The sequence below is a fragment of the Apodemus sylvaticus genome, chromosome 4 (genome assembly GCF_947179515.1).
Source record: "Apodemus sylvaticus chromosome 4, mApoSyl1.1, whole genome shotgun sequence".
Taxonomy (NCBI): domain Eukaryota; kingdom Metazoa; phylum Chordata; class Mammalia; order Rodentia; family Muridae; genus Apodemus; species Apodemus sylvaticus.
Window position 1 is genome coordinate 89,105,886 of NC_067475.1, and position 144,179 is coordinate 89,250,064.

Here is a 144,179-nt window from a genome sequence, read left to right on the forward strand (position 1 = left end):
CAATTTGTATCCCTTTGACCTCCTTATGTTGTCTAATTTCTCTAGCTAGAACTTCAAGTACAATATTGAAAAGATATGGAGAGAGAGGGCAGCCTTGTCTAGTCCCTGATTTTAGTGGGATTGCTTCAAGTTTCTCTCCATCTAGTTTGATGTTGTCTACCAGTTTGTTGTATATTGCTTTTACTATGTTTAGATATGGGCCTTGAATTCCTGTTCTTTCCAAGACTTTTAGCATGAAAGGATGCTGAATTTTGTCAAATGCTTTTTCAGCATCTAATGATATGGCCATGTGCTTTTTTCCTTTGAATTTGTTTATGTAGTGGATTACATTGATGGATTTCCGTATATTGAACCAACCCTGCATCCTTGGGATGAAGCCTACTTGATCATGGTAGATGATCATTTAGAAGTGTTCTTGGATTTGGTAGGCAAGAATTTTATTTAGTATTTTTGCATGGATATTCATAAAGGAAATTGGTCTGAAGTTCTCTTTCTTTGTTGGATCTTTGTGTGGTTTTGGTATCAGCATAATTGTGGCTTCATAGAAGGAGTTGGGTAGTGTTCCTTCTGTTTCTATTTTGTGCAATAGTTTGAGGAGTATTGCTGTTAGGTCTTCTTTGAATGTCTGATAGAATTCTGAACTAAAACCATCCGCTCCCGTGCTTTTTTTTTTTTTTTTTTTTTTGGTTGGAAGATTTTCTATGACCCCTTTATTTCTTTAGGGGTTATAGGACTGTTTAGATGATCTATTTGATCCTGATTTAATTTTGGTATTTGGTATCTCTCTAGGAAATTTTCCATTTCCTCCAGATTCTCCAGTTGTATTGAGTATAGACTTTTGTAGTAGGATCTGATGATTTTTTTAATTTACTCAGTTTCTGTTGTTATATCTCCCTTTTCATTTCTAATTTTGTCAATTTGGGTACTGTCTCTGTGTCCTTTGGTTACTCTGGCTAAGGGCGTATCTATCTTGTTGATTTTTCTCAAAGAACCAGCTCCTGGTTTTGTTGATTCTTTATATCGTTGTCTTTGTTTCTACTTGATTGATTTCAGCTCTGAGTTTGATGATTTCCTGTCTTCTACTCCCCATGGGTGAATTAGATTCTTTTTGTTCCAGGGCTTTTAGGTGTGCTGTTGAGCTGCTAGGATCTGCTCACTCCCATTTCTTTTTTGGAGGCACTCCAGGCTATGAGTTTTCTTCTTAGCACTACTTTCATTGTGCCCCATAGATTTGGGTATGTTATGCCTTCATTTTCATTAAATTCTAAATAGTCTTTTATTTCTTTATTTCTTCCTTGACCAAGGTATTATTGAGTAGAGTATTGTTCAGTTTCCATGTGTATATGGGCTTTCTGGTTTTTTTGGCTATTTAAGAGCACTCTTATTCCATAGTGATCTGATAGGAGGCATGGGATTAGTTCAGTCTTCTTATATTTCTTGAGGTCTGTTTTGTGACCAATTATATGATTGATTTTGGAGAAGGTACCATGAGGTGCTGAGAAAAAGGTATATTCTTTTGCTTTAGGATGAAATGTTCTGTATATATCTGCTAAATCCAATTGGTCCAAAGCTTCAATTAGTTTCACTGTGTCCCTGTTTTGTTTCTGTTTTCCTGATCAGACCATTGATGGGAGTGGATTGTTGAAGTCACCCACAATTATTTTGTTAGGTGCAGTGTGTGCTTTGAGCTTTAGTAAAGTTTCTTTTACGAATGAGGGCGCCCTTGTATTTGGAGCATAGATGTTCAGGATTGAGAGTTCTTCTTGGTGTATTTTTCCTTTGACCAGCAAGAAGTGCCCCTCCTTGTCTCTTTTGATGACTTTAGGTTGAAAGTCAATTTTATCTGATATTAGAATGGCCACTCCAGCTTGTTTCCTGAGACCATTTTTTTTTTTTGTAAAATTTTCTTCCAGCCTTTTACTCTAAGGTAGTTTTTGTCTTGGACATTTAGGTGTGTTTCCTGTATGCAGCAAAATGTAGGATCCTGTTTATGTATCTAGTCTGTTAGTCTATGTATTTTTATTAGGGAATTGAGTCCACTGATGTTAAGAGATATTAAGGAATAGCGATTATTACTTTCTGTCATTTTTGATGTTAATTTATTTTTATTTGATTGGTTATCTTCTTTTGGGTTTAATGAAAGAAGGTTACTATCATGGTTTTTCCATGATGTAGTTTCCCTCCTTGTATTGGTGTTTTCCCCTATTATCCTTTGTAGGGCTGGGTTTGTGGAAGGATATTGTATAAATTTGGTTTTGTCATGTAATATCTTGGTTTCTCCATATATGTTGATTGAGAGTTTTGCTGGGTATAGTAGTTTTGGGCTGGTATTTGTGTTCTCTTAGAGTCTGCATGAGATCTGCCCAGAATCTTCTAGCTTTCATGGCCTCTGGTGAGAAGTTTGGTGTAATTCTGATAGGTCTTCCTTTATATGTTACTTGGCCTCTTTCTCTTACTGCCTTTAATATTCTTTCTTTGTTTAGTACATTTGGGGTTTTGATTATTATGTGATGGGAGGTATTTCTGTTCTGGTCCAGTCTGTTTGGAGTTCTGTAGGCTTCGTGTATATTCATGGGCATCTCTCTCTTTAGGTTAGGGAAGTTTTCTTCCATAATTTTGTTGAAGATATTTGCTTGCCCTTTAAGTTGTAAATCTTCACTCTCATGTATACCTATAATCCTTAGGTTTTGTCTTCTCATTGTGTCCTGGATTTCCTGGATGTTTTGTGTTACAAACTTTTTTGCATTTTGCATTTTCTTTTACTGTTGAATCCATGGTTTCTATGGTATCTTCAGCATCTGATATTCTTTCTTCTATCTCTTGTATTCTGTTGTTGATATTTGTATCTATGGCCCCTGATTTCTTCCCATGGTTTTCTATCTCCAAAGTTGTCTCTCTTTGTGATTTCTTAGTTGTTTCTACTTCTGGTTTTAGATCCTGGATGGTTTTGCTTAGTTCCTTCCCCTTTTTGTTTGTGTTTTCCTGTAATTCTTTAAGAGATTTTTGTGTTTCCTCTTTCATGATTTCTGCCTGTTGACCAAGTTTTCCTCTATTTCTTTAAGTGATTTTTGCATTTCCTCCGTATTGGCTTCTGTCTTTTGACTCATATTCTCCTGAATTTCTTTAAATGATTTTTGTGTTTCCCTTGTAAGGGCTTCTAACATTTGATTCATTTTCTCCTTAATTTCTTTAAGAGATTCATTTATGTCCTTCTTATGTTCCCTTAACATCATCATGACCAGTGATTTTAAATCCAAATCTTGTTTTTCTGGTATGCTGGGGTATCTAGGACTTGCTGTTGTTGGAGAATTGGGTTCAGATCCAACCATATCGCCTTGTTTTCTGTTAGTAACATTCCCACGTTTGCCTTTTGCCATCTGGTTATCTCTGGCTTTAGTTGGTCCTATTGTCACTGGCTGGTGCTTGAACCTCCTTTGAGCCCACAAGGCTATATCCTCACCACTGGATGACTGGGTTTCCCCTGGCACAGATTGATGATATGCTGCCCTCTTCTTGGGTGCTGTTGGAGCCCTAGTGTGTCCGGCTCCAAGCAATGTTTTACTCAGGTTGTCTCTGTAAACCAGGTGCTGTTCATCTGCTCTGTCAGGGAGCGAAGATGGTGGTGGGGAGCCTCTCCAAGTGCTGACCACCCCACAGGGCACAGGCTCCACACTTGGATGACACACAGATGAACCGCTGATCTGCCCAGGTCCTGGGTGCAGGCAGCAGCCCGTCGGTCTTTGTCCCCAGAGATCATAAACTCGGGATATCTCAGTACCTGGAACAGATTGTCCTGTCCGACTGGGAGCGAAGATGGCGGTGGGGGAGTTCCTCCAAATGCTGACTACCCTGCAGGGCACAGGACCTATGCCTGACTGGCACACCGGAGAACTGTCGATCTGCCCAGGTCCTGGGCCTGGCGGTCTATGTCCCCAGAGATCTTAAACTCGGGATATCACAGTACCTGGAGCCATTTGTCCTGTCGAATGGTAGTGATGATTAGTTATGTTTCAATGTGATGGATAGATATTACAAATGTTTTGTTAAATTTATTCACAATTGTTTCAAAAGTTTTGAGACTATTATAAATAGAATAGCTGTAAAATTTTAATTTATGTTTACTTATTGCAGCTTCATAAAAGTTTCATTAAAGTAAAATTTCATTAATTTTGATAGAAATACTAATGTTTACATACTGACTTTTTAAGCCTTGCTAGATTCTGATTATTTCTAGTTTTTTGGATTTCTTGAGTTTTTCTACCAATATAATTATGTCAATGTGAATAAAGACAATTTCATATATTTTTGCTTGAGCTGGTCTTATAAACATCCATGACTCTTCAAATGAGAGTAGTCAATGTTCAGTTCATTTCTCCTTTTTACTGAGTTCAGGATCCTAGCCTGTGGAATGAAGCCACCCACAGGTGGGGTTCTGACCTTAATTAGCCTAATCTCTGTAATCTCTCACAGCTTCCAAAGGCTTATTCATATAAATGATTCTAGGTCTCATGGAGTTGACAATATCATCTATCATAATATTCGATTGAAGTTGTTGTTTGGAGATTGTATTATCTCTTCTTTATTTTTATAAGAAATTACTACAAAACAGCAGTTTAAAACAACAAATATCACTTCATGATTTCTGTGAATTAAGCATTTTAAAGCAGCTTAGTTGGATGGTTCTAGCTGAGTCTATCTTGAGTTTTATGTCAATTAAAATAGTTTACCCTTACCCAAGATTCTTACTTGTGTAGTTTCAGAATCTCATAGCAGTATTTAGTCTGCCAAAATCTGTTTTACTCAAGAATGAAATAAAGCTCATACAGATTGCAATATAAAGAGAGATCTTCATTAAAGTGAAGCAATTATATAACAACTAATAGAAAGGAATGTACAATCTAGATTGACAGGGGGAACATAAGAGTCAAAATACTTAAGTTCCTGCTTATTGTTTGGGGGATTTTTTTTAAAAATCAGGTTCATGTTCAGGAGATGTTTGTTGATAGGGATGTAATTTGGTGATTCTTTGTTTTGACTGACAGGTAGAGGTTGCATATATCTTTGCTCACTGTGCCTATTCCTTTCTATAATGTGGCATATCTCAATCATATACATACCCAAATATGCATAGGCATATCATGGATTTTCCCTTAAAAGTTCAGAGATTGCCATATTTTGCATACAAACAGAATCAGTTCTGTCTTCAACCCTTCAACCCTCAGCTCAAGATATATTGGAAATATTTTGAATAGAAACTATTCAAGTTTGATGGTTGCTAATGTCATTAAGGAAGTAAACCCTATTTTGTTGTTTGGAGTGGAATGCATATGCAGTTCCATGATATAGGGCATCCTATATTGCTAATAGGTACTGGGTTCATTGGTTAGAGAGGGATCTATGTGCAGAAAACCAGCAAGCAAGGCTTTCAGGCTGCCAAAGGCATCACTGCAAGAAGTGCATGTGTATAACCTAAAGCAAGTAGAGTCCCTGAGTTACTAAATAATCTCTTAGGTTTTCCTGCCTCAGTCTGATTTCTACTACCAATAAACATTACTTAAGTCAGAAGTCACTGAATTAGAAGTAGAAGACAGAAGTTTACAATCTGACTGATGGCAATCTCTTTCACTAGAAGCATGTAACCAGAAGCTTTATTGCTGCTCTGTGTTTTAGGTATTCACAGGGATTTTTGGTAAATTCACTGTATAGAGAAGGGAGGCCTGCTGTACGGCCCATGGCTGCAGACCTAGCTGACAAGAAAGGTAAGGATCCAGTTCTGTGTTTGCTTCCTCACTTGGCTCTGTCAGGCTCAATTTCTTTGCCAAATGTTTGCTGAAAACCTCAGTTTTGTACCACATGGATAGATCTATAGTTTCCCAACTGTCTTCACAGCAAGATAGCTCTATGCTCCATACTGAATTATCTGAGAGAAATTTTTTTTTGGTCAATGTAGATAGAAGATGAAGTCTTTTTTCCTTTTTTCTTTTTCTTTTTGAAAAATAAGTAGAATTTTGTCAGAAGTACAAACACATAGATTCCAAGGTGCTCTGCTCATTAGATGTGATTCTCTGAATTTTTAAGAAGGGAGAAATATTTCTGTTGTTTGAGACAGAGTCTCTCTGTGTAGTCCTGGAACAATAAATTTTAGAATTTTTTATAATATTCAATTAAGTTTCCATATAAATTTAATTTTTTTCTGTTTCTAAAAATCATATTATTGTAATTTTTCTGAGGACTGAATGGAACCTGAGGGGTACTTTTCTGTTTCTTTGTAAATATGCTTCTCTTGTCAAAAAAATCAAAATAAAAGCCATGAATTTCAAAAAAAGGGAGAAATATTAAGCATGCTGTGAATATATTTTAGAAACCATTGAAAGACTTTTATAAGCAACCCATGAAGATCAGAGAAGCTTGAATATTTAAAGCCTTTTCTTCATATAAAAATTTACATGATATAGTGTAAAAACTGAAGATTATTTTTGCTATCACATGAAAAGGAAAGTCATACTATCATGTACAAATAACTTTAATATATTTTTGCAATGTGATAATAATTGCTTTATGTTCTGGGTACTTTGGAAATAGAAAGGATTGAAGGAAATAACTGTGGACTTTGAAGCATTTTAAATAAGATTTCATACAAATTTAAAGAAATTCATATATATTTAAAGAAATCTTACAGAATGGAACTTCAGCCTCAGCCTTCAGATACTTGCAAGTTCATCTTGGGAACATCAGTTGAGATTACTGCCAGGTTCAGTGCAAAAGCAAAGGGTGGGTTATGCATTATATCTCTTTTAAAAAACTATAGACACCCAATTGGATATATTTTATGTCTAATTATCTATGCTATATAGACATTTCTGAATGTGTCACATGCAGGGCTGTTTAGGAAGGTACAAGCCTAACAGAACATCACCATAGATGATTACTTTGTTCCAAGTTCCTAACAGTGCAAAATGTACAATGATTGGAACTTCTTACTTTTTTCCGAACTTAGTGTGTTTATTGTAAGAAAGGCAGAACATATTTAAAATGCTTTCTCATTTATTTGCCTAATTTAGCTTTATTTCAACATGAGAACTTAGAAAACCTGTCCATATGAACATTGACTTTACATATTTTCAGTCTTAAGCTTTACGATTATTTTTGGAAATATATTTTAAAATTTATATTTTTGAAATAAAAAAATGTTTCAGTATTTCATTTTCCTTTCCTCCCTCTAACCTCTTATGTACTCCTACTTTCTCTCAAATTTATGGCCTCTGGCCTCTTTTACTTTAATTGTTGTTACACACACACACACACACACACACACACACACACCACCACCACCACCACCACTACCACCAGACAGGATAATCTGAGCAGAGGAATGCTCATGAAATCCCCCATCTTAGACAAAGAAATACAGAGAACCAAGGAATACTGGGAACAGGAGAAATAGTTTCCTCCATGGCAGAGTCCCCAATTGGTTATCTAATATCCATTTGTACCATTTTTTCCTATCCTAGGCCCCTTAGGTATCTTGCCTAGAAGAATGACTGGATTCATCTGCAGTTTTGATGCCAGCCTATGTATGTGTGAAGGATGTGGGTAGAGTCAGTATGTGTGTATACATGCATAAGTACTGTCCTTTTAACTATACCAGTGGTCTGTTTAACATCAACACACCTCACAATCACCCTTAAGCCTTTTTTCTTTTTATTAGATATTTGATTTATTTACATTTCAAATGGTATCCCCTTTCCTTATTACCCCTCTGAAAACCCCCCTCCCATTCCCCCTCTTTCTTCTTACCACCTCCCCCCTGACCTGGTATTCTCCTACATGGGGGTAGGCTAGGGGGGTAGGGTTAGGAGTGGGGTGTGGGGGGGAGGGCCTTCCCCCCTGCGGGCGGTGAGCCTTCATAGGACCTAATGGCCTCCTCTCTCATTGATGTGTGAAATGGCCATTTTCTGCTACATATGTAGCTGGAGCCATAGGTCTCTCCATGTATACTCTTTGGTTGGTGTTTTAGTCCCTGGGAGCTCTGGGGGTACTGGTTGGGACATATTATTGTTCCTCCTATGGGGCTGCAAACCCCTTCAGCTTCTTGGATCCTTTCTCTAGCTAATTCATTGGGGACCCTACAGTCAGTCTATTGGTTGGCTGTGAGCCATGAGTTTTTTGATCCACCTTACAAGAAGGATCAAAGTATCCATACTTTGATCTTCCTTCTTCTTGAGCTTCATGTGGTCTGTGAGTTGTATCTTGGGTATTCCGAGCTTTTGGGCTAATATCCACTTATCAGAGAGTACATACCATGTGTGTTCTTTTGTGATTGGGTTACCTCACTCAGGATGATATTTTGTAGCTCCATCCATTTGCCTAAGAATTTCATGAATTCATTGTTTTTAATAGCTGAGTAGTACTCCACTGTTTAAATGTGCCACATTTTCTGTATCTATTCCTCTGTTAAGGGACATCTGGGATCTTTGCAGCTTCTGGCTATTATAAATAAGGCTGCTATGAACATAGTAGAGCATGTGTCCTTACTACATGTTGGAGCACCTTCTGAGTATTTGACCAGGAGTGGTATATCTGGGTCTTCAGGTAGTACTATGTCCAATTTTCTGAGGGACCACCAAACTGATTTCCAGAGTGGTTTTACCAACTTGCAGTCTCACCAGCAATGAAGGTGTATTCCTCTTTCTCCACATTCTCTCCAGCATCTGCTGTCCCCTGAGGTTTTGATCTTAGCAATTCTGACTGGTGTGAGGTGAAATCTCAGAGTTGTCTTGATTTGCATTTCCTTGATGACTAAGGATGTTGAACATTTCTTGAGGTGCTTCTCAGCCATCCAGTATTCCTCAGTTGAGAATTCTTTGTTTAGCTCTGTACCCCATTTTAATAGGGTTTTTGTTTCTCTGGTGTCTAATTTCTTGAGTTCTTTGTATATATTGGATATTAGCCCTCTATTAGATGTAGGATTGGTAAAGATCTTTTCCCAATCTGCTGGTTGCCATTTTGTCCTATTGACAGTGTCCTTTGCCTTACAGAAGCTTTGCAATTTTTGAGGTCCCATCAGCAAAGTGGCTAGATATAAAATTAGCAAACAAATCAGTAGCATTTTTATACTCAAAGGATAAACAGACTGAGAAAGAAATTAGGGAAACAACCTTTACAATAGTCACAAATAATATAATATCCTTGGTGTGACTCTAACCAAGCAAGTGAAAGATCTGTAGGACAGGAACTTAAAGTCTCTGAAAGAAATTGAAAATCTCAGAAGACAGAAAGATCTTACATGCAAGAGGATTGGCAAGAGTAATATATTAAAAATGGCCATCTTGCCTAAAGCATTATACAGATTCAATGCAATCCCCATCAAAATTCTAATTCAATTCTTCATAGAGTTAGAAAGAACAATTCTCAAATTCATCTGGAATAACAAAACCCCCAGGATAGCAAAAACCATTCTCAACAGTAAAAGAATCTCTAACAGAATCACCATCCCTGACATCAAGCTATACTACAGAGTAATAGTGATAAAAACTGCATGGTATTGGTATATTGACAGGAAGGTAGATCAATGGAATAGAATTGAAGACCCAGAAACGAACCCACATACCTATGGTCACTTGATCACATAGGTGACCATGGACTATAGTCACAAAGGAGCTAAAATTATCCAGTGGAAAAAAAGACAGCATTTTCAACAAATGGTACTGGGTCAACTGTCTGTCAACATGTAGAAGGATGCAAATTGATCCATTCTTATCTCCCTGTACAAAGCTCAAGTCCAAGTGAATCAAGGACCTCCACATAAAACCAGATACACTGAATCTAATAGAAGAGAAAGTGGGGAAGAACCTGGAACACATGGGTACAGGGGAAAATCTCCTGAACAGAACACCAATAGATTATGCACTAAAACACTTAAGGCTTTTATAAAACCCAGATTACTAGCCTTTCTCTCGGCAGAGAGATTCAGAATGTTAGGATAGAAAACCGAGAATCTGTCTCTCCAAGTGCTCAGTGATCCAGAGGTTGCGATTCGGTGGGCATACGATTGCATCCTTTATTAAAACAAAACTATTTTTGTATACTAATTGCATGGATATGCATACTTTTTGCCAAAGGGAATTAAATCTAGGGGCCAAATATTTGATCCTGCATGATATAGATCTTCAGCATATTTTCAGAGTTGAGTGATATATTTTAGTTCTAGAAAATTTATCTTTGTTAGCTACTTTCTCCACTCCCTTCCTCCAGATATCCTTGCTCCTTAATGTATTTCCCATCTCCACTCCAACTTCATGTCATGTTCAAAACAACACACTTAGGCCAATTAGTGCTGCCTATATGCGAATGTCTACATGGTTATCCACTAAGGCACAATCTACCAATGAGAAAAGTCACACCCCTCCCTTCACAGCCATGGATTGCCATCAGCTCTTCAGCTAGGGTGGGGCATCAGGAAATCCCATCTTTTTCAGGATTTTTTAAATTTTTAAATTTTTATTAGATACATTCTTTATTTACATTTCAAATGTCCCCTTTCTTGGTCCCTGCCTCCCCCTCCCACCCGAAAATCCCCTAATACATTGTCCCTCCCCCTGTTCATCAATCAATCTGCTCTGGCTTCCCTGTCTTGGTATTCCCCTACACTGCTGCATCAAGCCTTCTCAGGACCAAGGGCCTCTCCTTCCTTTGATATCCAACAAGGCAAATCCTCTGCTGCCAATGCATCTGGAGCCATGGGTCCCTCCATGTATACTCTATGGTTGGTAGTTAGTCCCTGGGAGCTAACCTGGCGGTACTGGGTAGCTAATATTGTTATTCCTCCTATGGTGCTGCAAACCCCTACAGCTCCTTGGGTCCTTTTCCTAGCTCCTCCTTTGGGGACCCTGTGCTCAGGGCTGGCTTGCTGAGATTTCCCCTCTCAGTATTTGTCATGCACTGGCAGATCCTCCCAGGTGACAGCTATATCAGATTCCCATCAGCAAGCACTTGTGGGCATCCACAATAGTGTTAGTGTAACTGTATGTTTGAAGGATCCCTAGGTGGGGCAGTCTCTGGATGGGCTTTCCCTCAGACTCTGTTCCACATTTTGTCTCTGTATCTCCTCCTGTGGGTATTTTGTTCCTCCTTCTAAGAAGGACCAGACTTTGTTCTTCCTTATTCTTGAGATTCATTTTATCTGTGAATTGTGTCTTGGGTTTTCCAAGCTTCTGGGCTAATATCCACTTATCAGTGAGTACATGCCATGTGTGCTCTTTTGTGATTGTGTTATCTCAGTCAGGATGATATTTTCCAGTTTCACCCATTTGCCTAAAAATTTTATGAAGTCATTGTTTTTAATAACTGCATACTATTCCATTTTGTAAATATACCACATTTTCTTTATCCATTCCTCCATTGAGGGGCATCTAGATTCTTTCCAGCTTCTGGCTATTATAAATAAGGCTGCTATGAACATAGTGGAGCATGTGTCCTTATTACATGCTGGAGAATTCTCTGGGTATATGCCCAGGAGTGGTATAGCAGGGTCCTCTGGTAGTATTATACCCAATTTTCTGAGAAACTGCCAAACTGATTTCCAGAGTAGTTGTACCAACTTGCAATCCCATCAGCAGTGAAGGAGTGTTCCTCTTTCTTCACATCCTTGGCAGCACCTGATGTCTCCTGAGTTTTTCTTTTCTTCTTTTTTTTTTGTTTTTTTTTGTTTTTAATTTATTGATATATTTATTTACATTTCAAATGATTTCCCCTTTTCTGGACCCCCCTCCCCGAAAGTCCCATCAGTCCCCTTCCCTCCCCCTGTTTTCCCACCCAACCCTTCCCACTTCCCTGTTCTGATTTTGCTCTATACTGCTTCACTGCGTCTTTCCAGAACAAGGGGCCACTCCTCCATTCTTCGTGTACCTCATTTGATGTGTGGATTATGTTTTGGGTATTCCAGTTTTCTAGGTTAATATCCACTTATTGGTGAATGCATACCATGATTCATCTTTTGAGTCTGGGTTACCTCACTTAGTATGATGTTCTCCAGCTCCCTCCATTTGCCCAAGAATTTCATGAATTCATTGTTTCTAATGGCTGAATAGTACTCCATTGTGTATATATACCACATTTTTTGCATCCACTCTTCTGTTGAGGGATAGCTGGGTTCTTTCCAACTTCTGGCAATTATAAATAGGACTTCTATGAACATAGTGGAACATGTATCCTTATTACATGCTGGGGAATCTTTTGGGTATATGCCCAGGAGTGGTATAGCAGGATCTTCTGGAAGTGAGGTGCCCAGTTTTCTGAGGAACCGCCAGACTGATTTCCAAAGTGGTTGTACCAATTTGTAACCCCACCAGCAGTGGAGGAGTGTTCCTCTTTCTCCACATCCTTGCCAACATCTGCTGTCTCCTGAATTTTTAATCTTAGCCATTCTGACTGGTGTAAGGTGAACTCTCAGGGTTGTTTTGATTTGCATTTCCCTAATGATTAGTGAGGTTGAGCATTTTTTAAGATGTTTCTCCGCTGTCCGAAGTTCTTCAGGTGAGAATTCTTTGTTTAACTCTGTACCCCATTTTTTAATAGGGTTGTTTGGTTTTCTGGAGTCTAACTTCTTGAGTTCTTTATATATATTGGATATTAGCCCTCTATCTGATGTAGGATTGGTGAAGATCTTTTCCCAATTTGTTGGTTGCCGATTTGTCCTTTTGATGGTATCCTTTGCCTTACAGAAACTTTGTAATTTTATGAGGTCCCATTTGTCAATTCTTGATCTTAGAGCATACGCTATCCGTGTTCTGTTCAGAAACTTTCTCCCTGTACGGATGTCCTCAAAAATCAGGACCAAATAGATCATCTAAACAGTCCCATAACCCCTAAAGAAATAGAAGGGGTCATAGAAAGTCTTCCAACCAAAAAAAGCACAGGACCAGATGGTATCAGTGCAGAATTCTATCAGACCTTCAAAGAAGACCTAACACCAATACTCTTCAAACTATTCCACAAAATAGAAACAGAAAGAACCCTACCCAATTCCTTCTATGAAGCCACAATTACACTGATACCAAAACCACACAAAGATCCAACAAAGAAAGAAATCTTCAGACCAATCTCCCTTATGAACATCGATGCAAAAATACTCAATAAAATTCTTGCCAACCCAATCCAAGAACACATCAAAACGATCATCCACCATGATCAAGTAGGCTTTATCCCAGGAATGCAGGGTTGGTTCAATATATGGAAATCCATCAATGCAATCCACTACATAAACAAACTCAAAGAAAAAAAACCACATGGTCATTACATTGGATGCTGAAAAAGCATTTGACAAAATTCAGCATCCTTTCATGCTTAAAGTCTTGGAAAGAACAGGAATTCAAGGCCCATACCTAAACATCGTTAAAGCAATATACAGCAAACTGGTAGCCAGCATCAAACTAAATGGAGAGAAACTTGAAGCAATCCCACTAAAATCAGGCATTAGACAGGGCTGCCCACTTTCTCCTTATCTTTTCAATATTGTACTTGAGGTACTAACTCGGGCAATTAGACAACATAAGGAGGTCAAAGGGATACAAATTGGAAAGGAAGAAGTCAAACTATCATTATTTGCAGATGACATGATCGTCTACCTAAGTGACCCAAAGAACTCCACTAGAGAGCTCCTACAGCTGATAAACAACTTCAGCAAAGTGGCAGGTTATAAAATCAACTCAAGCAAATCAGTGGCCTTCCTATACTCAAAGGATAAGCAGGCTGAGAAAGAAATTAGGGAAATGACCCCCTTTACAATTGCCACAAACAGTATAAAGTACCTTGGGGTGACTCTTACCAAACATGTGAAAGATCTGTATGACAAGAACTTCAAGACTGAAGAAGGAAATGGAAGAAGACGTCAAAAAATGTGAAAACCTCCCATGCTCATGGATCGGCAGGATCAATATAGTTAAAATGGCCATTTTGCCAAAAGCAATATACAGATTCAATGCAATACCCATCAAAATCCCAACTTAATTCTTCACAGAGTTAGAAAGAGCAATTATCAAATTCATCTGGAATAACAAAAAACCAAGGATAGCTAAAACTATTCTCAGCAACAAAAGAAATTCTGGGGGAATCAGTATCCCTGACCTCAAGCAATACTACAGAGCAATAGTGATAAAAACTGCATGGTATTGGTACAGGGACAGGCAGGCAGATCAATGGAACAGGATTGAAGTTTCCAGAAATGAACCCACACACCTATGGCCACTTGATCCTCGACAAAGAGGCTGAAAACATCCAATGGAAAAAAGATAGCCTTTTCAACAAATGGTGCTGGTTCAACTGGAGGTCAGCATGCAGAAGAATGTGAATTGATCCATCCTTGTCTCCTTGTACTAAGCTCAAATCCAAATGGATCAAGGACCTCCACATAAAACCAGACACTCTGAAGCTAATAGAAAAGAAACTGGGGTCTCCTGAGTTTTTCAAATTAGCCATTCTGACTGGAATGAGGTGAAATCTCAGAGTTGTTTTGATTTGTATTTCCTTGATGACTAAGGATGTTGCACATTTCTTTAGGTTCAGCCATTTGATATTGCTTAGTTGAGAATTCTTTGTTTAGTTCTGTACCCCATTTTAATAGGGTTATTGGGTTCTCTGGAGTCTAACTTCTTGAGTTCTTTGTATATATTCGCTATTGGCTCTCTGTCTGGTATAGGTTTGGTAAAGATCTTTTCACAATTTGTTGGTTTCTGTTTTGTCCTATTGTCAGTGTCGTTTGCCTTACAGAAACTTTGTAATTTTATGAGGCCTCATTTATCAATTTTTGATCTTAGAGCATAAGCGATTGATGAAAATTCAGGAAAATTTCCCCTGTGCCCATGTGCTCTAGGCTTGTCCCCAGTTTCTTTTTTATTAGTTTCAATGTGTCTGGTTTTATGTGGAGGTCCTTGATCTACTTGGACTTGAGCTTTGCACAAGGAGATAAGAATGGATTTATTTGCATTCTTCTGCATGCTGATCTCCAGTTGAACCAGCACCATTTGTTGAAAAGGCTATCTCTGTTGCACTGGATGGTTTTAGCTCCTTTGTCAAAAATCAAGTGACCATAAGTGTGTGGGCTCACTTCTGGGTCTTCAATTCTATTCCGTTGATCTACCTGTCTGTTACTGTACCAATATGCACTCTTTAGCACTATTGTTCAGTAGTACTGCTTCAGGTCCAGGATACTGATTCCCCCAGAATTTCTTTTGTTGTTGAGAATAGTTTTAGCTATCCTGGGTTTTTTTGTTTTTCAGATGAATTTGAGAATTGCTCTTTCTAACTCTATGAAGAATTGAGTTGGAATTTTGATGGGGATTGAATTGAATCTGTAGATTGCTTTTGGCAAGATGGCCATTTTTACTATATTACTTCTGCCAATTCATGAGCATGGGAGATCTTTCCATCTTCTGAGGTCCTCTTTGATTTCTTTCTTCAGAGACTTGATGTTTGTGCCATACAGATCTTTCACTTGTTTGGTTAGAGTCACATCAAGATATTTTATATTGTTTGTAACTATTTTGAAGGGTGTCATTTCCCCAATTTATCTCTCACCCATTTTATCATTTGAGTATAGGAAGGCTACTGATTCATTTGAGTTAATGTTATATCTGGCTACTTTGCTGAAGTTGTTTATCAGCTGTAGGAGTTCTCCAGTGGAGGTTTTTGGGTAGCTTAAGTACACTATCATATCATCTGCAAATAGTGGTAGTTTGACTACTTCCTTTCCAATTTATATCCCTTTGATCTTTTGTTGTCTAATTGCTCTAGCTAGAACTTCAAGTATTATATTGAAAAGATATGGAGAGCGAGGGCAGTCTTGTCTAGTCCCTGATTTTAGTGGGATTGCTTCAAGTTTCTCTCCATTTAGTTTGATGTTGGCTACTGGTTTGTTGTATATTACTTTTACTATGTTTAGGTATGGGCCTTGAATTCCTGATCTTTTTAAGATTTTTAATGTGAAAAGATGCTGAATTTTGTCAAATGCTTTTTCAGCATCTAATGAAATGATCACATGGTTTTGTTTGAATTTGTTTATGTAGTGGATTGCATCAGTGGATTTCCATATATTGAACCATCCCTGTATCCCTGGGATGAAGCTTACTTGATTGTGGCTAATCATTTTGATGTGTTCTTGGATTCAGTTGGCAAGAATTTTATTTAGTATTTTTTTATTCAATATATTTTTTATTTACATTTCAAATGATTTCCCCTTTTCTGGACCCCCACTCCCCGAAAGTCCCATCAGCCCCCTTCCCTCCCCCTGTTTTCCCACCCAACCCTTCCCACTTCCCTGTTCTGGTTTTGCCCTATACTGCTTCACTGAGTCTTTTCAGAACAAGGGGCCACTCTTCCGTTCTTCTTGTACCTCATTTGATGTGTGTATTATGTTTTGGTATTTTTGCATTGATATTCATAAGGGAAATTTGTCTGAAGTTCTCTTTCTTAGTTGGATCTTTGTGTGGTTTTGGTATCAGCGTAATTGTGGCTTCATAGAACAAGTTGGGTAGTGTTCTATTTCTATATGGTAGTTTCTATTTCTATTTTGTGGAATAGTTTAGAGTATTGGTGTTAGGTCTTCTTTGAAGGTCTGATAGAATTATGCACTGAAGCCATCTGGTCCTGTGCTTTTTTTGGTTGGGAGACTTTCAATGGCTTCTTTCTGTTCTAGAACTTTCAGGTATGCTGTTAAGGTGCTAGTGTATGTTTTCTCCAGTTTCTTTTTGGAGGCACTCAGAGGTATGAGTTTTCCTCTTAGCACTGCTTTCACTGTATCCCATAAGTTTGCATATGTTTGATTTCATTTTCATTAAATTCCAAAAAGTTTTTGCTTTCTTTCCTTATTTGTTCCTTGCAAGGTATCATTGAGTAGAGTATTCTTCACCTTCTTTGTGTAGGTGGGCTTTCTGTTGTTTTTCTTGCTATTGAAGACCACCTTTAATCAGTAGTGATTTGTTAGGAGGCATGGGATTATTTCAATCTTGATGTCTGTTTTCTGACCAATTATCTGGTCAGTTTTGGAGAAGGTTCCATGAGGTGCTGCAAGGAGGTATATTCTTTTTAGGATGAAATGTTTTATAGATATATGTTAAATCCATTTTGTTCATAACTTTTGTTAGTTTCACTGTGTCTGTGTTTAGTTTTTGTTTCCCTGATCAGTCCATTGATGACATTGGGGTGTTGAAATCACCCATAATTTTTGTGTGAGGCACAATGTATGCTTTGAGCTTTAGTTTCTTTTATGAATGTGGGTGCCCTTGAATTTGTAGCATAGATGTTCTGAACTGAGAGTTCTTCTTGGTAGAGTTTTCCTTTGATGAGTATGAAGGGTCCTTCCATGTCTTTTTTGATGACTTTTGGTTGAAAGTCAATTTTATCCAGCATTAGAATGGTTACTCCAGCTTGTTTCCTGGGACCATTTGCTTGGAAAATTGTCTTCCAGCCTTTTACTTTGAGGTAGTGTTTGTCTTTGACCCTGAGGTGCACTTCCCGTATGCAACAAAAATGCTGAGTCCTGTTTACGTATCCAGTCTTTTAGTATGTCTTTTTATTGGGGGTATTGAGTATATTGATGTTAAGAGATATTAAGGAATAATGATTATTTCATCCTGTTATTTTTGATGTTATTTTTATATTTGTGTGGTTATCTTACTTTGGATTTGTTGAAAGAAGATTACTTTCTTGCTTTTTCTAGGGTGTAGTTTACCTCCTTGTGTTGGCGTTTTCCATCTATTATCCTTTGTATGGCTGGATTTGTGGAAAGATACTATGTAAATTTTGTTTTATCATGGAATATCTTGCTTTCTCCATCTATGGTGACTGAGAGTTTTGCTGGGTACAGTAGTCTGGGCTGGCATTTGTGTTCTCTTATGGTGTGTATGAGATCTGCCCAGGATCTTCTAGCTTTCATGGTCTCTGGTGAGAAGTCTGGTGTAATTCTGATAGTTCTCCCTTTATATGTTACTTGACCTTTTCCCCTTAGTGCTTTTAATATTCTTTATTTGTTTAGTGTATTTAGTGTTTTGATTATTTTGTGCCAGGAGGAATTTCTGTTCTGGTCCAGTCTTTTTGGAGTTCTGTAGACTTCTTTTATGTTCATGGGTATCTCTTTCTTTAGGTTAGGGAAGTTTTCTTCTATAACTTTGTTGAAAATGTTTACTGGCCCTTTAAGTTGTAAATCTTCACTCTCTTCTATATCTATAATCCTTAGGTTTGGTCTTCTCATTGTGTCCTGGATAAGCTTTTTGCATTTTGCATTTTCTTTTTGACAGTTGAGTCAATGCTTTCTTCTCTCTCTTGTATTCTGTTGTTGCTTGCATCTATGACTCATGATTTCTTTCCAAGGCTTTATATTTCCAGAGTGGTCTCCCTTTTTGATTTCTTTCTTGTTTCTCCTTCCATTTTTAGATCCTGGATGGTTTTGTTCAGTTCCTTCACTTATTTGTGTTTTCCTGTATTTCTTTAAGGGATTTTTGTGTTGCCTTTTTAAGGGCTTCTATCTTTTGACTCATGTTCTCCTGTATTTCTTTAACGGAGTTATTCATGTCATTCTTGAAATCCTCTATCAGCATTATGAGATGCCATATTAAATCCAGATTTTCTGGTGTATTGGAGTATCCAGGACTTGCTGTTGAGTGAGAACTGGTTTTGGGTGGTGCTGTATTGCCTTGCTTTCTGTTGCTAATGTTCTTACATTTGCCTTTTGCCATCTGATTATCTCTGGTGTTAGTTGGCTTTACTGTCTCTAACTGTGGTTTATCTGTCATGCAAGCCTCCGTATCTGTGCTCCTGGGAGATCTGTTCTCTTTGTGTACACAGGCATGTCGGTACTCTTAGTATACCAGCTCTCTTGTGGTGGTATTTATGTATGTAGGTCTCTTGCCCCAGTCAGCTCTGGGTGTGGATGGAAATTGGAAGATCCTGTCCCAGATTTCTCCTAGGCTTTTGTGTCCTCAGGATTTGTCCTATTTCCTCTGAGCAGTAGGGGTGGTCCTACCTATGCTGTGTGGCCTCTGTGCATTCCTGAGTGGTTAGCTACCTCCCTGTGCCACTTGGATAAGGCATACTGTGGCAGAGGATGGTCCCAAGCTGGAGAAAGAAACTTGAAGGTTCCCACCTAAGGTTTCTGGACATGATCCTCTGAACAGTAGGGGTGGTTCTATCTGTCCTGTCAGGCCTCTCTGCACTCCTGGGTGATCTGCTGCCTCTTTGTGGAATGCTCCTGCCTGAGGGCTCCGGACGTGAGCCTCTGAGTAACAGGAGTGGTTCTACCTGTGCTATCTAGGTCTCCTCACTATTTCCCTCTGCCACCTGGATATGACGCTCTGTGGCAGACGATGGAGCTGGAGACAGAAACCCGAAGGCTTCTCCCTGAGGGTTGTGGATATGATCCTCTGAGTCGCAGGGGTGGTTCTGTCTGTGCTCTCTGGCCTCTCCACCCTCCTGGATGATCAGCTACCTCCTTGAGCCACCTGGTTATGGCGGTGCTGTGCTTCATGCTGAAAGTTTAAACTCATGATCTTGTAGAGGTGATGTTTGAGTACTTACAGAAGGAGGTTGGTTGATGATATTTTGGTTTTTATCATTATTGATTGTGAGAACACTAAACCACATAAATACATAGTAAAATCAGCAGAAATATATTTTAGAAATTGTTGAAAATTATGTTTTAATCCAATGCCAAACTTTACTGAATGTTTAAAGGAAAAAAGGAAAGAAGAAATGCAATTAGAACTCAAGACAGAAATTTAAAAAATCAAATATTGAAACACAATACAATTAAGAGAAATAATTCCTTTATTGTTACTTTAGAGGAACGGCAGTAAAAAATGTTAAGAGTTTGTTTTCCATAACTAAGCCACCATGTTTCTCTAAGAGCAGAATACTCATGTACTATAAAGAATGCTGTAAATTCATAGTGTATGTTAGTCACTTCTGAGTTGAGATGTCAATTGACTGGCATTGCATGGTGAGAAATCCTATCTGGTGGAAAGTGCCCGATCCATGTGCTCAGAATCCACTACAATGACATCTGCAATGCAATGTGGGTGAATGTAGCCAGACTCTCCCAGGTCATGCACTTGATTTTTTTCTTCCAATTATTTATTTATATTTAGTTCACTTTACATCTTTCTTTCTTTTTAAGTTTTTATTATTTTCCATGCAATATATTTTGATCATATTTTCCCCTCCTTTACCTCCTTACTCACGAAATTCCATGTTCTTTCTCTTTCAAAAACCTCTCAATTAAGAAACAGTCTAAACCATAAATCAAAACAGACAAGCAAACTAAAAACAACAAAAACAAACAAGACAAAAAATAAACAAAAACAAAAAATTTAAAACACACAGAACCTGATTTGTAACTCAAGGACACTAGGAGAAGACAGGCTTCCAGGTTGCTAGTGTAGTGGGTAGTAATTAGGAAAGTACTGCCCTGCCAGGCCTCTTCACCATGGACTCTGTAAACAGTGGGAGTCCCATGTTCCTGCCCTGCACCCAAATATCCGGAAAAGCATGACTCTTAAATTTAGTTAACCAAATATCTTTATGTATATAAAACTCCCAATTACATAATGCCAATGTACAATGATAAAGTCTTATTCTGATATTTCTAACTTCTCCAAAACACCAAGAATATGTCTGAAGCCATCTGAATTTCTGCACCTCTTTCCCTGCTCTTCTCCGCTGGTCCTGAGTCTCCTCTCTCTCTCTCTCCTCCCCTCACTTCTCTTAGCTCCTCCACTCACTTCTCTTAGCTCCTCTTCCTTTCTCCCCTCTAATCACTGGCCTCTCACTGCCTCAATGTGAGTGGATAGGAAATATCTTACAACTGCTAGGATGAAGGTATTAAAGCCCATGCCCACAGTGTCACACCTATTCCAACAAGGCCATGCCTCTTAATAGTGTCACTTCCTGTATATGCCAAGCATATACAATCCATCACACACAGTGTCTGTGAATTCATACGTGTATCAATCTTTTTGTGTCTGAAAGACACTGTTTCCTTAGAGTCATCCACTACCTTTGGATCTTACAGTCTTTCTGCCTCTTCTGCATTTATCCGAGAGCCTTGTGTGCACAGGGATAATGACATGATTCCATTTAGGACTGAGTGATGCAAAGTTTCTCATTCTCTGTACAGTATCCAGCTGTGGATCTCTGTGTGAGTTATCTAGTGTAAGACCAAACCTCTGTGATAACGCAATTATTGAGAGTGTGTATTATATATATATATATATATATATATATATATATATATGCATACATTGTGTGTGTATGTGTGTGTGTGCACATGCACACGTGCAAGCACACCCAGATATGTGCTCACATCATCGTGCAAATTTCCAGGCCTAAGAAGTTGATTTTTTTCCTTTCCACCTTGTTGAGGGAGGGTGTTTTAGACAGGGTTTCCATGCTGTGGAGAGACACCATGACCAAAGATACTCTTATAAACAAAAACATTCAACTGGGGCTGGCTTACAGCATCACAGGTTTAGTTCATTACTGTCATGGCAGAAAGCATGACAGCATGCAGGCAGGCATGATGGTGGAGAAGTTTAGATTTCTGTATCTTGATCCCACTACAGCCAGAAAGAGACTCCTTTCACGTGACACACTTCTGCTATCAAGGCTACACCTCCTCTAATAAGGCCATACCTCCAAATAGTGTCACTTCTAGTGGACCAAGCACATTCAAACCTCCATATCAGGTCTCTCTTGTTTCTATAGCTGCCTGTATAGTTCCAGTTAGCTAGCCAGGTGAGTTTCTATCTGATTTTCTTGTCTCTTCCTCTCATAACATCATAGGACATTTTCTGGGATTGCAAATCTGTGCCAACAAATGCAGCTTTTTATGTGAGTTCAGTGCACTGAATCCAAGTCCCCAGGCTCTCTTGGTAAATGCTTTTATCTGAGGAATCATTCTTCTAGTGCCTATATATTTGATTTCTAACTACATTTTGGTGTCACATTTTCTTATGTTGTTGTTGCCAAGACTTTCATGACCTTCACATTAGGTGTCAAAAGTCAGAGGTTAAGATCTTGTGGCATAGAGCATCATTTCAGTGTGTTTTCAGTATAAGTCTGCTAGCAAGGTGTTATCTCAGCTTTTCATAGGAAGAAATTCATTACTAAGAATTTTTTTTTTGGCTGGATATGTAACATTTCTTTCAGCTTGTAAAGGTTTGAGATACTTCCTCTTGATCCCTACTCATCAAAGCTCAGAGGTTCATTTGTTATTGTGTATGTGTGTGTGTGTGTGCATTTCCTTCATTTTTAGAATCCAAACGTTTTAATTATTGATGCATGCTTGTAATCACAGAATCTTGAAGCGGAGGCAGGAAAATCACAAGCTTGAGGAAATCCTGGGACACAGTACGATAGAGGACAGTTGGTCTGTGCAGGGAGACAATATCTTAAACAAAAAACCCCAAATAATCAACAAAGACATTTAATTATGGTCTCTTATGGAACTTTCCGCTTAAATATATGAGTCATGTTTTTAGTTTAAATCTATATCATTCCCAAAGTTGTATGATTTTCTGTTAGAATTTCTTTGAATGCACATTTAGTTCTATGTGCTTTTTCTGTTCGTTTTTGACTCATGGCATATATGTTTTAATCTCTTGTTATATTCTTCATGTGCTCTGTCTGCTTTTAGCTTATTTTTCCCTGTTGAGTGAATCATTATCATTGCTTTTTTTTTTCAATTCACTGTATATTGGGAAGTATGTGTTGGGGTTGAATATGTATGTGTGTGCTTATGTGTAAGCCAGTGGAGGGCATTGGGTCTTTCTGGATTATTTTATACTTTATCTTTTTGATTCAGGGTTTCTCACTCACTGTCTTTTTGGATAGTGTGACCATACAGCTAGTTCCAATGCTGGCATTACCTACCTCTACCCAGTATTGGGGTTATAGGCACATGTAATCAAGCATGGTTTTACGTGGATGCCAGGGATCTGAAACAGCTTCTCATTCCTGCAAACACTCTTACTCACCGAGTCCTCTCCTGGTTCCTCCATCCACTTATTTTTCCCCCCTTTTCTCCCATTTTTCTGTTGACTCCATGTATTGAAATTTTTCTGCTTTAAAATTTTTCATTTATTTTTTCTTTTATTTTATTTCCTAATACTATATAAGTTGATACTATACTTTCTTGCTGAAATCTCCGTTTTCAACTTGTATCATTTTAGCATTTAGAAGCATTTTTATGATGGCTGCTTTTACATATTTGTCAGATTACTATAACAACTCTATCAACCTTATGATGGCATTTATGGATTTATGTTTTCATTCAGTTTCTAAGCTCAGCTTTTGGTATAAGAAGTAAATGTTACCTGGTACCTTGTAATTTTGTGCCTTGTGGGAGACAGCATCTTTTATTTAAGCCTGTGTTCTCTGGGTTTATGTGGCTCTACTGTCATGGTAAGAGCCTCTTGTTACTGCCAGATGGGAGGATAACCAGGACTTCCTTACATTCCTGTATTTTGCAGCAGGCTTCCTTGCTTCATAGGGAAAGTAGTTGGAGAACTCTGGATCACTTATGATCCCCACTAACACTGCATGGAAGATTTTCTATTACTAGAGTTGAAATGGTAGGGTTGCCACATCATCAGCTCTAAAACAATCTGGTAGAAGGAATTTGGAGTATCTTTCTAGACTCTATTCAATAATGTTATTCAAGGGTTTTGTTGCGTGACTTTTCCTGGAAGACAAAGACAAATGTCTAGTTATCCAAGAAAACACCACTACCACCACCACCACTACCATCATCAAAAACAACTCTATTGACTGGTTTTGTGTGTCAACTTGACACAAGTTGGAGTTATCCCTTGAGGAAATGCCTCCATGAGATCCAGCTGTAAAGCATTTTCTCTATTAGTGATCAACGGTGAGAGGGCCCATTGTGGATCATTGTCTTGGTTTCTACAAGAAAGTAACCTGAGCAAGCTAGGGGATGCAAGCCAGTAAGTAACATCCCTCCATGGCCTCTGCATCAGCTCCTGCTTCATGACCTGCTTGAATTCCAGTCCTGACTTCCTTTGGTGATGAACAGCAATATGGAAGTGTAAGTTGAATAATTCCTTTCCTCCCCAGCTTGCTTTCTTGGTCATGATGTTGTGCAGGAATAGAAACTCTGACTAAGACAACAACAAATCCCAAAGAAATGTTTCCATTCAATTGTTTTGTAAACCAATGAGAAATTTTAAAAGTTAATTTAGAATTGTTAACTTTTGTGTGGCTCAATCCAGATGCATCCTTGAAAAGCCTATCCCAGCATAGGTGATGAGTAGTGAGTTACTGCATCCCTTAGCTCCCTGAATACCTGTAGGCAGCTTCATTAGAAAGAGTTTCCACTCCTTCCCCCCAATCATTCTTGCTCATGTAACCTTGGGCAGGGTTCTTGCATGCTTTGGTTAGAGAGGCTTCTGTTGAGGCTCCCTTTCTTACAATTTACCAGGTTCATCAGCTCTAAGTTTGTAATATTTGAGGCAAGAAGAAAACCTCAGGGACTCACTACTGTATCCTTTCTTGGAGCCTATGATCCTTAGACTTCACATCTCTCAGACTCTCCTAATATGCTGTCTGTGCACAATAGTAAACTTTAGTTCTTGCTGGACAGAATAAGGAAAATCATGTGCACTTTATATGCAAGTAGAAGTCTCCCTTTATAATTTCTTTCACTGACATTTTTGCGTTTACCTTAACTTTGTAAATTAGTGTAATATTTTTTACTGAAGAACCATTTCCAATATAAATTATATCCCATGAGGTAAAATTATGTGAAAAATATTGAATATAAGTGTGGGCTCAAGGAAAGTAAGGACAGATGTTAAATATTTGAATACCCACCAGAAGAGCTTATGCATGCATTTAAAAATAAAAGATGGCTAATAAAATTTTTGTTTATTTTGATATTCCTAGACATATTGAAATGTGATTGAGTGGTTATTTTTAAAGTCAAATTTTATTACAAAGAGTTATTATTATTATTTTTTTTACATTCTTCTTGGAACTACTTCACTTTTATTCCCAACTCTACTATCTTACATCAAATTCTGGGAGTGTAACTAAAACTTAAGAGGAGTGAAGTTATTTAAAAGGTAGCAAAAGCTGCAGGGGTACATGTTAAGGTATAACAGGTGTCTATAACAAACTTACTCAGATTAAAGAATGTTAAGATTTTGTCACAGTTTAGTTAATTGCCTTGAAAGTGGCGCATACTTGTGAATGCAATGACTCTATTGACCTAAGTTCAAAGACCTAGGGATCTGTAAGTTCAAGGTCACCAAAGATTGGCCTGAGACAGTGGCTTTTGGGTTGGTGCTTTTATGCCAATGAAGGCTGAAGGCATGGACATACCTGAGCGCAAGTCAAGCTGAAGCATGCTGCACTAAGAGGACTGGGAAAAGTGAGAAACAGAAGTGAGTAGAGAATCAGAGAAAAGTCAAATAAATTCCGAAGAGTGGAGTGGTTTGCAAGAGAGAAAAAGCCACTGAACTACTTACTCTGTCTAGGTGTTTTAATAAGGCCGTGGCAGAAAGTAACAAAGGTGAGGTAACTGCTATTATATTGGCTGGTTTTTCCTGAGGTCATGGGCTGGGCTAATGTAAGTGATTCAGAAGGTGTTTCTTCTCTTTGTTCATAGAAGATACTAAGAAGTAGCAGTGGTTGTTCTTTGTTAACTCCTTCTCTATGATATGGGCTGGGATCTCATTATTGAAATAGGTGGAGGCTGTCTAGGTGCATTAGGAGCAAGGATATAGAAGACTGTAATAGTGTTTAGCCTATGTTACTGAAAGCTGCAGGCCTGCCTTTGAGGGACCCTCTTTTCTTTTGTAAATTTAGCTCAGTAATCTCATACACAGCTGCATGTTTCTTTGTTTCTCATCCTTACTGTCCCTGAGTTGGCTATTTTATCCCTGATATTTCCTTTCAACTCAGTGTCCATTGTTAATGGAACATATATCTGAGCAACTTGCAGGTTTTTTCTTGGGCCCTCTTTCCTTCCTACTGACAGAGAGCTAGATCCTGCATCCAAAGTAAAAATGTGTTGGCTGATGAACACTTTCCAATGAAGGTTTAAAAAAAAAAATCTTAACTAGAATTTGTAAATATCAGCATCCAGGGTAATGATTTTTATCCTTCATAGGATACATATAAATGATTCTAAATCTTAATGCACAGAACAAAAAGTCATGCAGATGTTTAGATTTGGATCAGTACATTTGGGTCTGGAAGGTTAAGTTTGATGGATCTAGTCCCCAGTCCAGGGCTGGTTGCTTCAGACCTAAGTCCACTCCAAAACACCTGTTATATTCAGCTCTCTAGGCTAAAGGAGGAAGGGAATATGGTGAGTTTGAAACCAGCCTGGGATATGTAATATAATACTCTTTCAACAAACCACATCAAACCAACAAAGCAGGGAAACAGAACAAGTTATCTTCTGTTTCAACAATTGCTTCTAAAATCTTATTCTCAACTCACGCTCAAAGTCACCATGTCCTTATGATGGAACTTTAAAATATATTTTGTCAGTAGCTTAATCTTAAAATACTATGTTTACAGTAGACTGGAAATGACATCTTGGAACTCCTAAATCACCTGATTATCAAGAGAAACAAGTTACTAGTTTAAAAATTGGTAAGGGAAACTGATTTCAAAAAAAACATTAAGAAGATCATACATCGTTATTAAATTATTTTTCCTTCAGGGATGCAAGGATAGCTCACCAAATGTAAATCAATAAGTGTGCTACAGTGAGAAAACAGAATTAAGGACAAAAGTGTAACATCTCAAGAGATATAGAAAAGACCTGTAATAAAATTCAGTACCATTTTAGGATAAAAGGAAGAAATGAAGGAACATGTTTTAACACCTAGCAGTCTTGATACAGCAAATGTATAGCTCACATTGGGGAAAGAGTGAAATCACTGTTAAATTTAAGAATTATTAGGGTGTCTTTTTAGATCCTTACACTGTTATTCAACATGATTCTTGAATACTTAGAGTAATTAAAAAACGAGGAGGAGACACAACTAGAAAAGAAGATGTCAAATTGTTTCCATGAAGACAACATGATGCTGTACATAGAAGAATCTATGTCTTAGGAAACCCATCTACCTATTTAGTGCAGTTGCAAGGAAAATCCCAAAGAAATCCTTCACAGAGATAGGAAGGAATCCAAACTTCAGCTTGAAGCCTTTAAAGACCCTGAATATTCAAACAAATTCTAACTAGAAAAAGCAATGCTAAAGGTAACTCAATACCCTATCTCAAATTATACTACAGAGCCATATTTATCACATTCGGCATAAAAACAGACATACAGATCAACAGCCTGGAATAGAAGACCCACATATAAACCCACAGAGATTACATCTAACTTTGAACAAAGTTGTCCAAAACACACATTGGAGAAAAGACTAAGTGTTACATATTTAAAAACAGAGTAGAGAGCATATAAGAATGGAGTTTGAATCGAAAGCTCTTAGGGATGTGCTTCAGTTTGAGATGGCTTGAGTCCTTGTATGAATTGGCTTGGGAAGCCCTGAAGTTACTTTTCTGTGTGGTTTTCCCAGTTGACAGTGTCATCTGTTGTGTCTGATGCTGTTCAGGGAACTACAGGAAACTATGTCTTTCTCAATATTGTATTATCCAATATAGAGTGTTTGGCTACTCTGCTCAAGGGAAAAATGCAGGTTCATTATCTAAATGTACTTGCCTGATTGTTGATGCAGTTGAAAACATATTTTAATTGTCTATTTGTGCAATTATCTTCTCTTCATCTGAAAGGCAGCATTGACAGTACTTATTCTACTCCCAATATTTATAACTGGGTGAGTTATAATTCTCATATTGACTAGAATATATTCCTTGTGTGCTTGCTTAACTGTTGTCAGTTACTGTGTTAATTTAACTTCATCTAATTTTTAAGATGTAACATCATTTTGGTGCTCTTGATGAACATATGAACTTGGTTTAATAAGCATGTTATATTGATCTTTTCTTTTTAACTTTTTTTTTGTTTGTTTTTTTTTGTTTTTTTTATTCTATATAATTTATTTACATTTTAAATGATTTCCCCTTTTCTAGCCCCCCCCCCCCCCACTCCCCGAAAGTCCTGTAAGCCCCCTTCTCTTCCCCTGTCCTCCCACCCACCCCTTCCCACTTCCCCGTTCTGGTTTTGCTGAATACTGTTTCACTGAGTCTTTCCAGAACCAGGGGCCACTCCTCCTTTCTTCTTGTACCTCATTTGATGTGTGGATTATGTTTTGGGTATTCCAGTTTTCTAGGTTAATATCCACTTATTAGTGAGTGCATACCATGATTCACCTTTTGAGTCTGGGTTACCTCACTTAGTATGATATTCTCTAGCTCCATCCATTTGTCTAAGAATTTCATGAATTCATTGTTTCTAATGGCTGAATAGTACTCCATTGTGTAGATATACCACATTTTTTGCATCCACTCTTCTGTTGAGGGATACCTGGGTTCTTTCCAGCATCTGGCAATTATAAATAGGGCTGCTATGAACATAGTAGAACATGTATCCTTATTACATGGTGGGGAGTCTTCTGGGTATATGCCCAGGAGTGGTATAGCAGGATCTTCTGGAAGTGAGGTGCCCAGTTTTCGGAGGAACCGCCAGACTGATTTCCAGAGTGGTTGTACCAATTTGCAACCCCACCAGCAGTGGAGGAGTGTTCCTCTTTCTCCACACCCTCTCCAACACCTGCTGTCTCCTGAATTTTTAATCTTAGCCATTCTGACTGGTGTAAGATGAAATCTTAGTGTTGTTTTGATTTGCATTTCCCTAATGACTAATGAAGTTGAGCATTTTTTAAGATGCTTCTCCGCCATCCGAAGTTCTTCAGGTGAGAATTCTTTGTTTAACTCTGTACCCCGTTTTTTAATAGGGTTGTTCGGTTTTCTGGAGTCTAACTTCTTGAGTTCTTTATATATATTGGATATTAGCCCTCTATCTGATGTAGGATTGGTGAAGATCTTTTCCCAATTTGTTGGTTGCCGATTTGTCCTCTTGATGGTGTCCTTTGCCTTACAGAAACTTTGTAATTTTATGAGGTCCCATTTGTCAATTCTTGCTCTTAGAGCATACGCTATTGGTGTTCTGTTCAGAAACTTTCTCCCTGTACCGATGTCGTCAAGGGTCTTCCCCAGTTTCTTTTCTATTAGCTTCAGAGTGTCTGGCTTTATGTGGAGGTCCTTGATCCATTTGGATTTGAGCTTAGTACAAGGAGACAAGGATGGATCAATTCGCATTCTTCTGCAAGCTGACCTCCAGTTGAACCAGCACCATTTGTTGAAAAGGCTATCTTTTTACCATTGGATGTTTTCAGCCTCTTTGTCAAGGATCAAGTGGCCATAGGTGTGTGGGTTCATTTCTGGATCTTCAATCCTGTTCCATTGATCCTCCTGCCTGTCACTGTACCAATACCATGCAGTTTTTAACACTATTGCTCTGTAGTATTGCTTGAGGTCAGGGATACTGATTCCCCCAGATTTTCTTTTGTTGCTGAGAATAGTTTTAGCTATCCTGGGTTTTTTGTTGTTCCAGATGAATTTGATAATTGCTCTTTCTAACTCTGTGAAGAATTGAGTTGGGATTTTGATGGGTATTGCATTGAATCTGTATAGTGCTTTAGGCAAAATGGCCATTTTAACTATATTGATTCTACCGATCCATGAGCATAGGAGGTTTTCCCATTTTTTGAGGTCTTCTTCCACTTCCTTCTTCAGAGTCTTGAAGTTCTTATCATACAGATCTTTCACATGTTTGGTAAGAGTCACCCCAAGATACTTTATACTGTTTGTGGCTATTGTGAAGGGGGTCATTTCCCTAATTTCTTCCTCAGCCTGCTTATCCTTTGAGTATAGGAAGGCCACTGATTTGCTTGAGTTGATTTTATAACCTGCCACTTTGCTGAAGTTGTTTATCAGCTATAGGAGCTCTCTAGTGGAGTTCTTTGGGTCACTTAGGTAGACGATCATGTCGTCTGCAAATAATGATAGTTTGACTTCTTCCTTTGCAATTTGTATCCCTTTGACCTCCTTATGTTGTCGAATTGCCCGAACTAGTACCTCAAGTGTAATATTGAAAAGATAAGGAGAAAGGGGGCAGCCTTGTCTGGTCCCTGATTTCAGTGGGATTGCTTCAAGTTTCTCTCCATTTAGTTTGATGCTGGCTACCGGTTTGCTGTATATTGCTTTTACTATGTTTAGGTATGGGCCTTGAATTCCTGTTCTCTCCAAGACTTTAAGCATGAAAGGATGCTGAATTTTGTCAAATGCTTTTTCAGCATCCAATGAAATGACCATGTGGTTTTGTTCTTTGAGTTTGTTTATGTAGTGGATTGTATTGATGGATTTCCGTATATTGAACCAACCCTGCATTCCCAGGATAAAGCCTACTTGATCATGGTGGATGATCGTTTTGATGTGTTCTTGGATTCGGTTGGCAAGAATTTTATTGAGTATTTTTGAATCGATGTTCATAAGGGAAATTGGTCTGAAGTTCTCTTTCTTTGTTGGATCTTTTTGTGGCTTTGGTATCAGCGTAATTGTGGCTTCGTAGAAGGAATTGGGTAGTGTTCCTTCTGTTTCTATTTTGTGGAATAGTTTGAAGAGTATTGGTGTTAACTCTTCTTTGAAGGTCTGGTAGAATTCTGCACTGAAGCCATCTGGTCCTGTGCTTTTTTTGGTTGGAAGACTTTCTATGACACCTTCTATTTCTTTAGGCATTATGGGACTGTTTAGATGGTCTAGTTGGTCCTGATTTAATTTTGGTATTTGGTATCTGTCAAGGAAATTGTCCATTTCTTCCAGATTCTCCAGTTGTGTTGAGTACAGGCTCTTGTAGTAGGATCTGATGATTTTTTTCGATTTCCTCAGTTTCTGTTGTTATATCTCCCTTTTCATTTCTAAGTTTGTTAATTTGGATACTTTCTCTGTGCCCTTTGGTCAGTCTGGCTAAGGGTTTATCTATCTTGTTGATTTTCTCAAAGAACTAGCTCCTGGTTTTGTTGATTTTTTGTATGGTTCTCTTTGTTTCTACTTGATTGATTTCGGCTCTGAGTTTGATGATTTCCTGCCTTCTACTCCTCCTGGGCGAAATAGCTTCTTTTTGTTCTAGGGCTTTCAGGTGTGTCATTAAGCTGGTAATGTATGCTCTCTCCATTTTCTTTTTGGAGGCACTCAGGGCTATGAGTTTTCCTCTTAGCACTGCTTTCATTGTGTCCCATAGATTTGGGTATGTTGTGTTTTCATTTTTATTGTTTTCTAAAAAGTCTTTAATTTCTTTCTTTATTTCTTCCTTGACCAAGGTATCATTGAGTAGAGTGTTGTTCAGTTTCCACGTGTATGTGGGTTTTCTGTTGTTTCTGTTGCTATTGAAGACCACTTTTACTCCATAGTGATCAGATAGGAGGCATGGGATTAGTTCTATCTTCTTATATTTGTTGAGGTCTGTCTTGTGACCAATTATATGGTCGATTTTGGAGAAGGTACCATGAGGTGCTGAGAAAAAGGTATATTCTTTTGTTTTAGGATAGAATGTTCTATATATGTCTGTTAAATCTAATTGGTCCAAAGCTTGAATTAGTTTCATTGTGTCCCTGTTTAGTTTTTGTTTTCCTGATCGGCCCATTGAGGAAAGTGCAGTGTTGAAGTCACCCACAATTATTGTGTTAGGTGCAATGTGTGCTTTTAGTTTTAATAAAGTTTCTTTTACGAAAGAGGGTGCCCTTGCATTTGGGGCATAGATGTTCAGGATTGACAGTTCTTCTTTTTGTATTTTTCCTTTGACCAGCAAGAAGTGTCCTTCAGGGTCTCTTTTGATGACTTTGGGTTGAAAGTTAATTTTATCTGATATTAAAATGGCTACTCCAGCTTGTTTCCTGAGACCATTTGCTTGTAAAATTGTCTTCCAGCCTTTTACTCTAAGGTAGTGTTTGTCTTTGACCCTGAGGTGTGTTTCCTGTAAGCAGCAAAATGTAGCGTCCTGTTTACGTATCCATTCAGTTAGACTGTGTCTTTTTATTGGGGCATTAAGTCCATTGATGTTAAGAGATGTTAAGGAATAGTGACTGTTACTTCCTGTCATTTTTGACGTTATTTTTTAAATTTGATTGGTTAACTTCTTTTGGGTTTGATGAAAGTTACTATCTTGCTTTTTCCAGGGTGAAGTTCCCCTCCTTGTATTGGTGTTGTCCTCCTATTATCCTTTTTAGGGCCGGGTTTGTGGATAGATATTGGGTAAACTTGGTTTTGTCATGAAATATCTTAGTTTCTCCATCTATGGTGAATTTTGTTAAAGGCTTTTTCTACAGATAATGAGATGATCAGGTGATTTTTATCTTTCAGTTTATTTATGTGATGGGTTTATATTTATTGATTTTCATATATTAAGCTGTCCCTGGATTTCTGGGATGAAGCCTACTTTATTAGGTTGGATGATCATTTTGATGTGTTCTTGGATTCATTTAGCAAGTTAAAAAATTAATTGATATTTGCTTTATTTATATTTCAAATGTTATCCCCTTTCCTTGTTTCCCCTCCAAAAACCTCTTATCCCGTCTGCCCTTCCTCTGCTTACCAACTTTCCTGACTTGGCATTTCCCTACATTAAGGTATCAATTCTTTACTGGATCAATAGCCTTTCCTCTCATTGATGTCTTAAAAGGCTATCCTCTGCTACACATGTAGCTGGAGACATGAGTCTCTCCATGTATACTCGTTGGTTGGTGTTTTAGTCCTTGGGAGCCCTGTAGGTACTGGTTGGTACATATTAATGTTCCTCCTATGGGGCTACAAACCTCTTTAGCTTCTTGGGTCCTTTATCTAGATCCTATTGGAGCTAGATAAAGGCATTGGGGATCCTATGCTCAGCACAGTTTTGTTCAATTTCTTCACCTGTTTGGTTGTGTATTCCTTCAATTATTTAAGGGATTTTTGTGTTTTCTCTTTAAGGTCTTCTACTGGTTTACCCACATTCTCCTGTATTTCTTTAAAGGAGTTATTTATGTCCTTCTTAAAGTCCTCTATCAATACCATGAGATGGGATTTTAAATCCAAATTTTGCTTTTCCAGTATGTTGGTGTATCCAGGGCTTGCTGTGGTGAGAGAACTGGGTTCTGATAATGCCAAGTACTTGGTTTCTGTTGGTAGAGTTCTTGTGCTTACCTTTCTTGGGAGCTGAGCTCTCTCCGGGCAGGGCCTGTGCACAGAGGGCTATAGAGTAGCTTCAACTCAGGGTGCAGATAGAGAATGGAAGCAAGCCATTTCTATTTAAACCACCACAAATTATCAGTCCTCTGCTGATAATTTGGGAAACTTCGGACGTGCTTATGGCTGGAGGAGACAGGCCATAGGGGGCATGTCATTACTAATCAGAGCCATGTTTGCAGTTCCTTACTAATTCTTTATTCTCTGTCATGAGATAAGTAGCTTCTGCCATATGCTCCCACCATAGATACTTGGCATCATTGTGGACCCAGAACCAATAGAACCAATACCCATAGATGGAGACCTTTGCCACCTCAATCCCAAGTATAGTTTCTCCTAATGTTGCTTGTGTCAGGTGTTTTATCACGGTCACACAAAACTCACACACACACACACACACACACACACACACACACACACACACACACACACTGGGGTTGACATTGTCTAATAACCTATCATTGTCTGAAGATTCATAAATCTTTGCTTGTAAGGTAGGTAGAGAGTGTAAGGGCGGGAGAAGAAAAGGTAGAAGGGGAGGGGGAGAGGGAGAGGGAAAGGCTTTTAAAGGGTATTTAATGATTTTGGATGGGTGAATTTGATAGCACTTAGATAATGATTAGTGAATGATTTTATGTGAGGGTTGAGAATAGATGATGGTGAAGTCTGTTATACTCTTTAGTCTTCTGTCTTACAGATAGGAGTTTTGAGAATGAAAACTGAGAGGAGGAAAGGAAGGGAATTATTTTCTCTTTAGTGGATCCAGTCTTTAGTCAGATGAGAGAATTATTAAAGCCTTTTCCAGTATGTTCTACTTTCCCAATGTATTTAATTTAACATGAGCAGGATACCAGTGTGTTATATTATAAGGTAGGGTTTCCTGAAATTGTGACTATTGAGGAGTGAAAAAATTCTGAAGAGGGAGACTTGCAATACTCTCATGGCTACTACACTTTTGAGACAATGATCCAGAAAGAGTTGGATACATCAGGAATCTCATGCTAGAAGAAAATACCTGAAGGTTGTTGACAGCTAAAGGAAATAGTTTCCCAGGGAGGGATTTCTGCAGTTCTAACAAGTTTCCAGACTATTTTATAGGACAAGAGGACAAAAGGATGAATGAATGACAGAGAGGGAGGGTCTATAATCTTCATAAGAACTACATAGTTACACACCTGTCTTGTTCTCTATTTAAGGTTAAACCTCACAATGATGGCCTGAAGATAAAATCTGAGATCAACTGGACCACAGTACATTTTCCTTCTCCCACTGTGGCTGAATTAAAACATTTTCCTTTCACTGTATTTTACTGTTATTCATCATTTTAGTTGTCTTTTTGAGCATAACTGATGAGCCAGCTCCTTTAGGATGGCAGGGCTCAGCCTTTGACCCTCCGAACTCTGGCTAAAGTAATCCATTGTCTTTCTCTTCTCATAGTTTCCCCTCTCGCTCTCTCTTAATCTAAGAATTACAGTGAAGATGTCTACGTACTTTCTGTTTTTAGACATGGCAGCAGGAGCTCCAGCAGAATTTCCTCTACACCTTCCCTTATGCCAATAATGTTGCTCTTCATTTTCATTTCCTCCACCAAGATCCTATTTGGAAAGTGACTTCTCTCTTTTATGCCTTCTCATTTTGGTGCATGTTTTTACCCAAAAGGAATCCTTCTTCATTTGTGTTGAAGTCGGCTTTAAAAATATTTATTAGTGTCAGCCAAGATCGAAATTCCATGTCTTTTCTCTTTCCTTACTTTCAATTTGTTTCAGAAGAGAAATGCCACCTAATAGCTTTTCTTAATTAATTTTTTACACTTCATATTTTATTATCCCCCACCCTGTGACTCTTCCACATCCCTTACATCCTCCCCACCTCCTGTCTACACGAAGATGTCCCACTCCCCACCCCACCTGAACTCTAAACACCATGGGGCCTTCAGTCTCTTGAGGGTTGGGTGCATCCTTTCTGAATAAACACAGACCCAGCAGTCCTCTACTGTATGTGTGTTAGGGGGCCTCATATTAGCTGGTGTATGCTGCCTGTTTGGTGATCCAGTGTTTGAGAGATCTCAGGGGTCCAGATTAATTGTGACTGCTGGTCCTCCTACAGGATTGTCCTTCTCTTCAGTTTCTTTCAGCCTTCCCGTTCAGTCACTTCTGTCCACTGGTTGGGTGCAAATATCTGCATCTGATTCTTTCAGCTGCTTGTTGTGTCTTTCAGAGGGCAATCATGATAGTTCCCTTTTTGTGAGTACTCTACCAGCCTTAGTAATAGTGTCAGCCCTTGGCACCTCTCCTTGAGCTGGATCCCACTTTGGGCCTGTTGTTGGACCTTCTTTTCCTCAGGCTTCTCTCCATTTACATCCCTGTAGTTCTTTTAGACAGAAACAATTATGGGTCAGAGTTGTGACTGTGGGATGGCTCCCCTCCCTCATTTGATGCCCTTTCTTCCTGCTGGAGGTGGGCTCTGTAAGTTCCCTCTCCCTACTGTCAGGCATTTCATCTAATGCCCCTCCCTTTGAGTCCTTAGAGTTTTACATCTCCCGGGTCTTTGGTGCATTCTGGAGGGTCCCCCAACCTCCTATCTCCTGAGGTTGCCTGCTGGTCCTCATGACTTGAGTCCTTTTCCCTCACCCAATACCAGATCAGGTTCTCTTCTGTTCCACTATGTTCATAGCATACTTATTTGTGGAAATCAGAAGCTGGAAACAACCAGATGTTCCACGACAGAAGAACGGATACAGAAAATGTGGCTCATTTACACAATGGAATACTACTCAGCTTTTAGGAACGAGGACGTCCTGAGTTTTTCGGGTCAATGGATGTAACTAGAAAATATCATCCTGAGTGAGGTAACTCATACCCAAAAGTACATGCATGTGATGTTAGCAAAAAAAAAGTACAGACTACCCAAGATACAGTCCACAGAACTCACAAAGGTCAACATGCTGACGTGCCCAGGTAAGGACACCTCAATTCCACTTGGGAGGGAGAAGAAAGCAATCACAAGTGGGGAAGGAGTGGCGGGAAGAGGGGAACAGCTAAGAATTTTTCACATACCAATTTGACATCTAAACTTGATGCATAAAGTCACGAAAATAATTTCTGTCAGGTTTATATTTGATCAATATCAAATGCTGGAAATTGCAGAGAAAAAAACTCTAATCACGTAGGCTATGAAAAAGTTCAAATAGCATATGTAACATAATCACAAGTGTACCATAAAGAAGTGTTTTCAGATTTTGCTTGTCTCTCAAGTGTAAAGCATAAGTAAAGTATAATATTATAGTTTTGAAATTTATAAATACACCCTGCTGCCATATATTAGCCTTGTTGTGTTTCTGGATCACACCTCACAAATATCTTGGAGTCTCTGGAGTGATGAATATCCTTCACATTCTTATGGGACTGTTCATAGGTGGGACTTCCTGAAACTCGCAGCCAGGGATGCATAGCCAGAAAAATCAAGGCATAATTAGAAGATTTGAACTGTGATCACACTTTCCTGAACTCTAGTGAGTGAAGATTGGCTGACGATGGAATCCCTCATTAATGGCAAATTGTATAACCAATCATTCCTTTGTAGGGAATTTTCTGTAAGTGTCTTTAAACAGTGATGTTTGGAGAACTTGTAAGTAATGGAAAATGGTGTTCTCTGGAGCTTTTTGAGAGTTTCTTCACATCTTTAAACTAATGGGTGTGACATTAAGTGATAACTTGGCACTTTCAGCTATCTTGAGTAATAGAAGTACTCTTATGTTATGGAGTGCTTGACATCAGGAATTGGAAGTTAACTTAGTGTCAGAATTGAGAGAAGAGGAGGTTTTATCTTACACACCACATAATCTTTGTGTGTAAGATGTTATGAGTCAGTACATTTCTCTAGTACATTTACTGAGGAAAATCTAATTGATTATTTTCCATTGTGAAAACCAGAAGCAGAAAGTACTCATTATTCTTCTGTACTATGTTTATTACTCTTGAGACATGTGACTGAGTTTCTAGTTCAAAAATAGAGAATTGCTAACTGTGTATAGAACTTATAGAAATGACAACCATTTACACACACACAATTTTGTTGTACATATTTTCAAACATCTCACAAGTATCAACAATTGAGAGTTCAACAGTGGAAACAGAACATTTATGGATGCGACTGCACTGAAAAGTTCTCACTTAAAATGCTACTCATGTTAAGGCCACACAACTCCACATATTAAGGTAATTTGGGGGTATTTTTTAAAAGTATTGTTTAACATTTTTGGGCCTGGGGTGTGTTCTAAATTTAAAACGTATACCTCAGTCCTCAAGTCAAACTGTCTTGGAAAAGCAGAGATTCTTTTTTTTTTTTTTTTTTTTAAATTTTTTTTTATTCGATATAATTTATTTACATTTCAAATGATTTCCCCTTTTCTAGCCCCCCCCCCCACTCCCCGAAAGTCCTGTAAGCCCCCTTCTCTTCCCCTGTCCTCCCACCCACCCCTTCCCACTTCCCCGTTCTGGTTTTGCTGAATACTGTTTCACTGAGTCTTTCCAGAACCAGGGGCCACTCCTCCTTTCTTCTTGTACCTCATTTGATGTGTGGATTATGTTTTGGGTATTCCAGTTTTCTAGGTTAATATCCACTTATTAGTGAGTGCATACCATGATTCACCTTTTGAGTCTGGTTTACCTCATTGAGTCTGATATTCTCTAGCTCCATCCATTTGCCTAAGAATTTCATGAATTCGTTGTTTCTAATGGCTGAATAGTACTCCATTGTGTAGATATACCACATTTTTTGCATCCACTCTTCTGTTGAGGGATACCTGGGTTCTTTCCAACATCTGGCAATTACAAATAGGGCTGCTATGAACATAGTAGAACATGTATCCTTATTACATGGTGGGGAATCCTCTGGGTATATGCCCAGGAGTGGTATAGCAGGATCTTCTGGAAGTGAGGTGCCCAGTTTTCGGAGGAACCGCCAGACTGATTTCCAGAGTGGTTGTACCAATTTGCAACCCCACCAGCAGTGGAGGAGTGTTCCTCTTTCTCCACACCCTCTCCAACACCTGCTGTCTCCTGAATTTTTAATCTTAGCCATTCTGACTGGTGTAAGATGAAATCTTAGTGTTGTTTTGATTTGCATTTCCCTAATGACTAATGAAGTTGAGCATTTTTTAAGATGCTTCTCCGCCATCCGAAGTTCTTCAGGTGAGAATTCTTTGTTTAACTCTGTACCCCATTTTTTAATAGGGTTGTTTGGTTTTCTGGAGTCTAACTTCTTGAGTTCTTTATATATATTGGATATTAGCCCTCTATCTGATGTAGGATTGGTGAAGATCTTTTCCCAATTTGTTGGTTGCCGATCTGTCCTCTTGATGGTGTCCTTTGCCTTACAGAAACTCTGTAACCTTATGAGGTCCCATTTGTCAATTCTTGCTCTTAGAGCATACGCTATTGGTTTTCTGTTCAGAAACTTTCTCCCTGTACCGATGTCCTCAAGGGTCTTCCCCAGTTTCTTTTCTATTAGCTTCAGAGTGTCTGGCTTTATGTGGAGGTCCTTGATCCATTTGGAGTTGAGCTTAGTACAAGGAGACAAGGATGGATCAATTCGCATTCTTCTGCATGCTGCCCTCCAGTTGAACCAGCACCATTTGTTGAAAAGGCTATCTTTTTTCCATTGGATGTTTTCAGCCTCTTTGTCGAGGATCAAGTGGCCATAGGTGTGTGGGTTCATTTCTGGATCTTCAATCCTGTTCCATTGATCCTCCTGTCTGTCACTGTACTAATACAAAAGCAGAGATTCTTACAGGCTCCCTAGGTTATAGATGAGGCAGGATCACAGATTATAGATTATTCCCCCATCACATTTCTCTATCCTGACTTAGCCATTCTTATTCTTTCATTTCTTTTGTGTCTGATTTTTCCCATTTTGTTCTTATTTTTAATTGGTCACCTATAGGTGCTAGGCTAATTTGAATTTTCTTCTTTACCTATACTGACTATGAATGTCTTGTTAGAGCTTGCAAATTTTAGAATTACATTTGCTATGGTAAAACAAAGCTACGAGGGACTTTCTTTGTTGTATACATGTACAAAATTCTCAATGGAATAAATACAAATCAAATTCAACAGCACATTAAAATGAGTGCTTTATGGAATGATTGTCTTTGTAAGATGCAAGAGAGTTCAATAGATAAAAAATAGTAAATGTAATAGTACACACAAATACACTTGGGAAAGAAATTAGATAATTGTCTCAAAACATTCAGAAAATGTCTTTTCAGTATCTTATCATGATAAAAATTGCTGAAAAAAACTGGAAATAGAAGAAGCATGCTAATATAATATAAGATATATACAGTAACTCTAAAGTCAACATTATATTAGATGGAGAAAAACTGAAAGCATTTTCTTTAAAATCAGTAGTATAATAAGAGTACCTACTGTCTCTTCTCCTATTAGATATGGAGTCTGAAGTCTAAGCAAAGGCAATAAGGTAAGAAAAAATAAAATGTATAAAATTAGAAAAGGAGAGAGAAAAAGCATTGCTTTATGTAGATAATTCAGCCTTTTAATTTAAAGACCCCAAGGACTCTTCCAGGGAACTATTAGATCTAATAAATACTTTTCAATGTAGAAGGACACATATAAATACCTACATACAAATACCAGTAACTTTTTAATGCACTAAGAACAAACATGTTGAGAAAGAAATCAAGAAAACAATCCCATGTACAATAACCTCAGAAAAAATATTTGGAGTTTGCCTACAAAAACAGGAATGCTTTTTATAATAAAAATTTAAAAATCCAACAAAGAAAAATAAAGACTCTACAATAGTGTTTCTCACCTTCCCTAATACTGTGACCCTTTAATATAGTTCCTCATGTCACGGTGATCTCCCCAGCACAAAATTATTCTTTTTGTTACTTTATAACTGTAATTTTGATACGATAATGAATCATAATGTAAATATCTGATATGCAGAATATCTGCTTTGTAACCCCTGAAAAAAGGTCCAACAGCCTCAATGGGGTTGTGATCTACAGGTTGAGAGACACTAGCTCAGACTTACCATTGTCATGATTAGAACTAATAAGGTAAAAATAGCTACATTGCCAAAGTGATTACAGATTCAATGTAATTTCCATGATAATTCCAATGACATTCACAACAAAAATAGAAGAAATAGCTCTAAATGAGGTCCACAGAGAAATGTAAAAGGCCTCACATAGTCAAATAAGATATGAACAAAAAGAACAATTCTGGAGGTATTGCCATACCTGATTTCAAGTTTCAAGTTACAGCACAGAGGAGATTGTAACAAAATAGCACCCTTCACACATTTGTCTATGTACTAATGTGTAGAGCAAAAGCCAAGAATAGAAGACTCACATCAAAACCTAGGCAACTATTTCCATCTCATTTTTGACAAATGATTCATATTTGAGAAAAGGCAGTAGCATTAACAGTAGTGCTGGGAAAACTGGATATGTGCATGGAGATGAAAGTAACTAGGTACTTACCTTTCACAACACACAAACATCATCTCCACATGGATTAAAGTCCTGAGTGTAAGACCTGAAGCTGATACTGTTAAGAGTAAAAAGTAGGGCACAAGTAAGGACTTCCTCAATCAGGCTGCAGTAGCTCAAAAAATACAATTATTCATCCACCAATGGATGAAACTAAAAGGATTCTTCACAACAAATGAAGTAACTGACAGAGAGATAAACCACAGAATGGAAGAAAACCATCACAAGACATATACTTGAAAGGGACTTAATATCTAGAATATCCAAAGAACTAAAAAAGGGGGGCAACAATCTAATTAATAAATGAATTGAATAGATAGAGCTAAATAGATGCAAAGAATGAAAAATAACTTGTTCCTTACCATAGCTATATTGGAAATATAGATCAAAACTGTATTAAAAATCTACCCATTTCAGGCACAGTGACTACCATCAGGACATAAAAGAGCAACAAAGGTTAAGGATATGAAGAAAGAAGATCTATATACATTGCTAATGGGAATGTAAGTTACTGTAGCCACTCTAGAGATTAATATGCAGGTTCCTTAAAAATGCAGAGAATAAAACTGCAACCCTTACCCCAACCACCACCACCAAAACTCTAGCAACCCCACTCTTGGGTGCATAGCTGAAGGAGAGAGATTTAACACACAAGAAGGACCCTTGCATGTTTATGTTTGCCATGGCCCCGCGCACAATAGGTCATCACCATGGGAATCAACCTAGACATCCATCAACAAATGATAGAATACATAAAATCATATACATCCACAATGGAGTTTTTATAATTTATATAGAAGAATAAAATTGAGTCAAAAAGTGGAGATTGTTACAATAAGCAAGATAAGCTAGACTTAGAAAGATTAATATTGCCAGATTCCTCTCCTGTGCAGCATTTTGAAATGAAAGGAAGAGAGAGACTATTTGGAACAAAGAAATGAGACTTGGGGGAGAGGAGACAAGAGAGGATAATGGGAGGGAGAAAATCAGTTATTTCCATCTTTTATTTTATATGCAGAACCTAGATTGAAATATACACAGGCATTTCGTACATCGTGTCAGGATCATTCAACATCCTGGCTCTCATGAATGAGGCTGAGAACAAGGATGTACGCCTCTCTGTGGTGTATGTTGACTTAGGATCCTTTGGGCATACACCCATGTGGTGTAAACAGTAGGTGAGTTTTTAACTTTTTTTTTGAAGCGTCTCCACATTGGCTGCCTCACTTACAATGCCACCAGCAATGGAGAATGTTCTTCTTTCACATCCTCACCAGCCACTTTTTTTTTCCTGGCTGGTAGCCACTCAGATTGGGTGAGACAGAATTTCAAAGTAGTTTAACTTGCATTTACATGGTGGTTGAGGATGTTCAACAGTTTTCCATGTATTGCTTGTATGTAATGATCACTCAATTAAACCTTTTAGACAAAATGATGAATTGCTTATGATTTTGACTTTCTTAGTCAAGAGACTGCATATAGATTCATATCTCTAAATGCTATAGAGTCACATCTGTAAAAATTATAAATAGCTTTTAGGTGAAGAATGATGTTGAGCTTTTGACTTATCTATTTTTGAGTGTTTATGACTAAAACATGTTTCTTACAATAAAAAATTAGCAGTACATAAAACAATGTTTTACCAGATTTGATAAGTTTTTATTTGAAAGGTTGACTATTACCATTCTTTATGTATATTTACCAAACTCAATTACCTTATCTAATGTCTATGGAATTTCAGCAAATGGCAATTGATAATAATAGAGCAACTTTTGCTATATATTAGCATCTGCCATTTTCTCTATCTTCAGCCGAATGTCAAATTCCAGAAAAATCAAGAATGAAATGTGTTTTCTTTTTTTACTTTTACATTTTTTCTCCTGGGCTTTCTATTAAGACATTGTGTAAAGCTGTCACTTTCTTTATCAGACAAAAAACATTTAATCCATCTACTTACAAATTCAATGATAAGCCTGCTCTACTGCAGGCTATGACAACTGTGGACATCAGATCAAGTTTCTCTTGTTGGGGAAAAGAGTAATAATAGCTCTTGGCTGTTTAAGCTGGAAGGGTTATGTTTTTTGTGACATTTAAACTAATAATGAAAGGCTGTGGTAACTCTTGAGGGAGTCAGGTAAATGAAGCACAGTAGGAAATGCTCTGTTCCTAATCACTGTGGCTGGAGATGGAGTGACCCCCTAATAATGCGGAAGGAGCTAGTTTTATCACTGGCAGGCAAAAGAAGAAAAATGGAATGAGACCAGAATTTGATAGAATGGTTGATTTTTCACTCACACATATAATACACATGGAAAACAGATTGGTGTTTGTTTTAGTAAGGTAAACTAGCTGTGATGAAATCTCAAGACCAAAAGCAAATTGGGGAGGAAAGGGTTTATTTTGCTTACATGTCCATGTCACGGTCCATCACTGAAGGAAATCAGGACAGGAGTTCAAACGTGTTCAAACCTGGAGGTGGGAGCTGATGCAGAAGCCATGGAGGAGGGCTGCTTGCTCTTACTGGCTTGCTCCTCACAGCTTGCTCAGTCTGTTTTCTACAAAACCCAGGACCACCAGTACAAGCATGGCACCACCCATAATGGGCTGCCCCCCCCCCCATCAATCAGTAATTGAGAAAATACTCTACTGACTTGTCTTATGGAGGCATTTTCTCAGTTGAGATTCTCTCCTCTCAGATGATTTTAGCTTATATCAAGTTGACATAAAACTAGCTGGCACAGTATTATATCATATTATGCTTGGGAAAACTAAGCTCGAGCAAGCTGGTTTCATTCTTCATCCTGACTATCATGCTGCTTTATCCAATTTCAAGAAAAATTATTGACCCAAATTTGTGGGAGAAAATTATTTTCCACACTGTGCAAACTTAACAGACTATCTTTCAAATGGACTCCCAACACAGCAAGTTCTTGTCCAAATAATTGAACAGAGGAGTGAAGAACAACTTATTTTTCTACTGTCCCTTGGTGAAAATATATCCATGTAGTTACCGATTAAAATGTAATTTGATTATATTTACCAATGACCATATTGAATTTAGCTTAATTTTTAATGATATTTACACAAGAAACTAAAAAAAAGCATTATATATATTTGGAAAAGTGTTCGAAGGGAAAACTAGCATGAAATTTGTGCAGTCCTGTTCCACTTCTGGATGATTCCTTTGGCGCTACTATCCATAACTGCAGACAAACTGCTGCAATAATTCTTGCTGTCATCTGCTCTTATATTCAAAGCAAGGAAACCACATATGAGTCATAGATTTCAGAATTGGATCATCATGAGTTTGAAATTAATCTCCAGTATTTGCTAGTTACTTCATTTAAAGGTTTTGTTGTTTTGTTTTGTTTTTACCTCCATCTAAGAACCTAGTAATGGTAGCTCAAAGATGCCTTTGTCTAGAGAGGGTGAAATGATTTGTGTGAGGATCTACTGAGATAACCCAGATCACCTGCTGGGATATTTAGGTGTTAAGAAAACAAAACAAAAAACAAAACAAAACAAAACAAAAACCTCAGCATATCCAAGAGTAATTTTAGTACAGGGAAGAAAAAAAAAACTTGGAGTGCATAAACTATTCAAATTACTTAGTGTATGGAACTTACTGGAAAGCCACAGTAACCCAGTTAAGGGGTTACTGAAAAGAAGAGGCAAATAAATCAGTGAAACAGAATAAATTCACACAAATATAATCACCAGATCATTGGCAAGGCAGCTACTTCAACAAATGGTTCTGAGAAAATTGGGTATCCATGCATTGAAGATTGGAACTAGACTCCTATTTCTCACTCTGGAAAAAATATGCTAAAGGGATCAAGGTCTTAATGTAAGATCTGAAACTCTGATACTCTTAGAGGACTGAGTCAGGCAAACACTTCAAGATATAATTATAAACACCTGAATGAGACTCCAGTTGCTAAGGAAATGACTCTAACTTTAGACAAGTTAGATCACAGGAGAGGCTGCCTTCTGGCTCTGGCCACATGCCCAGTAGCCTTTGTCTACACTGCACCTGTTGCAAAAAGAGCTGATGTGATCTCCAAATTTTTCCCTTCACAGCTCTTATGAGGGCCAAATCCCTGCCATTTCTTCTGTTGCCTGGGAATCCTGTGCAACCTGACTGATGTTGGTAGCTCACTTATTAATAAAGCCTGCTGCCCCATCAAACAACCCAATCCCTCTGTCAGAAGCATTTAAGGCTGGACACCTGGATGAAGTCCCCTTTGCTATGGAAGCCTACTGTACGGCCTTGACTGTTATCCCTGTGGCACTAGTAGCTCTCTTAATGAAGTTCTCATGTGGAGAACAGTTTATATGCCTCCACCACCTAGTCTTGGTGAGATTTAAAAGATTTTCTACAGCAAAGACTATTGTTAATTGAATGAAGAACCATCGTGCAAGATGGGAGAATTCTTTTTCTGCTGTACATCTGAAAATATATTTAGAATAGTCAAAGAACTAAAGAAACCCCCCAAAAAGTCAAAAGCCCAATCAATTAACCAGTGAATATGATAAACAGTTTTAAAAAGATGAAATTCACAGTATTCGGCAAAACCAGAACGGGGAACTGGGAAGGGGTGGGAGGGAGGACAGGGGAAGAGAAGGGGGCTTACGGGACTTTCGGGGAGTGGGGGGGGGGGCTAGAAAAGGGGAAATCATTTGAAATGTAAATAAATTATATCGAATAAAAATATTGTTAATCCATAAAAAAAAGATGAAATTCAAATATATCCTTTTTATTGGTTGTTTCATTTATTTACATTTCAAATGTCATCCCCTTCCCAGTTTCCCCTCCACAAACCCTCTACACCCCTCCCCTCCCCCTGCCTCTATGAGTGTGCTCTCCTACCTGCCTTCCCACTCTTGTCCCAGCACCCTAGTTTTCCCCTACCCTGGGTCATTGAGCCTCCACTGGATCAAGGGTTCCCCTCCCAGTGATGCTTTATAAGGCAGTCCTGTGCTACATATCCAGCTGGAGCCATGGGTCCATGCATGTGTACTCTTTGCTTGGTGGTTTAGTCCTTGAGAGCTTTGGGGGGGGTCTGAATGGTTGATTGTTGTTCTTCCTATGGGGTTGCAAGACGCTTCAGCAACTTCAGTACTCAGTACTTGATGTTTGACTGCAAGCATCTGCATCTGTATTGGTCAGGCTCTGGTAGAGCCTCTCAGCGACAGTTATACCAGGCTTCTGTCACCAAGTGCTTCTTGGCATCAGTAATAGTGTCTGGTGTTTGGTGTTTATAGATGGGATGGATTTCTAGATGGGCAGTCTCTGGATGGCCTTTTCTTCATTCTCTTCTTTACTCTTTGTCCCTGCATTTCCTTTAGACAGGAAGAATTCTGGATTAATATTTTTGAGGTGGGTGGGTAGCCCCATCCCTCAACCAGGGGCTGTGCCTAGCCACTGGATATGGCTTCTACAGGTTCTCTCTCCCTTTTGTTGGGTATTTTGGCTAATGTCTCTGTTGGGTCCTGGAACCCTCTTGGGTCCTGTTGGGTTTGGGACTTTATAGTGGTTACCACCAGTTTCCCCTCTCCGACTACTATACACCTCCTTCAAATTCCTGACCCTCTGTACTTCTCCCCATCTCTTACATATCTGAGCCTCTCCCCCTTTCCCTGCTCTTCCAGTCTGCCTCCCAGATCCCTCTCTCCCTCTACTTCCCTTGATTATTTTCTTCCCCTCTCTGAGTAGGACTGTTGCAGCCACACTTTTGCATGGTCTTCTTTTTTCTTGGGTTTCATATGGTCAGATTTTGAAGTCAAAATTATATTGAGTTTCCATCTTGCTCCAGTCAGAATGCTACTTGTGATAGATGTTCTTGGTTGTCAACTTGACTACTCCTGGAATGAATAAAATACAAATGGTCAGGCAGATGGAGAGGGATTATTTTCTTAACTAAACCATTTGAAGTGAGAAGAGTCATTTCAAATCAGATCTTTGTTTCTTTCTCTCTCTCTCTCTTCCTTCCTTCCTTCCTTCCTTCCTTCCTTCCTTCCTTCCTTCCTTCCTTCCTTCCTTCCTTCCTTCCTTCCTTCCTTCCTTCCTTCCTTCCTTCCTTTCTTTCTTTCTTTCTTTCTTTCTTTCTTTCTTTCTTTCTTTCTTTCTTCTTCTTTCTTTCTTTTTTCTTTCTTCTTTCTTTCCCTCTTTCTCTCTCTCTCTGTCTCTCTCTGTCTCTGTCTCTCTCTCTGTCTCTGTCTCTGTCTCTCTCTCTCTCTCTCTTTTAGAGACGAAATTTCTCTTTGTAACCCTGGCTGTCCTGGAACCCAGTCTTTAGACCAGGCTGGCTTTGGACTCACAGTAATCCACCTGCTTCTACTTTCCAAGTGCTGGCATTAAGTGCACATGCCAACACCATGTAGCTGAGAAGATACACTTTTAATGCAGATCTTTTGATGTAGGAAGACACTCCTTTAATCTTGGCCACAACCTCTGCTAGAAGGCCATATAAAGGACATGAGAGAAGGAAGCTTGCTCTTTCTTTTCCTGCAGAAACTAGTCAAGCTGCCTGCAAGATGACTAGACCAACTGAGCCACTTGGAAGGGACACTCTTCAACCTGTTGAGGAGCCTGTAGTATGTGCTAGGTTCTCAGCTTTCGTGAGCTGTCACTCATGCTGCGGTGAACTGTGTGAGGCTGCTGTCTTCTGCTCATTTCTGCTCTCCTAAGTGACATTTCTTTTTTTTATTCGATATAATTTTTATTTACATTTCAAATGATTTCCCCCCTTCTGGCCCCCCCACTCCCCGAAAGTCACATAAGCCCCCTTCCCTCTCCCTGTTCTCCCACCTACCCCTTCCCACTTCCCTGTTCTGGTTTTGCCCTATACTGCTTCACTGAGTCTTTCCAGAACCAGGGGCCACTCCTCCTTTCTTCTTGTACCTCATTTGATGTGTGGATTATGTTTTGGGTATTCCAGTTTTCCAAGCTAATATCCACTTATTAGTGAGTGCATACCATGATTGATCTTTTGAGACTGGGTTACCTCCCATAGTATGATGTTCTCTAGCTCCATCCATTTGTCTAAGAATGTCATGAATTCATTGTTTCTAATGGCTGAATAGTACTCCATTGTGTATATATACCACATTTTTTGCATCCATTCTTCTGTTGAAGGATACCTGGGTTCTTTCCAGCTTCTGGCTATTATAAATAGGGCTGCTATGAACATAGTGGCATTTCACCCTTACTCCTGTAAGTAACCCCAATAAAACTCACTCATTCACCTAGTTGGAGTTTTCTAATAAAATGCCTCTCAGTAGATGAATGAGAAGGCAAACTGGTGCATTCATAAAACTAATGTTCAGTGATGAAAACAAATGTACTATCAACTTACAATAGGACTAGGAAGAATCTTAATAACTATTAAATGAATGAAAATGCCTGAAAAGATGACATTTAACATGGTTCTAAATGCCTAATATTGTAGAAAGGGCAAGAATATAAAGGAGAAATCAGCGTGTGAGGGGTTTGGAGAGATGATACAGATGAGCGGGAATGTCAGTGCAATGAAAGTGCTCCCTGGGATAGTCTGATGGCCGACATAGGATAGTCTGATGGCCGAGATAGGACATTACAATTTTTTTAGCACAGCTATATAATACAATGTCCACTTTTAAATAGGAAGTTTGGGTAGTGATAAGGCATCAGTACTGTTTCCACAGTTGTAATAAATGTAATAAATCCTCCGTGCAGGATGTCATGGGAAGAGTGGGACAGGCAGGATATATCTGCTCATTTTTATCTTGTAAATATAATAGTACTCTATAACATGAACTCTTATCAATTAAAAATACACTGGAAATACCATAGTTGTTATAAATTAGGAATGACAACAGGAAAGTAAAGAGTTAAAAGCAGTTGATCCCACAATCCTACAAAAAATCACTCATACATTTGCCTTTAGTTTCATAATCATTTATTACATAAATGAGATATCTAATGACACATTTAGCTGAGATATGTATGGTATATGCCAAAAATATGCCTGGCCCTATCTTGATAGTTTTATCATTATAATATATTTTTAAGAAATACCATTTTGAGTGGGCTGGAGAGAAGGCTGAGAGTGCCTTTGCTGTTCTTTAAAAGGACTCATGTTCAGTTCCCAACCCCCATGCTGTGTGACTTACAACTCCATTTCCAAGGGGGATGCGACATGCTATTTGGGCCTCCATGGACACTTGTACACACATGGCATACACACACACACACACACACACAGATTCACACACACAGACACACAGACACAGACAGATACAGTCAGACACAGACACACACACACACAAATATACATACACAAATACATATACACAAATGTACACATACAAATGAAGAGGCAAAAGAGTAGAAAACATGACTTTGAACATTTACTTCGTGTTCTCTGAAGTTGGTCATTTAGAAGCTTGAGTGTTTTTACATGTGATGAGTCCTCTGCAGCATATTCTTAAGTTATTTGTAGCTAACATTCTCAACATTATAGTTTCAATGAGACCAGAAGCCAATGAGCTCACATGTGCCATAGACATCTGAATCTCCACCTGTGTTCCCATGGAGGATATTGTTGCTGTGTGTTTTTATTTCCTGGGCTCTCCAATAAGATTATATTGAATTTATTGGTTTCATCATTCATATATTCCCTAATACCATGATGCTGTACTTTTATGTAAGATTTATGCCCCCAATTAGATTATAAACTCCTTTATGGCAAAGCTTATATTATATGACTCTTTGCATTTCCATTTCTTAGCACAGCTCCTTGCAATAAATATGGGCTTAAAAGGGTCTGTTGACACTGATTCTGAGTCAGATTCTTGAATTTATTGGATAAATGCCACTCTGAAGCTTACATTATCTCAACTGTGTATTTGCTGAATGGGTAGTGCCAGGCAACTTTGTATGCTCCCTAGCACATTAGAAGTAAATATTTGCATTCCAGACAACTGGTTTATTTGAGAGGTCACAGCAACTGCACAAAGCCTGGAGTTTCATTAGACAGTTTTCTAGCTTTGTTGTAGCCACACAACTACTCAAAACTAAAATTCAGGCATTTCTTTGGAATATATCTTTCAATTATGAAATAATTTAGTAGTGCATGACATGTACAGAAGTGCTGTATACCTTTCCAGGTCATTGCTGTGTCTTAGAGATTTTGCTACTCAGATTTTAAAAGGAGATATATTGGTACAGCTATAATGAATGGAGCTACACAAATGAATTGTGACTTGTCATATTTCAGTAAAATATTCATGCCCATTGTAAATCACAATTACAATGTCACTGAGTTCTTCAGAAAATAAATGTGAAAGAAAGAAAAGGAAAATTAAACACTCTGGTTAGAAGATATTATGGTGCAGGAAAACCCAAAGCACATAGAAAGGCATTATGGATCCAGTGGGGGCATATCGTCTCCCCTGGGAGATCTTGTCCTTTTGGGTAGACCTGGCTACAGCAGGTGACAGTCTGTTTTTAGTCTATCTCAGTGGGGGATAAAATTTAGAAATGATGGCCCAGTTTTAGTGTGACCAACAGAGAGTTTATTTAAAAAAAAATATGAAGGAAGAAAAGGAGGGATGTTGAGCTGTCCTGCATAGTGGAGACTTGACAATAGCCATTGTTCTCGTGAGAGTTATATAAGTGGTCCAGATGCCAGAAGGGTTTTGAGATTTGGACTCAGTCCACTTCCCCGCTGGCTGAGAAAGCAGTTATTTACTTTCATGTTCTCTTTCTGTTCTGTCCTGGAAGCCTATGATATCTGAGCTGTTAAGCCTCTCAGTGTAGTTACTGCTTCCATTTGAGCCTGGGGAAGTAACCAGGAAGTTAATTCTGTACAGAGTTAAAGACAGGGGCAGTATCCTTAGCAGATGGCAGTTTGACTTATGGGAAAGTCAATTTCTTCCTCTCCATTCCCTCAGGCCTTGTGGAAAGCTGACTGAGTTGCTCACAGAGAGGAAAGATGCAACTGAGTGTGGCAAAAGTGGAGGAGTCTCTGAGCCACGTCACATCAAAGGATGTCTGAGGATGATTTAGCACTTGGAACACTTCAAAAAGTGTGACACGAGCTGTTCTTTTCACCCCCAGCCCCAAATGTACATCCAGTATTCTTGGATGAGCTTTCATATGCAAAGCGAAAAAAGAAAAGTGGCTTTTCCATTAAGCGCATTGTCATTCTTTGCCTTTCATAGATCTGGGTCCTAAAAGTACAGAAAGGAGAGAAATGAAATGTCAAAGATCTGTCCGTCTTTTTATTTAAAAAAAAATCTTTCATGGAACCAAAGGTCTTGTTAAAACTCTGACACTCAAGCATAAGTTGTGACTGTTTAAAACTATGGTTTCAATGCTTGTTTGTTCTCTCATTGCACCCCTTGGCTGATTATTTGACTGTGGTTTGCAATTCTTTAAAAGAATGAATGGGCATGGTAAACACTGAAGATGTATCTGAATAAAGCACCCCTTCAGGACTGCTGATCTTGTGAGCTTGCCATGGTTTGCTGAACAGACATGTAGGAAGAAGTTTCTGTTTGCTTGTCCTTTGAAGTTCACTGGCATGCCTCCATCACATTGAAGACATTTGACAGCTGAAATGTGACATGCAATTATTTCCTTTCTTCCCTTTCTTAAAAAATTGTGACTAAAATATATCAATCTGTGTCTTGACCTTGTTGAGAATATATTAAATACATAAACCTTGGACAGAAGTTGGTGCTCCAAATAAACCAAGTAAAATTGGGAGAATCTGTTTAGTTTGTGCCTAAACTTATTCATACTAAGGTAGTGTTAAGGGTGCTAAATGTGTTCTCTTCCAGTGCTCCGGTATTGAAAACTTAATCCTAAGGGAACATTTCTGAAGTGAGGAGCCTTTCAGAGGTAACTATGTCACAAACTTTTTTCTCATAAATGGATCTACAGTGTTTTCATGAGAGTCCGCCATTATTGCAGGTCTGGAAATAAGAACAAGTTGGGCTTTTCCTGATTCTCCCCCATGAGACCATTCCTTCCCTTCTGTCTTATGCAATGAGATGAACAGTAAAAAGCCCTTACTAGCTTGAGGCTCCTTAACCTTGGAGTGTCTAGGCTTCAAAACTCTAAGAAATATATCCCAGTTCTTTAAAAGTTATTTTCTTTCATGGATCCTGTGATAGTTTCAGAAAATAGACTAATACAAATGGATAGAGATGTGTGTGAACATGAATACAAATGCATATGTCTCGAATTGCAGCAAATTGAATACAGTAGTAGCTATAATATTTTGTTCTACCTCCTTTGTGAGAATGTTAATTGAGGATAAGAGAAATTCAGAATCATTTGCATTAGGTTTAGAGATTTATGTTTTAATCAGAGCCATTGAAAAACTCATTCATAATATATTTTCAGTGAACAGCAGGCAACTGAGTGTTTGTGATGATCTCACCCATATATTTGACACTAAAGGTGAACAGGTGAAGCAAGCCATTAGACCTCATGTGTCTTGTTCTCCTTGAAATGCCAAAGTTGGAGCTGATCTGTTCCATGAATTAGCCTACTGAGAGCCTCTACTGTGATGATTAAGGTAAATGGGGTTTGAAAGTGTGAACATGTACTGTTAAGCTTGTTCATATTTATATCTAAAAGTATACTTATCTTTAGGACTGTAGGTAATTCCAGATTAAGTTTCACACCTAGAAAAATCTAGCTAGAAAATGTTTTATTTGATCAAGAGCTTTTCTATCACAGTTAGGATTTATATGTTGAAAATGATCCCTTTCAGAAAAAAACCCCACTGAAATACATGATTACTGAGACATGAGACAACAATGGACATGGTAAATTGGGTTGGAGGAAAGACCAAGAGGCCTTAATCCTACAGAAAGAACTACAAGCAACTAAGGAGTACTGAGATTGGGAGAAATAGTCTCCCTCAGGGATGAGAATACCATCTAGTTATGCAATACTAAATGATTGGCACTGAAAGCATATATAGAAGTAACAGTACTTAGATTGAAGAATTTATATTTAGGGATATATATGTATATGTGTATGTGTATATGTATATATGTATATGCATATCACGTTTACCTGTAACAACACTTACTGAAAAAAAGTGGCCAGGACTTTGATCAAGAAGAGGTATAACAGAGGGAGGAATGAGATGGAGAAAATGATGAAATTATATTATAATCTTAAAAATAAGAGGAACAACAGAAATGAAAAGAAAAAATATTTATTAAAGATCTCTGACAATTAAAAATTCCTCAGTTTCTTTTAGAAGTTTGTCTTAAATTATGATGTATGATATACATCTCAGATGTCAACACATTGACTTTTGTTAATAAACACCAAAGTAATTTGTCCTTTTGTCCTTGTGTTAAATGGAACATTGATGACTGTTTTCTGAGGAAAAGGACTAGAAGTGTCATACCTGGATTAAAGATGAGACTTACCTCTCTAAATTTCCTCCTTTTCATATTTAGAAAGTGAGGTTAGTAATGTCATAACGCAAAGAAGATTCTGGGATGTTTGTGATGTGCTACATAATAGCTGTCTAAGAGTCTCTGAGGAATAAATTCATAGTAATGTGGCCCCAAGCCATTGGGCAGAACAGTCCCCACCATCTTGAGTTTTCCTCTCCATAATCTATTTAAATTATGAATTCATCAATGGATAAGTGATCAATTATATGTAATTCTCTTTCAAAACACTCTCATTATTTCAGTATTTCAAAATACTCAATAAAACAGATACAAATGAGATACAAGAAGAAAGCAGGAGTGGTCCCTGGTTCTGGAAAGACTCAGTGAAACAGTATTTGGCAAAACCAGAACGGGGAACTGGGAAGGGGTGGGAGGGAGGACAGGGGAAGAGAAGGGGGCTTACGGGACTTTCGGGGAGTGGGGGGGGGCTAGAAAAGGGGAAATCATTTGAAATGTAAATAAATTATATCGAATTAAAAAAAAGAATGAAAAAAAAAACAAAAAAAAATAAAGTAGAATGTAAAATGATAAAAAAAAAAAAAACAATATAATGAGTAGCTGAGCTGAAATGTATACCTAGATGGATGCTAGATTCTGTGCACTTCAGTTATATGAAGCTACAGTCTATCCAAATCTAAACAAGCAGAAAAGCATTCTAACTCAGTTTATGTTTGAACCAACCATTCCTGGTTTGGATCACAGGTGAACCTTCAGAAACCCATTTCACAGTGAATTGACACAGATGATACACAGTTCCCTCCCTTGTCATGTACGTGGTTCTGTGACTCCTGCCTTCACAGTTTTTCTTGACAAGTCTATTGGTCTGGTAATTTATAGTTTCAAATGAGCTTCTATGAGGTGTGAACAATTTTTTTCTCTCCAAGAATGAAGATTATATGCATTTGGATCAGAGAAAATTATTGAGATTAATTGAACATTTGGAGATGCAGTCATCCTGAGTAAATTACCATGAGCTTGCTATTAATTTGCCCTTTGATATATGGTGGAATGTCAAGGCTGTTTCACAGGAGGATGAGACTAGTGCTTGGTTAAGGTGTAACGATTTCCCTGGAAGACACAAGGCTTCCTTGCCCTGCAAATGGTAGCTTATACTAATGATGCTGCTTTTGCTAATTACTATGTCAATTCTGTTAAATTTGAGTGAAAAAACCAGAACAAAATATCTCATCTAGACTTCTTACTTACTGAACTCTCAACTACATGAAAACCCCAAACTAGAAATCATAATCAAAACCCCAAATGCTTTGAGCTTAACTCTGTGGACCTCTACAAAATAAAAACTAAATATTCTTTAGAAACGTAAATGAAATATATAAAAACAGTAAATGGTTAAAGTTCATGTGTATCAAATAATTAATGACTCTGCGATATAACTAATATATAGTATTCTTGAGAAAAATTGTGAAACATTTGAGCTACATGAGTCTTTACATTTATGAAGAATAAATTACATTGGTTATTATATGTACTGGAAATGAACTGCTTTTAAAATATGAATAACTTAGCAAATTTTATTACTACCAATTTACACTTTTAAATTGACTTGTTTAACTCAGTACAATTTTTATTCTAGTAACTTACATACTTGAGATTTGAACTTTATACATTATGATACAGCAAAATTAAGTATATCAGTATATGCTAATAAAATGTAAATTTTTTGTAAAGACCATTAGAATTTATAGAAGTGATAAATTTGCTGTTAGTATTTGTTAAAATATTTAACATTAACTCTGGCCTTGGAATGCTTTCTATCACATGGCTTGGTTAATTTCTTTTCAGAAGTCAGTATCTCTAAGTAATGAAGTAAAAAGTTTTAGTTTAACTTATCTTTTGAGTTTGATTTTCTTTTGGACACTGCTAGGTTAGGCTAATGCTTTCCTTGTCAAAGTACAGCCATCAGGCAGATCAACAGGAATACTCCAATTAGACACCACTGCCTGGTATGTAAATGTTTCAGTGCTTGGCAGGGTGACAAGTGTTTGCATTATCTCCAGCTCAAAGCTGAATTCTTCCTTGACTACAAATATCAGAGAACGTATAGCAATCCTTCTCAGTGAGGAGCGCTACAAGTCTCTTGGGCCCAGGACAGAATCACTCTTCCTTTCATTTCCTAGCATCGTCACTTTGCTGTAATAATTGATATTGAGCGTCCTAAACTGTATGGTAGGAGCTCGAGATAAGCTTATTTGAACATCTGGTACATGTAGATAGTATTTGTTGATGTCAGTTTTACTATTAATAACACATCAAATGCTAGCCAGTGTGTTACTTATGCCGATACAAGAGCACTGATGCAAGACTTGTTTTACTAATACAGTCCACAACCTCTTATTTAAATGTATTTTAAATTTATGTGGATTAGCTTTGTGATAGCTAATCTAAATATAAGGCACAAGGTTTTCTGATATTGTGTGGACAGTCCTCAGCATAAAGTAAGCATTATTTAGGGGTGAGACCTCTAGCTAGATTTATGAATGCATTCTAATGCAGAGAATAAATCTAAACAGGGAGATAAATTTAAGCTCTGTTTGGATAATGAGTTTCTCTTTAGTTAAATTATGAATGAAAAGCCATGAGAAGAGATCTATTCTCAGTGGAGGCTCACTTAAGGGAAGAGGTGTTTATATTCCTTACACAGTTTACCAAGAGGACTCACTGGCCCTATTTGAAAATGTCTAAGGGAATTTGGTGAGCTAGCATAAGAGATGAGAAGTTTAAATTATTAGCACACTTTTGTTCCTGAAAACTATTTGGTGCAATATTTCCCAGGCTTGTCCAGGTTGAGGGGCAGGTTAAAGGAGAGGGAAGAGCTGCTGCCATCTCGTCCAGATCAGTAGCTCAGCAGTTGAGCTCCTTTGCTTCACATCGTAATCATTTGAAGAAAATGACACCGTTGTTTTATTTTTTTGTATTAAAATGTTTAAATGTATTTTTTCCAACAAAAATGACCAGGCCTTTAATTTTTTTCTGTATTTTTCTCTTAGTTTATAAAACAAAGTTTCAGTAACTTACCAGTGTTCCTAAGATACCAAAGCAGTGTTTTCAGACTTATTTTTTTTTCTGGGGGGAAAATCACGTTTTACAATGGATATTTTGACTCCAGAGAACAACACCTGCTTTTACAAGTTTTAAATCTTGTGAACTTTGTTTCTGCATGGTTGACGCCACACTATAAATAGGTGTTTATAACACCACAGGGTTTTCTTTATAGATGACACCAATATATCTCTCATGGTATTGTTATAACATCAAACACTATATACCTATCTACTTATATTTATATCTATATATGTTCTAAGGTATAGGTTTCCTCCTTTTCTTCATAATATTCAAGTTTGATTCATAATTTTGGTATTCTAATAATTCTTTTTTAATGTAATCATTAGGATGCTGCTATTTTGTGTGTTTTTTAAAAGTTATTTCAGGCAAAAACGCTTAAATAAACACTTAACAGCTATTATCTTTCTTGAGACTTCATTTTTGAAAACTTTTGATTTTAATTGAGCATATGTTGCATACGTCTTCATACTCCCTTTAGCAGGCATGTTAAACTGCAGATATCAGTGACATTCCACAGCAAACCCTCTTCTATGTGGGGCTGTACCTGAGGCCACTTAAAATCATTTTCCTCACTGTTCTTAAGAACACTCATCTGTAGACTGTGCTATAAGACACATCTCTTGGCTACAGTATATATTATCCAACTATTGAGGAAAGATCTGGAAACTTGGTTATTCTGAAAATTTCTGAGTGGATCATAAGAAATACACTGTGTGTCTAGTTATTGCCCAGAAAATTGGCAGCTGTTTAAAAGAGCTACTGTAAACTTTAAGCCAATGAGGAAGTAAAAACATTGTATCTTTTAAATCAGAAAACAAATAAATAAAAAACACCAATGAACATTGCAAAGCCACTAACTTCTTTGGTGTAAATCCTGACACTGTGGCATCTGGAGTTGCTACGGAACCTGGGCCCCACTTAGACCAAAAGGCAAGGCCTTACCTATGGGGCTGACCTGATGATTGCTGTACAGCTGCAGGGCAAGACCAGTGCAGCCTTTGCTCACAGCATCTGGCAGCACCAACTGTTTTAAGTTCAGCGGTATAGTCTAAATTGGCCTGCTTCACCGTAGGAACTGTCCTTATAGACTCACTGAAGATCTGGGGCACGTATTTTCCCTAGTAACTAAGATCCCTTTTGCTGTTTTCCTAGATGGAGTTTGAAGTGGGGAATGCAAGTTCAACAGATCTGCTTTAATTTCTCTTCCTGCTGCTGTGATGAAATGTGCTGGAAGAAAAAAATAAAAGAACTTAAGAGAGAAAGGGCTTATATACTTAGTGTTTCAGGTTACAGTCCATTGCTGCAGAAAACTCTCAGAAAGGAGCTTGATGCAGTTATGTTCCTGACAGACCAAGAGAGGAGTGGATGCATACACACACTCTCAGCTTGCTCTCCACAGTCCGGGATGCCTTGACCAGTGAGTGAATGGTCTTGCCCACAATTAAGATGGATAGTCTCATCCCAACTCACAGCATCAAGACCATCCCTCACAAAAGACATTCTCAGAGGCTAACTTTAATCTAGACAAACCCTCACAGGTACGCAAAGAGGCTTGCCTTTCACATGTCAAGTTGATGGTGAATACTAACTGATGCCGGCAAGGCTTGATTGGTTCTTTTTCTCTATCAGTGAAAGAATTAGAAGACAGGGAAAAAGTGCAGGGCAAAAGACAGGCAGAGATTATCTGCAAGCATTAACAAATACATGAAGAGGAACACTTGGGGGCAAGTACCATTATCTTGTGTTTGGTATTAGCTTGGTTTTAGGGTGCTATATCTGATTATTTCTCTAGCCTCACCCCCTGTTTACCAGTTGTCCTAGCTAGGGTTTCCATTCCTAGGCAGAGACACCATGACCAAGGTATCTCTTATAAAGGCAAATATTTAATTGGGACTGGTTTTCTGATTCAGAGGTTTAGTCCATCATGGTGAGAAGCAGAGCAATGTGCAGGTGCTGGAGGAGCCAAGAGCTCTTCATCTTAATTCAAAGGCAGCAAAAAGAGTCTGCGTGCCATGCTGGGTGGAGTTTGAGCATGGGAGACCTTAAGCCCATCCCCCACAGTAACACATTTCCTCCAACAAAGCCACACCTACTCTAACAAGGCCACACCCACTCCAACAAGGCCATACCTATTCCAAGAACACCACACTTCCAAATAGTGCCCCTCCTCATGGACCAAGCATCCAAACATGACTATATGGAGGCCATACCTATTCACACCACTACACTAGTCTACATGTATTCATGCACCCTGTCTAAAGATTTAGTCTCAGCTTCTGTCCACGAACAAAGAAACAATTGCAGTCACACTCTTTTGCTTTTGTTCTTGAGCATGGAAACACCTGTAATAGGGTCCCTTGCCTTAATGCCTGAGTAATTGATGATTAATTGGGATACGAGTAAGTGCCCAGCCTAATTCACTCAGTGTGGTATGGCAGGCACAGAGAGACTCACCACATATGAGGAAAAGGAAACGTTGTTTTAGAGAAATGGAAACGTTCTGCTGGAGAAAAAAAAAATCCACAAAAAAAATCATGGCAAAAAGCTATTAAAAACTCAACTGAGGTTATCATATTCTGATTTCCTGACATGTAATCATTTAGTCCACATCTAATACATAACCCCATGGATTACCCATCATGTCCAAGGCCTAGAACATACAATATTCCTTAAACATCAGACTGATTTTGAGGTTTCAAAGTTATTTTAGAAATTAAAAAATATGTAGATATTAGAAAATGTATTTATTTACTTTTGAATACATATGTACTTTTATACTTCAGACAGATTATTAAAAACATGAGTTTAGGGTAGATTGCCGTGTTAGAGATTTTTTGCTGTGAAAGTTGCATTTTCCTTTCAGAGGAGCATATAATATGTAGAGCTATTCCATTCAGTGCACAGACTGCTTCATAAATGACTTGGGTTTTTTTGTTTTTGTTTTAATTTTTAAATTTTATTTAATCTTTTTTTTTACATTCCAAATTTTATTCCCCTCCCAGTCTACCCTTTGACTATTCCACATCCTATCCTCCCCCCTATATCCCCAGTCTCTATGAGGATGCCCCACCCCTCCATCCCCACCCCACCAGACCTCCCACTCCCTGGAGTCTCCAGTCTCTTGAGGGTTAGGCACATTTTCTCTGACTGAACCCAGACCTGGCAGTCCTCTGCTGTATACGTGTTGGGGGCCTCATATCAGCTGGTATGTGCTGCCTGGTTGGTGGTCCAGTGTCTGAGAGATCTCAGGGGTCCAGGTTAATTGAGATTGCTGGTCATAAATGACCTGTTACCACTCTGTTATAATATGGATGGGAAAAGAGAGCCTGTGAAAAGAAACATTTTATAGAAATTTGACATCAGAGTACTTCACTGGGTTAGTCATATATATATAGTTTTAGTCATAACTTGAAGATAATAGGAACCATTGGGACCATTGTTTGAGATTAACCATCTAAGACTGAATAGAGAATGAAAACAAAGAAGCAACAACATAAATCTTCTCTTTCACTGCAAGATGGCTTGAGGATCTGTGGTCCTGAGCAGATTGATATCCATGAGATAGGCAAGCACACACACACTACTGCACAGTCTCTGTACCTAATGCTTGGTATAACTAGTTCTGGAAATCTGAAGAGAAGACTTGTTAATGACACCATCTGTCCTCCACACTGCATCTGTCCTTTAATAATGATGTATAACTTCAAGGAGGAAGCATCTTATCACAGTGATGAAAATCCTTTTATGTGAAATCAAGTGAAGGATCACTTCATTGGGAAGTTTGTACATGACTCTGATTTTGATGGAATTTTGTTAGGAAGATGTTTTCTTTCTTTTCCATTTTCCATTTTGTATGAATGTGTGAATGTTTATATGGATTGATGTGGGTGTAGGCTTAGAGTGTTCTATTAGTATAACAGGCTACATGACAGGCTACCTGTCAGATTATGACTTGGATTTATTCAAAATAACAGAAAACATGAAGCCAAGACAAAGTACCATCATTTCTTGATTAAATAGAGGAAGTGCACGTTCATAATCTGCAGATAAACTGGCAGTGGGGACTTAGATTCTGGAGCATAGCCTGTACTTCAAGAACTGGTTGCTGATTAGATTCCCTCAGCCCACATGTCTGGTAATGCTGAGTCTTTAGTATCACTTGTAGGAAAACTTTTGTCTTTCATGGTTACAAGTAGGCTCTCAATAAGAGCACAAGGGCAATCTCATTGATGTGTGGAGTGTTCACATTATATACTTCTACCAGAATTGAAGGCAGGAAAATGTGACCACGTCTGCCTTTCCAGATAGGCAAGGTTGCTGCATCCTGAGCAGTTTTCTTGTTTAGTTCATGTTCTATTAAACACCATATGCTCATCTCACTTGAACCCTGGGGATAATTTATCAAGAGCTAAAAACTCCATGCTTCATGACAGCTTAAATAGACATGATCTCTTAGAGAGTATCTAAATGTGCTAACTTCATGAAAACAGCCCATAAGGGACTCAAATTTCTGACCTATGATAAACTATTTATGCAAAGCACTATTGTTCAAAAGAAATGGAAACACTTCATTCCAGTTTTGTAACCTTGTGGGAATTCCATTTTCTGTGAACTGATAAATAATATAACAGTCTAATCAGATTCAGTTCTATTTACTTTTTCCAATATAATCATAATATGCTTCAGAAGAGTCATGGACTGGGTCCCCATAGGAACCAATCATCTTAGAGATGGAGATTAGTGTTTGAGAAATACATTAGGGACTGTTCTTGAACTTTAAATGATTAGAAAGTAAAACAGGGCTAGGGAGAGGCAGGGTTTGCTATGTTCTATACTTGCAATAGAAGCCTGAATTTCCTACTGGGACATGCTTCAGTGGTAACCTTTGGAGTATCACATTGTTCTGTTTGTGGGTGTGAATTACTCTGAGAAATGGACATGACCTTGGGTAACCTTTGGAGTATCACATTGTTCTGTTTGTGGATGTGAATTAATGTGAGAAATGGACATGACCTTTTAGGAAAGACAATTCCTGTGAAAGTCTGCCTGTTCTAGGTAGTGCCTTGCTAACATTATCATCATCCTGGGGATAGTCCTTTTACTCTTTCTGTTGGCTGTACATTTCAGATGATAGGCTAAACTGAAACTCTCCACAACCTGTACGTTGAACTCCTAACCTCCATCTCTTTACAATTTAGTCATAAGTGCAAGTCAGGTCCTAATCTAGTGTCTGAAGTCCTCACAGGAAGAAGGAATTGGCACATACATAGTGAGTTAAGTCATGCTTCTCTTCAGTGTATTATTTGGTGAAGAACAGGGACAAGTCAGCTCCTGCTGGCTGAGGATAGGCACTTCAGAAGAGACCAGATGTAGTGACACTTTGATGTCTTATTTCCAGTCTCCAGATGAGAAAATATTTATATGGAATAATTTTTCTAGATTGCAGTATTTTATTATAGCAACTGTAGCAATAGTAAATAGAAGGTTTAAGCCAACAAGGAATTTTTACTTTTTCATTATGCTTTTAAATAATGAGTTTCAAAATTCTGGGCCAGAATTTAGATGGTGTTATTTTCTTTGAAACATACTTATTTTCAAAGGTATTCATACACACACACACACATACAGAGAGAGAGAGAGAGAGAGAGAGAGAGAGAGAGAGAGAGAGAGAGAGAGAGAGAGAGAGAGAGAGAGCAGAAGATTTTCCATTCATTCTGAAGGCTTTGATATATAATTTTTATTTTTCTATGGAAACTAGAGAATTAAATGGCCAATTGAGGGAAACTGTTGTGATACCTTGCTTCTCATTAGAGCTCAGAGGTTAGAAATAACATTCACCTTGGCTTCTGAGCTTTTTTGAAGCTTCCAGCAGCTTTCTTTATTATGGCGTCCATGACATTCATGCAGTCATTTGTCCTACCAAAAATAACAAAACAACCCAGAGAGAAGTCAGAGAAGATTTCTGCATATGGACTTGCTGGGATCATTTCAAATAGTTAGAAGTCACCAGATTTCTAGAACTTAGAGCCACCTTCCAGCTTCTTACTTGAAGGATGAACAGTCTTTTCTTTTAGCTTATCCAACTTGCAACCTATGTTAGAAGATGACAATCCACCATAGAATATTGGCATTTGCAGAATTGGCCTGAATGGTTTAGGACAATTATCTGAGTGCTGAACCAACTCCTTCTGTCATAGGTCATTTTCTCTGTTCCTAGTAATGTTGCTTTGGCAAACCTTTTTGATAGGCTATTCTTGACATTGTAACTCACATGGTTTCCAGGAAGAATATTTTTCAAAGTCTCATGATGCATTTCAAAAAAACTTTACTACAACTATGACACTGAGTAGAGCAAATGTGATTGCTGTGCCCAGTTTGAGAAAGCCAATCTCCAGTCATCTCACAGAAACAGTGTCAATACAGCATGCTATTGGCATTGTGGAATGGCAGAAGTAAAAGTGTGTCAGTTGGATGCACTGGTGGGGGAATTCTATCCAAAGCTTCTAGTAGTATGTGTCCACAGAAATACGTGCCATCTTCTCAAGTGACGTTCCATCACTTATAAAAGATATCACAGGACTTGGTCCTAGGAAGGCACAAATGGCTCTAGAAATCAACACAGCTGTTGCTATGTCAGAGTTGTAGCCAATTTTCTTTCTTTTTCGAAAGTATGTATGTATTGAGAAAGGGCCTCACTCTGTTTGCCACTACCAGTCTGGAAGTGATTATATAGCCTAGGCTGTCCTTGAACTCTCAGCACTTCTTTGTCTCCCAGAGCCTGGAACTACAGGCATGAGCCAACATGCTCAGCTACAGTCCATTTTGTTATATAGGAGCTATCTCCCTTAATAATTTCCTGCTATCTTTTCTGACTGTGATATGACTCACTGAAGCCCATAGCACAAACTGCTAGTTGCTTTGTAACCACTGTGTAAGCTAGAAGACACACTCACAGGTCTGCTCACTCTCGGAGATACCAGCTTTTTTTTTTTTAATTTTTTTTATTCGATATAATTTATTTAAATTTCAAATGATTTCCCCTTTTCTAGCCTCCCACTCCCTGAAAGTCCCGTAAGCCCCCTTCTCTTCCCCTGTCCTCCCACCCACCCCTTCCCACTTACCCATTCTGGTTTTGTCGAATACTGCTTCACTGAGTCTTTCCAGAACCAGGGGCCACTCCTCCTTTCTTCTTGTACCTCATTTGATGTGTGGATTATGTTTTGGGTATTCCAGTTTTCTAGGTTAATATCCACTTATTAGTGAGTGCATACCATGATTCACATTTTGAGTCTGGGTTACCTCACTTAGTATGAGGTTCTCTAGCTCCATCTATTTGCCTAAGAATTTCATGAATTCATTGTTTCTAATGGCTGAATAGTACTCCATTGTGTAGATATACCACATTTTTTTGCATCCACTCTTCTGCTGAGGGATACCTGGGTTCTTTCCAGCATCTGGCAATTATAAATAGGGCTGCTATGAACATAGTAGAGCATGTATCCTTATTTCATGGTGGGGAATCCTCTGGGTATATGCCCAGGAGTGGTATAGCAGGATCTTCTGGAAGTGAGGTGCCCAGTTTTCAGAGGAACCACCAGACTGCTTTCCAGAGTGGTTGTACCAATTTGCAACCCCACCAGCAGTGGAGGAGTGTTCCTCTTTCTCCACACCCTCTCCAACACCCGCTGTCTCCTGAATTTTTAATCTTAGCCGTTCTGACTGGTGTAAGATGAAATCTCAGGGTTGTTTTGATTTGCATTTCCCTGATGACTAGTGAAGTTGAGCATTTTTAAGATGTTTCGCCACCATCTGAAGTTCTCACATGAGAATTCTTTGTTTAACTCTGTACCCCATTTTTTAATAGGGTTGTTTGGTTTTCTGGAGTCTAACTTCTTGAGTTCTTTATATATATTGGATATTAGCCCTCTATCTGATGTAGGATTGGTGAAGATCTTTTCCCAATTTGTTGGTTGCCGATTTGTCCTCTTGATGGTGTCCTTTGCCTTACAGAAACTTTTAATTTTATGAGGTCCCATTTGTCAATTCTTGCTCTTAGAGCATACGCTATTGGTGTTCTGTTCAGAAACTTTCTCCCTGTACCGATGCCCTCAAGGGTCTTCCCCAGTTTCTTTTCTATTAACTTCAGAGTGTCTGGCTTTATGTGGAGGTCCTTGATCCATTTGGATTTGAGCTTAGTACAAGGAGACAAGGATGGATCAATTCGCATTCTTCTGCATGCTGACCTCCAGTTGAACCAGCACCATTTGTTGAAAAGGCTATCTTTTTTCCATTGGATGTTTTCAGCCTCTTTGTCGAGGATCAAGTGGCCATAGGTGTGTGGGTTCATTTCTGGATCTTCAATCCTGTTCCATTGATCCTCCTGCCTGTCACTGTACCAATACCATGCAGTTTTTAACACTATTGCTCTGTAGTATTGCTTGAGGTCAGGGATACTGATTCCCCCAGATTTTCTTTTGTTGCAGAGAATAGTTTTAGCTATCCTGGGTTTTTTGTTGTTCCAGATGAATTTGATAATTGCTCTTTCTAACTCTGTGAAGAATTGAGTTGGGATTTTGATGGGTATTGCATTGAATCTGTAGATCGCTTTTGGCAAAATGGCCATTTTAACTATATTGATTCTACCGATCCATGAGCATGGGAGGTTTTCCCATTTTTTGAGGTCTTCTTCCATTTCCTTCTTCAGAGTCTTGAAGTTCTTGTCATACAGATCTTTCACATGGAACTCCCAACCAGGTTGGTGCACACAAGGCTAGCCTAGCTGCTCAGGCCCTGAGTCTAGGCAAAAGCCTGGCAGGCAAATGTGGGAGCAATGTTCCCCTCAGCTGTGAGTGTTAATTGGGTCTGTCAGGTGGCTAGGATGGTGGTGCGCTCCCTGAGAGTGCTGGGAGAGTCTGCTGGGCTAACAACCTCCTGGCCAGGTCAGCACACAGATGGCCCACCGAGCAGCCCAGGGCCTGGGGGCAGTCCAGGGCCTGACCATCTGAGACCCCTGCTATGTCCGCCTCAGGCTATGCCTGTTAGCTGGTTTGGTTTTGCCTGCTAGGTCTCTCTGGCTTCCCTTAGGCAAAATGGCGGTGGTGCGCGCGTTGGCCCGGGAAAAAAAACCTCCTGGCCGGGTTTGCACCTAGGTGGCCCCCCCCCCCCCCCCCGATCAGCCCAGGGCCTGGGTGCAGGCCAACGCCCGTCGGGCTTAGACCCCTGCGATGTTGGTCTCGGGTTATATTTGCGTACCTCAGTCTGATTTCTCTGGTGACTGAGAACCAACATGGAGGCCTCGTAACTGACTGGCGGGAGGCAGAGTTCTGATGTGGCTTCTGTGTGGTGAAAGACACCGTAAATCCACCGCTGCTTGCAGCCTGGCTGGCCAGCGACGGCCAGTGGTCATGGGCTCAGGGTCTGCCTGGACCCTGTCCGCTTGGTTCTACTGCTGATGGCCCTTCCTCTGGACCAGCCGCTGCTGCTGCTGCTGCTGCCGCCGCCGACCAAATCCAGATACCAGCTTTAAATTTGACAACACTATGAGTAGCAGTCAAGACATAGGTCATCTTGAGATGTGCCTACACTTTTTTCTTTTATAATGTCTCTGTGTGCTATGGCATGGATGATGATCATATAACACATGCTCATGTCTCCTTAGGGAATGACATACCATAATAAGCACGCTCAACTTTCAGTTATCCAAGATTCAGATACTTACTTGAAGGCATCCTTCGCATCTCAAGCAGCCCTCTTCTCAAAATCTTTCAATAGCCCTTTGGTTGATCCCACAGTATCTACAGATCAGAGAGCAGTCCATGGTGCACTTGCCTGATTCTGTGTGTCCACTGATTGGCTCTCAGAGGCATGTTCATTGAAGTAAGCTATCATTGATTGCACAAACTAATTTAATTCCAGTCTGGTTGTTACTTTTTACCACTGCTATAAAACAATCAATCTTTTTCTAGGACTGTGGACATCATGACTGGCAAATAATAAGTGTCAATAAATATTTGCTGAACTAATTGAAAAATGAAAGCTGCCAACTGGACTATGAAATATGAGCCTGGAGTTCTAGGAGGAGTCTCGATGGAACTGGTGTGTTAAGCCTTACTCTGGACAAGACAAACTTGGGTGTATGAAAGGAAATAACAGTAGCTAAACTCTGATCCCAGGGGATTTGCAGATTTTCTTTCTGACAATGTTGCTCACAGATTCAAGTAATCTGAGAATATTCGGAAATGTCATTAAGGTATGAAAAGTTTTATTCGTCTCTTTTTATTAAATGACTGAGTTCTTAGTGAATTCCTTTTATACTAGATTGCCGAGCACAAAGAAAGAAGAAAAGTGACAGCAACATTAGACGAATCTGCCTAAATAAGGTCAGTGGGTTGCACGCCATCTTCCTTTGCTTACACTGGAGGATCAGATGAGTACTGGTTGGATGAAATTGTCCCTTCCAGAGAAGAGAGGCTATAGAAGAGTGTGCATATACCCTCCCTCTGTTGGCTGGAAAGATGAGTTTCAGCTCTTTCTGCTTCAGGTCCGGGCAACAAGATTTCCTGCATAGGTCTCAGTGGTCTCAGCAGAGCTGCTGCACAATGCAGTTGTAAGCCTGTCTCTAATGAATACAGTCCATGTCAGTCATGAAAAAGTTTTCCAGAGCCTCCAGCCGAGTCATGCGAGGCATAGCCGTAGGTCAGCCCAACAGACTGAGAAAATGGTAGAAAAAAAAGACTCCTTGATAAGACACTATAATATCAACAGCTAGAGTGAAAGTGAGGAAGAGGTATGCCCTCCACTGTGCTAGCCATCCCAGGAAGCTTTGATGACTCGGGAACAAGTGACTAATCCCTGCACCATGACTGACTGCAAATATTAATGGGCACAGCCATCAGAGGAGTGATTATAATGAAGATATATAGTGCACTGTTAGCAAGGAGCAGGAGGTCACAGAGAAGATTTTGCTTCTAGTCCTGCCAGGAAAGGAATGAAGGAAAGCAATTCCACCGGAGTGTAGGTAGAGCTGGGTAGGAAGAGGAAGGAGGAAGCACAAAATGTAGAAGATGAAGTGATTCTTAGTCCCTGGGGGACAAATGTTGTGGGGCTGCTTACAACGACTGGCTCTGTTTTTCTTGACATCAGAACAGCCTTGATGGAGTAAGAGCTCAAAAAATATGTATACTTCTGTTGATAACTAGTTCGCTTATCCAGATGTGTCAGATTTCTTCTGAGAGTTAGAAACAGTACTCATTTTCATTATTTTAAAAATAAACTTGTGAAGTCTGTTCTAGAAATAGAACTGACAAGCTAACTGAATGGCAAGGTAAGGGTTCTCTAAAAAAGAAGAAAGGTTCATTAGAACCAAAGCAGGCCCGGAGTTTGTGCCATCACGTTACAGTGAACACAGAATGAGTCACGGTGAAGGACACTTAGGCTGGGTGTCAGTCAGTGGCATGGAAGCTCTAGGAAGAGGTCAGTGGGCTCTCACGTAGCACACTTAAATTTAGGAGTGGGATTTCTCACAGAAACTGATGTATATTTTAGGGCACTAACACCAAGGAGGCAAACAGGTGGCTTTTCATTTCTGGTGTCCTGGCCACACTGCAAAATGCAAGTAAGAAGCATGGTCCCTAGCCATTCTTAGTTTAGAGAAGGAGGCCTGTCAGTGGCAGTTGTTATGTGATCACTGGATGACAAACTGATTCCTAGTACATCTCATTTTTATTAGATATTTTCTTTATTTATATTTCAAATGCTATCCCCTTTCCTCATTTCCCCTCCAAAAACCCCCTATCCAATCCTCCCTCCCCTGATCAACCCACCTACTCCTGCTTCCCTGTCCTGGCATTCCCCTATACTGGGTTATCTAGCTTTCATAGAACCAAGGGCTGGTACCCAAGGGCATATACCCAGAAGATGCTCCAACATGTAATAAGGACACATGCTCTACTATGTTCATAGCAGCCTTATTTATAATAGCCAGAAACCGGAAAGAACCCAGATATCCCTCAAAAGAGGAATGGATATAGAAAATGTGGTAAATGGAGTACTACTTGGCTATTAAGAACAATGAATTCATGGAACTTTTAGGCAAATAGATAGAACTAAAAAATATCATTCTGAGCGAAGTAATCACAAAAGAACGCACATGGTATACATTCACTGATAAGTGGATATTAGCCCAAAAGCTCAGAATACCCAAGATAGAATTCACAGACCACATGAAGCTCAAGAAGAAGGAACAACAGAGTATGGGTACTTTGGTCCTTCTTAGAAGGTAGAACAAATTACCCATGGAAAGAGATACAGAGAGAAAGTGTGGGGCAGAGACTGAAGGAAAGACTATCCAGAGACTGCCCCACCTATGTATCCATACCATATACAGTCACCAAACCCAGACATTATTGTGGATGCCAATTAGTATCTGCTGACAGGAACCTGATATAGCTGTCTCCCGAGAGGCTCTGCCAGTGCCTGACAAATATATAAGTAGATGCTCTCAGCCATTGGACTGAGCACAGGGCTCCCAGTGGAGGATCTAGAGAAAGGACCCAAGGAGCTGAAGGAGTTTGCAGATCTATAGGCAGAACAAAAATATGTCCCTGCCAGTACCCCCAGAGCTCCCAGGGACTAAACCACCAACCAAACAGTACACAGAGGCACCCTTGGTTCCAGTCGCATATGTAGCAGAGGATTTTACATCTCTTTATTCTGTTTCTTGGCTCCTCTTCAGTTCCTGTCTTCACTATCAAGAGATTACTGCTTGCTGAAACCCCAGTTACCTTTATCTTAGAAATACAGTTTGTGTTTCTGTCCTTTCCTATCTGTTGTGGTTTGTATATGCTCGGCCCAGGTAGGGGCACTGTAAGATGGAGTAGGTGTCTCCTTGTTGGAGTAGGTATGTTACTGTGGGTATGGACTTTAAGATCCTCATCCCAGTTGCTTAGAAGCAAGTATTCTGCTTGCAGCCTTCATATGAAGATGTAGAATTCTCAGTTCCTCCTGAAACATGCCTGCCTGGATACTGTCATGTTCCTACCTTGATGATAATGGGCTGAACCTTTGAATTTATAAGCCAGCCCCAATTAAATATTGCCCTTATAAGAGTTGCCTTGGTTATGGTATCTGTTCAGAGCAGTAAAAAGTTCTAACTAAGACACCATCTTTTTCTAAGTACTCAAACTCATACTAGTTTGAGCAAAGAAGGGAGGAGCATGCTGGTTCCAGTGCTCAAGTCAGGGGGTGTGGAGGGAGAGATGGACCTTGGGCAGGTTTCAGCCTAGAATTCATGCAATGCCGTGCTTTTCATTCTGCATCTTTTTCTAATGTTTGTCTTTGTAAGTATCAGTCATTCTTCCATGTCAGTCCTGTGAGGAAAAAATAAAGAAGAAATTTGGCTTATGTTGTTCTAGCTTTACAACCAAAGATAAGTTGGCTTTCTTTCCCCGATTCTTGTTACATAAAATGATAAGGGGAATCTTTGGCTCTGTGGGTGGGGAGGATTCTGACTCCATGGGTAGTGTTGTTTACTCGCTGTGTTGCCATGGGTTTTAATAGCAATGGTTTAGATATAGTTTATTTTCCTCAAATTAATGTGTGGGACAATTGTTCCTTAGTGTCTCAGTGATAGGAGGTGGGGCACAGTGGAAGGTCACTTCAGGCCCTTCCCAGCCCTCTGACTCCAAGTATTTTTTGCACTCTTTTTTTTTTCCCTGTATAATCCTAATATTACAATGGCATCTTTTATGATGTGACTGAGACAGAAGATGGGTAGATGACTATGTTTGATCTTAGGCTTTTAGCCTTTAGAACTGTGAACTAAATAAATGTGCATTATTCTGAACAGGTGTTTTATTATAGTCCGAGGAAACAGACATATATATATATATGACAATATATATATATATATATATATATATATATATATATATATATATACTGACTGTCAGTCTCACTCATAGGAAGGGAAACAGCACCTAATGAATGATTTCTACTGAAAAGATGGAACTATCATTCAATTCAAGCTTAGAGGTATTAACTACAAGGAGCAAAAATCCATGCTTTAATTCATATAACTTTCTTATAATAACACATGTGTATCAGGCTCTTTCATTATGAATATGAAATGGGCAAATTAGGTGAAGAATAGCAAGGGATATTTGAACTTTTGCAATCTAGTGATGTGTCCTTGTCAAGACTCATAACTGAACACATATAGGAGCCTATAATTTACATTTAAGAAGTTAATAAGTATTAGATATATAAAAAAAATCAAACTATGTCAAGTATTTAATAAAAAAGAGTCACTTAATTTAATTATAGGTTAACTACAAAATGTGCCTATAATGCTGTTGTCTTTGCTTATTTGGACTACTCCAAGGAGACATTTGAGAAATGAACAGAATTTATTAACTCAATTTTTGAAGTAGGGGAGGTCAAAATAGTTGAGTTGATGACACCTGATACGGGCTGTTATATTTTATTAAGCCCTGATGATAGGGCTTAGGTCAGTGAGAAGGATGAAGGAAGGAAGCGGGAGGAGGGAAGAAAGAGAATGAGCTAAGCATTTTGTTCTGAAGAACCATTCTCAAAATGATGTGTTCTCTCTCCATGATGAGTGCTCTAATCTATCTGTGGGGCAGCACCTCCATTATGTAATCCTTGAAAATTTACCTTTTGTAATGTAGATTACATTTCCAATATGTGAATTTGTAGAACACAATTCAAAGCATAGAAGTCAATGTAGTCAATGCCTTTAGGATATTGCTGATACTTTTTAAAATTCAAATATTTACCCACTGTAGATGTTCCTAGCAAAGTCTTTAGGGCCTTTTATGTATAAAATTGTATTTTAGCATGTAAGGATTCATTGACTTCTTCTTCCTATTTGTATCCTCTTGATCTCCTTAAGTTGTCTTATTCCTCTAGCTAAGACTTCAAGCACTTTATTGAATAGGTATGTGGAGAGTGAATATTCTTACCCCATTACTGATTTTCCTGGAAATGTTTTCAGTTTCTCTCCATTTAGTATGATGCTGCCTATGGGCTTGTTGTAAATTGCTTTTATTATGTTGATGTATATCCCTGTACCTTTAGTTTCCCTAGAACTCTTTTTTATTTTATTTTATTTATTTACATTCCCCCTACCCTTCATTTTGGAGAGTGTGTCCTCCTGGCATCTCCCTTCCCTGGGGCATTGTCACTTCAGGATTAGACACATCCTCTCCAACTGAGGCCAGAGAAGGCACTCCTCTGTCACATATGTGATAGGGGCCTCAGATCAGCCTGTGTATGCTCTTTCATTGGTGGCTTAGTCTCTGGGAGCTTCCTGGGATCCAGGTTAGTTGGCACTGATATTCTTTCTATGGTGTTGCCATACCCTTCAGTTCCTTCAGTCCTTCCCATATCTCTTTCATAGGGGTCCATGTCCTCAGTTCAATGGTTGGCTCTAAGTATCTGCATCTGTCTCAGTCAGCTGCTGTCAGAACCTGTGAGAGGACAGCTATGTTAGGCTCCTGTCTGCAAACATAGCATCAGTAATGATGTCAGGGTTTGGTGAGAGCCCATGAGGGCAGATCCCACGTTGAGCTAGTCACTGGCTGGCTTTTCATTCAGTCTCTGCTCCATTTTTGTCCATGCATTTCTTTTTAAAAATAGAAACAATTTTGAGTCAAAAAATTTGCAGGTGGGTTGATTTCCCCATTCCTCCACTGGGGCCCTGTCTATGTCCTCGAGGCAGTCTCTTCAGGTTACATATTCCCAATGTTAGTCATTTCAGCTAACATCACCCACATTGGGTCCTGTGTGCCTCCCTTAGCCCAGGTCTCTGGAACTTTCTAGAGGTCCCCCTGCCTTCACTCCAGCAGCTGCATATTTCCATTCATTCTCCTGGACGTCTAGGCTTCTTTCCTGTCTCCCCCAACACCTTATCCTCCCTCCCCTTTACCACCTTGGCCCCTTTTTCCCTCTGATTTACTTGATTATTTTGTTCCCCCTTTAAGTGTGCTTGAAGCATCCTTACTTGGGTCTTCATTCTTGTTTGACTTCTTAGGGTCTGTGGGGTATATCATGGGAATTCTGTGCTTTTTGGCTGGACTTTTATCATGAACAGATGTTTGATTTTGTGAAAGGCATTTTTTATATCTAATGAGATGATTATCTGATTTTTGTTTTCCAGTCTGTTTATGTGGTGGATTTTGCAATTTTTGTTTGTGTGTGCTAAGCCATCTCTGCACCTGTGGGATGAAGCCAACTTGATCATGGTGAATAATCTTTTGAATTTTTTATTGTTTTTTGTGTATATAAATGACATAGGTTTATAATTTTCTTTTTTGTTGGGTCTTTGTGTGACTTTAATAACAGACTAATACAGGCTTTGTGAAAAATGATTTTGAAATGTTCCTTTAGTTTCTGTTTTGCTAAATAATTTGAAAAATATTTGAGTTATTTCTTTGAAGGTCTGGTAGAATTCTGTGATGAATCCATATGGCCCTAGGCTTTTTCAGTTGGGAGATTTTTAAATTACTGCTTTTATTTTTTAATGTTTATAAATCTGTAAATTATTTTTTATCTTGATTTAACATTTGTAGGTTTTATATATCAAAGAATTCATCCATTTCGTTCAGTTTCAGTTTGGTAGAATATAGATTTTTAAAACTATGTTTTTTATGATTCTCTGAGTTTCTGTTATTTGTTGTAATGTTTCCCTTTTAATTTTTAATTGTATTAATTTGCTTAATTTCTTTCTTTTGGTTAATTTGTTAAGGTTTATGGGTCATACTGATTTTTTTCCTAAGAACCAACTCTTCATTTAATCAGTTCTTACTTTTTGTTTCATTAGCTTAAGCCTGAGTTGATTATTTCTTTCTGTCTATTCTTTTAAGGTATCATTTCTTTTTTTTTATTCGATATATTTTTTATTTACATTTCCAATGGTTTCCCCTTTCTAGCCCCCCACTCCCTGAAAGTCCCATAAGCCCCCTTCTCTCCCCCTGTCCTCCCACCCACCCCTTCCCACTTCCCCATTCTGATTTTGCTCTATACTGCTTCACTGAGTCTTTCCAGAACCAGGGGCCACTCCTCCTTTCTTCTTGTACCTCATTTGATGTGTGGATTATGTTTTGGGTATTCCAGTTTTCTAGGTTAATATCCACTTATTAGTGAGTGCATACCATGATTCATCTTTTGAGTCTGGGTTACCTCACTTAGTATGATATTCTCCATCTCCATCCATTTGCCTAAGAATTTCATGAATTCATTGTTTCTAATGGCTGAATAGTATTCCATTGTGTATATATACCACATTTTTTGCATCCACTCTTCTATTGAGAGATACCTGGGTTCTTTTTTTTTTTTTCATTCTTTTTTTTATTCGATATAATTTATTTACATTTCAAATGATTTCCCCTTTTCTAGCCCCCCCCCACTCCCCGAAAGTCCCGTAAGCCCCCTTCTCTTCCCCTGTCCTCCCTCCCACCCCTTCCCAGTTCCCCGTTCTGGTTTTGCCAAATACTGTTTCACTGAGTCTTTCCAGAACCAGGGACCACTCCTGCTTTCTTCTTGTATCTCATTTGATGTGTGGATTATGTTTTGGGTATTCCAGTTTTCTAGGTTAATAACCACTTATTAGTGAGTGCATACCATGATTCACCTTTTGAGTCTGGGTTACCTCACTTAGTATGATGTTCTCTAGCTCCATCCATTTGCCTAAGAATTTCATGAATTCATTGTTTCTAATGGCTGAATAGTACTCCATTGTGTAGATATACCACATTTTTTGTATCCACTCTTCTGTTGAGGGATACCTGGGTTCTTTCCAGCATCTGGCAATTATAAATAGGGCTGCTATGAACACAGTAGAGCATGTATCCTTATTACATGGTGGGGAGTCTTCTGGGTATATGCCCAGGAGTGGTATAGCAGGATCTTCTGGAAGTGAGGTGCCCAGTTTTCGGAGGAACCGCCAGACTGCTTTCCAGAGTGGTTGTACCAATTTGCAACCCCACCAGCAGTGGAGGAGTGTTCCTCTTTCTCCACACCCTCTCCAACACCTGCTGTCTCCTGAATTTTTAATCTTAGCCATTCTGACTGGTGTAAGATGAAATCTTAGGGTTGTTTTGATTTGCATTTCCCTAATGACTAATGAAGTTGAACATTTTTTAAGATGCTTCTCCGCCATCCGAAGTTCTTCAGGTGAGAATTCTTTGTTTAACTCTGTACCCCATTTTTTAATAGGGTTGTTCGGTTTTCTGGAGTCTAACTTCTTGAGTTCTTTATATATATTGGATATTAGCTCTCTATCTGATGTAGGATTGGTGAAGATCTTTTCCCAATTTGTTGGTTGCCGATCTGTCCTCTTGATGGTGTCCTTTGCCTTACAGAAACTCTGTAACCTTATGAGGTCCCATTTGTCAATTCTTGCTCTTAGAGCATACGCTATTGGTGTTCTGTTCAGAAACTTTCTCCCTGTACCGATGTCCTCAAGGGTCTTCCCCAGTTTCTTTTCTATTAGCTTCAGAGTGTCTGGCTTTATGTGGAGGTCCTTGATCCATTTGGATTTGAGCTTAGTACAAGGAGACAAGGATGGATCAATTTGCATTCTTCTGCATGCTGACCTCCAGTTGAACCAGCACCATTTGTTGAAAAGGCTATCTTTTTTCCATTGGATGTTTTCAGCCTCTTTGTCGAGGATCAAGTGGCCATAGGTGTGTGGGTTCATTTCTGGATCTTCAATCCTGTTCCATTGATCCTCCTGCCTGTCACTGTACCAATACCATGCAGTTTTTAACACTATTGCTCTGTAGTATTGCTTGAGGTCAGGGATACTGATTCCCCCAGATTTTCTTTTGTTGCTGAGAATAGTTTTAGCTATCCTGGGTTTTTTGTTGTTCCAGATGAATTTGATAATTGCTCTTTCTAACTCTGTGAAGAATTGAGTTGGGATTTTGATGGGTATTGCATTGAATCTGTATAGTGCTTTAGGCAAAATGGCCATTTTAACTATATTGATTCTACCGATCCATGAGCATGGGAGGTTTTCCCATTTTTTGAGGTCTTCTTCCATTTCCTTCTTCAGAGTCTTGAAGTTCTTGTCATACAGATCTTTCGCATGTTTGGTAAGAGTCACCCCAAGATACTTTATACTGTTTGTGGCAATTGTGAAGGGGGCCATTTCCCTAATTTCTTTCTCAGCCTGCTTATCCTTTGAGTATAGGAAGGCCACTGATTTGCTTGAGTTGATTTTGTAACCTGCCACTTTGCTGAAGTTGTTTATTAGCTGTAGGAGATCTCTAGTGGAGTTCTTTGGGTCACTTAGGTAGACGATCATGTCGTCTGCAAATAATGATAGTTTGACTTCCTCCTTTCCAATTTGTATCCCTTTGACCTCCTTATGTTGTCGAATTGCCCGAGCTAGTACCTCAAGTACAATATTGAAAAGATAAGGAGAAAGGGGGCAGCCTTGTCTGGTCCCTGATTTCAGTGGGATTGCTTCAAGTTTCTCTCCGTTTAGTTTGATGCTGGCTACCGGTTTGCTGTATATTGCTTTTACTATGTTTAGGTATGGGCCTTGAATTCCTGTTCTCTCCAAGACTTTAAGCATGAAAGGATGCTGAATATTGTCAAATGCTTTTTCAGCATCCAATGAAATGACCATGTGGTTTTGTTCTTTGAGTTTGTTTATGTAGTGGATTGTATTGATGGATTTCCGTATATTGAACCAACCCTGCATTCCCGGGATAAAGCCTACTTGATCATGGTGGATGATCGGTTTTTTTATTTTTTTTTTTTATTTTTTTTTATTTTTATTTTTTTTATTATTCGATATAATTTATTTACATTTCAAATGATTTCCCCTTTTCTAGCCCCCCCACTCCCCGAAAGTCCCGCAAGCCCCCTTCTCTTCCCCTGCCCTCCCACCCACCCCTTCCCACTTCCCCGTTCTGGTTTTGCTGAATACTGTTTCACTGAGTCTTTCCAGAACCAGGGGCCACTCCTCCTTTCTTCTTGTACCTCATTTGATGTGTGGATTATGTTTTGGGTATTCCAGTTTTCTAGGTTAATATCCACTTATTAGTGAGTGCATACCATGATTCACCTTTTGAGTCTGGGTTACCTCACTTAGTATGATATTCTCTAGCTCCATCCATTTGCCTAAGAATTTCATGAATTCATTGTTTCTAATGGCTGAATAGTACTCCATTGTGTAGATATACCACATTTTTTTCATCCACTCTTCTGTTGAGGGATACCTGGGTTCTTTCCAGCATCTGGCAATTACAAATAGGGCTGCTATGAACATAGTAGAACATGTATCCTTATTACATGGTGGGGAGTCTTCTGGGTATATGCCCAGGAGTGGTATAGCAGGATCTTCTGGAAGTAAGGTGCCCAGTTTTCGGAGGAACCGCCAGACTGCTTTCCAGAGTGGTTGTACCAATTTGCAACCCCACCAGCAGTGGAGGAGTGTTCCTCTTTCTCCACACCCTCTCCAACACCTGCTGTCTCCTGAATTTTTAATCTTAGCCATTCTGACTGGTGTAAGATGAAATCTTAGGGTTGTTTTGATTTGCATTTCCCTAATGACTAATGAAGTTGAGCATTTTTTAAGATGCTTCTCCGCCATCCGAAGTTCTTCAGGTGAGAATTCTTTGTTTAACTCTGTACCCCATTTTTTAATAGGGTTGTTTGGTTTTCTGGAGTCTAACTTCTTGAGTTCTTTATATATATTGGATATTAGCCCTCTATCTGATGTAGGATTGGTGAAGATCTTTTCCCAATTTGTTGGTTGCCGATTTGTCCTCTTGATGGTGTCCTTTGCCTTACAGAAACTTTGTAATTTTATGAGGTCCCATTTGTCAATTCTTGCTCTTAGAGCATACGCTATTGGTGTTCTGTTCAGAAACTTTCTCCCTGTACCGATGTCCTCAAGGGTCTTCCCCAGTTTCTTTTCTATTAGCTTCAGAGTGTCTGGCTTTATGTGGAGGTCCTTGATCCATTTGGATTTGAGCTTAGTACAAGGAGACAAGGATGGATCAATTCGCATTCTTCTGCATGCTGACCTCCAGTTGAACCAGCACCATTTGTTGAAAAGGCTATCTTTTTTCCATTGGATGTTTTCAGCCTCTTTGTCGAGGATCAAGTGGCCATAGGTGTGTGGGTTCATTTCTGGATCTTCAATCCTGTTCCATTGATCCTCCTGCCTGTCACTGTACCAATACCATGCAGTTTTTAACACTATTGCTCTGTAGTATTGCTTGAGGTCAGGGATACTGATTCCCCCAGATTTCCTTTTGTTGCTGAGAATAGTTTTAGCTATCCTGGGTTTTTTGTTGTTCCAGATGAATTTGATAATTGCTCTTTCTAACTCTGTGAAGAATTGAGTTGGGATTTTGATGGGTATTGCATTGAATCTGTATAGTGCTTTAGGCAAAATGGCCATTTTAACTATATTGATTCTGCCGATCCATGAGCATGGGAGGTTTTCCCATTTTTTGAGGTCTTCTTCCATTTCCTTCTTCAGAGTCTTGAAGTTCTTGTCATACAGATCTTTCACATGTTTGGTAAGAGTCACCCCAAGATACTTTATACTGTTTGTGGCTATTGTGAAGGGGGTCATTTCCCTAATTTCTTTCTCAGCCTGCTTATCCTTTGAGTATAGGAAGGCCACTGATTTGCTTGAGTTGACTTTATAACCTGCCACTTTGCTGAAGTTGTTTATCAGCTGTAGGAGCTCTCTAGTGGAGTTCTTTGGGTCACTTAGGTAGACGATCATGTCGTCTGCAAATAATGATAGTTTGACTTCTTCCTTTCCAATTTGTATCCCTTTGACCTCCTTATGTTGTCGAATTGCCCGAGCTAGTACCTCAAGTACAATATTGAAAAGATAAGGAGAAAGGGGGCAGCCTTGTCTGGTCCCTGATTTCAGTGGGATTGCTTCAAGTTTCTCTCCATTTAGTTTGATGCTGGCTACCGGTTTGCTGTATATTGCTTTTACTATGTTTAGGTAAGGGCCTTGAATTCCTGTTCTCTCCAAGACTTTAAGCATGAAGGGATGCTGAATTTTGTCAAATGCTTTTTCAGCATCCAATGAAATGACCATGTGGTTTTGTTCTTTGAGTTTGTTTATGTAGTGGATTGTATTGATGGATTTCCGTGTATTGAACCAACCCTGCATTCCCGGGATAAAGCCTACTTGATCATGGTGGATGATCATTTTGATGTGTTCTTGGATTCGGTTGGCAAGAATTTTATTGAGTATTTTTGCATCGATGTTCATAAGGGAAATTGGTCTGAAGTTCTCTTTCTTTGTTGGATCTTTGTGTGGCTTTGGTATCAGCGTAATTGTGGCTTCGTAGAAGGAATTGGGTAGTGTTCCTTCTGTTTCTATTTTGTGGAATAGTTTGAAGAGTATTGGTGTTAACTCTTCTTTGAAGGTCTGGTAGAATTCTGCACTGAAGCCATCTGGTCCTGTGCTTTTTTTGGTTGGAAGACTTTCTATGACTCCTTCTATTTCTTTAGGCATTATGGGACTGTTTAGATGGTCTAGTTGGTCCTGAGTTAATTTTGGTATTTGGTATCTGTCAAGGAAATTGTCCATTTCCTCCAGATTCTCCAGTTGTGTTGAGTATAGGCTCTTGTAGTAGGATCTGATGATTTTTTGGATTTCCTCAGTTTCCGTTGTTATATCTCCCTTTTCATTTCTAAGTTTGTTAATTTGGATACTTTCTCTGTGCCCTTTGGTCATTCTGGCTAAGGGTTTATCTATCTTGTTGATTTTCTCAAAGAACCAGCTCCTAGTATTGTTGATTTTTTGTATGGTTCTCTTTGTTTCTACTTGATTGATTTCGGCCCTGAGTTTGATGATTTCCTGCCTTCTACTCCTCCTGGGCGAAATAGCTTCTTTTTGTTCCAGGGCTTTCAGGTGTGTCATTAAGCTGGTAATGTATGCTCTCTCCATTTTCTTTTTGGAGGCACTCAGGGCTATGAGTTTTCCTCTTAGCACTGCTTTCATTGTGTCCCATAGATTTGGGTATGTTGTCTTTTCATTTTCATTGTGTTCTAAAAAGTCTTTAATTTCTTTCTTTATTTCTTCCTTGACCAAGGTATCATTGAGTAGAGTATTGTTCAGTTTCCACGTGTATGTGGGCTTTCTGTTGTTTCTGTTGCTATTGAAGACCACTTTTATTCCATAGTGATCAGATAGGAGGCATGGGATTAGTTCGATCTTCTTATATTTGTTGAGGTCTGTCTTGTGACCAATTATATGGTCGATTTTGGAGAAGGTACCATGAGGTGCTGAAAAAAAGGTATATTCTTTTGTTTTAGGATAGAATGTTCTATATATATCAGTTAAATCTAATTGGTCCAAAGCTTCAATTAGTTTCATTGTGTCCTTGTTTAGTTTCTGTTTTCCTGATCGGTCCATTGAGGAAAGTGCAGTGTTGAAGTCACCCACAATTATTGTGTTAGGTGCAATGTGTGCTTTGAGTTTTAATAAAGTTTCTTTTATGAAAGAGGGTGCCCTTGCATTTGGAGCATAGATGTTCAGGCTTGAGAGTTCTTCTTGTTGTATTTTTCCTTTGACCAGCAAGAAGTGTCCCTCAGAGTCTCTTTTGATGACTTTGGGTTGAAAGTCAATTTTATCTGATATTAAAATGGCTACTCCAGCTTGTTTCCTGAGACCATTTGCTTGTAAAATTGTCTTCCAGCCTTTTACTCTAAGGTAGTGTTTGTCTTTGACCCTGAGGTGTGTTTCCTGTAAGCAGCAAAATGTAGGGTCCTGTTTACGTATCCAGTCAGTTAGTCTGTGTCTTTTTATTGGGGCATTGAGTCCATTGATGTTAAGAGATATTAAGGAATAGTGATTGTTACTTCCTATCATTTTTGACGTTATTTTTTAAATTTGATTGCTTAACTTCTTTTGGGTTTGATGAAAGGTTACTATCTTGCTTTTTTCAGGGTGGAGTTTCCCTCCTTGTATTGGTGTTGTCCTCCTATTATCCTTTTTAGGGCTGGGTTTGTGGATAGATATTGGGTGAACTTGGTTTTGTCGTGAAATATCTTAGTTTCTCCATCTATGGTGATTGAGAGTTTTGCTGGATATAGTAGTTTTGGTTGGCATTTGTGTTCTCTTAGAGTCTGCATGAGATCTGCCCAGGACCTTCTAGCCTTCATAGTCTCAGGTGAAAAGTCTGCTGTGATTCTGATAGGTCTTCCTTTATATGTTACTTGGCCTTTTTCTCTTACTGCCTTTAATATTCTTTCTTTGTTTAGAACATTTGGTGTTTTGATTATTATGTGACGGGAAGTATTTCTGTTCTGGTCCAGTCTGTTTGGAGTTCTGTAGGCTTCTTGTATATTCATGGGCATCTCTCTCTTTAGGTTAGGGAAGTTTTCTTCCATAATTTTATTGAAGATATTTGCTGGCCCTTTAAGTTGTAAATCTTCACTCTCATCTATGCCTATAATCCTTAGGTTTGGTCTTCTCATTGTGTCCTGGATTTCCTGGATATTTTGGGTTACAAGCTTTTTGCATTTTGCATTTTCTTTAACTGTTGAGTCCATGGTTTCTATGGAATCTTCAGCATCTGAGATTCTTTCTTCTATTTCTTGTATTCTGTTGTTGATATTTGCATCTCTGTCCCCTGATTTCTTCCCAAGGCTTTCTATCTCCAAAGTTGTCTCCTTTTGAGTTTTCTTAGTTGTTTCTACTTCTGTTTTTAGATCCTGGATGGTTTTGCTTAGCTCCTTCATTTGCTTGTTTGTGCTTTCCTGTAATTCTTTAAGAGATTTTTGTGTTTTTTCTTTCATGACCTCAGCCTGTTGACCAAAGTTCTCCTGTATTTCTTTAAGAGATTTTTGTGTTTCGTCTTTCATGACCTCAGCATGTTGACCAAAGTTCTCCTGTATTTCTTTAAGTGTTTTTTGCATTTCCTCCTTGTTGGCTTTTGTATTCTCCTGGATTTCTTTCAATGATTTTTGTGTTTCCCTTGCAAGGGCTTCTAACTTTTGATCCATTTTCTCCTGAATGTCCTTCATGTGTTCCTGTACCAGCATCATGACCAGTGATTTTAAATCCAAATCTTGTTTTACTGGTGTGATGGGATACCTGGGTTCTTTCCAGCTTCTGGAAATTATAAATAGGGCTGCTATGAACATAGTGGAACATGTATCCTTATTACATGCTGGGGAATCTTTTGGGTATATGCCCAGGAGTGGTATAGCAGGATCTTCAGGAAGTGAGGTGCCCAGTTTTTGGAGGAACCACCAGACTGATTTCCAGAGTGGTTGTACCAATTTGCAACCCCACCAGCAGTGGAGGAGTGTTCCTCTTTCTCCACATCCTTGCCAACAACTGCTGTCTCCTGAATTTTTAATCTTAGCCATTCTAACTGGTGTAAGGTGAAATCTCAGGGTTATTTTGATTTGCATTTCCCTAATGACTAATGAAGTTGAGCATTTTTTAAGATGTTTCTCCCCCATCCGAAGTTCTTCAGGTGAGAATTCTTTGTTTAACTCTGTACCCCATTTTTTAATAGGGTTGTTTGGTTTTCTGGAGTCTAACTTCTTGAATTCTTTATATATATTGGATATTAGCCCTCTATCTGATGTAGAATTGGTGAAGATCTTTTGCCAATTTGTTGGTTGCCTATTTGTCCTTTTGATGGTGTCCTTTGCCTTACAGAAACTTTGTAATTTTATGAGGTCCCATTTGTCAATTCTTGCTCTTAGAGCATATGCTATTGGTGTTCTGTTCAGAAACTTTCTCCCTGTACTGATGTCCTCAAGGGTCTTCCCCAGTTTCTTTTCTATTAGCTTCAGAGTATCTGGCTTTATGTGGAGGTCCTTGATCCATTTGGATTTGAGCTTAGTACAAGGAGACAAGGATGGATCAATTCACATTCTTCTGCATGCTGACCTCCAGTTGAAACAGCACCATTTGTTGAAAAAGCTATCTATTTTCCATTGGATCTTTTCAGCCACTTTGTTGAGGATCAAGTGGCCATAGGTGTGTGGCTTCATTTCTGGATCTTCAATCCTGTTCCATTGATGTGCCTGCCTGTCACTGTACCAATACCATGCAATTTTTTTTAATTTCTTTTTAATACAGTATGTTTTTTATTTACATTTCAAACGATTTCCCCTTTCCTAGCTCCCCACTCCCAAAAAGTCCCGTAAGCCCCCTTCTCTCCCTCTGTCCTCCCACCCACCCCTTCCCACTTCCCCGTTCTGGTTTTGCTGAATACTGCTTCATTGAGTCTTTCCAGAACAAGGGGCCATTCTTCCTTTCTTCTCGTACCTCATTTGATGTGTAGATTAATTCATGAAATTCTTAGGCAAATGGATGGAGCTGGAGAACATCATACTAAGTGAGGTAACCCAGACTCAAAAGATGAATCATGGTATGCACTCACTAATAAGTGGATATTAACCTAGAAACCTGGATTACCATGCAATTTTTAACTCTATTGCTCTGTAGTATTGCTTGAGGTCAGGGATACTGATTCCCCCAGAATTTCTTTTGTTGCTGAGAATAGTTTTAGCTATCCTGGGTTTTTTGTCATTCCAGATGAATTTGAGAATTGCTCTTTCTAACTCTGTGAAGAATTGAGTTGGGATTTTGATGGGTATTGCATTGAATTTGTATATTGCTTTTGGCAAAATGGCCATTTTAACTATATTGATATATGCTCCCATGAGCATGGGAGGTTTTCCCATTTTTTGAGGTCTTCTTCCATTTCCTTCTTCAGAGTCTTGAAGTTCTTGTCATACAGATCTTTCACATGTTTGGTAAGAGTCACCCCATGGTACTTTATACTGTTTGTGGCTATTGTGAAGGGGGTCATTTCCCTAATTTCTTTCTCAGCCTGCTTATCCTTTGAGTATAGGAAAACCAATGATTTGCTTGTGTTGATTTTATAACCTGCCACTTTGCTGAAGTTGTTTATCAGCTGTAGGAGTTCTCTAGTGGAGTTTTTTGGGTCACTTAGGTAGACTATCATGTCATCTGCAAATAATGATAGTTTGACTTCTTCCTTTCCAATTTGTATCCCTTTGACCTGCTTATGTTGTCGAATTGCCCGAGCTAGTACCTCAAGTACAATATTGAAAAGATAAGGAGAAAGAGGGCAGCCCTGTCTAGTCCCTGATTTTAGTGGGATTGCTTCACGTTTCTCTCCATTTAGTTTGATGCTGGCTACCGGTTTGCTGTATATTGCTTTTACAATGTTTAGGTATGGGCCTTGAATTCCTGTTCTCTCCAAGACTTTAAGCATAAAAGGATGCTGAATTTTGTCAAATGCTTTTTCAGCATCCAATGAAATGACCATGTGGTTTTTTTCTTTGACTTTGTTTATGTGGTGGATTGCATTGATGGATTTCCGTATATTGACCCAACCGTGCATCCCTGGGATAAAGCCTACTTGATCATGATGGATGATCGTTTTGATGTGTTCTTGGATTCGGTTGGCAAGAATTTTACTGCGTATTTTTGCATCAATGTTCATAAGTTCTCTTTCTTTGTTGGATCTTTGTGTGGTTTTGGTATTAGCGTAATTATGGCTTCATAGAAGGAATTGGGTAGTGTCCCTTCTGTTTCTATTTTGTGGAATAGTTTGAAGAGTATTGGTGTTAGGTTTTCTTTGAAGGTCTGATAGAATTCTGTACTGAAACTATCTGGTCTTGTGCTTTATTTGGTTGGAAGATTTTCTATGACTCTTTCTATTTCTTTAGGGGTTATGGAACTGTTTAGATGATCTATTTGGTCCTGATTTAATTTTGGTATTTGGTATCTGTCAAGGAAATTGTCCATTTCCTCCAGATTCTCCAGTTCTGTTGAGTATAGGCTCTTGTAGTAGGATCTGATGATTTTTTGTATTTCCTCAGTTTCTGTTATTATATCCCCCTTTTCATTTCTATGTTTGTTAGTTTGGATACTTTCTCTGTGCCCTTTGGTCAGTCTGGCTAAAGGTTTATCTATCTTGTTGATTTTCTCAAAGAACAAGCTCCTGGATTCGTTGATTCTTTCTACGGTTCTCTTTGTTTCCAATTGATTGATTTCAGCCCTGAGTTTGATGATTTCCTGTCTTCTAGTCCTCCTGGGTGAATTGGCTTCTTTTTGTTCCAGGACTTTCAGGTGTGTCGTTAAGCAGCTAGTGTATGCTCTCTGCATTTGTTTTTGGAGGTACTCAGGGCTATGAGTTTTCCTCTTAGCACTGCTTTCATTGTGTCCCAAAGATTTGGGTATGTTGTGCCTTCATTTTCATTAAATTCTAAAAAGTCTCTTATTTCTTTCTTTATTTCTTCTTTGGCCAAGGTGTCATTGAGTAGAGTATTATTCAGCCTCCATGTATATGTGGGCTTTCTGTTGTTTTTGTTGCTATTGAAAACCACTCTTACACCATAGTGATCTGATAGGAGGCATGGGATTAGTTCGATCGTCTTATATTTATTGAGGTCTGCCTTGTGTCCAATTATATGGCTGATTTTGGAGAAGGTACCATGAGGTGCTGAGAAAAAGGTATATTCTCTTGCTTTAGGGTCAAACGTTCTATAAATATCAGTCAAATCCAATTGGTCCAAAGTTTCAATTAGTTTTACTGTGTCTCTGTTTAGTTTCTGTTTTCCCGATTGGTCCATTGAGGAGAGTGGAGTGTTGAAGTCCCCAACAATTATTGTGTTAGGTGCAATATGTGCTTTGAGCTTTACTAAAGTTTCTTTTACGAATGAGGGTGCCCTTGCATTTGGCACATAGATGTTCAGAATTGAAAGTTCTTCTTGGTGGATTTTTCCTTTGACCAGCAAGAAGTGTCCTTCTGTGTCTCTTTTGATGACTTTAGGTTGAATGTCAAATTTATCTGATATTAGAATGGCTACTCCTGCTCGTTTCCTGTGACCATTGGTTTGTAAGATTGTCTTCCAGCCTTTTACTCTAAGGTATTTTTTATCTTTGACACTGAGGTGTGTTTTCTGTATGCAGCAAATTGTAGGGTCCTGTTTCATTATCCAGTCTGTTAGTCTATGTCTTTTTATTGGGGAATTGAGACCATTGATGTTAAGAGATATTAAGGAATAGTGATTATTACTTCCTGTCATTTTTGATGTTATTTTTATATTTGAGTGGTTATCTTCTTTTTGGTTTGATGAAGGAAGGTAACTATCTTGCTTTTTCCAGGGTGTAGCTTCCCTCCTTGTATTGGAGTTTTCCTCCTATTATTCTTTGCAGAGCTGGGTTTGTGGAAAGATATTGTGTAAATTTGGTTTTGTCATGGAATATCTTGGTTTCTCCATCTATGGTGAATGAAAGTTTTGCTGGGTATAGTAGCCTTGGCTGACATTTGTGTTCTCTTAGAGTCTGCATGAGATCTGCCCAGGATCTTTTAGCTTTCATGGTCTCTGGTGAGAAGTCTGGTGTGATTCTGAGAGGTCTTCCTTTATATGTTAGTTGGCCTTTTTCTCCTACTGCCTTTAATATTCTTTCTTTGTTTAGTGCATTTGGGGTTTTAATTATTATGTGACAGGAGGTATTTCTGCTCAGGTCCAGACTGTTTGGAGTTCTGTAGGCTTCTTGTATATTCATAGGCATCTCTCTCTTTAAGTTAGGAAAGTTTTCTTCCATAATTTTGTTGAAGATATTTGCTGGCCCTTTCAGTAAATCTTCACTCTCATCTATACCTATAATCCTTAGGTTTGGTCTTCTCATTGTATCCTGGATTTCCTGGCTGTTCTGGGCTACAGGCTTTTTGCATTTTGCATTTTCTTTGACAGTTGAGTCAATGGTTTCTATGGTATCTTCAGCATCTGAGATTCTTTCTTCCATCTCTTGTATTCTGTTGTTTATATTTGCATCTATGGCCCCTCATTTCTTCTCAAGGTTTTCTATCTCCAAAGTTGTCTCCCTTTGTGATTTCATAGTTGTTTCTACTTCTGTTTTTAGATCCAGGATGGTTTTGCTCAGTTCCATCATTTGTTTGTTTGTGTTTTCCTTTAATTCTTTAAGAGATCTTTGTGTTTCCTTTTTCATGACTTCTGCCTGTTGACTCAAGTTCTCCTGCATTTCTTTAAGTTTTTTTTTTTTTTTTTTTTTTTTTTTTTTTTTTTTTGCCTTTCTTCTTTATTGGCTTCTATCTCTTGGGCCTTATTCTCCTGCATTTCTTTAAGTGATTTTTGTGTTTCCATTATATGGGTTCCTAGCTTATTCATGTTCCCCTGTATTTCTTTAAGAGATTCATTTATGTCCTTTTTGTGTTCTTCTAGCAGCATCATGAACAGTGATTTTAAATCCATATCTTGTTTCTCTGGTGTGTTGACATAACCAGGACTTGCTGATGTTGGAGAGTTTGGTTCAGATGCTGCCATATTGCGTAGATTTCTGCTAGTAGTGTTCCTGCGTTTGCCCTTTTCCATCTTGTTCTCTGGACCTAGTTGGTCTTGTCTCTGTCTGTTGTTTCAGCCTCCTGAGAGGCTCTAGGGCTATTTCTGCAACACTGGATGGCAGGGCTTCCTCTGTAGCTGATTGCTGATGTGCTGTCCTTCTCTTGGGTGCCCTTGCAGCCCTAGTGTGCTTTGCCCCAGATTGTGTCTGTGATCCAGATGGTGCCCGTTTGCTCCTTCAGGGAGTGCTGAGGGTGTATGCTGCAGGGACCTGTTCAGTTGCTGATCACTCTGCTGGCCAGTGGAATTCCCAACTGGGTTGGTGCACACTAGGCTAGCCTCGCTGCTCAGGCCCTGAGTGTAGGCAAAAGCCTGGCAGGCCAATGTCTGTGCAAAGTTCCCCTCAGCTGTGAGTGTTAATTGGGTCTGTCAGGTGGCCAGGATGGTGGTGTGCTCAAGCTCCCTGAGAGTGCCAGGAGAGTTTGCTGGGCTAACAACCTCCTGGCCGGGTCGGCACACAGATGGCCCACTGAGCAGCCCAGGGCCTGGGGGCAGTCCAAGGCCTGACCGTCCTAGACCCCAGCTATGTCAGCCTCGGGTTAGTCTGTTAGCCGGTTTTGCCTGCTAGGACTCTCTGACTTCCTATAGGCAAAATGGAGGTGGTGCCCGCACACGTGTGCGCTGGCCCGGGCAAACCACCTCCTGGCCGGATTTGCACACTGGAGGCCCCCCAACCAGCCCAGGGCCTGGGTGCAGGCCAACGCCCATTGGGCTTAGACCTCCTCGATGTTGGTCTTGGGTTGTATTTGTGTACCTGAGTCTGTCTGGTCTCTCTGGCATCCGAGAACCAAAATGGAGGCCAGTCTCTTGTAACTGACTGATTGGAGGCAGAGTTCTGAAGTGGCTTCTGCGTGGTGAAAGGTGCCATAACTCCGCCACTGCTTGCAGCCTGACTGGCCAGCGATGGCCAGTGGTCGTGGGCACAGGATCTGCCTGGACCCTGTCAGCTTGGTTCCACTGCTGATGGCCCTTCCTCTGGACCAACCGGTGCTGCTGTTGCTGCTGCTGCAGCCACCGCCATCTACCCCTAAGGTATCATTTCTTATTGTTTACCATAGCATTCAGGTTTGTCAGTAAGTCATTAATATGAGATCTCTCCATTTTGACATTTTGTCACTTAATGCTATGAACTCAGTTCTGCATACATTGTGTCCTGTAGAATTTTGAATATTGTGTTTTCATTTTCATTCAGTTCTGAAACATTTTGATTTCCTTGATTTCTGCCTTGGCCCCCTTTTTTTAAATTCAGTTCTTGGTTGTTTTGTTTCTATGAGCCCGTGTATTTCTGCCATTTCTATTGTTCATGTTCAACTTTAGCATGATGGTCAGGTCATGCTAAGCTGACCCCTGAAGGCTCACAGGTCTGTGTGGACAATAAAATTGTAAGAGTTAGGGAGTGTCAGACAATTTTAGGGCCACAGAATTTTCCAACACTGCAAGGTACATGCACCTATTAACTCAAATGGATTGTGCCAGCATGCACAAAACCTGTGCAAACTCGAGCCAGACAAAGTCTCAGCATGGAGGAGAGAGTGGGCACAAAGTCCTACTACAAACCAAGAAGCTATGTGTAGCTGAAAGCTGAGGAAAGGAAATTATCAGTGTTGTTCAATAGAGTGACACTACTTATGTTAACCACACTCTAGAGCAGGTCTGTTGCTTAATAGTAGCTGAGCAGTACAAATGGAACTCTGTGTTTGTTTTAATATTTTATTCATTCTTTGGGTGTTTCGCACCAGGCACCCTAGTCCACCATCTGTCATATCTGCACTCTATCCTTGCAAACCTCTCTTAAAGCAAAAATACACAAATGATCAAACAACCCCTCCCCCAGAGAATAGAAAACATCTTAGGGTGGAATTTATAGTATGTCACAGTGTGTGCCACAATATATCCCTCTATCCATATACCTTCACTTTATAATGTTCATTGCAATGAGTCATTGGTCTGGTTCTAGATCTCTGGCTTCTGTGACACAATCAATATTGGATTCTCATAAAACAGCTTTGGCTATCAAGTCAAGCATTAAGGTAGGATGACCAAAGGCCTGCCATCTGCTCTGTCCCTGACTGATGTGAGAACAACATCACCAACAAGGTGCCTTTTTGTTCATTGCCAGGGGGAAACTCTATGGTTTTTAATTACTTTTTTCTATTTCCTTTTAAAGAAAAAAAGAAAGAAAAGAAGGAAGGAAGGAAGGAAAAAGTAAGAAAAAAGAAATGAAATCAAAGAAAATGCGATTGGGTGGTTAAGGAGCAGGAAGGACCTGAGAAGTGTTGGGAGATGAGAAAGAACATGATTAAAATATGGCATAAGGATTTCTCAGTCCCCAGCAGCTGCCACAACCAGAGAAATTTCTCTTTAAGGAAACAAAAAAGAAAAATTCAATTACAGATTTTTATTTAATACATAGCATGATTTTCAAATGTATATGCATGTAGATTTCAACAGTTTGAAGTGTTTGTCAAGATTAATAAATTCTGTTAAAAGCAGCAAAAATCCATTGACGTTTATGTAGAAGTTTGAGTTGTACACTTGTTCTCGCTGTATTTTATTCAGACAATGTCAAATATTTCTACAGAATATGAGTCAGATTTTAAATCATACATAAAAAGTAGTCTTGTGATCTTGTCCTGAGCTGCTATGGCCCTCAAGTGCACTCAACTCTTCCTTGCCAGCATGCTGGGAAGAAACATGAATAATGAGTCTTGTGACAAGTGCTGTGCTGAACACAACTGTTAACGATCATAAAAGGAAAATTGTTGGCTCTGGACAACTGCTCTGATGCTTGAATTTAATTTTACAATGTTTGTTAAGTGACCAGGGACTCATTAGGAGAGTAATAAGATTTTGAGAGAAAAATGGCAAATATTTCTGCATCTTAAACTTGAAGATTACATGTACTCCTTGTGTGTGTGTGTGTGTGTGTGTGTTTTATGATAATTATTTCAAGATGGTGTAAGAAGGTGCTCTTTGACATCTAGAGAAATCAATTGGAACATTATATTATACATATGCATACAGACATACATATATAACTACTAGTACAACAATTTATGGCACCTAATCATTGTACAACATTCAGAAAAGAAAAAAATAGTCCATCATAAATATAAAAAAGGAACCAGGAATTCTTCCCACCAGTGGTTTGCCCCTTATTACTCATTCATTTCATTCTACTGACAGCTGTGCACTCAAATCAAGAAAAAAATAACAAAGCTTAATGAGATTTGTAAATTATTATAATAAAAAGTCCTTCAAGCAGCCAAACTCATTTCTGCAGTCATTTAAAACTCTATTGCAAAGGGCACTTGATTTAGAATAAGTAGCATTTTTCATTCCTTCAAACAGATTTTCTCCTCTATGTAGATTGTCAAAAATCTTCTTCTGAGTACAATAGACTGTTGTGGTCCTTAAAAACACCTTCATCCTAACATCTGGATGCTGGGGTGCATACGTGGCAAAGAGGAAGTAGCAGGTGTGATTGACACTATGATCTGAGCTTTGGCTCCTTCTTTGAGTGATTCCATTGTTCCTATGTAGCAGTGAAGCATTTTAAAGAGAGAAGTTAAAAGATCAGAGGAGTCAGAGACATGTGATAAAGAAAGAACAAGTTTGAGATGAAGTGAGGGAAGGGCCCCAGTCAAGGGATTTAGGTGCCCTTAGAATCTGTGACATCAAGGATACCAAGTATCTATGTCAACTCTCAGAAGACACTGTGCTTTTAACTTTGTAAAGCTTGGTGATTACCTCTGAACTGTAAACCTGTAACAGGATGACTGTGTTTTCTTTCTTTTTCTTTTTCTTGTCCTTTTTTTCTGTTTATTTCTTTTATTTGATATATTCTTTATTTAAATTTCACATGATTTCCCCTTTCCTGGATCCCCCTCCCCAAAAGTCCCATAAGCCCTCTTCCCTCCCCCTGTCCTCCCATCCAACCCTTCCCACTCCCCTGTTCTGGTATTGCCCTATACTGCTGCACTGAGCCTTTCCAGAACCAGGGGCCACTCCTTCCTTCTTCTTGGACATCATTTGATATGTGGATTGTGTCTTGGGTATTCCAAGCTTCTAGGCTAATATCCACTTATTAGTGGGTGCATACCATGATTGATCTTTTGAGACTGGGTTACCTCACTTAGGATGATGTTCTCCAGCTCCATTCATTTGTCTAAGAATTTCATGAATTCATTGTTTCTAATGGCTGAATAGTACACCATTGTGTAAATATACCACATTTTTTTGTATCCATTCCTCCATTGAGGGATACCTGGGTTCTTTCCAGCTTCTGGCTATTATAAATAGGGCTGCTATGAACATAATGGAGCATGTATCCTTATTACCTGCTTGGGAATCCTCTGGGTATATGCCCAGGAGTGATATAGCAGGAAGTGTTGCCCCCAGTTTTCTGAGGAACCGCCAGACTGATGAGAGTGAAGATTTACAACTTAAAGGGCCAGCAAATATCTTCAACAAAATTATGGAAGAAAACTTCATTGACTGTGTTTTCAAGTCACTCAACGTTTATTGTAACTTGCCACACTAGCAATAGGCACTTATGCAGTGAATGGACACCATGGCATTTACATGAGTCTCTCTGTTTTTTTTCTTTGTGTGTGTGTGTATGTGTGTGTGTGTGTGTATTTCTCTTTCTGAGTATTAAGTTGAATCCAAGGTCAATGACCTTCAAACTAACTGCCTGGTTGTGTTATTAATCACATTAGGAGTAGTGCTTCCCTTCTAAAAACAGCATAAGTGGCAGTTTGATTATTCAATTAATTCATAGATTGAGGCAGGATTTTTGAATGACAATTATGTACTTGGTAAAGAAAAAAGGTGACCCCTTACTTTCTTTTTAGTACTATGTAATTACTGTTCACATATCTGGGGTTAGAGTGTGAGAGTTAATTGTATATACTTAAGACACATAGACACATAAAGAATAGTGGGAAAGAGGCAGAAAGGATAGCTAGAAGTAGCACAAGTCTTTAAATGTTCAAATTATGTATCTAGTAGCATACCTCCTTCAACAAGGCCATGCTTCCTAAACCACCCCAAACAGTGCTACCAACTGGAGACAAAATATATAACTTTATGACCCACTGGGGACATTTTCATTTACCATACAGATTAAAGTTTGATTCAAATAAACACCAAACACTATTGTGGATGTCAACAAGTGCTTGATGACAGTAACCTGATATAGCTGTCTCCTGAGAGGCTCTGCCAGTGCCTGACAAATACAGAAGTAGATGCTCTCAGCCAGTCATTGGACTGAGCACACTGTCCCCAATGGAGAAGCTAGAGAAACGACCCAAGGAGCTGAAGGGGTTTGCAGCCCTATAGGAGGAACAATAATATGTACCAACCAGTACCCCCAGAGCTCCCAGGGACTAAACCACCAACCAAAGAGTAGACATGGAGGGACTCATGTCTCCAGCTGAATATGTAGCAGAGGATAGCCTTACTGGACATGAGTGAGAGGAGAGGTCCTTGGTCATGTGAGGGCTCGATGCCCCAGTGTAGGGGAATGCCAGGACAGGGAAGCAGGAGTGGGTGGGTTGGTGAGCAGGGGAAGGGGGGATGGGATAGGGAATTTTAGGGGGGGAACGAGGAAAGGGGACAACATTTGAAATGAAAATAAAGAAAATATCTAATAAAAATAATTTAAAATCTCTCTTGATTCACCTTTGCCACAAAGAAAATGAGACATGGAGGCAGATCACAGGTGCTCTCTGCAGTTGTGGAATTGGAATAGTTACTGGGAATGGCTTTTGAAACACAGGTACTATGTGCACTGTTTTGTATTGATCTTAAATCTTAAGGTGATAATTTTAAAATTTGTGTTAGACTGATTAGTATGTATCTTGCCTGAGACAAAATATAATAAGTTTGACAGCAAAACTAAGTATAATTAAGACCAATACATAGTTAGAAAATGACTTAAATAACTTTTATTTTTTAATGGCAGCAACAGGAACAGAAACCAAGGTGGGAACTTTTATTTTTTCTACAATAGCAGCACTGGGAATAAGTTTCATTCCTGTACAAATAATTCCCCTGCATTATGTACCTATACACTGTTTTAAGATCTATTCACTTCTCTAATATGTCTTCCTTTTAGTGTTTAATTGGCTTTGACAAGGTCCTCAAGAATGTCTTCATCCTAATGTCTGGAGGCTGTGTGTGTGTGTGTGTGTGTGTGTGTGTGTGTGATCTCTAAGGCTGGAGCCCAGTAAATAGTGTATGTGGAACTTTCTGGGACTCCAGGGATGAACTTATTTCCATTCTTACAGACACTGATGTCTAAATTTAGACCCTGGCTTGTGGCTTCTGATGATTTTTTTTCAAGTCAGCATGGTGCTTGGTTCTGTTTCTGAAGAGTATGAAAAAGCATGTAGGCTGGAGTGGGGAAATGGCTGTGCTTTAGAGGTTGTGTGCTGTTATGCAGGCTGGCATGTGGGCTTGGTTCTGCAGGGCAGTTATAATGATACAGGCAGTTGTGGGTGTCTGGTTCTGCTTCCACGGGGTGTTCACATTCTTACAGGCTTGCATGACTACCGAGTTATGTAGGGTGTATACCATCTTGCAGGTTGGCATGTACCTGGTTTTGCAGGGCACATATGGTCATCCACTGCTTTGTATTTTGCCTCCTCTAGCACAGTGGATGTCTTTTTGTGTCTCTATGTGTTTTTGTGTGTCTCCATGCTAAGAAAGTGGCCTACTTCTAAGGGTCTGTGTGATTAGATTGAGTGTACCTGGACTAAATAAAATAGGCTAATCTCTCATGTTAAGGTCATTAGGGTTTTTTTTTTTCATTCTTTTACTGGATATTTTCTTTATTTACATTTCAAATGTTATCTCCTTTTCAAGTCTCAGCTTCTGAAACCCAACATCCCATCCCCCTGCCCTCTGCCTCTATGAGGTTGCTCCCCCCATCCCTGCCTTCCAGTCCTGGAATTCTCCTACACTGAACCCTCTCAGGCCCAAGGGCGGCTCCTCCCACTGATCTCTAGAGGCCATCCTCTGCCACATATGCGGCCAGAGCCCTGGGTCCTTCCATGTGTATTCCTTTTTTATTTTCTTTTAAAGAATGTAAAAATGTATCGATTAATTTGAAAGTTCCCAGGACCTCTGGGCGGGGGGGAGTCTGAGCAGTTGACACTGTTGCTCCCCGCAAAGGAGCTGCATACCGCCTCAATTCTGGCAGCCCCTTCTCCAACTGCCCCATCTGGCTCCGAAGCTCAGTCCTATGTTTGGCTGTGAGCTTCCACCTCTGTAATTGTCAGGCTCTGGCAGAGCCTCTCAGGAGACAACCATATCAGGCCCCCTTCAGCAAGCACTTCCGGGCGTCCGCAATAGTGACCAGGTTTGCTGACTGTATCTGGGATGGATCTCTGGGTGGCCTTTTCTTCAGTCTCTGCTCCACATGTTGTCTCCATATTGTTCTCGGGGAGTATTTTGTTCTCCCCTCTAAGAAGGAGTAAAGCACCGACACTTTCTTCTTGAGCTTCATATGGTCTGTGAATTTTATCTTGTGTATTCTGAACTTTTGGGCTAATTTCCACTTACCAGTGAGTGCATACCATGTGTTATTTTTTGTGATTGGGTTATCTAATTCAGGATGATATTTTCTAGTTCCATCCATTTGCCTAAGAATTTCATGAATTCATTGTTTTTAATAGCTGAGTAGTATTCCATTGTGTAAATGCACCACATTTTCTGTATTCATTCCTCTGTTAAGGGACATCTGGGTTCTTTCCGGCTTCTGGCTATTATAAATAGTGAAGCATGTGTCCTTATTACATGTTAGAGTACATTCTGGTATATGCCCAGGATTGGTATAGTTGGGTCCTCAGATAGTACTATGTCCAGTTTTCTGAGGAACTGCCAAACTGATTTCCAGAGTGGTCGTATCAGCTTGCAGTCTCACTAGCAGTGGGGTAGTGCTCCTCTTTCTTTGCATTCTCGCCAGCATCTGCTGCCACCTGAGTTTTTGATCTTAGCCATTCTTACTGGTGTAAGGTGGAATCTCAGGGTTGTTTTGATTTGCATTTCCCTGATGACTAAGGATGTTGAACATTTCTTTAGGTGCTTCTCAGCCATTTGGTATTCTTCAGATGAGAATTATTTAGCTCTGTACCCCAATTTTTAATAGGGTTATTTGATTCTCTGGAGTCTAACTTCTTGAGTTCTTTGTATATACTGGACATTAGCCCTCTATCATATGTAGGGTTGGTAAAGGTGTTTTACCAGTATGTTGCTTGCCATTTTGTCCTATTGTCATTTTTCCTTATAGAAGCTTTGCAGTTTTATAAGGTCCCATTTGTTGATTCTTGATCTTAGAACATAATCTATTTCAAGACATTTTCCCCTGTGCCCATGTGCTCAAGGCTCCCTACTTTCTTTTCTATTAGTTTCAGTGTATCTGGTTTTATGTGGAGGTCCTTGATCCACTTAGCCTTGAGCTTTGTACAAGGAGATAAAAATGGATCTATTTGCATTCTTCAACATGGTGACCTCCAGCCAAACCAGCACCATTTGTTGAAGAGGCTATCTTTTTTCTAATGGATGGTTTTAGCTCCTTTGTCAAATATCAAGTGACCATAGATAGGTGTGTGGGTTCATTTCTTGATCTTCAGTTCTATTCCATTGAACTTCCTGCCTGTCTCTGTACCAATAACATGCAGTTTTTAATCACAATTGCTCTGTAGTACAGCTTGAGGCCAGGGATGCTGATTTCCCCGGAAGTTCTTTTATTGTTGAGAATAGTTTTAGCTATCCTGTATTTTTTTTTATTCCATATGAATTTGAGAATTGCTTTGTAACTCTATGAAGAACTGAGTTACAATTTTGATGGGGATTTCATTCAATCTGTGCATTGCTTTTGGCAAGATGGCCTTTTTAACTCTATTAATCCTGACAATACATGAGCTTGGGAGAGCTTTCCACCTTCTGAGATCTTCTTTGATTTCTTTCTAGAGACTTGAAGTTCTTGTAATACAGCTCTTACACTTGTTTGGTTACAGTCACACCAAGATATTTTATATTGTTTGTGCCTATTGTTAAGGGTGCTGATTGCCTAATGTTTTCAGCCCATTCATTCTTTGAGTAGCCACTGATTTGTTTGAGTTAATTTTGTATCCAACCACTTTGTTGAAGTTGTTTATCAGGTTTAGGAGTTCTCTGGTGGAATTTTTGGTATTACTCAAGTATATTACCATATCATCTGCAAATAGTGATATTTTGACTTACTTTTTCCTTTTCAATTTGTATCCCTTTGGCCTCCATTTGTTGTCTAATTGCTCTAACTAGAATTTCAAGTAATATATTGAATAGAGAGGGACAGAGTGGGCAGTCTTGTCTAGTCCCTGATTTTAGTGAGATTGCTTCAAGTTTCTCTGCATTTAGTTTGATGTTGGCTATTGGCTTCCTGTATATTGCTTTTACTATTCTTAGGTATGGGCCTTGATTTCCTGATCTTTCCAAGACTTTTAACATGAAGGGATATTGAATTTTGTCAAATGATTTTTCAACATCTAATGAAATGACCATGTAGCTTTTTTCTTTGAGTTTGTTTATGTAGTGGATTATATTGATGGATTTCTGTATATTGAACCATCCCTGCATCCCTGGGATGAAGCCTCCTTGATCATGATGAATGATTGTTTTGATTTGTTCTTGGATTTGATTTTCGAGAATTTTGTTGAGTATTTTTGTATCAATATTCATAAGGGAAATTGGACTGAAGTACTCTTTTGTTGTTGGGTTTTGTGTGGTTTTGGTTTCAGTGTAACAGTTGCTTCATAGAATGAATTGGGTAGCATTTCTTCTGTTTATATTTTATGGGATAGTTTGCAGAGTATTGGAATTATGTCTTCTTTGATACTCTGATAGAAATCTGCACTAAACCCATCTGTATCTGGTCTTTTTTAGGTTGTTAGACTTTTAATGACTGCTAGTATTTCTTCAGGGGTTATGGGACTGTTTAGATGGTTTGTCTGATCCTGATGTAACTTTGGTATTTGGTATCTGTCTAGAAAATTGTCCATTTCACTCAGGTTTTCCAGTTTTGTTGAATATAGGCTTTTGTAGTAGGATCTGATGATATTTTTAATTTCCTCAGTTTCTGATGCTATGTATCCCTTTTCATTTCTGATTTTTTTATAGTAGCCTGGGCTGACATTTGTGTTCTCTTAGGATCTGTATGACATCCTTCCAGGATCTTGTGCTTTTTAGCATTTCTGGTGATAAAGTTGGCATAATTCTGATAGGTCTGCCTTTATATGTTACTTGAAAATTTTTCTTTACTGCTTTTAATATTCTTTCTTTGTTTAGTACATTTGGTCTTTTATACATTATGTGACAGGAGGGATTTCTTTTCTGGTTCAATCTATTTGGAGTTGTAAGTTTCTTGTATCTTGATGGGAATCTCTTTCTTTAGTCTAGGGAAATTTCCTTCTATAATTTTATTGATGATATTTACTGGCCCTTTAAGTTGGGAATCTTCACTCTCTTCTATATCTATATCCTTAGGTTTTGTCTTCTCATTGTGTCCTGGATTTCCTGAATATTTTGGGTTAGGATCTTTTTACATTTTGCATTTTCTTTGACTGTTGTGTCTATGTTTTCCAATATATCTTCTGCACTTGACTTTCTCTCTTCTTCTCTTGTATTTTTCTCTTTTATTCTAGACCTGCTATGAACATAGTGGAGCATGTATCCTTATTACATGCTGGGGGAATCCTCTGGGTATATGCCCAGGAGTGCTATAGCAGGATCTTCCGGAAGTGTGGTGCCAAGTTTTCTGAGGAACCACCAGACTGATTTCCAGTATCTTCTTGCACTTGACTTTTTCTCTTGTATTCTGTTGGTGATGCTTGCAACTATTTCTCCTGATCTCTTTTTTAGTTTTTGTATCTCCAGGGTTGTCTCCTTTTGTGATATATTTATTGTTTCTCTTCTTTTATATTTTTATTTGATATATTTTTTATTTGCATTTCAAATGATTTCCCCTTTTCTGCCCCCCCCCCACTCCCCGGAAGTCACATAAGCCCCCTTCCCTCCCCCTGTTCTCCCATCCACCCACCCCTTCCCACTTCCCTGTTCAGGTTTTGTCCTATACTGCTACACTGAGTCTTTCCAGAACAAGGGGCCACTCCTCCGTTCTTCTTGTACCTCATTTGATGTGTGGATTATGTTTTGGGTATTCCAGTTTTCTAGGTTAATATCCACTTATTAGTGAGTGCATACCATGATTGATCTTTTGAGATTGGGTTACCTCACTTAGTATGATGTTCTCCATCTCCATCTATTTGCCTAAGAATTTCATGAATTCATTGTTTCTAATGGCTGAATAGTTCTCTGTTGTGTATATATACCACATATTTTGTATCTATTCTTCTGTTGAGGGATACATGGGTTCTTTTCAGCTTCCGGCTATTATAAATAGGGCTGCTATGAACATAGTGGAGCATGTATCCTTATTACATGCTGGGGGAATCCTCTGGGTATATGCCCAGGAGTGCTATAGCAGGATCTTCCGGAAGTGAGGTGCCCAGTTTTCTGAGGAACCACCAGACCAATTTCCAGAGTGGTTGTACCAATTTGCAACCCCACCAGCAGTGGAGGAGTGTTCCTCTTTCTCCACATTCTCGACAACACCTGCTATCTTCTAAATTTTTAATCTTAGCCATTCTGAATGGTGTGAGGTGAAATCTCAGGGTTGTTTTGATTTGCATTTCCCTAATGACTAATGAAGTTGAGCATTTTTTAAGATGCTTCTCAGGCATCCGAAGTTCTTCAGGTGAAAATTCTTTGTTTAACTCTGTACCCCATTTTTTAATAGGGTTGTTTGGTTTTCTGGAGTCTAACTTCTTGGGTTCTTTGTATATATTGGATATTAGCCCTCTATCTGATGTAGGGTTGGTGAAGATCTTTTCCCAATTTGTTGGTTGCCAATTTGTCCTTTTGATGGTTTCTTTGCCTTACAGAAACTTTGTAATTTTATGAGGTCCCATTTGTCAATTCTTGATCTTAGAGCATATGCTATTGGTGATCTATTCAGAAACTTTCCCCCTGTACTGATGTCCTCAAGGGGCTTCCACAGTTTCCTTTCTATTAGCTTCAGAGTGACTGGCTTTATGTGTAGGTCCTTGATCCATTTGGAGTTGAGCTTAGTACAAGGAGACAAGGATGGATCAATTCGCATTCTTCTGCATGCTGACCTCCAGTTGAACCAGCACCATTTGTTGAAAAAGCTATCTATTTTCCATTGGATGTTTTCAGCCCCTTTGTCAAGGATCAAGTGGCCATAGGTGTGTGGGTTCATTTCTGGAACTTCAATCCAGTTCCATTGATCCTCCTGCCTGTCACTGTACCAATACCATGCAGTTTTTAACACTATTGCTCTGTAGTATTGCTTGAGGTCAGGGATACTGATTCCCCCAGAATTTCTTTTGTTGCTGAGAATAGTTTTAGCTCTCCTGGGTTTTCTGTTATTCCAGATGAATTTGAGAATTGCTCTTTCTAACTCGATGCAGAATTGAGTTGGGATTTTGATGGGTATTGCATTGAATCTGTATATTGCTTTTGGCAAAATGGTCATTTTAACTGTATTAATCCTCCCATGAGCATGGGAGGTTTTTCCATTTTTTGAGGTCTTCTTCCATTTCCTTCTTCAGAGTTTTGAAGTTCTTGTCATACAGATCTTTCACATGTTTGGTAAGAGTGACCCCAAGATACTTTATACTGTTTGTGGGTATTTTGAAGGGTGTCATTTCCCTAATTTCTTTCTCAGCCTGCTTATCCTTTGAGTATAGGAAGGTTATTGATTTGCTTGAGTTGATGTTCTAACCTGCCACTTTGCTGAAGTTGTTTATCAGCTGTAGGAGTTCTCTAGTGGAGTTTTTTGGGTTACTTAGGTAGACTATCATTTCATCTGCAAATAATGATCGTTTGACTTCTTCCTTTCCAATTTGTATCCCTTTGACCTCCTTATGTTGTCTAATTGCCCGAGCTAGTACCTCAAGTACAATATTGAAAAGATAAGGAGAAAGGGGGCAGCCCTGTCTAGTCCCTGATTTTAGTGGGATTGTTTCAAGTTTCTCTCCATTTAGTTTGATGCTGGCTACCGGTTTGCTGTATATTGCTTTTACTATGTTTAGGTATGGGCCTTGAATTCCTATTCTTTCCAAGACTTTAAGCATGAAAGGATGCTGAATTTTGTCAGATGCTTTTTCAGCATCCAATGAAATGACCATGTGGTTTTTTTCTTTGAGTTTGTTTATGTGGTGGATTGCATTGATGGATTTCCGTATATTAAACCAACCCTGCATCCCTGGGATAAAGCCTACTTGATCATGGTGGATGATCGTTTTTATGAGTTCGTGAATGTGGTTGGCAAGAAATTTATTGAGTATTTTTGCCTTGATGTTCATAAGAGAAATTGGTCTGAAGTTCTCTTTCTTTGTTGGATCTTTGTGTGGTTTTGGTATCAGCGTAATTGTGGCTTCATAGAACGAGTTGGGTAGAGTTCCTTCTGTTTCTATTTTGTGGAATAGTTTGAAGAGTATTGGTGTTAAGTCTTCTATGAAGGACTGATAGAGTTCTGTACTGAAGTCATCTGGTCCCGTACTTTTTTGGTTAGGAGACTTTCTATGACCCCTTTTATTTCTTCAGGTGTTATGGGACTGTTTAGATGATCTATTTGATCCTGATTTAGTTTTGGTGTCTGATATCTGTCTAGGAAACTGTCCATTTCCTCCAGATTCTCCAGTTGTGTGAAGTATAGGCTTTTGTAGTAGGATCTAATGATTTTTTGAATTTCCTCAGTTTCTGTTGTTATACCTATCTTTTCATTTCTAAGTTTGTTAATTTGGATAGTGTCTCTGTGCCCTTTGGTTAGTCTGGCTAAGGATTTATCTATCTTGTTGATTTTCTCAAAGAACCAGCTCCTGGTTTTGTTGATTCTTTGTGTGGTTCTCTTCATTTCTACTTGATTGATTTCGGCCCTGAGTTTGATGAATTTCCTATCTTCTACTCCTCTTGGGTGAATTGGCTTATTTTTGTTCCAGGGCTTTCAGGTGTGTCGTTAACCTGCTAGTGTATGCTCTCTCCATTTTCTTTTTGGAGGCACTCAGGGCTATGAGTTTTCCTCTTAGCACTGCTTTCATTTTGTCCCAAAGATTTGGGTATGTTGTGCCTTCATTTTCATTAAATTCTAAAAAGTCTCTGATTTCTTTCTTTATTTTTTCTTTGGCCAAGGTATCATTGAGTAGAGTATTGTTCAACTTCCATGTGTATGTGGGCTTTCTGTTGTTTTTGTTGCTTTTGAAAACCACTCTTACTCCATAGTGATCTGATTGGAGACATGGGATTAGTTAGATCTTCTTATATTTGTTGAGGTCTGTCTTGTGACCAATTATATGATCGATTTTGGAGAAGGTACCATGAGGTGCTGAGTTAAAGGTATATTCTTTTGCTTTAGGGTGAAATGTTCTATAAATATCAGTCAAATTCAATTAGTCCAAACTTCAATTAATTTTACTATGTCCCTGTTTATTTTCTGTTTTCCTGACTGGTCCATTGAGGAGAGTTGAGTGTTGGAGTCACCCACAATTATCGTGTTAGGTGTAATGTGTGCTTTGAGCTTTAGTAAGGTTTCTTTTACGAATGAGGGTTCCCTTGCTTTTGCCACATAAATGTTCAGAATTGAAAGTTCTTCTTGGTGGATATTTCCTTTGACCAGCAAGAAGTGTCCTTCTGTGTCTCTTTTGATGACTTTAGGTTGAAAGTCAATTTTATCTGATAGTAGAATGGCTACTCCGGCTCGTTTCCTGAGACAATTGGCTTGTAAAATTGTCTTCCAGCCTTTTACTCTAAGGTAGTTTTTGTCTTTGACACTGGCGTGTGTCTCCTGTATGCAGCAAAATGTAGGGTCCTGTTTCCTTATCCAGTCTGTTAGTCTATGTCTTTTTATTGAGGAATTGAGTCCCTTGATGTTAAGAGATATTAAGGAATAGTGATTATTACTTCCTGTCATTTTTGATGTTCGTTTTATATTTGAGTGGTTATCTTCTTTTGGGTTTGATGAAAGAAGGTAACTATCTTGCTTTTTCCAGGGTACAGTTTCCCTTCTTGTATTGGAGTTTTCTTCCTATTATTCTTTGCAGAGCTGGGTTTGTGGAAAGATCTTGTGTAAATTTGGTTTTGCCATGGAATATCTTGGTTTCTCCATCTATGGTGATTGAGAGTTTTGCTGGGTATAGTAGTCTTGGCTGACACCTGTGTTCTTCTAGAGTCTGCATGAGATCTGCCCAGGATCTTCTAGCTTTCATGGTCTCTGGTGAGAAGTTTGGTGTGATTCTGATAGGTCTTCCTTTATATGTTGCTTGGCCTTTTTCTCTTACTGCCTTTAATATTGTTTCTTTGTTTAGTGCATTTGGGGTTTTGATTTGGGGTTTTCTATTTCCAAAGTTGTCTCCCTTTGTGATTTCTTAGTTGTTTCTACTTCTGATTTTAGATCCTGGATGGTTTTTCTTAGCTCCTTCACTTGCTTGTTTATGTTTTCCTGTAATTCTTTAAGAGATTTTTGTGTTTCCTCTTTCAAGACTTCTGCTGTTTGACTCACTTTCTCCTGCATTTCTTTACGGTTTGTTTGTTTGTTTGTTTGTTTGTTTTGTTTTGTTTTTTTGCCTTTCTTCTTTATTGGCTTCTATCTCTTGAGCCTTATTCTCCTGAACTTCTTTAAGTGATTTTTGTGTTTACATTATATGGGTTTCTAGCTTATTCATGTTCCCCTGCATTTCTTTAAGAGATTCATTTATGTTCTTTTTGTGTTCTTCTAGCAGCATCATGAACAGTAATTTTAAATCCAAATCTTGTTTTTCTGGTGTGTTGGCATAACCAGGACTTACTGATGTTGGAGAGTTTGGTTCAGACGCTGCCATATTGCCTAGATTTCTGTTAGTAGCGTTCCCGCGATTGGCCTTTGCCATCTTGTTCTCTGGTGTTAGTTGGTCTTGTCTCTGGTTGGTGTTTGAGCCTCCTATGAGGCTCTAGGGCTCTTTCTGCAACTTGGATGGCTGGGTTTCCCCTGTCACGTATTGCTGATGTGCTGTCCTCCTCTTGGGTGCCCTTGCAGCCCTAGTGTGCCTTGCCCCAATTGTGTCTGTGAACCAGATGGTGCCTGTTTGCTCCTTCAGGGAGTGCTGATGGTGTATGCTGTGGGACCTTTTCCGAGTGATGATCACTCTGCTGGGCAGCTGAACTCCCAACTGGGTTGGTGCGCACAAGGCTAGCCTAGCTGCTTAGGCCCCGAGTCTAGGTAAAAGCCTGGCAGGCCAAGGTCCAAGGAAAGTTCCCCTCGGGTTATGAGTGTTAACTGGTTCTGTCAGGTGGGAAGGATGGTGGTGTGCGTGTGCTCCCTGAAAGTGAAAGGGAGAGTCTGCTGGGCTAACCACCTCCTGGCCGGGTTGGCACACAGATGGCCCTCTGAGCAGCTCAGGTCTTGGGGTCAGTCCAGGGCCTGTAGGGCCTAGATCCCCGCTATGTTAACCTTGGGTTATGACTCTTAGCTGGCTTTGCCTGCTAGAACTTTCTGGCATCCCATAGGCAAAATGGCGGCGTGCGCCTGGCTGGGCAAACAACCTCCTGGCCAGGTTGGCACACCAATGCCCCCTCCCCAACAGGCCAGGGGAGGGCCTGGGTGCAGGCCAACGCCCGTTGGGTTTAGACCCCCCCCCCGATGTTGGCCTCGGGTTATATTTGCGTACCTCAGTCTGTCTGATCTCTCTGGCGTCCTAGAACCAAGATGGAGATCAGTCTCTCCTAACTGACTGGCGGGAGGCAGATTTCTGATGTGGCTTCTGTGCGGTGAAGGGCGCTGTAAATTCACCGCTTGCCAGTGGTAGTGGGCTCAGAGCCTGCCTGGACCCTGCCACCTTGGTTCCACTGCTGATGGCCCTTCCTCTGGACCAGCTGCTGCTGCTGTTGCCGCCGCCGCCGCTGCCACCGCACCCCTTGTTAGATACTGGATGGCTTTGTTCAATTTCTTCACCTGTTTCATTTTGTTTTCCTATAATTCTTTTAAGTGATTTTTGTGTCTCCTCTTTAATGACTTCTACCTGTTTAGCTATGTTCCCCTGTATTTCTTTAAGGGAGCTATTTATGTCCTTCTAAAAGTCTTCCAGCATCATCATGATATGTGATTTCAAATAAGAGTCTTGCTTTTCTGGTGTGTTGGGGTATCCAGGGCTCACTGTTGTTGGAGAACTGGGTTTTGATGATCCCAAGTAGCCTTGGTTTCTGTTGCTTATGTTCTTACTCTTGCCTCTCACCATCTGGTTATATCTAGTATTACCTGGTATTGCTGTCTCTGACTGTGGCTTGTTCCTCCTGCAAGACTATGTATCAGTTGTCCTGGGAGACCAGATCTCTCAGGGAGGAATTGCATAAGGAGAGTTGTGGTACAGGGTCAGCTCACCCATTTCAGAAGGCTTGTCATCAAGAAGGCAAACAGCAATGAATGCTGGTAAGGATGTGGAGGAAAGAGAACTCTAACAGGCTGCTAGTGGCTATGTAAATAACCACAAATGCTTAGAACTCAGAACAGTGACTATTCCCCCTTAAAAACTCAAAAAATAAAGCTAACATATGATTCAGCTATAAGAGTCCTTGGTATCCATCCAAATACAAACCAGCATGCTGCCATGATAATTTGATCATTCATGTTTATTGTTGCATTGTTCACAGATTTGGAAACAACCTAGTGCCCAATGGCACATACATATGTACACAGATACATTTGCATATGTACACACACAATGCACTTACACATACTTATATATATATATATATATGTATATATGTATGTATAAATACATTAACTATTTCAAATATATACATATAAATAAAAGACAGGTGAAATTCCCTTATTTACAGGAAAATGGTGCAACTGGACATTGTCATTTGCATAAGTCATACTGGAAAAATCAAATACATTTCTCTTTGTCACAGAATCTAGATTAAAAATAAATTGTGTAATTAGAAGGAGGACTCAATGGAGAAGAAAGAGTGGGGGAGGGAGTATAAAATTATGACAGAGGAGGTAATGAATATGAAAAATAGCAAAATATTCATTTATGAGAATGTCACAAGGAAATCCATGTTTTTATTCAACTAATATATTCTAAAAACAAAATGTTGAATCAAATAAATTTTTATGAAATATTCAAAGCATTTCATCATTTCAGATTTATATGTTGAAATGTATTTTGGAAAATCTGTGCATTATTATTTTTAGTTCTGAGCTTATACAAAAATGGTACCATGTTTCCATATATTTTATACCTTGCCTTTGTACCTGACAGAGAATATTGATGTGAAATACAGATTCAACTCATTCCTAGTTTATAATTTGCAAATACTTCATTTTATTTACCATTCTTACTTTTACTAAACATTTTTGGTTATAAATCAACACTTTTATTCTTTTTTATTGAGCAGATATGCCAGGCTGCATATATCTTGTAGTCCTCAGAAGTCAGTCTCTGTACTTAAGATGCATTCCATTTCAATAGACAGTGCTCTGTACTTCTAACTGGGCTACTGTTTAGAAGCTTCTTGCTAGCAGCTTGGGAGAGCACCAAGAATTTACTTTTATAGACAAGAATCTTTTTTTAATCTTAGCCATTCTGACTGGTGTAAGATGAAATCTTAGGGTTGTTTTGATTTGCATTTCCCTAATGACTAATGAAGTTGAGCATTTTTTAAGATGCTTCTCCGCCATCCGAAGTTCTTCAGGTGAGAATTCTTTGTTTAACTCTGTACCCCATTTTTTAATAGGGTTGTTCGGTTTTCTGGAGTCTAACTTCTTGAGTTCTTTATATATATTGGATATTAGCCCTCTATCTGATGTAGGATTGGTGAAGATCTTTTCCCAATTTGTTGGTTGCCGATCTGTCCTCTTGATGGTGTCCTTTGCCTTACAGAAACTCTGTAACCTTATGAGGTCCCATTTGTCAATTCTTGCTCTTAGAGCATACGCTATTGGTGTTCTGTTCAGAAACTTTCTCCCTGTACCGATGTCCTCAAGGGTCTTCTCCAGTTTCTTTTCTATTAGCTTCAGAGTGTCTGGCTTTATGTGGAGGTCCTTGATCCATTTGGATTTGAGCTTAGTACAAGGAGACAAGGATGGATCAATTCGCATTCTTCTGCATGCTGACCTCCAGTTGAACCAGCACCATTTGTTGAAAAGGCTATCTTTTTTCCATTGGATGTTTTCAGCCTCTTTGTCGAGGATCAAGTGGCCATAGGTGTGTGGGTTCATTTCTGGATCTTCAATCCTGTTCCATTGATCCTCCTGCCTGTCACTGTACCAATACCATGCAGTTTTTAACACTATTGCTCTGTAGTATTGCTTGAGGTCAGGGATACTGATTCCCCCAGATTTTCTTTTGTTGCTGAGAATAGTTTTAGCTATCCTGGGTTTTTTGTTGTTCCAGATGAATTTGATAATTGCTCTTTCTAACTCTGTGAAGAATTGAGTTGGGATTTTGATGGGTATTGCATTGAATATGTATAGTGCTTTAGGCAAAATGGCCATTTTAACTATATTGATTCTACCGATCCATGAGCATGGGAGGTTTTCCCATTTTTTGAGGTCTTCTTCCATTTCCTTCTTCAGAGTCTTGAAGTTCTTGTCATACAGATCTTTCGCATGTTTGGTAAGAGTCACCCCAAGATACTTTATACTGTTTGTGGCTATTGTGAAGGGGGTCATTTCCCTAATTTCTTTCTCAGCCTGCTTATCCTTTGAGTATAGGAAGACCACTGATTTGCTTGAGTTGATTTTATAACCTGCCACTTTGCTGAAGTTGTTTATCAGCTGTAGGAGCTCTCTAGTGGAGTTCTTTGGGTCACTTAGGTAGACGATCATGTCGTCTGCAAATAATGATAGTTTGACTTCCTCCTTTCCAATTTGTATCCCTTTGACCTCCTTATGTTGTCGAATTGCCCGAGCTAGTACCTCAAGTACAATATTGAAAAGATAAGGAGAAAGGGGGCAGCCTTGTCTGGTCCCTGATTTCAGTGGGATTGCTTCAAGTTTCTCTCCGTTTAGTTTGATGCTGGCTACCGGTTTGCTGTATATTGCTTTTACTATGTTTAGGTATGGGCCTTGAATTCCTGTTCTAATCTTTGCCACTGTGAATCTAGCCATTACTGGGTTAGTTATCTTGTTAGTATCTCAATTATTAGAAGTGCAATGTTCCTTTCCACATGTTTTTCTTTTTTACATAAACTACCTTTTCATGCCTTAAAATATTAATTATGTATGAATATATGACATCTAAGCAAAGTCTTTCATGTGTTACTATCATTTCTTCTCTGTTGTTTTCCTTTAATTTTGTTTGTAAGCATTTATATAGAATTTAAAAGTTTAAGTACAATGGGTATCTGAGTAAAATGAGATTACTGCTTTTAATTACTCTGGATTGCAAATTTAGTCTTTTTTCCCTTAATATTCCTCATTGCTCAGTGTTTGATATTGAATGATTTACCTTTTATTCTGTGAGTGTTATGTGTTAAGCTTAATTTCTCTTGATCCTTTGATCTTTCATCTCTGACAGAAATAACTTGAAGGATGAAGGTTCAGATTGATTCCTGTTCCAGAGGCTACTGTGCAGTGTGTGCAGTGGCAGTAGGGATGCATTGTGGAGGGGTGGCAGTTAACTGTATGTTAGTGACATCAACCTGAGCAGAAGCTTCTAAGAAAATGTAGACTGGAATCCTGTAGGTATAGTCTGCAAAATTCCTTCTTAGAGCACATATCTTTTATTTAGACCACCTGTCAAAAGTTCCCCCACCCTCCCAGTAGCTTCACCAGCCAGGCCTAAAATGTTCTGTGAGCTTGGGGTATTAGGGATGGGGACCTATTTCAGGTCCAGACCATACCAAGCCTCATTTAGACTTATTAATTTACTCAGGTTTTGTTTTTGTCATGAGTCAGTTTGGAGATTTCATTTGTTTCCAATATGAATGCTTGATTTCAAATTCAAACAATATTAAATATATACAACAATGAGCTTTCTTACTAGTAGTCTTAAATTTTATCATTTATTGACATTGTCAATGGATAATGGCTATGTAATGTACCATCTTAATTGTTACATACTATTAGTGTCAATGTGTTGTTTGTATCTCATACAGGACAGTTGGCAGGCAGCATGATGTCCAGACTAGCAGGATTTTTTGCTTGGTATCACTTACAACTTCTTCCATCATGTCCTGGCATTTAGTGTCTGCTTGTTTTGAGACTGGCTTTGTTAATTTTTTCTGCAACTCTGGGGATGAAAATCAAGGCTTGAGTCTGTGGGCACGAGTGCTGCCAGTCACATAGATTCTATTCCTTATCAAATCTGGGTATTTTCTTGTTTCTAGCCAGGAAGACAGATGGAGCAAAAGACTTTCCTAAGCATGAAATAAAAGTTCTCCCATCCAGATTGAAACACGTGAGACCACATGGTCATTCCTGGACTCAAAGCATGCACTGGGAGCCAGGACCAGTCATTGCTGTGCCTAGAGGAATCAGAATCCATCCTGAGTTTGGGAACGGAGTCAAATGCACAGTAAGTTTGGACAATGGAGGAGGAAAAGGATGCTGGTTAGGGTCTCACCTTGGTGTTCTTAATTAGTTTATAACTTCTGTATAATTGTATAAATACTTAAATTCGATTATTAGTTGGTTATAAATATTAAGACTATTTATAATTTTTATTTTTGTACTTTATTTCAATTTTGTCTATTATTTTTCACCTAGGAATGTTGAAAATTATGTATAAATTATGTCTATCAACTAAAGTTTTTATTAGTTTGTATCATTTTTTCATTTAAACTTTTTACTGGAACTTCTCATGAATTTAATTTGAATTCTGGTATTTGATAAAGCTCTCATCTATGTCATTTTACATGTTGTTAGTCATTTAACTCATTTCATATATTAGCTAAAACTTCTTTTATTTTATAAATTTAAAATGACAGTGGGGATATTTGGACCTGTTTCTATTCAATGAGAATGACACAGAAACTTATGATCTTTGGTAAGAGGTCAGAATATCCATAGTCAAATTGAATACTTCAGGTTTTTAAATAATTCTTATGAAAATATGTTAGTTACTTTCTAACCTGACAACAGGAATCTTGAGAGAAGTAGGATTTGTTTAGGCTCGCAGTTTGGCAGGGTACAGGACACACTGGCAAGGAAGCCAGACAGACAGAAGCTTTGGATCTGTGTGGTCAGAGTGTGAGGCTGGCTGCTCACAATGAGACCAACACTGGGCTGGATGCAAGGCTGGATATAACCCCTTAAAATTTGCCTCCTGTGACTTATTTAGTTTAGCTTGAAAAATAGCAGCTCTAAGTGGGGGGGGGGGGGTTCACATTCGCACCATATAACAGGTCATAAAAGGCAAGAAAATTATAATATAATGAGTTCCTATTATATACTGTGTAGCTTTTATGTACTACTGTGCTTTTCATAGATGCCTTATAGGCTAATAACCTATTATCACTTCCTCCATGAGAGAAATGAAATGAAATCCCAGAAACTGAAATGAAATGACCCAGAGTCGAGGGTCCAGACCCTATAGTTGAAGAGGTGGGGCTTTCTTGATAGCCAATTTTCATGTTGCCTTGTAAGATGTGAATCAAAGATGCAAGAGATGCCTGCTGATGATACTGTTAGCAGCACTGAGACTCCATTAGGTGAATCATACAAGATGTGCGTTTCAGTACTCTTCATTTATAATTATTCAGAAATTCTTTTGGATTGTTATCTTTTACCATTTTGCATCACACTTGTCCTGGCTGAAACGGTCTAATTGAGTGAGTAATTATTCTAGATTAGTATTCCTCACACCACTCATTTTATAAGGTGAGCTGGCCATGGTGATGGTGCTAAACATTGATTTATGGTTTTCTAATAAGTGGGAGGGCTCAAAGATAGTGGAAATATCATTCTAGCTCTTCTAGGATAGGTTATAACACAACAGTTAGCATGACTCACTCCCCCAGCGTGGGTAAGTGTAAAAATAAATCATATCTTCTTCTAAGACTGGATATACACATTTGATAGGTTCTCAGTTTGCCAGGGCAAATCCTTGACATAGATGCAAAATTTAAGTTAATTAACTAATTAAACAAACAAGAGTAAGCCTGAGTAAGCACATGTGCTCTGCTTGATTTAAGGGTCTTATGTACTTCCTCAGCCAGGAGCCTACTGGTTCTGTCCTAAGCTTCACTGACATGATGCTAGTCCTGGAATAACAGTGGCAGGAATTCTCTGAAATCAATTTTGGAAGTTAATGTAGAAAAAAATGTGTCATCCCCGCCTACCACTCCTTTTGACTACAATGTTATATATGTCGATAAACAAAACACATAGCACTACTGTTTCAGATTTGCTTTCTTGTAGAGTTAAATTTACACTTAAGTCATACTTATATATATATATATGTATATATATATATATATATATATATATATATATATATATATATATATATATATATATGGATATGCATGCTATTCTGTTTCCATGTTATAATAGCTGGGAATTTCACATGCATACTTTCTGATCGCCTTTTCTTACATGCAAACAGAGGTCAGATGAAAAAATCATAAGTTAGATCTGGACATATATTCTCTATTCAAATGTTGGGATTTCCTAGACTACCAAAGGCCAGTGTGACTTGTTTGCTTTAAATAGAGGAAAAGACTCATAAATGGGTGCCGGCAAAATGTGAGCACTTAGCATAAGTTTCAGCATGATTTGGAGGCAGAGGAGATTTCAACTTTCCAAAGTGGAAAGACTTCATCTGCATAGAGAGGAATTTATAATGGAGAGAATTTTCATTATTAAAATTTATTTATTTGTATGTATGCAAATGCATGTGTGCATATGTGAGGGAATTTGTGTGTGTGTGTGTGTGTGTGTGTTCATGTTATGGCATATGGATAAACATAGAGGTAACTTTTGAGAGCTGGTTCTCACGTTTCACGATGGATATACTGGTCATCAAACTTAAGTCATCAGTTTGGCTTGGTGGTAAAATGTGTTCTTGAGGCATTTCACCAGATTCAATAAAAGTGTTTTTTAATTTTATTTATTTATTTATTTATTTATTTATTTATTTATTTATTTATTTATTATTTTTGCTTCACTTTACATCCTGCACACTGACCCTCTTCTGGTCACCCCCTCTCAAATTCTTTCCCTCACTAACCTCCCCCTTTCTCCTCTGAGTGGAAGGGGACTCCCTAAGTATCACCCCATCATGGCACATCAATTCTCTGTGAGTCAAGGAACATCCTTTCCCACTGAGGACAGGCAGGTAGCACAGCAGGATGGTACATATCCCACATATAGGCAACAGCTTTTGGAATAGTGCCGTCTCCAATTCAATACCCATATGAGTAGTGCTTATAAGTGAGTACATACCATGCATGTCCTTTGGAACTGGGTTACAAACTTAAGGATGATTTTTCTCAATATCCACCATTTGCCTGAAAAATTCATGGTATTTTAGTTTTTAATAGCTGAATAGCATTCTACTGTATAGATGTACCACATTTTTTTTTTTACCCATTTGTCAGTTGAGGGATATCTAAGTTGTTTCCAGTTTCTGGCTGTTATGAATCAAGCTTCTATGAACATAGTTGAGCAATTGACTTTGTGGGATGTTAGAGTATTTGGGTATATGTCCATGAGTGCTATAGCTGGGTCATGAGGTAGAACTATTTCCAGTTTTCTGAGAAACTGCTAAATTTATTTTCAAAGTAGTTGTACATGTTTGCTCTCCCATCAGCAACAGAGGAGTATTCCCCCTGCTCCACATTCTTAACATGATGGGCTCATTTGAATTTTTGATCTTAGTAATTCTGACTGGTTCAAGATGGAATCTCAGAGTTTATTTGATTTCCATTTCCCTAATGGCTAAGAACTTTGAACATTTCTTTAAGTGTTTCTTGGCCATTCGAGATTCCTCTGTTGAGAATTCTATGCTTAGCTCTGTGCCCCATTTTTAATTGGGTTGCTGATGTTTAACTTCTTGAGTATTGTATAATCTTTAGATTTTAGCCCTCTGTCAGATAGAGGGTTGTTGAAGATCCTTTCCTAAGCTGTAGGCTGTCATTTTGTCCCATTGAGCCAGTGTTGTTCTGTTCAGGAACTTGTCTCCTATACCAATGCATTCACGGGTATTTTCTACGATATTTATTGTATCCGATTTTATGCTGAGGTCCTTGATCCACTTGAAATTGATTTTGTTTAGGGTTATAAATTTGAATAAATTTTAGGTCTTCTACAATGTAAACATCCTTTAGTTTTATTGCTCTGGACAGAACTTCAAGTACATTGAGTAGATATGGAAAGAGTGGATAGCCTTGTCTAGTCCCTGATTTTAGTGAAATTGTTGTAACTTTCTCTCCATTTATGTTTATGTTGGCTATTGGCTTGCTATATATTGCTTTGATTATGTTTAGGTATTTATCTTGTATCACTGATCTCTCTAATACTTTTAATAGGAAGGGGCTTTTTATTTTGTCAAAGACTTTTTCAGTATCTAAAGAGATGATGACAATTTTTTGAGGTTTTTGATAACATGGATTATATTGGTTGATTTTTGTATATTGAACCATTCTTGCATTCTTGGGATAAAGTGTACTTGATCATGTTGAATGATGTTTTTGATGTGTTCCTGGATTCATTTTGAGTATTTCATTTGCGTATTTTTGCACCAAGGTTCATAAGAGAAATCAGTCTCAAGTTCTCTTTCTTTGTTGGGTCCTTGTGTAGTTTAGGTATTAGGGTGACTGTTGCTTCATAGAATGAGTTTCACAGTGTTCCTTCTGTTTCTATTTTGTGGCTAGTTTGAGAAGTATGGGTATTAGTTTTTCTTTGAAAATCTAAATTCTTTGTGGAATTCTGAACTAAAACTATCTGGCCTTGGGCTTTTAAGGTGTTATTATTTTAGGTGTTTTTTTTCAATTTTTTCTTTTATCTGTTGAGTTTTGTTTTGTAGCCAACTATATGGTCAATTTTGGAGAATGATACATGAGGTGCTAGGAAGACGGTACTTTTTTGTGTTTAGGTGAATATTCTATCGCTATCTCTTAGGCCATTTAATTGATAATATCTGTTAGTTTCATTATTTTTCTGCTTAAGTTTTGTCTGAATGACATGTCAGTTGGTGAGTGTGATGTACTGAAGTATCTATTTTTTTGCAAAGCGTGTTCTTTTATTGAAAAAGAAAGTTTTCATGATAAAATTGAAGATTTATATGGAAAATATTTCTGATAAAATAGAAGAGATAGCAGGGTCCTCCGGAAGTGTCATGCCCAGTTTTCTGAGGAACCGCCAGACTGATTTCCACAGTGGTTGTACCATCTTACAATCCCACCAGCAGTGGAGGAGTGTTCCTCTTTCTCTGCATCCTTGCCAACACCTGCTGTCTCCTGAGTTTTAACCTTAGCCATTCTGACTAGTGTGAGGTGAAATCTCAGGGTTGTTTTTATTTGCATTTCCCTAATGACTAATGATGTTGAACATTTCTTAAGGTGCTTCTCAGCCATCCGAATTTCTTCATGTGAAAATTCCTTGTCTAGCTCTGTACTCCATTTTTAAATAGGATTATTTGGTTCTCTGGGGTCTAACTTCTTGAGTTCTTTGTACATATTGGATATTGACCCTCTGTTGGATGTAGGGTTGGTGAAGATCTTTTCCCAATTTGTTGGTTGTTGTTTGTCCTTTTGACAGTGTCCTTTGCCTTATAGAAACTTTATAATTTTATGAGGTCCCATTTGTTAATTATTGATGTTAGAGCATAAGCTATTGGTGTTCTGTTCAGGAACTTTCCCCCTGTGCCCATGTCCTCAAGGGTCTTACCCAGTTTCTTTTCTATTAGTTTCAGTGTGCTATACCACTCCTGGGCATATACCCAGAGGATTCCCTGGCATGCTCCACTATGTTCCTAGCAGCCCTATTTATAATAGCCAGAAGCTGGAAAGAGCCCAGATGTCCCTCAATGGAGGAGTGGATATAGAAAATGTGGTATATTTACACAATGGAATACTACTCAGTAATTAAAAACAATGAATTCATAAATTTTTAGGCAAATGGTTGGAACTGGAAAATATCATCCTAAATGAGGTAACCAATCACAAAAGAATACACATGGAATGCAATTACTGATAAGTGGATATTAATTAGTCCAGAAGCTCTGAATATTCAAGACACAATTAGCATATCAAATGATTCCCATGAAGAAGTAAGGAGTGGGCCCTGGTCCTGGAAAGGTTTGATCTAGCATTGTAGGGGAGTACCAGTTCAGAGGGGGTGATTTGGGAATGGGTGGAGAGAAGAGGGCTTATGGGACATATGGGGAGGGGGGAACCAGGAAAGGGGAAAGCATTTGGAATGTAAACAAAGAATATAGAAAATAAACAAAAACAGAAGAGATATATACAAAAACATGTTAAAATTGACAATTTTTGTGGAAAATTAAAGAGTAAAGTGGTAGACATAAATAATGTTAAATTAATTGAAAAAGGAAGTAGAAACATTTTATGATAGAATTGAAGATTTATGTGGAAAATACTTCTAATAAAATTGTAGAAAAATGTAGAAAAGCCTTAAAATTGAAGATTATCATGGAAAATTTTATATAGATAATAATGGTAGGCATAAAAGTATTCCTAAGTTGATTGTAAATGGAATTACATACATCTTCAGATAAAGTTGAAGATTTACATGGAAAATATTTCTGTTAAAATTCAAGAAATATATAGAAAAATGTGTTAAAATTGAAGATTATCATGGAAAATTATACAGAAAAAATGGTAGGTATAAAAATAATTCTAAGTTGATTGAAAGTGAAATTATAAATATTTTCAGGTAAAATTGAAGATTTAAATGGAAAATATTCCTGATAAAATTCAAGAAATATATAGAAAAACATGTTAAAATTAACTATTTCATGGGAAATTATACATAAAAAAACCTTTAATTGATGGTGGAATTAAAAACATTTTGTGAAGTGTGAGATTTACATGGAAAAACATTTCTGATAAAATAGAAGAAATATGTAGAAAAACATGTTAAAATTGAAGATTATCATGAAAAATAATGCAGATAAAATGATAGACATAAAAATAATTCCTAAATTAATTGAAAGAGGAATTACAAACATTTTCTGATAAAATTGAAGATTTACATGAAAAATATTTCTGTTAGTCTATGTCTTTTTATTGGGGAATTGAGTCCATTGATGTTAAAAGATATTAATGAATAGTGATTGTTGCTTCCTGTTATTTTTGAGGTTATTTTTATGGTTGTGTGGTTATCTTCTTTTGGGTTTGTTGGAAGATTCTTGCTTTTTCTAGGGTGTTGTTTCTCTCCTTGTGTTGGAGTTTTTCATCTATTATCCTTTGTAGGACTGGATTTGTGGGAAGAAATTTTGTAAATTTGGTTTTATCATGGAATATCTTGGTTTCTCCTTCTATGGTGATTGAGAGTTTTGCTGGGTATAGCAGTCTGGACTGGCATTTGTGTTCTCTGAGGGTCTGTATGAGATCTGCCCAAGATCTTCTAGCTTCCATCATCTCTGGTGAGAAGTCTGATGTAGTTCTGATAGGTCTGTCTTTATAAGTTACTTGCCCTTTTTTCCTTGCTGCTTTTAATATTCTTTATTTGTTTAGGGCATTTGGTGTTTTGATTATTATGTGCTTGGAGGACTTTCTGGTCTGGTCCAGTCTGTTTGGAGTTCTGTAGCCTTCTTATTTGTTCATGGGCATCTCTTTCTGTATGTTAGGGAAGGTTTCTTCTGTAATTTTGTTGAAGTTATTTACTGGCCCTTTAGGTTGGAAATCTTCGCTATCTTCTACAACTATAATCCTTACGTTTGGTCTTCTCATTGTGTCCTGGAGTTCCTGGATGTTTTGGGTTACAAGCTTTATGCATTTTGTATTTTCTTTGACTGTTGAGTCAATGTTTTCCATGTTATCTTCAACACCTGAGATTCTCTCTTCTATCTCTTGTATTATGTTGTTGATGCTTGCATCTCTGACTCCTGATTTTTTTCCAAGGTTTTATATCTCCAGAGATGTCTCACTTTATGATTTCTTTACTGTTTCTACTTTCACTTTTAGATCCTGGATGGTTTTGCTCTGTTCCTTCACTTGATTGTTTGTTTTCCTGTAATTCCTTAAGGGATTTTTGTGTTTCCTTTTTAAGGGCTTTTACCTGTTGATTCATGTTCTCCCGTATCTCCTTAAGGGAGCTACTTAAATCCGTCTTGAAGTCCTCTATCAACACCATGAGATACAATTTTAAATACAACTCTTGCTTTTCCAGTGTGTTGGTGTATCCAGGACTTGCTGTGATGGGAGAACTGGGTTCTGATGTTGCCAAGTAGCCTTGGTTTCTGTTGGTAGGGTTCTTGTGCTTGCCCTTTGCCATCTTGTTATCTCTGGTGCTATTTGGTCTTGCTGATTCTGGCTGGAGCTTATCCTGCCCATGGGCCTGTAAGCCTGTGTCTGTACTTCTGGGAGACCAACTCTTTTCTGGCAGGGTCTGTGCACAGAAGGTTGTGGAGCCACCTGGCTCCCTGGTGCAAATGGCAGCCTGAAGACCTCTGTCCCAGCTGTTCCACTGATCATATGCCCTGTGTGCTCCCAGCTGTTCCTCTCCAGAGAGAAGGTAGAGATCTGATCCATGTTCAGAAGTGAAAGTGCTCCTGGGAGATCACTCTCTCCTCGTGGGCCATGCACAGAAGGCCATGGAGCTGCTGGGCTCCCTGGTACAAATGGTGGCGGTCTGAGGAGGATCTGATGCAGAACTGTGCAGGCCCTGTTCATGCTGCCCCAGTCTTCATATGAGAGATTTATGAACTTCATAAGAGTTCATATGAACTTTTATCTTGTTGATTTAGAAGGCCTTGTTTCTTTGTGTCCTCCATGCCTTCTGGCTCAAACACCCTCCTTTTCTACTCCTCTGTGGTGTTCTCTGAGTCATGTTCAGAGCTTTAGTCCATTATTATCAAGGCGGGAGCATGGCAGCATCCAGGTAGGCATGGTGCAGGAAGAGTTCTACATCTTCATCTGAAGGCTGCTAGGAGAAGGCTGGTTTCCAGACAGCTAGGATGAGGGTATTAAAGCCCATGTTCAGATGTCCCAGGGTATGGTGGTCCACAAGGGGTACTTCTCCTTCTATGAGGTGAAGGATAGGAGATAGTGGAGAGAGGGATTTGTAAGGCTGGGAAGCCTGTAGTCTAACTTCCCAACAATGGTCAGCTGAAACTGTGGATGGACGTTGCTAGCAGCTGCTCAGTCCCAAGCTGGCAAGGAAGAGTAAGTCAAGTATCTCACTATTAATGTGTGTGGCTAGATGTATGATTTAGCTTTTTTTTTTTTTTTTTTTTTTTTTTTTTTTTTTTTTTTTTTTTTACAAGTATGGGAATGTGGGTGTTTTTGTGTTTGAAGGATGTTCAGAATTTCAAAATTGAGATATCTGGTAGATTTTTCTTTGATGGATATGAAGTGTCCTTCCCTGACTCTTTTGATCAACTTTTGTTGGAAAACTATTTTGTTAAATATTGGAATGGCTACTCTTGTTTGCTTCTTGGGTCTCTTTGCTTGCAAAACATTTTTCTAGCCATTTACACTGAGATAATGTCTGTCTTTATTACTGAGGTGTGTTTCTGCCATGAAGAAGAATGATGGATCCTATTTTTCATCCATTCTGTTAGCCTGTGTCTTTTTATTGGGGAATTGAGTCCATCGATTTCAAGACAGATAAACTACCAGTGATTGTTGTTTCCTGTTATTTTGATGTTGGTGGTGATAATGTGTGTGTGTGTGTGTGTGTGTGTGTGTGTGTTTGTGTGTATCTGTGTGTGCATGTGTGATTCCCTTGTTTTTGCTGGTATGAAATTACTTATTTTCCATGTTTTCTTGGATGTAGTTATCCTGCTTGGGGTGGAGTTTTCCTTCTAGTATTTTCTGTAGGGCTGAATTTGTGGGTAGATACTGTGTGAGTTTGGATTTTTCTTGAAATATCTAGTTTTTTTCAGCCAGTTTTGCTGATTGTAGTAGTCTAGGTTGGCATCTGTGGTTTTCTATCTGAGGTTGGAAAATATCTGTTCAGGCCCTTCAAGCTTTTAGACTATGTATTGAAACGTTGGGTGTAATTCTGACAGGTCTCCCTTTGTATGTTATCTGCCTTTTTCCCTTGATGCTTTTAATATTCTTTCTTTGTTCTGTACTTTTAATGTTTTGATTATGGTGTAGTATGAGGGTTTTATTTTCTGGTTCAGCCTAATTGGTGTTCTGTAACCTTCTTGTATATTTATAGGCATCTCTCTTTTGAGGCTGGGAAATTTTTCTTTAGTGATTTTATTGATAACATTTTTTGGAGTTGGGACTCTTTAGATTCTTTTATTCCTATTATTCTTAGGTTAGGTCTTTTCATGGTATCCCAGATTTCCTGGATGTTTTGTGTCAGGAGTTTTAGCTTTGACATTTTCTTTGACTGATGTATCAATTTTGTTCTATTGTATCTTCTATGCCTGAGATTGTGTCTTCAATCTCCTGTAGTCTGTTGGTGATACTTGCATCTGTTCTTTCTGTTCTCTTCCCTAAATTTCACATCTTTTGGATTCCCTTATGATTTTTTCTTCTATTTCCAGGTCTTGTACAGTTTTAGTTATTTAGTTTTTCACATGTTTAATAGCATTTCCCTACATATCATTAAGAGATTTATTTGTTTCCTCTTTAAAGGCCTCTATCATCCTTATAGGATTGGATTTAAGGTTATTTTCTAGTGCTTTGGTTCTGATAGGATATCTAGGACTTGCTGTAGTGGGTTAGCTGTGCTCTGAAAGTGTCATATTATCCTGGCTTTTGTTGATTATATTCTTTTGAGGGCCTTTAGCCATCTGAATGGCTTTGGTCCCTGATTGTCCCTGTTGTAGCAGGGAGGGGGAGGTTAATATACATAGTTCTGGTATGCCAGGCATCTGATTGGTACCTTTAGGTTCTAGATCTGCAGATCTATATGGTTCAGGAGCTGCAGATCTGATGCAGCTCAGGGCAGTTTGGTATCCCCAGAGGAATCATCAAGCAGGGAGGGAAGCCTATCTGTATGGTTCAGAATCAACAGGTCTATTGAATGTGAGAGGAGAGGTGGGGGGAGAATGCAGGTCCTGTTGTGATAGCAGGCTGCTCAGGACTTGCTCCACAGTACTTAGGAAGCAGGGAAGATGAGTCCAATAACAGTGTTTTGTTTTGTTTCCTCCAATAATTTAGTTTTTATTCACTTTACATCCCCATCATAATCCCCCTCCCTCCTCTCTTTCCAGTCCCACTCATACAAATCCCTTTATTTGTTTTTTGAGACAAGCTCTTATTATGTAGCCCTTACTAGCTTTCTACTTGTGAAATAGACAAGAGCAGTCTTAACCTCAGAGATCTATTTCTGCTTTCCAAGTGTGAGAGGAAAGCTATGCACAACCATACCTGACTAAAATAATATTTTGATTTTAATTATGTGCTCATGGATGTGCCTGAGTATGGGTTTGTACACGAGTGCAGGTGCCCCTGGGGTCCAGAAGAGGGCATCTGATCTCACAGCTAGCTGTACAAGTACACGTGGGCAGTTCAGTGTGGGTGATGCAGAGAATGGCCTTGCCCAACAGCAATGGGAGGGGAGGCCCCTGGTCCCAGGGAGGTTTGATGCCCCAGAGTAGAGGGGATGCTGGAGCAGTGGGGTAGAAGAGTGTGGGTGGGGGAGCACTCTCATGCAGGTAAAAGGGAAGGGTTGGGGAGAGGTGGGGTGGGGTGGTGGTGGAGGGATAACCAGGAAGTGGAATATCATGGGATGGGTGTTGGTGGAAGGGGTAACCGGGAAGTGGGATATCAGTTGAGATGTAAACCAATAACAGTGTTCTAAAACTTTATTTTTAGCTGACCTTATTTCTATCAAACAAAACAAAATAAACAAAACAAAAGCTCGAAACAAAAAAACCTTTGAAATCAATTACAATAACACAGTGGAACAATTTGCACTATGCCACCAAGAGTGTCTTTTCCCAGAGACACTGCTCTCGTGGACAGCTGTGTTAGGCAGGACTACTTTTAGGCTGTCTGTGTTAGCACCAGTTTTGTCCATGGCTTTGTACCTGCCTAACACCGTGCCACAGACATTCCTCTGCCTCAAAATCCCACAAAGCCAAAACTAGCATGCTGCTTCTTCTGCCAGACATAGGACTTTTTCTTAGTAGAGTGGAGGGAACCATTAGCTGTGAGTGTTCTGTAGCATAAATTTCCTTAAAATACTAGGAATTGTGTCTTGCAATTTCTCCTCAATTTGAGTTTGAGGTTCTTAAGTGTAAAACTTTCAGGTGACCTCACTGTGTCACATCAAAAATCAGAAATGTCTTAGGGATCAATAAGCTTTTACCTTAAGAAAGTTAGCTTTCACACATATGAGATTTATAGACTAATAGAAATTATAGAAATACATATAGTTAAAAAGCTTGTAATGCAAGCATAAATAAATGCTTTGTCTTGATGGACTCACAACAACAAATGTGCAATTTTATAAATGTTCCCTCTGAATTAGACTTTGGCTTTGAATTTGCCCCGTACCCAGAAGCACATAATGACATTTGTTGAGGGCTGAGGGTGATCACAATGGCACAACTGTCTCTCTGTGGCTTTACAAAACATGCTATGAATTCTGAAACCTCGCTTTTTATGACTGAGACTCTCAGTTGTTTGGTCTTTTCGGGAGGCAGCAGGAATCTTCGTGCTTGCTCAGTTGCTGGAGTTGGTACAGCCTGTCATCTGCTTTTGTAGGCAAGAGATCTATATTTGGAAGGGAGTCAACAAACTTCAAATCGTAATTGTTTTCTCTGCCAAAATAAGCAGGGTTCTGCTGAGGCTCTGACAGCTGTGTCTTGTCCTGAAGGACAATCTTCCACAAGGAAACAATGGGGACATTTACCTCTCTCGCGCAGCATGGCCTGGTGGTGTGAGTGATCATTTAAAACAGCATACAGAATTTTAAATAACTTTCCTAGGAAACAACAATATGAAAGATTTTTTCTTTCCTATTTTAGCTTCTAAAAATCATGAAAACATTTTTTTTTTTTTTTTTTTTTTTTTTTTTTTTTTTTGCTCAGGAGTAGAGATAATTGTGGATGGATCAATTTTAAGTGTGTTGGAGCAAAGTTAGAAAGAATTGTTTTTCAAGCTTTTTTTGTGCAGAGCTTATTTGATTTGATGACACAGCTGGAATCTTACCATTTCCATCTTTTTGGTAGTCAGTTACAATAAAGAGTCTATTCTGTTACACTGTTTCATTTTCAGACGGAAGCCTAGAATGCTTTGTGCAGCTGTCCGTGACTCTTAGCTTCAGAATTAAGTTTTACATTTTGACAAAATGGCTTTCTGAAAAGAGGAGTCACAGCTCAAACTCATACTTTCCTTATGCATGTCATAGAAGGGAGCGTAATATGAACATTCTGCAAGCTACAATGGGGATGCATTCTTCTCTAAAAGCATACCTCTGCTGGCCACGTTGCAACTCAGTTTGTCTGTACAGTGGTAATAAAAACAGTAATACCACCTTGTAGGCTGAGGATGAGATATGGGTCAGAATGTGCCCCACGGGTCAGAATTCTTTAATAAGTAATAGTCATTTTCAGAGTCTCACTGTCTACTGATTTTAGGCCACGTGGGCACTTCTCAAGCCGTGTCCATTTGGAATCTGTCAATTCCACTTTGGGAAAAATTGTGACAATTTTGTGTCTTTCTGATATTATAAAATGAATTTCTCATGAAAACCTCTCTTTGTAGGTGTACAAGAGTCATAGTTACTGTTGCTCTAATCTTTAAACATCTAAATGAAAAAAATATCCAGCACATGTAGGTTTCTGGCTTCTGCAAACACGAATGACTGATAAGGGAAGCAGAGGTGGAGACCTGTCACAGCAACAAGGACACCACAGCAAATCAAATATCTAGGAATCCAAGTTTTCTAAAGGTTAGAAATGCCCATAATATCAGAGATTATGGGGGATCTACAGTAATGAGCAGTGCATTAAAATTACTTTAATCTTGACTACTGGTGTCTCCTATTATCAAGTCCAGAAAGCATTTTACCCAAGTAGATAAAGTACATTTAGTGTATATATATATATATATATATATATATATATATATATATATACATACATATATATACTATCTAAATATGTGTGAATCTATTTTATTGACAATAGACTAATTAGTAGATTCTAAACGTCTCAATGAAACAAACTAATGTCTATTTCTACCTTTATTTGTATATTTCCATGGATAATTACTCAGCTCAGCAAAACACATTTTTAATATTATATATAACTGTAATTAAATCAATTTCTTTCAGCTGTCTTCAGAATTGAGATTATTGTATGTGAGTGACACAAATAAAAATAATTTGATCCGTTGTCATTATTTACCTTCTCTTTTGATGTAACTACATTTAAATGTATGTATGTATGTACAAAATTCTTGAGAACAGAGAAAAGTTAGATCTCTCTCTCTCTCTCTCTCTCTCTCTCTCTCTCTCTCTCTCTCTCTCACACACACACACACACACACACACACACACACACACACAACTACCAGCAGATGCAACAGTAGTATATCTAAGAAGGAGATAAGCTCATGTCATAGGCACAGTTGACTGACTTTTGGAGATTATTTATTAAGGCTTAATGAAAGATACTGGGTGATTTTAAATTTTTATAGAGTAGAAAGATGGAAGTTTTAAACTACAGTTCTTGCTCTCTTTTTATTTTGTTACCAAGAACGATTCAAAAATAAAACTACCAAAATAATTTTATGGTGACTAGATTTTGAGTATATATCTTCACAAAACAATCAAATCCTCCCCAAATGGGTTGTGCTGCCAAATACCCCAGGAATACTAAAAATGTAACGTTTGAAATGTCTCTTTTAGTTGTTTTTGATATCCCATATGTTCCCATCAAGTGTCTTCAATAAAGCATCTGAACCACTGAAGCCAATTTGGCTTGTACGCAGGGAGATAAATTCAATTACCTTCTTAGTTACTAAAGTGGACACTGGAGAGGAAGAAAGAACAGTGTGGGAGCAGTTTCAGGAATGAAAAACTGGTTGCTTACAAGAATTGCAGGAAGCAGTCTGAACTGCTTGAGTATACTTGATCTAAACATGGACAATCTAAAGATGACAAAAGTTAACATATAGTAGCATGAGGGGTATTGCACACATGAGAGAACATGTGGGGATTTTTTCTTTTAGCAGCAATTTAAATGTGTGTATGTGTGCATGTGTGCATGTGTGCATGTGTGTGTGTATGTGTGCATGTGTGTATGTGTGTATGTGTGCATGTGTGTATGTGTGCATGTGTTTATGTGTGTATATGTGTATGTGTGCACATGTGAATGTGTGCATGTGTGCATGTGTGCATGTGTGTATATGTTTATGTGTGCACATGTGTATTTGTGCATATGTGCATGTGTGTATGTGCATATGTGTGCATGTGTGTATGTGTATATGTGTGCTTGTGTATATGTGTGTATGTGTGCACGTGTGTATGTGTGCATGTGTGTATGTGTGTATGTGTACATGTGTGTATGTGTGTATGTGTGCATGCGTGTATGTGTGTATGTGTGCACGCATGTATGTGTATGTATGTGTGTATGTGTACATGTGTACATGTGTGTATGTGTGTATGTGTGCATGCATGTATGTGTGTTCGTGTGCATGTGTGTATGTGTGCATGTGTGTATGTGTGTATGTGTGCATGTATGCACATGTGCATGTGTATATGTGTTCCTATGTGGCGTGTGTATGTGTGCATGTGTGTATGGGTATGTGTTTATGCATGTATGTGTGTATGTGTGCATGTGTACATGTGTGTATGTGTGTATGTGTGCATGTCTGTATGTGTGTACATGTTTATGTGTATGTGTGTATGTATGCATGTGTGTATGTGTGCATGTCTGCATGTGTGTATATGTGTATGTGTGTATGTGTGCATGTGTATATGTGTGTATGTGTGTATGTGTGTATGTATGCATGTGTGTGTGTATGCTATATGTATGCATGTGTGTGTATGTATGCGTATATGTATGTCTATGTGAGAATGGACGATAAGGAAAGGTCAAATTATTTTAATCCCTGTGATGATATCACTCTCTTCATCAGAATACAATAAAATGCAAAACAAATATTTTTTAGTTCATTTACACATACTTTTGAAAATGTGTTTCCTGAACTATGTAAATATCAGTCAATGTACTGATATAGATATCAACAAACATTAGGGTGGCTCATCAAGAGGTTTTTAGAGTCTACTAGCCAGACTTGTACTGGGGGCACAATACGTATCACTGCATTTCATATTATGCATTGTAGATAAAGAAGTCACGTAGCTTCTAACTGGATAATATGGGGCATAGTAGCTAAGATTAAAGACATTTAAACTATCTCAAACATTATTATAGATTGTAAGAGTCTCCTGATAGCCTAATAATTTTAATTGTAAAAAAAAATGATGAGTCTATGCATTTGCCTTCCTAAGAGCACAGACAATTCTTTAACTTTTCCTGGTGTCTATTTGCTGTGGCAATAAAGAAATGTATCAGGTCAAAGTCTGTGATTCTATATTTTAAAATCATGCCCATCACTGTTGAATCAAATCATTTGCATACCTTGAACAATGGTGCATGATAGACAATCAGCTTATATTAGGAAACAACAAAGGCAATTGTAAAAGAACTCATTGTAATTTAAAAACAATAAAACTAGGCAAGATTAAAATATTGTAGCAACAATTGCTTTATAGCAGTTGGAAGGATAGTTTTTTTTTTAATCAATAAACATCTACTTCTGCTCCAAGAGCCCCAGCTTGAGTTTAAATCTTTCATTTGAATATTTTCATTGGTGAGCTCCTTGTACCATAGTGGTATAGCATTATGAAAACTTAGTGGTTGTGAAATAGGCCTTTCTTCTGCTTGTAGGATGGCATGATTGTATCTGCATGAGGAACTCTTCTTCCAACTGACCAAGCTGATTGTTTCCTGTTTCTTCCCTTTCTTGGATCAGAGGTTAATAAGTTGTTCTCACCTTATGTGATGACAGAGTTGTCAGAAGGAAGCAGGACAGCATGCCCCTGACCACTCAGGTCATTCGTGTTGACCTCTCAGTGATATCCACAAGCCACATGGTCATGCCCCAAGTCAAGGGCCAAAAGTGGATTTTTAATCTCCTCCCAAGCAATGAAGCCAAAGCAAGAGGATAGAAGATATAAATCAATGTCCCAACACATAGATTTTCTTTCGTTTTATGGCTTGGAAATCAGAAAAAAATAGTTTAGAAGGAAGTTGTCAATAGCAGACACTGGATGAGCACTGTTGCTTTGACCCCTGGGGTGGATACATTGTGATCGCTGCTAATTTACAATGGGGGATAAACTCTGAACATATCAATAGAGAAAGTACTAATAGGAAAGTGTTTCTGACCCTAATGTGAATACTTTGAGTCCAGAAATTATGTCACTATGATGTGTTAAGTATATTTAGTGTTATTTTAAATTATGCTCAGCAGTATACCATTGTGGCTTTTTCCAATAAACATCTTTTTTTTCCAGTGGGCAGATCCCTTCAGTGACATACGTTCTCAGAATTAACAAGCTGGTGAAGAGCTGTTTGGCCCCCAAATTCTCGAACTTTGGTGCACATCTATGAGGGGCCAGTTGACTCTTAGTGGAAAAGCAGCTCATAGTGTGGCTGCTCTTTGGTATGGGCACTGCTATGGTTTAGACAAGTGTTATTGGTAAGGTATTAGTCCTGGAGTAGTGACTGGGAAGAAGAAATACCTACACACAGTGGGTTCATGTGGGAAATCCGTAGGGCATTGAAGGTGCTCTGTATCACAAGGGTTATATAGATAGATGGGCAGGTATCTCTACTGAAGTGGACTTGAATATTTTGGGTATAAATGCAATAGTGGTCTAGCTAGAGGATATGGCAATTCAGTTTTTAAATGAGTTACATTCTTGCTACTAGTATATATGAATCCCCAATGTCCTGCATCATTGACAGTGTTTACTATCTTCCTTCCTTGGTGATAACCATTCCGAAAGGGATAATGTGGATTCCCAGGGCAATTTTGCTTAATATTCCTGTAGTGGCCAAGAATGTTGAGCACTTCATCATATATTTATTGAGCATTTGTGGTTTTCATGTAAGAAGGGGTTGTTGCTTATTTGTTGCATTTTCTCCCATTCTTATATATTCTGGATCTTGATACCCAGCTGAGCATCTGACAAAAAATTTTCCCTGTTCTGTGGAATATATCCATATTGTGCAAATTATTTCCCTTGTGTGCAGCACTGTTAAAAATGAGCCAATTCGGCCAATTCCAACTTTAGTTTTAATTTTTCATCCTTATCGTGTGCATGAAGTGAGTTTGCAGGCATATGTGTCCTAGCATATGTTTGGCGGATAGAGAAAAACTTTGTAAGTCACCTCTTACTCCCACCTTTACATGGGTTCCAAAAATCAAACTCAGGTAGCCAGAGCTGCATGACAAACACCATTACTCGTTGAGCAGTCTCACCTGAGCAAGCTCACCAGTCTCATTCTTGCCTTAAAACATTTTAAATTAATATATAATCGCATCTGACTTCTTACCCTCAAAAATTCATGACCTCATATTCTTTTAACCGTTATTTCTGGAGCTGTTAGAGTTCTATTGAGACTGTTGCTGTCTATGCTGTATTAATTGTGCAACATGGAAAGATCCAGCTCACTAAAGGCAGGAGCATTCCTAAGCAAGACAATCCTGTATACTGTGGAGAAATCAGTTAAGTACCAGCATGCAATCATATATCAATATACACATCTCTGTTTGCTCTTGACTGAGGATGTGATATAACTAGGTGTTTGCTCTTCCTGCCACTTTCCCTGCTCTGGTGGACAGTGACCTGAACTGTGGACTGTGATAGACTCTTTCTCCCCTGTGCTGCCTTTGTCAGGATATTTTGTCACAGCAACAGAGATGAAACTAGAACACTGATGTATGATTGCAGAGGTGGTTCCTCATGATCCTGTGCTGTCGGTTCCTCTCTTTCACGTCTCTGTGCTCATTTTTAATGAGACATACTCTTTATTCTGTTGATTGTTCATATTGTCTTTATTAGTTTTGACACAAGGTCTCACTTTGTGCCCCAGGCTGAAAGGAAAATTTCCTCCTTGTGCTTGTGGAATGCTGGAAAGCTAGACTTGAAACTGTGCCATCAGATCTTGCTGGTCTTTTTTTTTTTTTTTTTTTTTTTTTTTTTGTCTCTGTTATATTTCATTCTGCTTTGTTTTAATTTCTTCTACTAAATTCTGGATTTGTTTTGTTTCCACTTTTCTAGGACCTTGAAATTCATACTTAAGTTGTTCTTTAGAAATCTTTCTATTTTTGACATAGATATTCATTGCTATACCTCTGTCTTATGATTTATTTTGCTGTATGTGACATGTTTTGGTATACTGTGCTTCCATTTATTTTTTTGAGATTTTATTCTTTTTTTCTTGTTTTTTTTATTCAATATATTGTTTATTTACATTTCAAATGATTTCCCCTTTTCTGGCCCCCCACTCCCCGAAAGTCACATAAGCCCCCTTCCCTCCCCCTGTTCTCCCACCCACCCCTTCCCACTTCCCTGTTCTGGTTTTGCCTTATACTGCTACACTGAGTCTTTCCAGAACCAGGGGCCACTCCTCCGTTCTTCTTGTACCTCATTTGATGTGTGGATTATGTTTTGGGTATTCCAGTTTTCTAGGTTAATATCCACTTATTAGTGAGTGCATACCATGATTCACCTTTTGAGTCTGGGTTACCTCACTTAGTATGATGTTCTCTAGCTCCATCCATTTACCTAAGAATTTCATGAATTTATTGTTTCTAATGGCTCAATAGTACTCCATTGTGTATATATACCACATTTTTTTGCATCCAGTCTTCTGTTGAGGGATACCTGGGTTCTTTCCAGCATCTGGCAATTATAAATAGGGCTGCTATGAACATAGTGGAGCATATATCCTTATTACATGCTGGGGAATCCTCTGGATATATGCTCAGGAGTGGTATAGCAGGATCTTTTGGAAGTGACATGCCCAGTTTTCTGAGGAACTACCAGACTGATTTCCAGAGTGGTTGTACCAATTTGCAACCCCACCAGCAGTGGAGGAGTGTTCCTCTTTCTCCACATCCTCGCCAACACCTGTTGTCTCCTGAGTTTTTACTCTTAGCCATTCTGACTGATGTAAGGTGAAATCTCAGGGTTGTTTTGATTTGCATTTCCCTAATGACTAATGAAGTTGAGCATTTTTAAAGATGTTTCTCCGCCATCCGATGTTCTTCAGGTGAGAATTCTTTGTTTAACTCTGTACCCCATTTTTAATAGGGTTATTTGGTTTTCTGGGGTCTAACTTCTTGAGTTCTTTGTATATATTGGATATTAGCCCTCTATCAGATGTAGGGTTGGTGAAGATCTTTTCCCCATTTGTTGGTTGCCGATCAGTTCTTCATAGAGTTAAGAAAGAGCAATTCTCAAATTCATCTGGAATAGTGGCGATCTCAGCTCTACACTCAGAAGTGAAAGTACTGCTGGGAGATAACTCTCTCCTGATGGGCTGTGCACAGAAGGCTGTGGATTCTCTCATCGTATCTTATTGAATTAACACATATATAATTACCTTCATCACTTTTTAACATTGCTTGCCCCAAACCTATTTTATTCTGTATAGATATAAGTACTTCTGTTCACATGTTTGCCTATTCCTTTCCTGGATTATCTCGTTTGCTCACTTTTTTTGTCTGGATGTGTCAGAGAGTAATACAGGAGTGTGTTTGCCTATGTATGTGTGTATGTATGTATGCATGTATGTATGTATGTATGCATGTGTGTGTGTGTGTGTGTATGTCTCTTTCTCTCCTTCTTTGTATGTGTATGTTTCAAACACATCACTTGGTTCTTTAAATTCATGTTAGCACTCTTATTCTTTAATAGGATATAGTGGTTTGGATGAGAAACGTACTTGCAATATTTTAATGCTTGATCCCCAGTTGGTACCATTATTTTGGGAGGCTTAGGAGGTTGGTGTTGTTAGACTGGAGTGAGTATGTCACTGGAGGCAGGCTTTGAGAGTTAAAAGATTCTCAGTCTTTTTAGCTCACTTTCTTATTTATGCTTGAAATTCAAGACAAGAGCTCTCAGCTTTTTGTTCCTATCAGCCCACTTCCATTCCATCTTCATGGACATTAATGCTCCGGGACCATAAGCTGAAACAAATCCTCTCTTCTCTAAAGTTCTGTGAGTCGGTGTTTTATCATAGCAATAGAAAAGCAACTATTTACTCTTAATACACCTGGAATGTAAAAAAATGACCTATTCAATTTGAACATCCTTTGTTCTTTTTCTTTTGTTCTTCAGCATTGTGATTTAGCAATTTACTTTTAGACCCAGTTTTTCTCTTTTTCCCCCTAGCACATTTTATACTTTCACACAATTCTATATTGGTACGTATCTTCCTTATATTCCTTCATTATGTTCCTGATGTAAAATCTTCTGTCAGTCTAATATGGCTGCCATTAAATGTGATTTAAATCTATTCTTTGCATGGTCTAGAACTTTCCCTTTACCTTATACTTTCAAGTGTTTGATTGTAACATACTGTGAAAGGTTCCATACTGGTTATGTTTGTTTGGGATCCTGTGGCCTGTTTTACTTAAATTTGAGTTTTCTCAAAGATTAATAATGCTTTCCTATGAGACTGAACACATTTTCTATTTCTATTCAATGCACCTAATGTTTCCTACAGATAGCTTTGAAAACATACATGCATGAACACACACACACATACACACACACACATAAACACACACACACTGTTTTAATGTTCTAAGGGTCTTGAACACTGTTTTGGTTCTTATTTATTTCTTTAATTCAGATATATAAAAAGATTAGTTTGTTTTTATTATTTACATACTTTAATATATTTTTATATCATCTTGTAAGGCTTTCTATGGTATTTTTGACTTACTGAGTGTGGTATTTTTGACTTACTGAGTGTGGTAGTTATTTTTCCTAACTTAAGAAAGGAAGAATTTAATTGGCATGTAATTTTAGAATCAGCCCATGGTTACTTGGGTTCATATGCTTGGGTAAGACATCGTGGCAGTGGAGGTATGTGCTGAAGGAAAGTTATTCATGCCAGAGCCAACTAATAAGGAGAAAGAAGGAGCTACGGGTAACATGTCTTCTGAGACATACTATGCCCAGATAATTCCTAATTCTAAACTTTCAGAACTGGGAACCAAGTTTTCAGTAGATGACCATATTTGGGCTATGCTTCATATTCAGATATTGCACTGGTTCTTTATCACTTTTGTTTCATTATCTGTATTTGCTGAATTTCTCATGACCATCATGAATTGCTTTTCTAATTTGGTTGAATTGCCTGACCATATTCTCTTGGATCTCATTCACTTTCCTTGAATCATGATTTTATATTTTTTAACTGTCATTTCATCAACATCCTATTAAAATATCTGTTGCTGCAGAACTGTTATGAACACTTAGAAGCAGCATTATCCTGTTTCTTTTTTAATTTTCTCATGGGGCTTTATGCACCTCTAGGCCACTCATCTCTGCTACTTTTATAATGCACAATTTATTACAAGTGTCTTCTCTTGAACAGAAATTAGCTAGTTACCTCTGGTTGGTGACCTGATGTGGCTGCATTTTCAGTTGGTGCTCATAGCATTGTCTTCCTATGCCTACTTTAGTTGTAAAAACACCTTTCTTATGGTTTATATAGCAGAATGGTTGGGCAACTTTTCTGCCTCTAGAGGCCACGTGAGACAACTTTTCTGTCTCTAGAGGTCTTGGCTGCTGTGGTATATACTCTGTTGGCAAAGATGGTGTGATATATACAGAGGTTCATTGTGTAGCCTCTATAGTGATAGAAGCGGTGGAACTAACAATGTAAAACATAACAGATGCTGGTTACAGTATAAATATGGTGGTTTAAATATACTTTGGCCATGGGAAGTAGCAATATTAGGTTTTGCCTTTTTGGAATAGTTGTGGCCTTGTTGGAGGAAGTGTGTCACTATGTAGGCAGGGTCTGAAGGATCCTAGAGCTCAAGCTCTATCCAGGGTGTAAGAGACAGTATTTTGGATTCCTATGGATTGAGATATAGGACTACCAGCTCCTTCCTCAGAACCATGTCTGCCTGGATGCTGGCACACTTCCCATCATGATAACAATGGACTGAACCTCCGAAACTATAAGCCAGCCCCGATTAAATGGTTTACTTTATTTATTTATTTATTTATTTATTTATTTATTTATTTATTTATATTTATTTTTATTTTTATTTTTATTTTTTTTATGTGTCAAGTACCTTTACCCACTCAACTGCCTAGTTGGTCTTACTTGGACAATTTTAGTTGTACAACTGCAAGGTAATATTTGAATGGGATGTTGGCTTGAGTACTTTAATTTTTTTTATTCGATATATTTTTTATTTACATTTCAAATGATTTCCCCTTTTCTAGCCCCCCACTCCCCGAAAGTACCATAAGCCCCCTTCTCTCCCCATGTCCTCCCACCCACCGCTTCCCACTTCCCTGTTCTGGTTTTGCCAAATACTGCTTCACTGAGTCTTTCCAGAACAAGGGGCCACTCCTCCTTTCTTCTTGTACCTCATTTAATGTGTGGATTATGTTTTGGGTATTCCAATTTTCTAGGTTAATATCCACTTATTAGTGAGTGCATACCATGATTCACCTTTTGAGTCTGGGTTACCTCACTTAGTATGATGTTCTCTAGCTCCATCCATTTGCCTAAGAATTTTATGAATTCATTGTTTCTAATGGCTGAATAGTTCTCCACTGTGTAGATATACTACATTTTTTGCATCCACTCTTCTGTTGAGGGATACCTGGGTTCTTTCCAGCATCTGGCAATTATAAATAGGGCTGCTATGAACATAGTAGAGCATGTATCCTTATTACATGGTGGGGAATCCTCTGGGTATATGCCCAGGAGTGGTATAGCAGGATCTTCTGGAAGTGAGGTGCCCAGTTTTCGGAGGAACCGCCAGACTGATTTCCAGAGTAGTTGTACCAATTTGCAACCCCACCAGCAGTGGAGGAGTGTTCCTCTTTCTCCACATCCTTGCCAACACCTGTTGTCTCCTGAGTTTTTACTCTTAGCCCTTCTGACTGGTGTAAGGTGAAATCTCAGTGTTGTTTTGATTTGCATTTCCCTAATGAATAATGAAGTTGAGCATTTTTAAAGATGTTTCTCCGCCATCCGATGTTCTTCGGGTGAGAATTCTTTGTTTAACTCTGTACCCCATTTTTAATAGGGTTGTTTGGTTTTCTGGAGTCTAACTTCTTGAATTCTTTATATATATTGGATATTAGCCCTCTATCTGATGTAGGATTGGTGAAGATCTTTTCCCAATTTGTTGGTTACCGATTTGTCCTTTTGATGGTGTCCTTTGCGTACAGAAACTTTGTAATTTTATGAGGTCCCATTTGTCAATTCTTGATCTTAGAGCATACGCTATTGGTGTTCTGTTCAGAAACTTTCTCCCTGTACTGATGTCCTCAAGGGTCTTCCCCAGTTTCTTTTCTATTAGCTTCAGAGTATCTGGCTTTATGTGGAGGTCCTTGATCCATTTGGATTTGAGCGTAGTACAAGGAGACAAGGATGGATCAATTCTCATTCTTCTGCATGCTGACCTCCAGTTGAACCAGCACCATATGTTGAAAAGGCTATCTTTTTTCCATTGGATGTTTTCAGCCTCTTTGTCAAGGATCAAGTGGCCATAGGTGTGTGGGTTCATTTCTGGATCTTCAATCCTGTTCCATTGATCCTCCTGCCTGTCACTGTACCAATACCATGCAGTTTTTAACACTATTGCTCTGTAGTATAGCTTGAGGTCAGGGATACTGATTCCCCCAGAATTTCTTTTGTTGCTGAGAATAGTTTTAGCTATCCTGGGTTTTTTGTTGTTCCAGATGAATTTGATAATTGCTCTTTCTAACTCTGTGAAGAATTGAGTTGGGATTTTGATGGGTATTGCATTGAATCTGTATATTGCTTTTGGCAAAATGGCCATTTTAACTATATTGATTCTACCGATCCATGAGCATGGGAGGTTTTCCCATTTTTTGAGGTCTTCTTCCATTTCCTTCTTCAGAGTCTTGAAGTTCTTATCATACAGATCTTTCACATATTTGGTAAGAGTCACCCCAAGATACTTTATACTGTTTGTGGGTGTTTTGAAGGGTGTCATTTCCGTAATTTCTTTCTCAGTCTGCTTATCCTTTGAGTATAGGAAGGCCACTGATTTGCTTGAGTTGATTTTATAACCTGCCACTTTGCTGAAGTTGTTTATCAGCTGTAGGAGTTCTCTAGTGGAGTTTTTTGGGTCACTTAGGTAGATTATCATGTCATCTGCAAATAATGATAGTTTGACTTCTTCCTTTCCAATTTGTATCCCTTTGACCTCCTTATGTTGTCAAATTGCCCGAGCTAGTACCTCAAGTACAATATTGAAAAGATAAGGAGAAAGGGGGCAGCCCTGTCTAGTCCCTGATTTTAGTGGGATTGCTTCAAGTTTCTCTCCATTTAGTTTGATGCTGGCTACCAGTTTGCTGTATATTGCTTTTACTATGTTTAGGTATGGGCCTTTAATTCCTATTCTTTCCAAGACTTTAAGCATGAAAGGATGCTGAATTTTGTCAAATAATTTTTCAGCATCCAATGAAATGACCATGTGGTTTGGTTCTTTGAGTTTGTTTATGTAGTGGATTGCATTGATGGATTTCCGTATATTGAACCAACCCTGCATTTCTGGGATAAAGCCTACTTGATCATGGTGGATGATCATTTTGATGTGTTCTTGGATTCGGTTGGTAAGAATTTTATTGAGTATTTTTGCATCGATGTTCATAAGGGAAATTGGCCTGAATTTCTCTTTCTTTGTTGGCTCTTTGTGTGGTTTTGGTGTCAGCGTAATTGTGGCTTCGTAGCAGGAATTGGGTAGTGTTCCTTCTGTTTCTATTTTGTGGGATAGTTTGAAGAGTATTGGGGTTAAGTCTTCTTTGAAGGTCTGATAGAATTCTGCACTGAAACCATCTGGTCCTGTGCTTTTTTTTGTTTGGAAGACTTTCTATGACTCCTTCTATTTTATTAGGCGTTATGGGACTCTTTAGATGATCTATTTGTTTCTGATTTAATTTTGGTATTTGGTATCTGTCAAGGAAATTTTCCATTTCCTCCAGATTCTCCAGTTGTGTTGAGTATAGGCTCTTGTAGTAGCACCTGATGATTTTTTAGATTTCCTCAGTTTCTGTTGTTATATCCCCCTTTTCATTTCTAATTTTGTTAATTTGGATACTTTCTCTGTGCCCTTTGGTCAGTCTGGCTAAGGGTTTATCTATCTTGTTGATTTTCTCAAAGAACCAGCTCCTGGCTTGGTTGATTCTTTGTACTGTTCTCTTTGTTTCCAATTGATTGATTTCAGCCCTGAGTTTGATGTTTTCCTGTCTTCTACTCCTCCTGGGTGAATTGGCTTCTTTTTGTTTCAGGACTTTCAGGTGTGTCATTAAGCTGCTAGTGTATGCTCTCTCCATTTTCTTTTTGGAGGCACTCAGGGCTATGAGTTTTCCTCTTAGCACTGCTTTCATTGTGTCCCAAAGATTTGGGTATGTTGTGCCTTCATTTTCATTAAATTCTAAAAAGTCTCGGATTTCTTTCTTTATTTCTTCTTTGGCCAAGGTGTCATTGAGTACAGTATTGTTCAGCCTCCATGTGTATGTGGGCTTTCTGTTGTTTTTGTTGCTATTGAAAACCACTCTTACTCCATAGTGATCTGATAAGAGGCATGGGATTAGTTCGATCTTATATTTGTTGAGGTCTGTCTTGTGACCAATTATATGGTCGATTTTGGAGAAGGAACCATGAGGTGCTGAGAAAAAGGTAAAATCTTTTGCTTTAGGGTGAAATGTTCTATAAACATCAGTCAAATCCAATTGATCCAAAGCTTCAATTACTTTTACTCTGTCCCTGTTTAGTTTCTGTTTTCCAGATCGGTCCATTGAGGAGAGTGGAGTGTTGAAGTCCCCCACAATTATTGTGTTAGGTGCAATGTGTGCTTTGAGCTTTAGTAAAGTTTCTTTTACGAATGAGGGTGCCCTTGCATTTGGCGCATAGATGTTCAGAATTGAAAGTTCTTAGTGGATTTTTCCTTTGACCAGCAAGAAGTGTCCTTCTGAGTCTCTTTTGATGACCATAGGTTGAAAGTCAATTTTATCTGATATTAGAATGGCTACTCCTGCTCGTTTCCTGTGACCATTGGCTTGTAAGATTGTCTTCCAGCCTTTTACTCTAAGGTATTTTTTATCTTTGACACTGAGATGTGTCTCCTGTATGCAGCAAATTGTAGGGTCCTGTTTCCTTATCCAGTCTGTTTGTTAGTCTATGCCTTTTTATTGGGGAATTGAGACCATTGATGTTAAGAGATATTAAGGAATAGTGATTATTACTTCCTGTTATTTTTTTATGTTATTTTTATATTTGAGTGGTTATCTTCTTTTGGGTTTGATGAAGAAAGGTAACTATCTTGCTTTTTCCTGGGTGTAGTTTCCCTCCTTGTATTGGAGTTTTCCTCCTATTATTCTTTGCAGAGCTGGGTTTGTGGAAAGATATTGTGTAAATTTGGTTTTGTCATGGAATATCTTGGTTTCTCCATCTATGGTGAATGAGAGTTTTGCTGGGTATAGTAGTGTTGGCTGACATTTGTGTTCTCTTAGAGTCTGGATGAGATCTGCCCAGGATCTTCTAGCTTTCATGGTCTCTGGTGAGAAGTCTGGTGTGATTCTGATAGGTCTTCCTTTATATGTTACTTGGCCTTTTTCTCTTACTGCCTTTAATATTCTTTCTTTGTTTAGTGCATTTGTGGTTTTGATTATTATGTGACGAGAGGTATTTCTGCTCATGTCCAGTCTGTTTGGAGTTCTGTAGTCTTCTTGTATATTCATGGGCATCTCTCTCTTTAAGCTGGGAAAGTTTTCTTCCATAATTTTGTTGAAGATATTTGCTGGCCCTTTCTGTTGTAAATCGTCACTGTCATCTATTCCTATAATCCTTAGGTTTGGTCTTCTCATTGTATCCTGGATTTCCTGGATGCTCTGGGATACCAGCTTTTTGCATTTTGCATTTTCTTTGACAGTTGAGTCAATAGTTTCTATGGTATCGTCAGCATCTGAAATTCTTTCTTCCATCTCTTGTATTCTGTTGTTTATATTTGCATCTATGTCCCCTGATTTCTTCTCAAGGTTTTCTATCTCCAAAGTTGTCTCCCTTTGTGATTTCTTAGTTGTTTCTACTTCTGTTTTTAGATCCAGGATAGTTTTGCTCAGTTCCATCATTTGTTTGTTTGGGTTTTCCTGTAATTCTTTAAGAGATTTTTGTGTTTCCTCTCATGACTTCTGCCTCTTGACTCAAGTTCTCCTGCATTTCTTTAAGTTTTTTTTTGCCTTTCTTCTTTATTGGCTTCTATCTCTTGGGCCTTATTCTCCTGCATTTCTTTAAGAGATATTTGTTTCCATTATATGGGTTTCTAGCTTATTCATGTTCCCTTGTATTTGTTTAAGAGATTCATTCATGTCCTTTTTGTGTTCTTCTAGCAGCATCATGAACAGTGGTTTTAAATCCAAATCTTGTTTCTCTGGTGTGTTGGCATAACAAGGACTTGCTGATGTTGGAGTGTTTGGTTCAGATGCTGCCATATTACCTAGATTTCTGTTAGTAGCGTTCCTGCATTTGCCCTTTGCCATCTTGTTCTCTGGAGCTAGTTGGTCTTGTCTCTGGCTGGTGTTTCAACCTCCTGAGAGTCTCTAGGCCTATTTCTGCAACACTAGATGGCAGGGTTTCCCCTGGTGAAGATTGCTGATGTTCTGTCCTCCTATTGGGTGCTTTTGCAGGCCTAGTGTGTTTGGCCCCAGATTGTGACTGTGAACCAGATGGTGCTTGTTTGCTCCTTCAGGGAGTGCTGAGGGGTGTATGCTGCGGGACCTTTTCTGCATGCTGATCACTCTGCTGGCCAGAGGAACTCCCAACCGGGTTGGTGCACACAAGGCTAGCCTTGCTGCTCAGGCCCTGAGTCTAGGCAAAAGCCTGGCAGGCCAATGTCTGAGCAAAGTTTCCCTCAGCTGTGAGTGTTAATTGGGTCTGTCAGGTGGCCAGGATATCGGCGTGCGCTCCCTGAGAGTGCTGGGAGAGCCTGCTGGGCTAACAACCTCCTGGCCTGGTCAGCACAGAGATGGCCCACCGAGCAGCCCATGGCCTGGGGGCAGTCCAGGGCCTGACCGTCTTAGACCCCAGCTATGTCAGCCTTGGGTTAGCCTGTTAGCTGGTTTTTCCTGCTTGGACTCTCTGGCTTCCCATAGGCAAAATGGTGGCAGCGCTCGCAGGAGTGCGTGCTGGCCTGGGCTAACAACCTCCTGGCTGTTGGCACACAGATGGCCCACAGAGCAGCCCACCACAGAGCAGCCCAGGGCCTAACCATCTGAGACCCCTGCTGTGTCTGCCCCGGGCTATGCCTGTTAGCAGGTTTGGTTTTGCCTGCTAGGACTCTCTGGCTTCCAGTAGGCAAAATGGCAGGGGCGGGCGTGCTGGCCCGGGCAAACAACTTCCTAGCCGGGTTTGCACATGGTGGTCAGCTCAGGGCCTAGGTGCAGGCCAACCCCCACTGGGCTTAGACCCCCCGCGATGTTGGTCTCAGGTTGTATTTGCGTACCTCAGTCTGTCTGATTTCTCTGGCATCCGAGAACCAATATGGAAGCCTTGTAACTGACTGGCGGGAGGCAGAGTTCTGATGTGGCTTCTGTGTGGTGAAAGGCGCAGTAAATCCTCCGCTGCTTGCAGCCCGGCTGGCCAGCGATGGCCAGTGGTCGTGGGCTCAGGGTCTGCCTGGACCCTGTCAGCTTGGTTCTACTGCTGATGGCCCTTCCTCTGGACCAGCCACTGCTGCTGTTGCTGCTGCTGCTGCCACTCCAGCTTGGTCTTTATATGAATGGTTTACTTTATAAGAGTTGAAATTGTCACAATGTCTCTTTGTAGCAATCAAGCCCAAACCAGGAAAATACATCATAGTGAATGAATTTTCAGCCTATTGCTGACTCAGGTCAAATATGGGCAAATCAGTTTGGCAGTGATGGTAGCATGTAGTACACTATGAGCATGCAGTCTCATTGGTATTGAGAATTTTGGGAGTCTTGAGAGGACTACAGGCTGATAATGGCATTAGAAGTGAGGGCAGTGTGAAGATGAAATTTATACCTTCAGAATCTATGGCAGCTCAGAGATGCTGTCTTGGTAGTTTGGATGAACCATATGGAGGTAGCAGTGGACTGGATGCAGAGGTGGCAATGGGAGAAATGTTACAGAAAATATGCCATGGGTACCAAGGCTCAGTGGCAGTTCCATGTTGATGGTGGATGACATAGAGCCATATACCCAAGATGTCTTCCATGCTCCACAGCCTATGTTCTGTAAAAAGAAAATGTAATTTTTTTATCCTCAGAGGCAAACTTTAGTGCTGAACACATGTGAAGGCATTTTACCAGGATCTAAGCATATGTTGGCTGTGCATGTTTCCTATTGAGAGGAACATCAGTGTCTACAGAGAGGGGATGGGGCCATTTTGATCTCCGGTTCAGTCTGCCTCCTACAGTAAAGGAATGCAGCTTGCCAGGAAACTTGGCTCATGGCTGCCAGTGCATCACGCCATGCACTACCATCAGCTTCCATGTCTTAGAAAACTTCTTTCTTCCTCGTGGTAGGGAGGTATCAGTGCCACTTTCTGTACAATGAAATGCATTTGTTTTCTTGGTACTTTGGGGGATATAGGAGGAGGAGGAGGAAGAGGAGGAGGAGGAAGTGGAAGAGGAAGAGGAAGAAAAGGATGAAGAAGAGAAAAATGAAGATATAAGGGCTAGGTATCTGTCCAAATACTTTATTACAATTTTTTTTTATGCTCCTGCTATTGGTTACCAGTTTCTTGCTAATATGTTCAGAAAAAAAAATCAGGCATAATTTTAATCTTGGTAAAGTATAAAGCATTTTAAATTTAGCCAAGGTTATAAAATTCTTTTATATTTAACAGAACATCTGACAGTTAAATCCTGGCCTCTGCTGTTCTTTTTTCTTTCTTTCTTTCTTTCTTTCTTTCTTTCTTTCTTTCTTTCTTTCTTTCTTTCTTTCTTTCTTTCTTTCTTTCTTTCTTTCTTTCTTTCTTTCTTTCTTTCTTTCTTTCTTTCTTTCCTTCCTTCCTTCCTTCCTTCCTTCCTTCCTTCCTTCCTTCTTTCTTTCTTCTTCTTCTTCTTCTTCTTCTTCTTCTTCTTCTTCTTCTTCTTCTTCTTCTTCTTCTTCTTCTTCTTCTTCTTCTTCTTCTTCTTCTTCTTCTTCTTCTTCTTCTTCTCGTTCTTTTCCTCCTCCTCCTGTCTACTGCTATTCTTTGACAATTGTCAATGAAATATTTTAAGATTTTCCTTTTTATCGATTATTTTTATTTTTGTTTATATGTATACAAACATTTTAACAGTATAATAGCTCATTTGATCTGATATAAACTGAATATTACAAAATTCTGTAATTTTACTCTTATCAAGTACTTGTATTGCTAATGCCATAATTTATAATTTTTATAATTTTATAACATTAGATCATGTAGCTATGGATAATTCTGGTCCTTTTGTCTACATATTGAACGTCGTTAGTGAAATACATGCTTTCATGCTGTTGCTTTGTGTCCTCAGATTCCATGTTAAAAGCTCCTGCTAATATTGCTTGTAAGGAATTTCCCATTGTGGTCTTCACAGCTTCTGTTTGTCTACATAGGCTCTGGTTTTACTTAAGTTTAGAGGACAGATCAAAAGGTCACTTTGAAGTTGGGAGGTTAAAAAGTACTAGTATGAGGTGAAATCTCAGGCTTGTTTTGATTTGCATTTCCCTGATGACTAAGGATGTTAAACACTTCTCAATCATTCAATATTCCTTAGGTGAAAATTCTTTGTTTAGCTCTGTACCCCGTTTTAAATAGGGTTATTTGGCTCTCTGGAGTCTACCTTCTTGAGTTCTTTGCATATCTTGGATATTAGTCCTCTGTCAAATGTAGGGTTGGTAAGATTTTTTTCCAATTTGTTGGTTGCTATTTTCTCCTTTTGACAGTACCTTTTGCCTTACAAAAACTTTGTAATTTTATGAGCTCCCATTTGTCAATTCTTGATCTTAGAGCACAAGCTATTGGTGTTCTGTTCAGGAAAATTTCCCCTGTACCCATGTGCTCAAGTGTCTTCCCCAGTTTCTTTTTTATTAGTTTCAGTGTGTCTGGTTTTATGTGGTTTTATGTGATCCACTTGGACTTGAGCTTAGTACAAGAAGATAAGAATGGATCAATTCGCATTCTTCTGCATGCTGACCTTCAGTTGAACCAGCACCTTTTGTTTTCACCTCACACCAATCAGAATGGCTAAGGTAAAAACTTAGGACACAGCAGGTATTGGCGAGGATATGGAGAAAGAGGAACACTCCTCTACTGCTGGTGGGGTTGCAAGCTGGTACAACCACTCTGGAAGTCAGTCTGGTGGTTCCTCAGAAAACTGGGCATGACACTTCTGGAGGACACTGCTATACCACTCCTGGGCATATACCCAGAGGATTCCCCGGCATGCAATAAGGACACATGCTCCACTATGTTCATAGAAGCCTCATTTATAATAGCTAGAAGCTGGAAAGAACCCAGATGACCCTCAATGGAGGAATGGATACAGAAAATGTGGTATATTTACACTATGGAATACTACTCAGCTATTAAAAACAATGAATTCATGAAATTCTTAGGCAAGTAGGTGGAACTGGAGAGTATCATCTTGAGTGAGGTGACCCAATCACAAAGAACACGCATGATATGCACTCACTGATAAGCAGATATTAGCCCAGAAGCTTGGAATACCCAAGAGACAATTCACATATCAAATGATGCCCAAGAAGAAGGAAAGAGAGGCACCTGGTCCTGGAAAGACTCAGTGCAGTAGTGTAGGGGAATATCAAGATAGGGAAATGGGAAAGGGGTGATTGGGGAAGAGGGGGAGTGAAGAGGGCTTATGGGACGTTCAGGGAAGGGGGAATCCAGAAAAGGGAAAAATCATTTGAATGTAAATAAAGAATATATGGAATAAAAAATAAAAAAAATAAAAATACATTCATTATTTTAAAAAGTACTAATAATCTTTATATCTAAAACATCCATGATGCACAGAAAATTTCTTTTGCTTTAGGGGATATGGTGAATTGATGGAGAAATGAAAACTGAAGAATGATAGTTTCCAAGGGTCTTTCAATTTCAAAAGATGTATTTTATTATTGCTTTAATTCCTTTAAAATTTATTTATTTAAACAGAGAAGTTAGGAACTTCTGGGCTTTATTTTTTCACCCAAAGATGTCTTTTTTTTTCCTTAATGGAATATAGTGATGGCTTGGTATAACAAACAGAAAGGCTTAAGAGACTTTCCAAATTCTAATTTCATTCATAGATAGGATATGGATAAATTATATATTAACAGATAATAATCACTGAATTTGTTTAAAAGGTAAAGTTATTAAGTGCAGTAGGAGAATAAATTTATTTAGAAAGAAGTGTGGGGGGGTACTGGGTGATTAAACCTTGGTAACAAGACTTTCATGAGAACCCAGACAAGAAAAGACCATGATTCTTAGATGTTAACAAACATGAAAACATGTGTGTATACATATATATATATATGTGTACATATATATATACATACATATATACATACATACATACATACATGCATACATATATGTATGTATATTATTCACTTGCAGTCCTAGAGACCAACCTTGAGGACCCTTCATGTAAGGCAAGCAGTCTACCATGGAGATAACTTTGCCAGACCGGTGGTTTTTTGGAAGTGATCTTGCTTGGTAGTATTTGTATAAACAGCTTAGGCATAGTATATGAAAAGATGGACAAAAACCTTACAGAATGTGTATAATTTCTCAGATGGTAAAAACTCTCTACGACTGCTTTCATTCTATAAACATGTCTATAGAATATCCAGTGTCCACTTGATATAATCTAGTAATCCTTGTGATAGAGAAATTGCATTGCATTTTGGCTCATTAGATTTGCCTATGTGGTCAAATCAGGAGATACAGTAATCCTTAAAGATAATGAAGCTTCCAGCACCTCAATGAATAGAGTGAGATAAAGAGATGAGGTCAAGTTTCAGAAGATAAGTTTGAATGCTGACATGATGTCATTCTTTAAGTGTAATCACAAATTCCAGGAAGAGCACTGCCTTTCCCCCCTTAAACTCTGTTTAGAACTGTGCAGGATCTGGTAGGCAAAACAGAAAAATCAGGATGCCACTAAGTACATCCCCAGGAACAGTATCTACAATAGCTATTCATGGAGTGTAAAGATGGGAGTATGTGCACTTTTCCCAAAGGTTGGGTTTTAGAAGAGAGTTGCTACTATTCTAGTTTGGAATTTCCATGCAAGCCAGAGATCTTTCTGAGCCTTAGCCTAGCATATGACAAGCCAGAAGAGCACATTTCTAGTCTCTTCTGCAGCTAGGTGTGCTTCTCTGTGTAAGTCCTGATAGCGAGCTATGGACAAGTCCAGAATTGTAGATAGTTACTTATATGGAGATGTCTTATCTCCAAAGTCTAAATTGTGGAGCTGAACAGAGAACCATAAGGGAAAGATGACATATAAGGTAAAAAAAAAAGAAAAGCAATAAAAGACATATTTGATTTGAGAAGTTCATGTAGCTATAAATACTTCTGTTTTTCAAACCCACTTATGAGAATTTATAATGCTTATGTTAGAAATAAGAACTGAATGGTCTAAAACTCCTAGGCCTTTCTTGAAAGCTTACCTGATTATCTGGAAGCTACCACCACTTTTGTTGAAGTGCAAGCACATCTTACCAATTTTATTCTATTTTTACCACTGAACTACATATCTAATCTCAACTTAAACATGTTTTCAAGAAAATAACACTCTAGTAGCATGGACACATATCTACATTTCCACAGCATTTTCTAGTGCATGGAAAGCCTGCCAAATAGAAAGTATTAGAAACTGACTTGAAGGGGAATATGAAAAGAAAGAGTAGCTTTACTTAAGATGTGTAGTTCTTTGAGATTTTTATCATCTATAAACCTATTTCCATTGGAATTGTATTAAAGATAAAGTTGTGTGAGAGATAAATTGTATGAATGAAATAGTTCTCACAATGTTTACTGTTCTTTGTGAACAAAGACATTTTCTTCACTTGCAGTCCCAGAGACCAACCTTGAGGACTCCTTTGTGCAAGGCAAGCTACCACAGAGATACATTGTCAACCCTTGTTTTTTTTGAAGTGAACTTGCTAGGAAGTATTTGTATAAACAGCTTAGGCACAGTGTAGCACTCTTATCTGTTAGAAAATGGTGAAAACTTTTACTCTTCCAGTTTCAGGCCAAGGTTAGCCAACCTCTCAAATAGTCTTTCCAAGCAGAGATTGTGCCTCAGTTTACCTGTCTTACTATAGAAGAATACCACTGTTTTGGTAATTTATAGAAGGAATAAACTGATTGACCTGTAGGTTTGGAGCCTTGGAAGTACCAGTGCTGGCACTTGTTTAGCGTTTGGAAGGACTTTTTGGGTAGTAGCATACCTTGGTAAAAGGCACAAGGACAAGAGGGCTCTGATTTATCTGAGAGATCCCTGGAACAAATCCAGAGGTCTACTTCATCCTTAGCATTATGTCACTTGGGCAGAACCTGTATCACATTTGCACACGGGTTGTTGATTTTCCCACAGTGACTTCTTGCAGAACACATACAAGCCTGAGCAGCTAGCTGCCTCATTGGCATCTATTATTTAAGTTTTACTGTGTGCATCAGCCCTTAAGTCATATAGACTATTAATATTTTGCTCCATTTTAGTATTTTTTTTCCTGCAAGAGAAAAATAGAAGTATAGGAAATCAGTCCATTTGGATTTTCATTTATATCAAGCATGAAAGTGCTTAATGATTTGATAATGTTGAAAATATATAAACATGTAATCGTGTATTCACTATGTATTACAGTTAGTCTTGCTATATTCTTTGCTACATAGCATTTGCACATTTCATTGAAAATTAAGTGTTTGCTTCATATTCTAAATT